Below are 137270 nucleotides of genomic sequence, written 5' to 3' on the forward strand. Positions count from 1 at the left end.
GGGACTTGGTCTTTTTGCTAAGCGTCATATTGTTTTAGCCAAATATGTTGGCTTGTATTGAAGGTCGGTTCATTTTGTATAAGGCCATGGATGGTGGCTAATATTTATTATTGCTAAATGCATTTAATGATAATCTTCATGGTTGTGGTTATTGCATGGTTTGTATTGATAAGTAGGAGATATTGTATGTGATAGAATATAGCTTAGAATTGATGTGTGGCTGTTTTAGGTATGTGTATGCTTGGATTGGAGATGTTTGATGTTGTATAGGTCGGTGCAAGTAAGGGTGGCAAAAAGGCTTGGTAGATAGCCTTGTTTTTGTCCACACAGGCAGACACACACTGTGTGCCACACGACCTGCCCCATAGGCGTGTAGTTAAGCCGTGTGTCCCCTGCACCTAAATTTGGGAAAACAGTATGCCCCGTCGTGACCACACGGGTGGAGACATGGCCGTATGTCTCAACGTTGTGGAGGACATGGCCATAGTACATAGGCATCTGCCAGGTCGTGTGAAGTTTGCACCTTAATGCGAAATTAAGTTCACCATACAGCCTAGCACACTAGCGTATACCTTGGCCATGTGCCCCAAAATGGTCGTCAAAAACAGAATGTCAAGGTTTTAGTACATGGACGTATCATGGCCATGTGAGGGACACAGGCTATGGACACAGGCGTGTGCGAGGCCGTGTGAAAACCTCTGTAGGTTCAAATTGAGAAATAAATCCACACGAGATAGGGACACGGACGTGTCCCGATAGGTTCAGGCCGTATGAGCTACACCGGCCTCCAACATGGTCATCTTAAGAGGAAACACAAGCATGTCGCCCTCCCACACAAGTGTGTGACCCTATTTGCATTGAATTATTCCGAAAAACTTTCAAACCAATTGAGCTTCTGATAATCTGTAAATGAAAAGAAAATAACTACGTAAGCAATGAATGCTTAGTAAGCTCGTATGAATATTAAACATAAACTTTCATCATAAATATGAACTTTATATGAAAAATGTAAAGCTTTACCAATGCCATAAGATTTATCAAACTATATAACCATCAACTCACATTTACTTTCAATTCATAACATAATAAGATCTTATAAGTTGTACTACATACTTATCAATCTTTTCTTAAAATGATGAACCATTCCATTTTTTCCATTTACTTAAAATAAGCTTAATTACATTATCAATTCAGGAATTATTGTGATTATTCATGACATAGGTAAATTCACCTTTAGCATAAGTAAATTTCTCACATATAGGTAAGTTATTTAATTCATCAATCCTTTTTACCTTATCACATTACATCTTAATTGTGAACTTACCATTTCATTACCTTTTCTCACCCGTTTCATTTGTATAACACAAGACATAAGCATAAACATCATCCATAACCACAAGCTTAATACAAGCCTAATCGTCATCATCAACACACAAGTTAGTACATTTATACACAACTTTATGGTCGTAAAACTAACTAATAATTTGACTTAAGGCAAGCGCACCTATTGAATAGTAGTATAGTTATGGTGAGACCGGAATATCGTATCCACGAGGACTAAAAGTACTAGTAGTTACTCTCTTTTTATTATCTAGCCTAAGAATTTAAGGGTGTTTTTAAACTAAACTAATTTTCTAATTTATCTAAGATCACGGTAGAGGCGAAAGTTGGAAAATACTTTTAAGAAAACCAATTGAGAAGACAAAACCCAAGAAAGAATCCACCTAGACTCACTTATTACCTTTGACTTAAACAATTTACTCACTTAACTTATTCCGTAGAAATCTTTAATTTATGTTAATATCTCTCTCGAGACTAAGAACAACTGACTCTAGGTTGATTAATTGAAATTTCTTTCTAATTAAAACCTTTATTGTCTCATTAACTCGATCTGTGGATCCCCTTATTAGATTTGACTCTAATCCGGTAGATTTATGTCATCCTATCTCTAGGATTGCATTCAACTCTTCTTAATTATGAATGATCTACTCTTAAACAAGGACTTTGCTCCACTGAATAAGCACATCAAAAACCTGGATTAATATCCTGAAATATTAAAGCAAGAATTAAAACTCATAATTAAGAATAAGAACAAGTATTTATCATATAAATCAAAGCATAATAAGAATTCTCATAGGGTTCATCTCCCTTAGGTATTTAGGGAGTTTAGTTCATAATAATAATGGAAAACATCTCAAAGTTTGGAAAATAACAAAACATAAAGAAAACCCAAGAACTTCTAGGAAATTGGATGGAAATCTTCAGTCTTGATGTAGATCCTGGCTCCGAGGTGATTTTGATGGCTAATCGCGAGTATTTTCTGCCTCCAACTCTGTGTCTCCCTTTAATCCTCTTCTAGGGTGTTTATATAGGCTTTAGAATGCTTCAAAACCCTCAAAAGTGCCCTTTTTCTGAATAGAACTAGGCTTGGGCTCAGCAGAGACACGACCGTGTGCCACGCTCGTGTGAAGGTGCTCAGGCCATGTGCAATACTGAGTTGGTTCTTAATTGACACGGCCATAACACACGGGCATGTGGTCTACCCATATGTCACACATGGGCGTGTGGATCACCCGTGTGAAAGTGCCTAGGCCGTGTGAAACACTGATTTAGGCCCAATTTATCCATTTTTGGCCCGTTTCTTTTTCTTTTTGCTATCCTAAGCTCTCCTGAGTATAAAACATGAAATTAAAGGATTAGGAGCATCGAATTCACTAAAACCAAGGAAAAATCATTCATAAATATGCCAAGCTTAGGGTAAAAATATATATATTATGGTTTATCAAATATCCCCATACTTAAGCATTTGCTTGTCCTCAAGCAAAATCCTCAACTCACAATCAAAATAAATTCTTCTCAAATTATAATTCTCATCAATAATGTTTCCAAATAATCCACAAGCAGTCGTACATTGAAAATTTAACTAAAAGAACATTAGGGTTTCAAATAGTCAAAGTTGAGCATTTTAATCATAAAATTATGGGCATCCCCCTTTATCTAAGTAATTATCTTTAATTCCAAATTGACATTGATTGACATTCTCCCTAAAGGTTCACTCAAATCACTCAATGTGTTTAAAGTTCAATGATTAAGCACTCATATGATCAATAAAATCAGTGAGCAAGAAGGATATATGCTCTAAAAGGCTCAAAATCTCACAAAAATTATGGGTATTTAATTCTAATCCTGTAAATTCAAAACTTCAAGATAATATCTCATTTCAGGGAAACAACCTAGAAATTTTAATTCTCAAAAAAAATTTCAACTTATCGTACTTGATTCACTAGTGTCTTAAAGTTTAAACAATCAATGCACAGTTGCTTATGATTCAATTCAAAACGTATCAATAAAAATCATAGATCAATCAAAATTTACTCCAGTAATGATATGAGAAAATTATTTGAGAACAAGTAAAAAATTCAGGGATTCCTGATAATCACATAAATAACCTCCCCACACTTAAGATGTACATTGTCCTCAATGTACAAAGATAAATAAAAAGAATATAATTATAATATCAGAAGAGAGGGAGAGAAGCGAAACTGCCCTGAAATATTTGGATGAGATCCTTGGAGTAGCGAGAGCGAGAATTATGGATAAAGTCAAATAAAAAACATGATTCTGAGGTATTAACAAGAAAATAAACACCACTGTGGAAGAGAATTAAGGGATATTTCGATAATAATCATAAAGATAAGCAGAGTTTAAAATATAAAACATAAGTCTTCAAAAATAAATAAAAGAAAAAATAGAATTAAAATGGAAATAAAAATAAAAATAGTAATAAAATAAAGGGACTCAAGGGTCCTCATCATCGGTGTCGTGAGCCGGTGGTGCTGGAGGAGCGATATGGAGGTGCTCGTGAATCTGCTGTAAAGTCGCATCGATACTATCGAACCTTGCATCAATACTGTTGAACCTCCAAGCACAGTACTGACGAAAATCAGTAAACTCTTTGAATGACACTCTTCGAAGGCTGGTAGTAGACAGAGCGTGGCGGTGGCTCGATGGTGGAGACTGTGGTTGATCCTCGTGATGGGGAGAAACATCATCAGCAGAGTCCTCATCATCATCCTGGGTGTCAGAATGCAACAAGTGGTATTGAGGGGGATCCACTCCTCATCATCGCTCTATCATCCTCATATGTGTCATGTTCGAAATGCCCTCAAGGGACATCTGGCCGACTAAGGTGAGTGCCGAGGACTGCTCTGGTGTGTCGAGAAGATCGAAGTATCGAGTGATACGAGTCACGTAAGGGCCTAGACAGATAGGGCCCCTTTTATACCATTCAATCTGATGGCAGAATGATAGTGCAATAAAGTATGCTAAATCGATAATATGGTCGTATGCCATGCTCCAATGGAAGTATGCGTCATGAGTGCTAACAACACCGGTGCTCTCTCTCTGACCGGTCAAAGTGTGAGCTAGGAAGGCGTGGATGTACCGTAAGACTGGAGGGAGAGAAGTCGCCTTCGAGCGACTTGCGTCATATGTAGTCTGGCCACCTATGAGATCGGTCCAACTGCATGAAGGGGAATGATGAATGTGTCAATGAAGCTGGAGGAAGTTCTCGGCAGACATGAACTCCTCTATATAAAGGCCCATAGCAGCGTCGAATTCTAGGACGCTCGTGTGTTGTATCAAGCCACCGAGGCGGAAAGAAATAGTGTTGGGTTCGTTATGAATTGTCATGACCTGTTGTGCAGAAACGGTAGCACTAAACTCCAATGTGAGCTCTGTGTAAGTGGGCTTGATGATATCGTCCCATAGAGCCATAGCGATAATAGCATGCATGCCATCGGCGAGTCAGACCTGCTCCAAGGCGGCCCAATCAATGTATCGGCCCAAATCGATGGGTCGAACTCGGTGTAGCTGGTATAAGCCCTCATGGGGACTTGCCGTGAAGCGGAGATAAGTGTGGCGAGCCTTGGCAGATGCGCTTGAGTGGGAAGTTGAACCGAGCCCCTTCCGCTTTTTCAAAGCGGGGACAGCGGTCTTCTTGCCTCATGTGTTTGTCATGTTGTAGCTGAATATAACAGAAGTCAAAAATAGCCCGGAATAGTCAAACAAAAGTCGAAAGAAAATGCCCTAACACTAATCATGGCAAAGACTAAAATAATAGAAAACTATATAGGAACATAACAATAGCACTAATGACTAAAAATAGTGATATAAAAGAATAATAAAAAAATCATGGAATGAATCCAAAAGCAGAATATAGGAACATATTGTATTAATACTAAGCATAGTAAAATATGGTAAAACAAAGAGTAAAAATAAAAATGAAAGAATCGAGAAAATGGAAACAGCAAACTAATAAAAATACTAAGAATAATAACCATACTAACAAATATAATGCAAAATAATAATAATATAACTAAATAAAATAATTAAATTAAATTAAAAAATATGAAGGGTAAAATGGGAATCGACAGTAGGGGTTACCGATTGGTCGTGGAACGTGGGTGGGGCAGGGGTGGCTGGTGCGAAATGACGGGGCCGGGGGGTTGTCCAGGGGGTAAGTAAGCTGGGAGGGGAGAGTTGCGCATGGGAGAAAGAGAGCACAGAGGGGGGTTATGCACGGGAGAAAGAGGGCACGGACGTGGGTTTTATAGGTGTTGGGGCGTGCTGTGAGGGCGTGGCATTTGGCTGGTTGGGGCGATGCGGTGCAAAGGTTGAGGGGTGAGTGTGCGCTAGGGCTGATGGCTTGGTAGGCTTGAGCATGGGTGCAAAGGCTAGGAAGAGAAGGTAGAGGGAATAGTTGAGGGTGTGCTAGTGCGCTTGGTAACGGCGAACGGTGGCCAGAATAGTGGTTTTAGGTCTTGCGGCGGCTAGTTGTTTGGGGAGATTTTGGGGAAAAAGAAGAAGAAAAGAATTTAGGGTTTGGGGGGAGGTTTAAAAAGGGGCATGACCGTGTGAGACCCGTGTTAGGCATTCAGTAATCAATTATTCATTGAGTTAACACTTAACATTACCGACTCAATTTCTATTTAATTCATGAGACTATTCGTCTCCAGTACATATTTCATAATCAATACCATTAATATATTCATTTAACATTTTCAACTATAAAACAGTAACAAACAATTATATAAGCATCCGATCCCAACTCAATTTCGACTTAATTATGGCATGTACCTCTAAACTCCTTTCTGTACTTGACTTAATCCTAGAATCGACTAAACCCGGTTAGCTCTGATACCACTAAATTTAACACCCTCTTAACCCCGTCCCGTCGCTGGAACAGGATTAAGGAGTATTACCAGTCTTTACAATACTTTTATGCATTAAACAGGGATAATTATGATACATAAATTAAAATTATGTCATTTTGTATCTTAAATGGGCCTATATTGATTACTATAAACATTTGAATCCAACCGGGGTTCGATCGGAAGCTTATAAAAATTTTCGTGAAAACTTAAAAATTCTCTTTTGTGAACAGTGTCACACGTCCATGTAACCTAGGGGACACGCCCGTGTACCCTTCTTACACGTCCGTGTAGGAACACCGTGTTGTTTCCTTTAGAATTTGTTAATTTCGCACAGCCAAAGCACACGCCCGTATACTTAGCCCGTGTAGCATTTCTAGTATACTAACTGGAGAACATTTTGGGTGCAGGGGACACACGGCCTAACGACACACCCGTGCACGAGCCGTGTGTCTCACACGATCTGATCACACGCCCGTGTGGACCTATGATGAGCTTCGTTTTGCAAGTTACTAACCCTGTAAAAACTTAAGCTTTAAGATAACAATTTTTACCGACTTTCAACATGATTAGAACTCGATTAAACATATTTAATGCTAACCCAACGTTACAATAAGACATTCAACCAATGTACTCTCAGCGGTACCACAGTCTAGATTGACTTAAGATTTTTGTGTACAATCTTAAACAACCTACTTATATTAACTTTCAAGCATGCATATTTCATTTTATAACCTAACATTTTTAAACCATTCTTAAACATTTTTACTCTAGGAACTTAATAGCCTAGGTACATGCCATTATCAACAATTAACATATTTTACCTTGTTGAGTTCGGGATTGGCTTAAGATGCTGATTCGATGATCTTTCTTTAGCTTAACCTACACACGGAAACAACCGTACACTGAGTATAAACTCAATGGTATTTCTATAAACTAAATACTTAATAGTATATATAAAAAAAATATAACATTTGCGTAAAATCATGCAACTTTTACAGTAATTTCATAAATCAATAAAACAATAATATTTTTCATTCATATATGTATTCGAGCTTTAGCTTTTTACTTCACAGTCTTTATAATTCAATCGCTTAACTTCACTTCATAACTTAGAAATTTTACCATTTAATTCGGTCTACATTAGTTATCCATTAATACATAACAGTCAACAGTCAATATTTATCAACCAATTTATTGGTTTCATACAGAACATTCAGTCATTCATCAACAATTAATTATACTATTATAATCATTTCTTCAGTAGCATTTAGTTACTCTATAACAGACAGTTATACAATAACAGTCATTTATTCGGTAACAGTCAATTATTCCGTAGCAAACAGTCTTTAATACTTTTAGTTACCCCTATTAACATGACTCGGACCTGGACGGATACACGGGTCCAAATCCAACCACACACTAGGGATATAATACAGTGTTTCATCGGTAAAGTGGAATACACCGCAACGGTAATAATAATGATAAAGAACAATCACGATAATATACACAAAGTACCTCATCGGAACGAATCTGGAACAGTCACAGTTTGGCGACACATAAAGTGTCTCATCGACATAGAGTTGGAATATCCCTAACTCCACTGATCCTATGGCATGCCAACTATATCCGACTAGCCAGACATTGTTAATAGGGATTTCAGTCAACTTCCAATTTTCAATTTCCCTTCTTAATTTAATTTTACTTCATTTCAATACTTTTTCATATTAAATCACATGTAATTCAATTTCAATACAATATTCCTATTAATTCATCATTTTTTTTAATAATCATACATTCAAATTTTTCATTTCTCAACAATTTAAATACTATCATAACAAATAAATATTAAGTTCGGTTTATAGAAATACAAACCGTAATTCTTGAGTCCACTCGATATCCTCGTCCCTTTTCTTTTTCCCTTTCCTCGATGACACTTTCGGTGCTATATTAGCTACGAAAAAATTAACACAACATTTAAGATCATTAATATCATATTCTCTAATTTTCCATGTAACTTTTTCATAAATTCCATTTTAGTCCTATCACCATAACCTTTTTCTTTCTTCAAAATTAACCTAGTTTTCATCTTTATACTTACTTTAAAGTAATTTCCAGCTTTTCATATTCAACATAAAACTTCAATTTTGAATTCCCTTTAATTTAATCCTTACTATGTCAAAACTTAATTCTTTCTTTACGATTTAATCCTTATATCATTTCTAACTTGAATTTCTATCAATTTAGCCTTTAATTCATCATTTTATTTAACATAAACTATATCTAAAATCAACTATCTTTTAAAATATTAGCTTAAATCAAGTAGTATTTACCTTTAGGATTCCATGAACTCAAAAATTACAAGAAAAGGGATTAAATTGACTTACCAAAGTGACTTACCAAAGTGACTTTAAACCTTAAGACCCCAATTTTTTCTTTTTCTTTTTCTTTCTTTCTTTCTCCCTATTTCTTCTTTGTTTCGTTTCATCCTTTCCTTCCTTTTCTATTCTTTTCTTTTATTTCCTTTACTTTATATAATATAATAATTAATTTAATAAATATATTTTAAATAACAATTCTTTATTAAACATTTGTATACATACACATTATTACACTTGTACCAATCATCAGTCTACATTTGTCATAATTAATTTATTTACTTATCTAATTATCTCATAATATAATTCTTTAATTGATAAATATCTAGTAATACTTAAATACATATATGAAAAAATGTATGTATTTTTATTAATACATGTGTATCCATTTATTATCATACATTTGTCTTTCTTTTATTTATTTATCACCTAATAGCAATTTAATAATAAAATGTATTAATTATTTACTTAAATATTAAGCAAATACATACATATATTACAAATGTATGTATTATATTAATTACACATGTCCTTTATTTTATCACACACTCGGCATTCACTTTAGCTTATTTGGTTATTTAGTCCCGTCACTTTTCTTTAGTCTATAATTAAACTTTTATTCTTTATTCAATTTAATCCTTCTACTTAATTATTCCTAATTAAGCTAAATTCACTTTATTAGACTTCAATTAATCGCTTACTTAACTTCGTAAATATTTTTAATAAATATTTACGAATCCATTTTTCATAAACGAAAACCCGAAATTACACTTTTCCAGTATCAATAAAATTCGGGTCATTACACGACGTATCATCCAACTTCCGCTAATTTGCTAAAAACTCCTTTAAAAATTTAACTGCGTTTGGCATCTGCGAAAGAGCTTCAATAAACGATAAGTTAATATGTAATTTCTTTAATAACTTAAGGAATTTACCAAATTGTTCATCTGTGTGGTCTTTCCTTGTCATATTAGGATATGGTACACGAGGTTTATATTCTCTACTTACCGATTTTTGCTCACTGTGGTCCACCTCATCTTTACCTTTACTTACCACAAATCTGTGTTTCGATTTTGGTTTAGGTTCAACTAACCCTTCTTCATCTCGAATAGTAATTGCATTAAGCTGCTCCCTTGGGTTATTTTCAGTATTACTTGGCAAACTACCTTGTTGTCGTTCAGAAATCATCTTTGCCAACTGGACTATTTGATTCTCGAGCCCTTGAATTGATGCTTGCTGATTTTTAAGAGCTGTCTCGGTGTTTTAGAAATGTGTTTCAAATATCGCTATGAATTTCATTAGCATTTCCTCAAGGTTCGGTTTCTTTTCCTACTGGTAAGGTGGTTGTTGAAAACCCGGAGGATGTTGTGGCCTTTGATTTCCTTGACCACCACACGAGAAATCGGGATGGTTCTTCCAACCTGCATTATAAGTGTTACTATACGGGTTATTTTGAGGTCTAGAGCTATTACCCATATAGTGGACTTGTTCGTCCTCGGTGCCAGGGTTGAAGAGTGGATAATCTGGGTTGTGCATTCCTCCATTTGAATCACAACTCATCATTGGATGTACCTGAGTAGAACCATATAAACCATCAATCTTTTTATTTAAAAGTTCTACCTGGTTTGATAGCATAGTGACCGCGTTGAGGTTGAAAACATCGGTTTCTTTTGTCGGCTTTGTTCTCATAACTTGCCACTGATAGTTATTCAGTGACATCTCTTCAATAAATTCATAAGCCTCTTTAGGTGTTTTGTTGTTTAATATTCCACCGGCGACTGCGTCGATAAGTTGTCTTGTTGAGGGGTTCACACCGTTGTAAAAGGTTTGAACCTGCAGCCATAAAGGTAACCCATGGTGAGGGCACCTTTGCAGTAGGTCCTTATATCTCTCCCATGCATCTTTAAGTGTTTCTAAATCCATCTGCACAAAAGAAGTAATATCATTCCTTAATTTAGCCGTTTTAGCCGGTGGAAAATATTTAAGTAAAAATTTTTTGGTCATTTGTTCCCAAATAGTGATTGACCCTCTTGGTAACGAGTTTAACCACTGTTTAGCTTTATTTCTCAATGAAAAGGGAAATAACCAAAGGCGAATGGCATCATCAGAAACGCCATTGATTTTAAAGGTGTCGCAGAATTCCAAAAAATTTGCCAAATGAGTGTTTGGATCCTCGTCCTGCAAACCATCAAACTGAACAAACTGTTGTATCATTTGAATCGTGTTAGCTTTCAGTTCAAAATTATTTGCAGCAACAACAGGCCTAACTATGCTCGATTCAGTTCCTGTTAAAGTAGGTTTAGCATAATAATACATAGTACGAGGGGTAGGATCCTGATTTACTAGGTTTGTAGCAACCACAAGGGGTAGCGAATTATTCTGATTAGCAGTCATCTCCTCAGTTATGGTGTGAATATCGTTCTCTTTCCCTTCCTCTATGTATTGTAGGCTTTGCCTTATTTCTCTTCGATTTCTGCGAGTTGTGCTTTCGATCTCACTATCAAAAAGTAATGGTTTTGACGGGTTCCTTCTAGTCATAAACTATAAAAAAAAACCTATCAGAAGAAAATAAAAGAAAATTTAGTAAATAAAAACAAAATTAAATAAAGATAAAATAATGACTAAAGTAATAAAAATTAAGTGTTCCTAATATCTTAGTTCCCCGGCAACGGCGCCAAAAACTTGATGGTCATAAAACTAACTAATAATTCGACTTAAGGCAAGCGCACCTATCAAACAGTAGTAAAGTTATGGTGAGACCGGAATATCGTATCCACGAGGACTAAAAGTACTAGTAGTTACTCTCTTTTTATTATCTAGCCTAAGAATTTAAGGGTGTTTTTAAACTAAACTAATTTTCTAATTTATCTAAGATCAAGGCAGAGGCAAAAGTTGGAAAATACTTTTAAGAAAACCACTTGAGAAAACAATACCCAAGAAAGAATCCACCTAGATTCACTTATTACCTTTGACTTAGACAATTTACTCACTTGACTTATTCCTTAGAAATCTCTAATTTATTTTAATATCTCTCTCAAGACTAAGAACAACTGACTCTAGGTTGATTAATTGAAATATTTTTCTAATTAAAACCTCTATTTTCGCATTAACTCGATCTGTGGATCCCCACTAATCTGGCAGATTTATGTCGCCCTATCTCTAGGATTACATTCAACTCTGTTTAATTATGAATGATCTACTCTTAAACAGGGACTTTTGCTACACTGAATAAGCACATCAAAAACCTGGATTAATATCCTGAAATATTAAAGTAAGAATTAAAACTCATAATTAAGAATAAGAACAAGTATTTATCATATAAATCAAAGCATAATAAGATTCGTCATAGGGTTCATCTCCCTTAGGTATTTAGGGAGTTTAGTTCATAATAATAATGGAAAACATCTCAAAGTTTGGAAAACAACAAAACATAAAGAAAACCCAAGAACTTCTAGGAAATTGGATGGAAATCTTCAGTCTTGATGTAGATCCTGGCTCCGAGGTGATTCCGATGGCTAATCGCGAGTATTTTCTGCCTCCAACTCTATGTCTCCCTCTAATCCTCTTCTAGGGTGTTTATATAGGCTTTAGAATGCTTCAAAACCCTCAAAAGTGCCATTTTTCTGAATAGAACTAGGCTTGGGCTCAGCATAGACACGGTCGTGTGCCACGCCAGTGTGAAGGTGCTCAGGCCGTGTGCAATACTGAGTTGGTTCTTAGTCGACACGGCCATGACACATGGGCATGTGGTCTACCCGTGTCTCATACACGGGCATGTGGATCACCTGTGTGGAAGTGCCTAGGTCGTGTGAAACACTGATTTAGGCCCAATTTGTCCGTTTTTGGCCCGTTTCTCGCTCTTTTTGCTATCCTAAGCTCTCCTGAGTATAAAACATGAAATTAAAGAATTAGGAGCATCAAATTCACTAAAACCAAGGAAAAATCATTCATAAATATGTCAAGCATGGGGTAAAAATATGTATATATTTCGGTTTATCACAACTCTTCTGGGATCAACTACATGACAAATCATTTTATAAGAAATTTCATCTTTTGATTTATACTACCTTTTCATGAACATAAGCATATTTCCATTTGAACACTTACCATTTCAATGTACATCATTAAGATTAAGCATGATATAATTCAATCTTAAGCTTGGCATAAGCCTAAGCATTATCCACAACACATGTTAGTTCATCAACTCGTAAATCACTTGAAATAACATAAGGTAAGTCATATACATGAGCAACATTGTTTGAAATCATCAATTTCATGAACATAAACGTACTTTCATTGAACATTACCTTTTTATTCCTTTTCTTTACTCTTTTCATTTGCATAGTACAAAGTATAAACGTAAAAATTAACCATAGGTGTTCCTGTCATCCACAATCTCAACCGGTGAATTGTAACATTCTACTCAAACTCAAATATATGACAAGTCTATCAAAATCACTAAACAAGTTACTTTACCGACATTTACAATCCGATGAAATACTTACGGATACGAGTACATTGATAATCCAACCGAAACACACCAGATGCTCATAAGAGCTAATCCATCCGGAACACACCAATGCTTATAAGAGCTAATCCATCCGGAACACACCAATGCTCATAAGAGCTATCCATCCAAAACACACCAAAACAAAGAGGGTAACACGAGATTTCGCAACAAACGTTGAACCTCGATCCACTTGGGAAAACAGTCTCCACAAGAATCTCCACTCTAGTCCCCCATAACACACCATATCTTGATTGTACTCTACCCCGCGTTCAATCCGATCCAAGTATTGAATATCAACAAAATTTTCTCAAATAACTTACACATTTATAATCAAATATATCTACTATATTATTTCATATCATCCAAAATATCATGTAGATGCTAAATTTTAAACTGTACGCACTTACCCGACTAAATTGCAGAAATGACAAAGTACATGGGCTATTTAGTAATTTTTCCTTCTCCTCGATATTTCACTCGTTCTTGATCTAAATTAATAATTTCATTCAATTCATTAATTTAGATAGTAAAACTAATTTATTTTATACAAATTTATTCATTTTTAAAATTTTTACAAAATTGCCCCCAACATTTCACTTTTATTCAATTTAGTCCTTGAGCCTAAACATGCAAATTAACCATTTTTATTGAAAACCCATGCCAACTGAATATTCATAGCTTCCATTTCAACCCATTTTTGCAAAAATTTCACATCAAGTCTTTGAACTATTACTATTTCAACAATTTAGTTCCTAATAGACAAATTCATCAAAAATCACTTAACAAAATACTTTTAAATACCAACTAACACTTCAAATTCTTCATTTAACATCTAAAATCACAAAGATTCATTAATGACAACATTCAAAATCTTTAACAATTTCAAAAACCAAGGTACAGGCTCACTAAACCTAATTGCAACGATTTCAAAAATATAAAATCAAAAAAATATAAAAAATTATTAGAAACGGGTGAAAAATAACTTAACATGCAAAGATTTAACCATGGCCGAACCTTGAAAATTGTCATAGAGTATTCGGTTTGTTAAAGAAGAAATGAAGAAGACAATTGGAAATTTCCATCTTTTATTTTAATTGTTTACTTACTTTACTTACTTTTAATTATTTTACATTAATACATGAATAAAACAAAATTTTAAAGCTCTTTTGCCGTCCCACTATATAGAATAGTATATTTTCCATTTTAATCCTTCCACTTGTAATCATTAAGCTATTTAATCACTCAAATCTAATAGTGATCAAATTTTACATCATTTACGATTTAGTCCTTTTTAATTAATTAACTATCGAAACATTAAAATTTTTCAACAAAACTTTAATACAACCTTTATAACACTCCTTTAATATTTATAAAAATATTTATGACTCGGTTTATAGAATCGAGGTCTCAATACCTCATTTCCTAAAACCACTTGACTTAGGGTTTACCACTTGAACCTAATTGTTCTTTCATTTAACCAAAAATTATTAAATCAAATTTTATTATTACACCATATAATATTCGTAAATATTAAATAATAATATTTATGGACTCACACATTTATTTTGTGGTCTCGAAACCATTATTCTGACACATCAAAGAAATTGGTTGTTACATTTTGTATTATATAGACTTTCAAAATTTTGAGTTATTAAAACATGTAATTAAATTCGAGATAAAAGTACTGTTTAAGTTATTAGAGTTAGTGTAACATCTAGTATCCGGATTTGGCGTTCAAGTCAAGTATAAAATATTCCAATTATATCAATAAATTTAATAGTTGAATTATAAAACATTAATCCTATAAAAGAATATGAAAGTGTATAAAATTACTTTTATTTTACATTTGTGCACATGGTTTCCTCCTCTTAAAATTTTATAAAAGGAAAATACGAAAATAATGTATTATATATCTTTCAGTAAACAAAAAAAACTAAATTATATCAATTTTAGATTAAAACATAAAAAGTATGTCATTTTATTACCAATTAAATAATAAAAAGCATTGGTATACATTTTAAGTTAATATGTGTTAGAGTTGTGTGAATCAAATTTTTTGATCCGGCCTAAAAAGTTTGAGGTGCAACTCACTTGTTAAATCAATAAAATAGAGAGGCAAAATTGAGGATTTTTTGGGGCGAAGGATTGAGGTCGTAGCTCACCACAGATCCCCATCCACCACTAAACTTGACTCCCGCTAGGGGTGAGTATTCGATCGAGTCGAGTCGAATCGAGTCAAAAATTTTCGAGTTAGTCGAGTTGACAAATCCTATTTTAGCAACCGAACTCAATTTAAAATTTTTTCGAATCGAATCGAATCGAATCGAGTCAAAAAATTTTGAGTCAAATCGAGTCGAGTTAACGAATCCTATTATTTATACTTAATGTTGCATTTAGATGGACCGATTATTTAACTAGTTGACGAAGTACAAGATTATTTAACTACATAAACAATATAATGATTTAGTCTTTTAACTTAATGAGTAAACATTTATCGAAACGACGTAGTTTTACCTTTTAACTTAATTATTTTGAATTTTAACTTTTAATAAAGTAAACATTTATCAAAACTACATAGTTTTGTCTTTTCTTATTCGGATTTTTGGATAACTCAAATGGTGTAATTCATATTCGAGTTAAACCGAAAAACTTAATTTTTTATTTGAGTTGACCCGAATAATTTGATTAACTCAAATAACTCAAACTATTTAATTTAAAATTTGAATTTTTTATCGAGTTTTTCGAATCAAATCGGATTTTGCTCACCCCTAACTCCCACAGTACAGACCATACCGCACAAGTTGAATCTGTATAGGTTTATACTTCTTCTATTAGACATTGATTATAACATTGTTTAACCCTTAGAACGCGTGTAGTCGAAAACCTCTTATATTATTGTTTTTCAACATTAGTGAATTTCTCCTCTTCTGCCCGTGATTTTTCCCGATAAGGGTTTTCCACGTAAAACCAGTTTATTTTTCTTTCTTATTGCTTTGCAATTATTACTACTGTCATTATCAACCTATAGTATAACAATATGATTTTGATCTAGATCTTGAAAAAAATTTGAAAAATACCAATTTTATTTGAATTATGTAATAAACAAAAAGAATAATAAAATAATGTAAAATAAATGAAATTATTAAATTAAATAAACAACAAACTAATAAAAACAATATTAATGTTGTAACGCTGTTATACCTCAGTAGAGCAAGACACGTGATAAGCAATCCAACGGTTTGTGGGTGATTCTTCGTAGACCCCTTAGTGAACTGGCCTATAGACAATCTGCAACTCACCTTTCACTAGTGCCACTTGGGTTTTGACCACTTTGTATGATCTCAAGGATATAGGTCTCAGACTGGTATAACTAATGACCTAGACAAAACAATCCAAAACACACCATGATGATAATTGAGTTATAACGATGCTGACTCTTAGCCAAGTCGCACAACTATGCAGGACAACGTACAGACCATCACGTGACATTACGAAACAGAGACTAGTCCACTATATAAACCTAGTTGCACAAGGGAGCCAAGACCCTTCTCTCCATCATTACTATCACCTTCTTCTCCTTCTCCCTTCTCTTTATCCCCAAGAGTATCCTCTCCACCTACTAAACAAAAACTCAACATAGACTAAGACAAGTAAACTCTTACCCTCAAACAATAGTCAGACTTTATCAACGCTCCAACCATCGAAGAACAACGAACAACAAGCAAAGAAGACAACTGAAAGATTAAGATCAAAATTGCAATCGTAACAGAGGAAAAAAACTTAGAAAATTTTTAAAGTCATATATCGAAACTGGTGTTCAAGTTTGGGGCCTTTAAAATTTTTCCATAAAACAATACAATAGTTCACAATTCATTCCCAACTGGACACACGTCACACAGAAGGACATAACGACTATCTAATTAGTTGCACCGTTTCCCAACAATGAGCCGTAACACTCTACCATTAATGCCTGAATCTAGAATGTTTGGTGTGTCTCCCTCATCCCTTTAAATGTCTCCATCACGTGCGAGAAGCAAACTCTTCAACTCCTCAACCCCTAGTAAAAGTACTCAAGCAGTGTTACCCATTTTGTTTACATTGACCCCTAAGAAGGTCTCGCAGAAGGTCTTGTAATAGGTCACTTTATAATTTACTCCTTGATTAAGAGGAAAGGTAATTTTTATACCCCAATAGTGTAGAACATGTGGAAAGCCATCCAACGGCCCACAAGTGACCCTTCACGAACCCCTCGGTGAATTGTTCTACAGAATGAACCGATACTCTTCTCTTCCATCATAACCTCCCTGTTTGTAACCTGTATCAACAAACACATTAATATTTATAAGCTTTCTTAATTTAGTTATTTGGTAAATAAATGGATATTAGGATTATTTTATGTTTTTATTTAGTGGATTTCGATTTTTAATTTAAAACGAAATATTGGTGGTGTCAAAATTAACAAATATAAAATTTTATTCAAAAATATTAAATTTGTATATAATAGTAAGCAATTTCTAGACTAGTAATAATTATAATTTTTTAGTAAAAAATAAATAATTAAAAATAAAAGAAGTTTTAAAATTGAAAATTAAAGTTAAAACAAGTAATCTACTAAAAATTTTAAAATATATTTTGAAATTTTTTTAAAAAAAAGTCCTTCACCTACAACTACTTCCCTCCTTATACATTCCCCAACTCTCATTTTTCTCGTTTGTTTGAAGATTGGATTTGATTTCTATTTCATTTCACAATAATTTGGCAAGATTAACCTTAATTTCAACTTTTTTTCATACCAATTAATTTTTTTAACCAAGCAGAGTTTTAACATTTCATTCAAATTCGTTTGCCTAAATTAATCAAACAAACAATCCTAAAACAACAAAAGTGTGATCTCCTTATATATTGTTAAACCAATAATATTTAAAAATAATTTTTATATGATTCTTGGATGAAAATGTCTCTGAAAATAATAATTAAAATGTTTTGATAAAAATAATTAAAATATTAGTATTTTGTGTGGAATTCAATTTTCTTTTGAAAAATAATTTATTTTCTATTTAAAAATAGATGTTGCTTTTAAATTTTAAAAGATTAAATATTTGAGTGTTTAGTAAAGAAAGATTTGTAATTAACAAAACTATGGCAAGTGTAAAATAAAAGATAAAAAATCTTTGATATATTAGGCAACTATAAAAATAAAATTTCTAAAAATATAATAAATAAAAATTTCTAAAATTTTAAAGTTATGAAAAAAATAGATAATTTCCTAAAATGAAAAGTTTTGAAGAATAGTCAATTTTGTCTAATGAACTTCCTTCTTGCATATTTTGACTAATTAAATGAGTATTTTATAATTTTTATGATTGATTGATAAAAAATGAAGTTAAAAATAATTGGGTAACCTATTATTAATTTACCTAATTTTCTTTTTGCTTGAATTGTTAAACAAACATCTTAGTTTCGTGTGACCTTGCAAATGTTAGGGCTTTAGAAGTTGTAGGAGACGAATAAGTCACCCTTTTACTCAATGAGAAATAATATAGGAGAGATTTATGTTACTCTCTTTAGCCTTTTTCGGGCAAGAAAAAATAGCTCATAGTAAAGAAGATGTCAATTAAAGACAAATACCGGGTACCTCAACACGTAATTTTATCTTAAATATAATAATGCAAAGATCAATTGCCACTTCATCACTTTGTCAAAAATTTCATGCACGCTGATTATACGATTTATTTTGTGTGTGTTAATGACCCAGCCACAACATTTGCCCCAATAAAATTTCAAATAATTTTGTATTTGGAAAAAAAATGACTTTTATTCTGTAAAGGGCTAAGAAGAAAATGAATTTTTTTTTATTCAAACACATTTCACCTTGTTATTAAAACAAGAGAGGAAGGTTTCTAAGGCAAATACGATTTGTTCATTTCCTCTTTTTTCTGGATAATTTATTCTTTGCATCATTGAACATCATTAGTATTATATTTTCTTTTCAAGTTAGTCATGGTTATCTTACATAAAAGTGTAATTAAATTTTAGAATTTTTATAATAACGTGTAGAAGAAGTTACACAAAATGAGCAAAGAGCACAGTGGTGTTCTACGAGCATGGGAGAGCACCATGCGTAAAACACAAGCAGCAAAAAAACGTGCAAACAACATTTTTGGGATAACATCTATGGCAAATGTAACTAATAATGATCTCGAAGATGATACTGATAAAGGTGTTAGCATATCTGGGGAAGCGTACTTTGCAGAGAAAATTCTTCCAAATGGGGATTATTATACAGGGCAATGGTATGATAATTTTCCTGATGGACAAGGGAAATATTTGTGGACCGACGGGTGTATGTATTTAGGAGAGTGGCATAAAGGTAAAACTATGGGGAAGGGAAGGTTTAGTTGGCCCTCTGGTGCTAGTTATGAAGGGGAGTTTAAAGCTGGATATATGGATGGAAGTGGCACATATATTGGATCCAATGGGGATACCTATAAGGGAAAATGGGTGATGAACATGAAACATGGTCATGGCATCCTGAATTATTCAAATGGAGATTGTTATGATGGGGAATGGCGTCGCGGTTTACAGGAAGGGCATGGAAAGTATCAATGGCAGAATAAAAACTATTATATTGGACAGTGGAAAAATGGTGTAATTTTCGGCAAGGGGACTTTTGTGTGGAGTAATGGGAATACGTATGATGGCTATTGGGAAGATGGAATGCCAAAAGGAAATGGAACTTATCAATGGCCAGATGGTAGTTTTTATGTAGGGAATTGGAGTAAAGATCCAGATGAACAAAATGGGACATATTACCCTTCAGAGTCTTCCTTAGCTGCAAATCTTGAATGGGGTCCTACAACAGTGTATAAAGAGATAGCTGGTTGCAAGATTTGTGTAGGAGAAAGGGTTTCAATTATGCCATCCCAAAAGAGATTGGCAACATGGTATTCATCAAAGGGTGGGGATAAGCCTAGAAGAATGTCGGTTGATGGGAGGGTAAGTGTAGGTGTAGAGAGGCCATTAGATAAAATGAGCCTATGGGAGAATGATGGTAATAGCAATGGTCTGAGACAAGTCAGAAGAGATTTGGATTGTGAGTTATTAGGTATACCTCATAATGATGCAAATCCTAAGTTTAACCTTGGATTGCCCTTGAAAGCACCCAAACTAGAAAAAAGGCAAGGAGAAACAATATCTAAAGGTCACAGGAACTATGAACTTATGCTTAATTTGCAATTGGGAATCAGGTGACATTTACTATTCTGCTATCTCTTTAACTTGTTTTTTCTCATGTAATATTTAAATGGTCATTAATTGTGCTAAAACTTATTATTAGTTCAATATGTAATGTTATTCTATAAAATTCTCAACATTATGTAATGGTTTTACTTTAATAAAATGATAATTCATTAGAATACAATTAATAACTATGTTTTGCCACATTTCATATCTAAACCTACGACCTAACTACATATATGAATAGAGATATAAATTCTATTAAAATAACATTTTTTTTCTCTCATATTAATTTTTCATGAAATTACATTTTTTTCCTTTTTAGCTTTTATCAAAATTTCCAAATTTAAACATGTGATAATCATCTGTAGTGTGATGTGAAGTTTACTTACTACAAATATTTGGAGTGAGTACACAGGCATTCTGTAGGAAGACCCGCTCCAGCAACAAGTTTTGATCTTAAGGCATCAGCATTTGACCCCAAGGACAAAATTTGGACTAGATTTCCTCGAGAAGGCAGTAAATACACTCCACCACATCAATCTTATGAGTTTAAATGGAAGGATTACTGTCCAGTAGTATTCAGGTTAGATAAATTACTTACCATATAAATTAGAATTGAAATTTCTCTTCCAAATCCCTCAAGCACACTTTAAATATTGTAAACTATTTTATAATATGTAATCATAATTACTTCCCACAAAAGAAAACCAAAAAGGTTCTTTTTTATATACATTAAAAAAGAAAGAAAAAATATCTTGCTTGATTCTTTAGGTGTTGAGTTATCATCTAAGGATTCTCAAATCGTGCATACTAAGTAAATTCATATTATCATTTGGGTAAAGGACATTGAGAAAATTATTCAAGGTAGACCCTGCAGATTACATGATTTCTATTTGTGGGGACAATGCACTCAGGGAACTATCTTCCCCGGGTAAAAGTGGTAGCTTCTTTTATTTAACAGACGATGATCGGTACATGATAAAGACAATGAAGAAATCAGAAGTGAAAGTAAGTTTTATTTCCTCATATCTAACCTATAATATTTTAAAACCCATGTAAATTATTTCACATCTACTTGAATAACTTTATTAATTTGTTCTACAGATGTTTTTAAGGATGCTTTCAGCCTATTATAACCATGTTCGATCTTTTGAGAATACTTTAGTGATCAAATATTATGGTTTGCATTGCGTAAAAATACCTGGAACAACTCAAAAAAAGGTTAGTAACTATTTTTTTTTCCTAAAACTTCGATAATAATAACTTAGTACAAAAAAGTTGCATTGAAAGATCTTTTATAGGTTGTAATAAAATCAATTTCATTTAATTATAATAGTTCTAAAAGTACACAAATGATGGGTTGAACTATCCAGGTACGGTTCATTATCATGGGGAACCTCTTACGGTCAGACTATACAATTCATAGACGATTTGACTTGAAAGGATCTTCTTTAGGGCGCATAACAGAGAAGAATGAATTTGAGACAGATAATACTACCATACTTAAGGATCTTGATCTGAATTTCATATTCAAACTACAAAAAGCTTGGTATCAAGAGTTTTGTTGGTAAATACAATTTCTCTTATATTTTTTTTTCTTTCTAGATACTTTCTTAGAGTAGCTTAATAATGTAATTGGTTTATAGGTGCTGAAACACTTGTTTGAACTAAAGCTTAGAATAATTTCAAATAGAACAAATAAGTAAAACTATAGACGCAGTTCAAATAGTTATCCTATCTCTATGGAGCTTAGCTTAGAGAATGAATCCAAACAACTAACACATTATACTTAATGATTACAACCCAAAATTACTCAAAAACTCAAGGTAAAAGCAACTTCACAATGTACAATTGTTTGCATTTACTTTTTTGCGAAATAACCTTATATACAACTAAAAGTAACACTCTAGTAAAACCTATAAAATAAGAGATAAAATATCCACAATATGTTACCAAAGTGAATTGATAGAAAAGACTCAAAAGCACAAGCTAAACTAAGCCATTCTCAAAGCACAAGCTAAACTAAGCCATTCAACACCCTTATATAGGCAAAGTTCATCTTGTTCTTTGCTTAGATAACTATATCCCAACAGTTTGAAATTTAAATTGCTTTTAATTAATCATCAAATTACCTTTGATTTAAAAAATGTGATAAGACTTTTGAAACTTCCTTTTTTGGTTGCTTGATCTTTTTGAAATAGAAGAGTCATTGTAAGACTTAAACTCTTCAAACTCTTTCAAATTTAATTAGTAGTTTATCAAATACTTTGTATAGTTTTATCTAGTTCATTCTTTACAATTATTTTCATATTTCTTATCCATCTTATATTTACAAAAATCAATTCTTAAAACATTACAAGTAAAATTCCAATCAAATAATATATATATATATATTAACTTTTACATTTTTTTCTGTTGAATCTCATGTTGTAACATTGAATGTGACAGTTTTGCAATAGCCAATACTGCAACAATATCTTGATTTGGCATTTTGACAAAATTCTGCAATAAATGATTTTCACAACCATTAGTAAAATAAATAAGTAAAGAAACAATATAATTATATTGCATGCTTCCCTTATTAATATGTTTTGCAATTGTCAATCATAAGGGCAAAAACATGCATTTCCAAGGCGTAAAAATATCATGCATTCCAAATGCATCAAAAGCATAATTATGCAAAATTCATCAAGCATCCTATTTATTACCAAATATAAGTTAATTTTTTTTCAAGAATTCATTAGAATAGCTCATATGTTTGTTGCTAGTTGCAAAGCTTTTTCCCTTCTTTTGGCAATAATGCCAAAGAACTCACTAAGTGTTGTTTTGGAGATCAATAAAAGGCTAGCCATCCTTAAATTCTTCTAAAGTAAGCTTTGAAGGTCTTGTCTAATAGAAACAATTTCTGCCTTAAGGAGATCAATTACTTTATCCTTCTAAAAAGTTGCTAATGGTTGAACAGAAGGTGTTGTGTATGCTTTTGTAACATTAGATGTGTCAGAAAATTTTGATTTCTCATTAGAAAAAATATTATTAACATGCCTTCTATGAAGCAACTTATTGTCAATTCTTATTAGCTTAGGTTTGCTAGTAAAAGTCTCTTACTCCTTCTTCTTCATTTTCTTTTCCTTTCTGAGAATTTGATAAATTAGAGAATGAAATGGTAAAAGTCATGATCTATCTTAGACTCACCATTATTTATTATATTTTTAAAGATCTATTCTCTAAGGTAAAATGGCACTACAATTTTTACTTTAAACAACATTCGATAGTAGAATTTTGAACATTTAAAAACCAATTTGCACGCGGTTAAAAACCAATTTGCATGCATGAGCCTTATGCACTAGCTTTTAAATGTCTTAAAAGCTTTTTATTTCTCTTTGAAAAATTCACCCAAGTAAAATGTGAGAAATCATTTAAACAAACAAATGCATACCTCTTTCCCCCGATGCTTTCAATTTGCATAGGCCTTTTAAAATCCATGTAACACAACTTCCATGCCTTGTTGTAATGATTTGTTACAACATTAAATATTACATTCTATGTTGCTTGCCTTTGATGCACTCACCATAAGGATTGTAACGACTAAGCTTTGGCAAGCCTCAATGATAGCTTTGTGTCTAACAATTATTTGCAAGCTTCTATAATTGGCATGCCTAATTCTTTGATGCCACAACTGTAGCTCATTAAAGTTTAAATGCATGTACTTTGGTTGTCATTCTATACTAGTTATTGAAAGATCTTTCCTCTTTTGCCAAGTGTTGATTTTCTAAATTTAAATCTACGTACCCATATTTGGTGAAGTTAACAAGACACACATAAGCTAATGCCAATTAGGTTGGCCTTGAGTCTTTCCACCACATGAACATTTTTAAGTTCAAAAATCCATTTGATATTAAGGGTTCCTCTCCAACAATTTTGCTCTTTCAGCCATCACCAAAAGTAACCTTTCCTGTATCACAAATTTGTAAGTCTTTCAAATATCGTCCACCACTTGTAATGTGAAGAGAGCAACCACTTCCAAAGAACCAAATCTCCTCAATAGTAACCTTCAAAGAAGTATGTGCCATTAGCATATATTGCTCATTTTGTTTCATCCAAAACTGTTTTGTTGCACTCTACATGTTTCATGTTATGTTGCAACACTAAACTTAACAAATCTAAACTTTTTCCATCTACAATCATTCATCTTTTTGTAGTAGTATGGACTAATATGTCCTACTACCCTAAAATAATGGCAAATGATTCTTTTGGATGCCTTTTTTTGTCCCATAATAAGAAGAAAAAAAATCTTTTCTTTAATCTTGAAAAAAACTATAGGTGACAAAAGTTTCTTACTAGTATGTCTAAGTCCTTTATGACATGGTTCAAACCTTCTCCTAGCTACCAAAATCTCATCAAATTTCATGCTTTAATTACCAATTGTCCTAGAAAGCTTTGGAAACTTCCAATTATTGCTCTGTTGCCTTTAGTATAACATTTTTTTTAGCTATGATCTCATCCTTCTCTTGTTTAAAGATGAAATCCATGGTTTCTTCTTTAAGGCTAACAACTTATTTTCTCAAGTACTCATTAATCTAGTACACCATTTCTCATCTCCCCATCCTCATCAATATTTGAATATTCTTTTATAATTGTTTGAGTGCTTATTGCAACATGAGATACAACATATGTGAATGATACATAGTTGTTCATTTGATCTTCATCTGGATTACAGTAATCACTCTTTGATTCTTCATCACTCTATGTTATAGTAGGAGATCTTTGTTTCTTCTTAAGATTTTTAGCACATTTTGATTGAATACGACCAAACCTTTTGCACTTATGATACTAAATATCCCTTCTCTTAGGTTTAACTTTTTTATCTTTCAAAATTTATTTTCTTTTTTTGCAATTTCGACTTGTCTCAATGTCTTAGTTACTTCCCTTTTTGAGAACTTTCTAAAATCTTGTTGCAATTTTTTGTTCACAAAGCAAGTCTCTCCAAGTTGATCAACAAAAGTAGTTGTTGGATTTAGTCTTGTAACAATTGATTGAACATTGGATGCTATGTTCTTTTTAGCCTTCACTTTATCCGTCTTTTATTCTTCCAGATTCATTTCAAAGAATCTCAGTGAACTAATGAGTTCATTAAGTTCAAGGGTAGTTATATTTTTAGCTTCCTTAATTTTATGTAACCTTGATAATAAACCTTTCAAGCTAAGAATGAAAAAAAAAATTCTATACAAGTTTAACATTAGAAAATCTTTCACTAACGCGAAGAAAACTTTATTAGAAATTTCACTGAGATGAATATAAATTTATCAAACTTGGTTGTAAGAATTTAAAGTTTTGACAAACAAATTGATGTGTTCCGTTTATGTTGTTTTCGCATACTAGTCCAAGCATCCTTTATACTCTTGTACATTAAAATGATCTTGAACTGCTCTATGTCTACACCATTAAAGATGGCATTTAGTGCTTTAGAATTGCTATTGACATCTTTTTCTTCATGAGCTATGTAATCTTCTACAGCAGGAGCTGTTCCATTAGTATTAGTTACAACATGATGTGCCTATCCCATTTTAGTAGGCCTTTGAGCCTTCTCATCAAGGGACTTTATAAAGACCTTATTCTAGCATTCCAATAGGCATAATTTGATTAACCAATCAACAAGGTTGGATGAGAGGTTGAACTACCTTTATTCATTTCCTCCATAGGTGTAAACCAAATTCAAGATTCCCTTCAAATATATTTAAACAAAACTTTTAATACCAATTGAAAAAGTATAGTGGGTTATATGTGTTGCAATTTTCTGTCGAAATAGGTGTTGCAACACTTGTTTGAACGAAATTTTAGAACAATTTGAAATAGAACATATAAGTAAAGTTGGAAACCAAAATTGTTTATATTGTTCAAAATAATTATCCAACCTTTGTGAGGCCTAGATTAGAGAATGAATCCACTAAATAATTATTATAGTACACTCAATGATTAAAGACCTAAACTATCTAAAAATTCAAACTAAAAGCAACTTCACATTGTATAACTACTTGCACTCACTCTCCCCAATAGCCTCTCAAACAAGTGAAAATAACACTCCAATAAAATCTATGAAATAAGAGATAAAGCACCCACAATATGTTCTCAAAGTGAAATGATATAAAAGACACAAAGCACAACCTACTAATTTATAGCCTTTATACAAGCAAGTTCATGTTATTCTTTCCTAAAATAACCATATCCAAATTATTTTAATCTCTTTGGAATATAAGAGCACTTGTAAGACTTAGACTCTTCAAAGCCTTTCGAATTTAGTTACCAATTAATTTATCAAAGAATTTGTATAGTTTTAACTAGTTCCTTATTGATTATTATTTTCTATATTTTTTGTCTATCTCAAATTTAAAAAATAAATTATTACAATATTACAACTCAAATTGTTTATAGAATAAGATATATATTGACTATTGCAACATTGAATGCAACAAATTTTTGCAAAAGCCAATGGTGCAACATAAAGTATCAAATAAGCATGGTCATATACATATATTGCACTAGTTTTAGTTCTAATTTTCTATTTTTTTTAATTTTCTTATTTTTCTTCAAAACCCTTTCAACCATGGATTATAAACTCTAAAGACGCTTTGTAACTTGTTTTCCTTTAATTTTTTTCTAAGATAAGTTGATTATTTATCTTTGCAGGCAAATAGACAAAGATTGTGAGTTTCTTGTACAAGAAAGAACTATGGACTATAGTCTTTTAGTGGGTCTTCATTTTAGAGAAATATCAACTAATGGGGAGCTAATTCCTTGTCAAAGACGCACTTCTTCCAGTTAACTTTCATCTTTTTATAAGATTTTACATAGTCAAATAGCCTTTCATAAGACTAATTAAGTGTATTCTTATCCAGTCATCTACACTTTGTTCCATATTCTTTAACAAGTGTTACTTTCTCTCTTTTAGGAAATTCTGAGAATGAATCGACTGATCATATTTCTAGAACAAATGCAGACCAACTTCTTCTAGACCCTAAAAGGTGAAATATTTTCATGTTTAATTATTGACTAGTATTTCTAATTATTTAAACCATGTGTTAATCATAGCTCATGACCTCTAGTTTAGTTCATACTTAATTATAACAAGTGAATCATATTTTTCAATAGGCAAAGTGCGTTAATCCTTTAAGTGCAAACAGGTTGAGGATATTTCAAGTATCATATGTTTTCAACAACAACAAAAAAGAGAGAGGGTATTTTAGTATTTGTTTTGTTGAACTATATAATACTTTTTCAAGATAAAAATGAAAGAAATTCTTCTTCTAACTTAGTTGATTGATTTGATTATTTTCACTTTATTCCATTCTCTACTAAAGAAAACATTACATCAAAATATAGTTCCCATTTTAATTTAAAAAAAGTTTGGTATTATTATTTGGTTACATACCTTATTATTATTTTTGTAACTATACTGAGAATACTTTTAAGAATTTATATATCATTTGCTACAAAGTATTACAAGGCTAGACTGTTTCATTTTGACCAATCAAATCATAAACTTGAATTGTATTAATTCATCAAGGTTTAGTAAACCATTTAACTTGAAGATTAATGTATTTTCTTTATAGTTTTAAACCTTGTCTCAAGGTTTATTTAAAAACAGATAATTGTTTGTCATAAAAATAAAGACTATGAAATATTATTACAAAGTTAAATTTAATGGCTTTTTAGTTTGTACTACTCTAAACTTCCAAAACCTTGAATGCCACAATCCTTGTCGTTGGATAAAATGAAAAAGGTTTTTTCATTTTAATATTAAAAATTAATTGAACATTGCAGGTGGGCTAGCGTCAAGCTAGGTAGTAACATGCCAGCAAGGGTAGAAAGAACTATACGGAAACCTGAACTTGAATTACAACTTGTAGGAGAACAAACAGGGGAGTATTATGAAGTTATAATGTTCTTTGGCATCATTGACATACTTCAGGATTATGACATTACCAAAAAACTTGAACATGCATATAAATCTATTCATTATGACCCTACTTTAATATCAGCTGTGGATCCAAAACAGTACTCTAAACGATTTCGTGACTTTATATTTAAAGTTTTTGCTGAAGACACTTAGCAAGTTTCTACCATGAAGAGGAGGCATGATATTGTCTTCCATGAGTCACTATGTTGAGTTAGATATATATTTTAAGGTATACCTCATTTATCACAAACGATTGTTGTAATAGCCTTTGTTATCAATATCATGTCATGTAATTCAAAAGCAACAAATAGTGGAGGTTGAGTTTTTCTTTTCATGTCTTCATTATTATATACATTATATGAATCTCACGTATTTTACAAACACGTAGATTACATTGTAGCCAGAAAAGTTCAAGAAGTTCTAAACATAAACCCTTTTTTATCGTATTCTCTTATAGAATATTCTGATGCATGTCTTGTTAGGTTATGGTATGAGTTGTAGTAGTAAGGTAGAACAACAACAAGAAAAATAAGTGCAAAAGAGTTGTTTGCAGTTTGGACTTAACCTATGTCTGCAAAGCCTTACTTAGATAGTCAGTCGACTAAATTTAACTTAGTAATAAGAACTTATAATTTAAGCCCAACCCCTTCCCTCTTAAGTTGTAGCCTCACCTTTGTACATTTTTGTTTGATTCTCACACCTTACTTTTTTATAACTTAGGAGGTGCTTTAATCATATCATTCAAAGATGACACTCTCTCAACTAAACAATTCCTAAATGAACAAATTTCAATTCAAAATATCCTCCTTTTCAACTTTATACAAAATTCAATCTATTCTATGTTTCAATAGAAGGTTTGGATGGCCTGTGTTATCCCTCTTCTGCAATTTGAATGCACCATCGATCCTTCATTCAACACTATTGCTTTATCTTACCAATCTTCATTTTAAGATAGCAATGAAATCTTTAAAAGTCACATGACTTTTCTCTACTTAATACTCACATTCTTTGAACAAAATAAAATTTTTTGCATCGTTTATCATTGAATCTCATGAAGAATTTTTATACACATACCTCTACTTAAGTCTAAATACATAAATTTTTTTCTGCATCAAAAATTGCCAACTAAGAATCAATATTATGCCCTTAACATTTGCACAACATATATTTGTCCCTTTGACATTTTTGACAAAACTTAATTAGTAGTAAAATATTTTAACTGAAAGGTAATGAGAAATTGAAATAAGTAAGAAAATTTGCAAATCCTCGTTACAAACTTTAATATAAACTACTAACTACAAAATAAAGTTATGAATATATTGTAGCATATCAATTTTCCTCTTATAGATACAGAGTAGAAGAGAGTTAAAAGGAAGTCCAATTCAGCTCAAAGATTCATCAAGTTTCTAGCCAATTGTGCTCATGCCAATGTATTTGTGGCACCTGATGTTGGCATGATAACTTCCTCACCAACAAACTCTTTTTCAATTTCTTCAGCAACTACAGCTTTTATAAAATAATTTCTAGAAAAAAAAAGAAGAAGAGATATTTCACGAAAAGAGTTATGTAAATGAAAAAAAGGGATTATACTTTCCTTTTCTCTCTTTTCTGTTCAATCGGATTATTTCATTTGGTTTGGCTCTTTTTTCCTTTCAAGGAACTTTGGCTCTTTTTTTATTCGATCACGAAAATGGTAGCAGTGGTCCCTCACTAACAGGATACCTGAGAACAGGGGATTACCACTCAAAGTCAGAATAGAATTACGTATGCATAATTCAAAATAAAAAATAAAAAATAAAAAAGGGGAGCGAAAGCGAGGAAGTAGACAGCAGGGGAGAGGAGTGGAGAAGCGGGTGGCTTGGCTGCTCCACCCATTTTTGTTTTGTTTATCTTAACTTCAAAATCCACATTTCTTTTATCTTCCTCCAAATCCACAAAAATTTATACTTCCCTATCTCTATCTCTTTCTCCATCTCTCTCCTTTCCCCAACAATCATGGCTAACCTTCATTCTCTATCTCCCGTTCTTCACCCTACTTACCGCTTTTCCTCTGACAATGGATTGCTGCTGGTCGACTTCGTCGGTTTGTACTGTAAATCCAAACCTACTACCAGGCGGAGGCTTCCCCTCTCCCTCAATACTCGGACTATGCGCCGCTTTTCAACCTCCGCCGCCAATAATTCTGTTAGGGCCGTTCTTGATCATCTTCCAACTACTACTACTACTACTACTACTACTTCCGTTTATTCTGCGTCTGATCATCGATCATCCGCTCCTCAATCTAAGGTGGAGTTTTACACTCTCAATCAATCATATACTTCTACTATTTAACGTTTAAACTCAAACCTTTGGTTTTGACTTTTTTTTTCACTACAATGGCTCATTTGTTTATTTACATAAAAAAACAGAAAGCGACTACTGCCGTGAACCAAAAGCCCCCTTCATTAATTCAAATTTAAAACATGTTTTTGACCTCTTCTTAAAAAAGATGATTGTATTATCATACGAGTTGGTAGCTGATTTTTTTTTTCTTGAAAGTAAAGTTAGCAGAAAAGAAACAATTAAAACTGTTCATTGTTAATGAGAAGTTAAATCAAATTAAATAAAATTTGGATTCTGGAAGCTAGAAATTTTGTTTTAAACATATCAATTTTTTAGTTTTTCATATAATAGCATGTATTTTTGTTGTCTGAAGTCCACGTAATTTCACAGATTAAGCAACACAATTTTTGGTGTAACAAACATATGATGCTTACTGAATGTTTAAAATTGGAGCCCTTTCTTAAAGCTCAAGTTTCAGTAGTTACAATGACCAAAGCTTATTTGAATTGAAACTTGAGTAATAGTTTTTCTTTTCATTTTTTTTTGTATGAATTGATTAATAAGATTGGTTTTGAAATACGCCACCTTGCTGCCTTGATTCCTCGGGCACTAAATTTGGAGTCATATGCTGTATTAAGATGATAAATGGTCGTGAATATTTTATATGATATTCTAGTGAAAGAAGTTTTTGGAAATTTATTTGAAGTTACTGACGGAAGGTCTGCTATGAATTATTGCATTTGCATGCCTTTTTCTTGTTGCTCTTGCTTCTGGGGCTACTTCTTGCTTCCCCTTGTTCTTCAGATGATTTTATACAGAGTTATGAAGTTGTCTGGGACAGGATATCCAATGATTGCCAGTGTGTCCCTTCTTGCTTTTGATGTTAGATTAATGGCTTGCCTTGTAAGAAAGTAACTATTTTGATACTTCTTTGAGAGGTCTTATCTTTACACATTGAATTATGGGAAAGAAATGGTTAACAAACTAGAATCATATATGGCTTCATAAATCACAAATCTGTACTCATCGGCAATATACACCCAAAAAGCAAAAAAGAAAAGCTTGAGGGAGTGCCTGCTGCAATTACGAATTCAGGATATATATTATACTTGAATGATGACTGCAATTACGAATTCATGGACTAAAAGTAATTAAAAGTGTACATGTCTAATACCTTATTATCTCAACTTCCTGTGGTAGTCGCATGCATAGCAGTAGCATAGTCTGCAATTCCTCAGAATTTGAGGTGTATGGTGAGCAAGGATTCCGACCCCCTTGTTTATTTGAGAAACTAAGTTCTATGTCACATTCTTGCTTTTCAGAATTTAGTAGAGAGTGCATTTTTCATGATCAGTTGGTCTCCTTGTAGTGGCAGACATGCTATTTTGCCTTTTAGCTAGAAGGTCATGGTTCTAGGCTTGTCTTTATTGCTTTCTTCTTTTCTTTTTGTCAAGAATTTACTAGTTTTTGTTAAGTTTAGAGTTACTGCTGATAGCAACTTGGTGACAGAATTAGGAGTGCAAGGTTTGCAGAGCATGGAGCTCTATTAGAATTAGGATGCAGTAAGTTCTTTGTTTCTAGTGATACAAATTTGGTTTTACTTATTTTCTATTTAGAAAATCTTCTCTGACTTTCTCAAGGTTTATTTCTTGTAGCATTCTACTGTGCCTTAGATGACAATATGATAAATCGATAACCTTTAATGTGTCCTATCGAAGATTTTCTTCATCTTTCATTGTTCAATATGATTCCCAAATGTTCATTGGCTGAAACATCGATAAAGCTTGCTATACCATAAGAGGAGTATCTGACTATTAACAGCTTATGTTGGTGTAGCCCATACTTTTCTGTGTCATAGGTGAAGTGACTCATCTTTTTGAGTACATAGGGAGCATGTTAAGTTCGGTTACCTTATGTATAATCAAGGTATGAAGGTCAAAGAGTGATGTTGCTATCATAGAGTTGTTATCTTCTCCCCTTATTACTGCTTGAAGAAATACATGATCCCTGGCATTTGAAAATTTATTTTTTCATAACCCCTTTTACTTGGTGTTGGTTTCTGTATCTTTTCTCCTGGTTCTACTTCAAGATGGTATGGAAAACATTTTTGTTTTCTAGGATCCAGTGGGGATAATTGAAGTAGGAATGCACTTGACTTATAGAACAGCAATATGTTATCTTTCATTGAAAATTGTTGCCATAATTTTCATTTCTTTATACTTTCTTCATCTTTGTGACCATTATTGAGTTGTTTCATGTGTTCACTGTTCTCTTCTTATGATCTGAATTTTATATAGGTTGCAAATTTAGAGGATATAATATCAGAAAGAGGTGCTTGTGGAGTTGGATTCATTGCCAATTTGGAAAATAAAGCATCGCATGGAATTGTTCAGGATGCCCTTACAGCTCTTGGTTGCATGGAGCATCGTGGGGGTTGTGGAGCAGATAATGATTCTGGTGATGGTTCAGGATTGATGACCTCAATCCCTTGGGATCTGTTTGACAGCTGGGCTGCAAATCAAGGGATGGCAACCTTTGATAAGATGCACACTGGTGTTGGGATGGTTTTTCTTCCCAAAGAAGATAGCCATATAGAAGAAGCCAAAAAAGGTAATTATTTACCTTAATTACATCAACTGTTTGATTTACTATTCTTCCTAAAGTTGGGGCACATGTATGAATGAATTGTATTGATGCTTTAATTTTGTATATTATTCAGGTATGAGTGAAGCTTTTGTTCTTTCATGTAGTTGTAGAACATCATGATTGGGATTTGGTTCTGATAAATAAGGATTAAAGATATGAGTGAGAGTTTGCTGTATTCAAAGGGTTTTGCTGGTTTGGATTTGTCTAGAGTTTTGACTGTGTAGGGTTTCAAATAGAAATTAAAGGAGATATTTAAGAAGGGAAGAAGAAACTAGTTTTGATGCTGTGGGTTCTGGTTTTTTTGATGTGAGCATTAACTTTAAAATATTCCTAGTCACTTTGGAAATACGCAGAGGTAGAGATTGGAAAAATACTAATTTATCCTAACTAGACTGACAAAGAATTGTTAAATTTATTAGCTTTAGGAATTAAACCCAGTTAAGTACCATAATAGCCAATATAAGACAACCATGATTGAGGTCTGTACCAGCATAACTTAAAATGATGAATATTCCCCCGTATAGTGACATGATTGAATGGAGAAATTAATGCACCAATGATCAATTTAAAACCATAGAAACTTTCTCTTGGACCAAAAGGACATGCTATTGAAGAGCCCTTGACTTCTCCCCTTCACTTCCAAAGAGGATTTATATGAGCAAACTTTTGATGCACCACTAATGTGGAATTCAAACACAATACTTCCTTTGAGAGCCCATTTGAACATTTGTGAAACTTGTATTTCAGTAATAGTTGAATTTTGAAATTTAATTGTTGTGATTCATTTTTTCTTTCTATCATTGTATTTATTTTGGAACTAAGATAAGGAATTAGTACTCGACTAAAGATGAAACCAATGAAATGGATGCAGAACTAAATTCTGTTAATATTTGTTATCCAAAGGTTTAGGAGATATAATCTCATTTTGATTTTCTTTCACTTTCTTCACATGCCAATTCTTATTTAAATTTGAAGTAAAGAGCATACTTGTTTCCTGACCCATATTATTCTATAAGCTATTGTTATGGCCTTGGGCAGATAAAGTAGTCATAGGTCAGTTTAATTATATATAAGGATTCAGTTCCAAATTGATTAAACATCTTTGAAGGGACTTTCTAATGCAGTTTAATCACTTAGTAGCTTTTCTGGAACTCACATCTCCTTATTATTACCACTAGTTTTATGGCTTTTCTTAGCTTTCGTCACATATAAAGAGTGTTAATCATGTGGAAATAAATTTTCTCATTTCTGTACAATATATTCTCATTTCTGTTTCATTGTGATCTAGTCTGTCTTTTACATGTCTATTCTTGTGTTTGACTAATTCTTATTGCTTATGTAGTTATTGTAAATACTTTTGGACAAGAGGGTCTTGAGGTGCTTGGATGGAGGTCTGTTCCTGTAAATACATCAGTGGTTGGCTTTTATGCAAAAGAAACCATGCCCAACATACAGCAGATATTTGTTAGAGTTGTCAAGGAAGAGAATGTTGATGACATTGAACGGGAACTATATATCTGCCGGAAATTGATTGAAAGAGCAGCAGCCTCAGAGACTTGGGGAAGTGAGCTTTATTTCTGTTCTTTGTCCAATCAAACCATTGTTTACAAGGGCATGCTTCGTTCAGAAGTTCTTGGGTTATTTTATTCTGACCTTCAGAATGATCTTTATAAGTCTCCATTTGCCATTTATCACCGAAGGTATAGCACAAATACTAGTCCTAGATGGCCTCTTGCTCAACCAATGAGGTTTCTTGGTCATAATGGAGAGATCAATACTGTACAGGTTAGTTTCGCTGTAAATTTCAAGTTTGTCTAATAATATTATTTCCATTATGACAAATATGATTAATGAGCCATGTTTGTTCTCTCTGTCCTGCTCTGAACCTTATGCAGGGGAACTTGAATTGGATGCAGTCTCGTGAAACCTCATTGAAGTCCCCTGTTTGGCGTGGTAGGGAAAATGAAATTCGCCCTTTTGGTAACCCAAAGGCATCTGACTCGGCAAATCTTGATAGTGCAGCTGAAGTATGGGCTTTAAACTTAATTAATGTTTGAGTATACTGTTGAAATTATACTAGATCATGATTGGTTATTGATCATTCTATAATTCATGTGCTAATTAAGTGTTTCACTAGAGTGTGTAATATGTATCTGGTTCTATGTATTTGTATTAAGATGAACATTTGAGGTGGAATACTATTGTTTATAATGCCTGGGGCTAAATCTAAACTCTAGTTTGTGTACTTCATTCCTCAACAAACAAAAGATAAGTTTTATTTCCATAGAGGATGCAAGTTGCTAAGGGCCTGCATGTGTCCAAATAAATAAATAGAATTTCCTTTGTTTGAACCTAATAGGTTGTAGTAGTGTAATCTGATTCTTAGTTTGATTTCTGACACAAGCTGGTAATTTCTTTTAATGAAGGTGGTATTTGCAGATTGGAAATAATAGCACATAACAATTGTCCATCAGCTAAATGTGTACTGATAGAATATTATTATTATTTCCTTGTTTGTGTTTGGGCTGTATTGGAGATTCAAGACTCTGTGCATCTTTGTGGAGGGAGTAGGTTCTTGTGTGCTAATGTTAAAAGGCTAGAATTGATCCCTCAATAGTAAGCTTTTGATCAAGCCAGATCTGTACTTGACCTAAAACCATTCTAGACAGTTTTGATTTCGTACAGTGCTTATGCTCTCAATGTATGTGGTTAATGTGGAGAAATTATCTTTTTAGTTTGATGTTATAGAATGTCTTGCTGTTTGCATTTTAGAAAAGGCCTTTTCAGTGTGATATAGAATCATGGCCTTGGCAGAGTTGCAAACTAGGTTCTATGTTGGCTTTCATTTCAGCCTTGGTTGTCCAGTACGCAAACCTTTTCATTCAATCACTGTTTACTATGCTGGAATTTTGGTGGTCTGGAAGTTTTTTATAGGGAGAGTTTAGATGATGTTCATAACAGAACTAATTTTACATTGCTTCATGTGTAGTAACTGTTTTCTATTGGTGTTATATCTACATATTCATTGGGACGTGTCAAGAGTATGTTTCTGCAGTTGAGTGATGAGAAACCCTTGACAAAACCATGTTTACTCAATGCTTATATTCACTTTCATGCATGAGCTGTTGGAGAAATTTAAATGATTCTCTTTATTGTGTCCAGTTACTGATACGAAGTGGCCGTAATCCTGATGAAACTCTCATGATTCTTGTCCCAGAGGCATACAAGAATCATCCAACATTGTTAGCTAAGTATCCTGAGGTATTTGTCTCAAGACTATGCTGGTTATTCAAGTTGCTTATAAATTCTGCTACAGGGAGCAATGTTGTTATTCTTCACTAAACAAATTTTTGTTTAGTATAATGAATTCTCTGAGTTTTAACTAGGTTATTTCAGTTCCAGGTTACTTTTTTAGCTTAATTAAATCAGATAGATGATCAAGTCTATATAATTCGTTTTGGTTAATTTGATGATTCCTCTTGATTTTACAACTCTTAATTGTGCCCCAACCATATTCAGTACTGTTTCACTCTCTTTTTCCTTGAGATGCCTTTGCAGTCGTGTTTTTGATAGTGTTTTGTTTGGTGTTTTAACGCGTGTCTCTAGTTATCTTATTTCTAATTACTAGTGAATTTTTTGTGAATTTAATTATCTTTCACATGGACGATACTAAATTAATTGTTTCTCCTTAGGTCGTAGACTTTTATGACTATTACAAGGGTCAGATGGAAGCTTGGGATGGACCTGCCTTACTTCTATTTAGGTAATGCTTTCAGGGCTCATCTACCCTTTTAGTGGGCTTCTAGTTTTATTGCCCATGTCTTCTCATAATGATAGTGGCTGCCAGTCTTTTAAATTAACGAAAACAAGCAAAACAGTTTGGTCTCGTGTCAGTAGCATATGTTATAAAATGCATGATTTTGGTGAAAAGGCACGAATAAGTACATACATGCATGCTTGTCTGTGTATGCTCACATTTATGCATATGTATTTTGTCGCAGCATTTCTATTGATTAGATTTGATAGCTAGTGGATCAGGAATGGTGTAATCCTTTGATAAATGAATGATATATTTTGAGTATGCTTATTGAGTGATCACTATGGATGTCCTTTTCTATTTTAATTGGAAAAGTGAATACCTCCGGCTTTAAAGACTAGTAAATTTGACCTATGTATTAAAGATAGTTGTTAACACTTCTGATATTATGGTCTAGTACGTTAAGTGGATCTGCTGTCGATGTTGATCAGTAATGCACTTCTCTTTTTTATGTCTATCCTGTAGAATCACTGAATGATATGATAAATAAATAGGAACTAGTGTTCCTAATTTATGGTCAAGAAAGAAATGTGTTTTAGATGACATCATGTTGTTAAATTCAACAGTACAATTAGCTAAGTATTGTTGTGCTAAACCTTTGGCACACAAATCCTTGTACATTGTTTTGTTACTTTTTTGCAGTTTTGTCTCACCATTTTCGCCCAGTATTATTCCATTTTCTAATACTTCCTAGTTTAATTTGTGCGGTTCAGTGATGGCAAAACTGTCGGGGCATGTCTTGATCGGAATGGACTTCGCCCTGCTAGGTATTGGAGGACAATTGACAATGTCGTATATGTTGCATCTGAGGTGTGTTTTGATCCCTTAATGACTGCAATTCCTTATCAATGATAATAGTTAGAATCCTACTCTGTCCAACTGCAGTTTCAAATATTTGAAATGTAGAAGATTAGAGTGTACTTTTGTTTTTTGGTTGAATAGAAGATTAGACTTTTCTTAAGAATAGGAAACTTGCTGATTAATCTTTGTTTTGATTACTGCAATGCCATTGGGATTCAAAATGAATTCTCTCTTCATTAAATTAATCTATCTTAGGTCAGTCTACAAATAAAAGGTTGTTGCACTGGAAATAGCATTAAAGGATGAATTTTATTTCATTATAAGCAGGCACATTACTGTATGTGATAGAAGTGTAAATATTGAAAGACACAAGTCCAATATGACGAGGTTAATTTATTTTTGTTCTCATTTTTTATGAATTAGCCTGCTTTGATAAGTTGTGTTGAAAAGAAGCCACTTTGCTTACAGATACATAAGAGCAAACCTTGCAGGTTTATCATATCCAACTTTAAGCCATTTTAGATGTCCAATAAACACAGCTTTCATTATGTTTTCCTTGTCCACGTAGAAATGGCTGATGGTATCTTTTTATGTACTTAAAAAATGGACATGTATATAATTAACATCCTATGTTTTCTTGGTGTTTCATGCATTTTGCTTGTGGTCTTGGTTCACTGCATAAGAATAATGGCCAATGTTTATTCTTTTATTAGGTTGGTGTTCTACCGGTGGATGATTCAAAAGTTATTATGAAGGGCCGTTTAGGTCCCGGAATGATGATAACTGCTGATTTATTAAGTGGTCAGGTTTGTATAGCAATTTATTGTGGTTTGATGTTGTGTATGTCCAACTTCTGCATTGAAAGTGTGTTCATAATGATTACTGATGATTGGTTTCTTAACTATTAGCTACTTAAGAAAAAAATCTTTTGGTCGGTTTATTTCGGGATATACTTATATATCTTTTAAAATCAACCTTTATGCATACTGGCCATTTGATATGTTTTTCTATCTACAATTTCTTTTCGAGATGTTCTATAGTTTTCTTACCAAAATATTTGTAAATGCTCAAATACTAAGGGGTTATTTGGTATTTGCATCCTTTAAAAAAAAAAACTTTTTTTCTTTTTTTAAGCATAAAACATGTTTGGTTTGTAATTCTCTAACGCTTTCAAACAGATACTTATATTCTTTAAAGATAATAATTCAATATGAAAAATAAAATTTGAAAAATTATATGACAATGGCACTTATGTTATTGTTTATTAAGTAAATTATCTTAATATTAAGCATATTATTCGATACATTTGTAGTAATATTTTAATGACAAACTTAATTTATCACATAGTAAAATTTAAAATTGTTAATATTTAATAAATTGTATAATATTTTTATAACATATCTAATATTAGAAAATAATGTTACTTCATATTAAAATTAATTTAATATTATTAATATTTAATATAACCTAAACTGATATGTTTCTAAATAATGTTATATAATATTAATTTAATTAATAATATTAAGTTATTTAATTATATTGGATGATCATAAAGTTATCTTATATTAAGTAGTAGTTCTTGATACTATTTTTCATTAATACCATATGGAGATATCATCTAAATTATATGTACTGTAATATCACAGTGTTAAAGTATTTCCTGTGATTATTTCTTTTCAATATGCTTATAGTTTACCTTTTTAATTTTGAGGCATTTAATTTTAGTTATATATTTTAAATATATTATTATTTTATTTATATTTAATTTAATAAATTTTGTTTACAAATTAATTAATTTCATTTATAATTTTTATTTTGAATATGTTAATACATTCATGTGAAAGTGCTAGAAGCAAAAACATTATCTTTGGAAACAATGAAAGCAAGAAATTCTAGCTCCTAAGAATCTGGGAGTAATCTTTTCTTTCTATCCGGAAAGGAAAACTGGTTGCCAAACATGTTTTCTGTTATCATTTTCAAAATAATTGAACAAAAACAGAAAATAAAATACAAAAACAGTGCCAAACGACACATGGGTAATTTTCCCATTATTCTTCAAGCTTACTTGCATCTTAGAACTTTGATTTATAGGTATACGAGAATACTGAGGTCAAGAAGCGAGTTGCTGCAATAAATGCGTATGGAAAATGGGTTAGTGAAAACATGAGACCCTTGAAACCAGTAAATTTTCTCTCCACAACACTTTTGGACAGTGAAACGATCTTAAGACGCCAACAGTAAGTATTCAACTTCCATAGGATACTTTGAGAGTTGTTCATGGTGGTGTTCTGATGAATGCAAATGAGACTGATTTTATTTCCTTTAATGCTCTTAGCCCTTTAACAGCTATAGCTGCTGATGTTTTTGTGAGAGCTATATTTAGATTTGTTTGATTCTTGATTGATATATCTTAGGTGGTCAGTGGTGATTTATCTTATGATTTGGAACACTGCTTCTACAATTTTGCATGCTAAAATGAGTTATATTCTTGTTAGCTAAGAGCAAGCCCGCATGTAAGGAAATATCACTCTAAAAGGGATACTTTTTCCTGCTGATTGGAGTTTGTTTATTGAGATGTAAAATTTTAAATGTTTCTTTCAAAAATAATTAAATAGACATGGATTTGATGTTGTATAAAAAAGCCTATGGTGTCTATTTAGTAATATGTTCTTCTTAATCACTCCACCATGGTGGATAGGTTGGTACCTCACGCGTTTGCTTTGCACCCTTATCTTTTCAAGAAAATTACATTAATTTAATAGCATAGTGGTTTTGAGATTTTTACCAAGACAGGGAGTAGAAAAACTAATTTGGATTTTTGCATTTGCATTGTTAAGTGGTTATATTTCTTTGTTGAGAAACCTTCAAATACCTTCAACATCTTTGCAAGTAATAGAGAAGCTTTTGAAAATGTTGTCTATATTGCTTCTAAATAATATAGGTATTTTACACAAATAAAATCTATATACAAGGAAATGACTAATTGCAATTAATCCTATTTGATTCTTTCAAGTCTCTATAATTACGTTAACATAACTAACACTCTCCTTCAAGCTGACACAACTAACACTCACACCAGAGCATAGATGTTAATCATGCCTAGCTTGTCACGTAGATAGTCAACTCGATTTCCATTTACTGCATTAAGTTCGTTCTCTTATCATCATGTAGCCAATGGAAATTAAATTATCCAAAATCTTCTCATGAATGAAATGACAATAAACTTTTCTAGCCCAATTTCAGTTTAAAGAGTACATATCCACATGATCTCACGCATGGAATGTGCCACAACAATTTTTGGTCTTTCATTATTTTTTCTTATTTGTATCTGAAGCAAATATTTCACCTTACTAGTTGTTGTGATAACTGTGGTGTCTTGCATAATTATATCATGATTCTAGGATTAATTAGCATAACATTAGGCATATCATATCTTTGACTTACCTTATTAGTGTATCTAGTTTATTATTATATGAACAAATTTAGGAAGAAGAATAATTCTTATTTCTTCTAATCTGAATACAGCCTTTTAAAGAATAGCAGGAAAAATAAAAAGGAAATAATCTCTAGAAATTAGCCTATCCCTAAAAATTAGTAATTTGATTATGGCTAATAGTACAAGGAAATTCCTAGAACTAAGGTAAAAAATCTGCTTAATTTAAGGAATTCCACACTCCTCTTCAAGTGGAGTGTAGATGTTAATCAAACCCACTTGCCCATAATTTCTTGAACATTTTTCGCTCAAGCTTTTGGTTAACACGTCTGCTACTTGTTGTCTTGTAGGTAGATATGAAACACAAACTTCCTCTTTGTTAATTTTCTCCGTAATAAAGTGGCGATCAATTTCCACATGCTTGGTACGGTCATGGTGTCTGTTGTTATGTGTTATGCTAATCGCTGCTGGTTGTCACAAGATAATGTTATAGGTTTTGTATAGGATAATTTTAGTTCTCCCATTAGCCGTTGTAACCACATTCCTTCATATATACCGTGGGACAAAGCTCGATATTTAGATTCAAAGACTGCTGCGTGCCACAACAGATTGCTTTTACTCCTCCATGTTACGAGATTACCCCAAACATAGCTGTAGTAACCGCTTGGAGCGCTTTGTCATTAATCGCCTCGCCTTGATGCTGCATCGATGTAGACTTCTATGCTTCGATTTACATCTTTCTTGAAATGCAACCCTTACCAGAGTCCCTTTAAGTATCTCAATATCTTGTAGGCGCTTCCAAATGTTTCTCCCTAGGAGCATGCATAAATTGACTTATAACACTTACTCCAAAAGCTATGTCGGATGAGTGTGAGAAAGATAGATAAGTTTTCCCACTAACTGCTGATATCTCCCCTGTCTACCTCTTCTCCATCCTTATCGGTTCCTAATTTAAGGTTGGGTTCCATAGGAGTCTCGATGGTTTGCAACCCAACAATCCGACTTCGAAAGTAGATCAAGAATACACTTTCTTTGAGAGATTGAAATACCGCTTTGACCTTGCTATCTCCATTCCTAGAAAATATCGAAGATTCCCCAAGTCTTTAAGTTTAAACTCAAGACTTAAGAACTCTTTAGTCTTTCAATTTCAATAGAATCAACCCCATCAATATTATGTCATCTACATAGACAATGAGAATACAAGACTTCCCATTATCCGAGTGTTTGTAGAATAAGGTGTGATCAGCTTGACCTTGAGTATAATGTCTACTAGTCATGGTTTTGGCAAAACGATTAAACCAAGCCCTAGGGGATTGCTTTAGCCCATACAAGGACTTCTTCAACTTGCATACTTGGCTGCTTCTTTCGAATCCAGGCGGAAAATCCATGTAGACTTCTTCGTTTAATTCTTCATTGAGAAAAGCGTTCTTTACATCCAATTGGATCAAAGGCCATTCTAAGTTGACAGCAATTGAGAGAAGCACTCGAATAGTATTCAATTTGGCCACTGGTGCAAATGTTTCGTCATAGTCCAACACATATGTTTGAGTGAAACCCCTGGCCACAAGTCTAGCCTTGTATCGATCAATGCTCCCATCTGGTTTAAATTTTGTGGTGAAAATCCACTTACAACCCACGGTCTTCTTCCCAGTAGGTAGTTTAGATATTTCCCTAGTTCCATTGTCTTAAAGAGGCTTTATTTCTTCCAACACAGCTTGCCTCCATTTGGTTGACTTAAGAGCCTCTTCTATGTTTTTTGGAGTTTCTACAGAGTCAACATTAGAAACAAAGGCATTGTAGGATATAGACAAGTTTCCATAGGATACAAACCGAGAAATGGGATGTTGAGTGCAGCTCCTAGTGCCCTTTCTTACTGCAATTGGAAGATAGATGGAAGATGAAGGAGGTGAAACTTCCTCCTCGGGATGATCCTCGGGTAAAGATGGCATTGGCACTTCTTTGCTTTCATCTCGGTAGTGATGTCTCCGAGAGTATACACGAAGGCCCCGAGTTTTTCCTTCTTGTTTTTCAGAATGAGTGGGCTGTTTTTCTTCATTAGTATGGTTAATCACCCTTGTTTCTTGTTCTGAACAGTGGAGATAGGAAAAACAGGTTCCAAAACAGAATAACAAAGATGGCTGTAGGATTTTCAGCAGGTTTTGTAGTGGTGGTAGGGCTGATAGAGTCTTGAGGTATAATGAGAAGATTGCTCAAGGTCTCATCTTCACTAAGTATCTCCCTCTGAAGATGAGAGGCTGAAAAATATGGCTCGTTTTCGAAGAAAGTAACATTAAGGGACACAAACATCCGGTGTAAGGTTGGAGAATCGCACTTGTACCCTTTTTGTGTATGTGAGTAACCAATAAAGACACAAGTGTGGGCTCTAGGATCAAGTTTAGATTGGTTAGGTTGATGGTTGTGGACAAATGCTTTGCAACCAAATGTTTTGGTTGGGAGATTAGGAACACGAAACAAGGGAAAAAAATTTTGAGGAGTATGTAAAGGTGTTTGAAAGTTTATATCTTTGATGGGAGTCGGTTTATAAGATAACAGGCAGTGAGGACAGCTTCTCCCCATAAATACTTTGGTACACCTATAGTAAACATAAGGGCATGAGCCACGGCTACAAGGTGTTTATTTTTCCTCTCGGAAACCCCGTTTTGTTGAGGGTGTCGGACAAGAACTTTGATGTATGATTCCTTGCTCGAAAGATAAGGACTTAGGATAGAATTAAAGTACTCTCTCCCATTATCGTTCTAAGGGTGTGAATATTTGAATTGAACTGGTTCAATTATTGAATGAAAATTTTGGAAGACTCTAGAGACTTGGATTTTCTTTAAGGAGATAGACCCAACAAACTCTAGTGTGGTCATCAATGAAAGTTATGAACCACCTAGCCCTGTGATGTTTTTTACTCGACTGGCTCCCCATAGATCACTGTGGATTAAAGAGAAAGGTTGAGATTGAACATAAGGTTTCAAAGGATAAGGGACACGAGTGTGTTTAGACAGTTGGCAAACTTCACAGTTCAATGAACTTTTTTCTTATTTAGAAATAGTAGAGAAACAGTTTCTTCAAGTACATGAAATTCGGTGTCCTAGTCTACGGTGCCATAGCATGATAGAATCTTCTTTTGATGTAGATAAGGCCATCCTTCTTGTGAACTGTTTTTGTTCCAAACATATAAGCCATCATCAACTTTAGCAGTGCCAATCATCTTTCCCGATTCTGTTCTGAACCACACAACTGAAAGCGTAAAATTCAGCAAGTACTTTTTCATCCTTGGTAAGCTTGCTAATTGAGAGTAAATTACAGAAAGATTTGGAACATGTAAAACTTTATCAAGGGAAAAATTTTCAAGAAGTCTAACTGTCCCTATTCCACCCACCGGTGAGTAAGATCCATCACCTATGCGAATCCGAGAGTGATCATGACAAGGTAAATAGGTGTGAAACAAACTTAGATTACTGTCATGTGGTCGGATGCACCCAGTCTAGTATCCGGAAGTTGTGATAGGTTCGTGTGTAGTATTTAAAGCAAGACCTTGAATAGCTAGTGACCCACCGGTCGTAGGAGTCCCGAGTAGTTTATGAAGAGCCTCAAGTTAAGTTTTGGTTAGCGAACATCTTGAGCATCTTCTTCATAGTAGATATCATTGCTGCCTTGTTTTCTTTCTGTTTTTTTTCGGGATAGCCATGGAGTTTGAAGCATTTCTCCTTGGTATGCCCAACCCGATTCTGATGGCTACACCATGGCCTATTTGAATCAGAATCAATTCCATCTTTGAACTTTTGAGATTGTGGGCCTCTTGAAATAAGAGCAGAGTTCTCGGAAGGACGATGACCAGCTATGGTCAATGGTTTTAGTTCTCTTGTGTCTCCCAACATAATAAGATGCCGTTTCTCTTCCCTCCTTACTTCAGCAAATGCTTCTCCTATGGTTGGCAGTGTGGTTCTTCCTAGTATTCGTCCTCGAACTTCATCAAGATCACGATTGAGTCTTGCTAGGAACTCATAGAGACGCTCTTTGTTAAGATGATCCATGAACTTGGTGTGTTCCGAGCTCTCGCCCCAATTAGCTTCATAATACATGTCTAACTCCTGCCATAAGATCTTTAGGCTGTTGTAATATTGGGTGACTTCAAGTGTTCCTTGTCGAATATCTTTCAACTTTAATTTGATCTCGAATACTTGGGAAGCATTTCCAAGATTCGAGTAATTCTCCTTGATTGCATCCCACATTTCTTTGGCAGTTTTTAAAAAAAGATATGTTCAGCTTATATGACCTTCCATCGAATTTATATTCCAGGCCATAACCATTGAGTTGTTAAGCTCCCAAGTTGCATAACTAGAGTCTGTTGATGCTGGTCGAGGAATTTGTCCATTAATGTACCCAATTTTTCCTCAACCACGAAGAACTATAAGGACAGATTGTGACCATTGCAGGAAATTTTTTCCATCTAATCGATGATTTGTGATTATAAAAGAAGAGTTAAGGTCATCTTGTGGGAGTCTTTGACTGTGATTTTGAGTTATTTGTGAGATTTCAGTCTCAGAGGAATTTTCGGTGTTACCCATGGGAGTAGGGTTTCTAACAGAGAAAACAGAACAAGAAAAGAGAAGAAAGAGCAGTATCAACTGGATTCCTGATGCTCTTGATACCATGAACAAGTTTAGGAAGAAGAATAATTCTTATTTCTTCTAATCTAAATATAGCCTTTTAAAGAATAACAGGAAAAATAAAAAGGAAATAATCTCTAGAAATTAGCCTATCCCTAAAAATTAGTAATTTGATTATGGTTAATAGTACAAGGAAATTCCTAGAACTAAGGTAGAAAATCTGCTTAATTTAAGGAATTCCAACATTATAAATAGGCTATGTAACCTAATGTAAATTGACAAGTAATATTTTCACACAAGTCTTTTCCCTATTTCTCTCTTCTTTTTTTCTCCTTATTTTTTTCTTTCTTTTTCACGGCTGTTACAACCAACAGTAGAGCTGCAATAGCAGCTCTTTTCTTTCTTCTTTCTCTTTCTTTCTCTCTCTTCTTCATTCGATTTAACATGGTATCAGAGCCAAGGGAGTCTCACTACCCCTCTCACTGAAATACCTATCTTCCATCGACCTTCCAGTCGAAATCCGGTCACTGGAATCCACGTGTGTGAGCCACATGTGCCACCCTAATATTTTCTCCCCTTTCATGCGCCGGCATGTGAGCACGCATGAGACCACCTCAGGCCACTGTTTGGCGCCGCGAGTCTTCCCTAAAGGTAGACACTCCTCTCCCAACCATATTGGTGTTATCACCTATCCGTTTTCCACTAGTTCAGAAATTTTCTTCGATATGGATTCTCTCAAATCTTTATTCTCTTGCCTAGTTCCCCTGCAATTACCACTCTTAAACTTCAAGGTAGCAATAACTATGTGTCATGAGCAGCTTTGGTTGAACTTTGGTATATGGGACAGGGTTTCAAGGATCACTTGGATAAAGAAACAAGTCAGGTTGATGAAAAGAATAAAGAAACTTGGGTGAAAGTCGATGCTCAATTGTGAAGTCTTTTATGGCATTCTCTTGAGCCAAAGCTACTCACTTTGTTTCAATCTTGCAAAGCATGTTACAAAGTGTGGGGTAAGGCCAAAAATCTATACACTAATGATATTTTAACGAATATATAAGATTGTCTCAGGTCTTGTTAATCTCCAGCTGAATCAACAGGATATGTCAGGCTATTTGGGTCAGATTGAAACTTTAAAGGATGAGTTCAATGTTCTTATGCCCTTTTCTGAGGTGTTACTGATCAAGAGAAGCAGCAAGACAATTTTTTTATGGTGTTGGCTTTAATAGGGTTGCGAACAGACTTAGCTTCAATTTGAGATCAAGTCCTTGCTAGCCCAACCATTCCCACCCTTGAGGATGTGATGGCTTGGTTACTTCGAATCTCCTCAAACCCAAACCAGGTTGACGGAGAATTTTCTATGCTCACAATATAGGAAACTGGTCAGCAAGGAGATAATTGAAAAGGAAAAGGCAGAGGATCTCAGCTTCATTGTACATATTGTGATAAAAGTGGCCATATATGTGATAAATATTGTGGCAAGATCTAGTGCAGAAGCTGAATATCGGGCTATGACTCTAGTTATTTGTGAGCTAATTTGGTTAATACAATTACTTTAAGAGTTGAAACAAGAAACTGTTAGCCCAATGAAGTTAATATGTGATAACCATGCGGCACTGCATATTGCCTCAAATCTAGTGTTTCATGAAAGAGCAAAGCACATAGAGATTGATTGTCATTTGTGAGGCAAAAGATTGAGTCTGGGTGTATTACTACTAGCTTTGTTCATTCAAATGACCAGTTAGCAGATGTTTTTAACTAAAGCACTTAGAAAGCCTCGCATCGTATACATATATATATATATATATATATAAACAAGCTAGGAGCTTATGATTTGTATGCTCCAGCTTGAGGGTGAGTGCTATGATAGCTGTGATATCTTGCATAATTATGTCATGATTCTAGGATTAATTAGCATAACACTAGGCATATCATATCATATCATATCTTAGACTTTCCTTATTTGTGTATCTAGTTTTTTATTATAAATAGGCTATGTAACCTAATCTAAATTGACAAGTTATATTTTCACACTAGTCTTTTCCCTATTTCTCTCTTCTTTTCTTCTCCTTAATTTTTTCTTTCTTTTTCACGTCTGTTACAGCCAACAGTAGAGCTGCAACAGCAGCTGTTCTCTTCTTCCTCTGTCTTCTTCACTTGATTTCACACTAGTTAGTATCATTTAAATATTACGCATATTACATAAGTTTTTTTATATGCATTTTACATATATATATATATATGTATGCGCCTTATTTTACTTGAGGGAGCGCTTTGTTTGCACCTTGCGCCTCAGGCTATATAGAGGTCTTAGCCCTTCAGTGCACTTGGCACTTTTGTCAACATTGTTTATTTGTTCTTGGTACATTTGTTATTGAGTTTGATTTCGTGATTGAAATATCTTGGTTTCTAGCGCCCATAAATTAGTCTATGATAAAAAATGCAAATTCTAACGATTTGAATTGTTCTATTTTTCTTTTTGTAATGTGATGTATTAGGGCTTTTGGTTATTCAAGTGAGGATGTTCAAATGATTATTGAGACTATGGCTGCACAAGGAAAGGAGCCAACATTTTGCATGGGTGATGACATTCCATTGGCTATATTGTCTCAAAAGGCACACATGCTTTATGATTATTTCAAGCAGCGTTTTGCACAGGTTTGTTAGAATTTTGATCTTATTACTATGCTGTGAAGAGATCCTACAATATGGCATTTTAAGTGTTTGATTTTGTTATATGCTTGATTACCTCTATACCAAAGTTGGTTTTACTTGGTCTCCCTTTTCTCCTTTTTGGACAATCCTTGTTTTTGCTTCATCTTTATCTTAAGATGCCAAAGGAATATTAGGAATATTTGCGCTACATGATTGAGATTTAGTTTGATTAAACATAAAATGTTAGAAGATTATGCACTAATTCTTGAGAAACTCTAAGCTATTATTTATGCTCAAGATAATTAGGTTGTTTGCACTGAGGTTGAACAAAATCACATTCAACAGTCGCACAAAGATAAAGTAGACATTGCATGTGTTTATGGGATCATGAGAAACCTTTGTTGCCTCCAATCCTCCCAAGAAAAAAAATCTTTGTTGGCTTGAATGCTGTCGTCAATTTTCTTCTTTAACTTGATTACTAGAGTGAGGACTAGGAATGTACAAGTTTAAAAAACTTCCAAGGAAGTTGGAAACTGCCACTAAAAGCATATACTTTGTCATATTATGGGGTTTCATTTATTTATTTATTTTATTGGGAGGAGGATGGGTTTGACAAAAACACTGCATTATCTTTATGCAAACCTTTAGAGTTTCATGCTATTGGTTCTTACGAACATGAAAACTGGTAAAACACCTTTGGCATCAACTTTAATCTAGTAATTTAATTTGTTACTATTCCATGTCATAGTTTAAAGTTTATTTTATGTATCTAATGTTTTGAATTCATTTTCTTTATTAATTGTTGTCAGATTTCAGTTTCCTAATTAAGGAATATTTGAGTGTATCAAATAGGATTCTGTAAATATTTTATCCCTAACTTTAAGGCTGTTTTTAGGTACAGCATCCCTAGAATTAGTCTGTTTCCTAGTGTAAAGTTTCCTAAGTTAGGCTCACTATGTGTATAAATATTTATGTAATTTCTTGTGAAAAATATAATCGAAATAGCCTGTTTTTAACAATTGTTTATATGCAGGTCACAAATCCGGCCATTGACCCTCTTCGGGAAGGATTAGTTATGTCTCTTGAAGTCAATATTGGAAAACGAGGAAATATATTGGAAGTTGGACCTGAAAATGCTTCTCAGGTTTGTATATTTCCTAAATATATATTTGATGCCATCTCATGGTTGCTTTCAAATTGGAAATCAATTAAACTTTTAACCATTTTCCCACTATCAAAATGAATTGTCATTGGAACCAGGTCACCTTGTCTAGTCCTGTACTGAATGAAGGGGAGCTTGAGTCATTGCTTAAGGATCCCCAGCTAAAGGCCCAAGTCTTGCCTACATTTTTTGATATACGTAAAGGGATTGAAGGATCATTGGACAAGACAATTTACAAACTATGTGAAGCTGCTGATGAAGCTGTTCGTAATGGTTCCCAACTGCTTGTGCTCTCTGACCGTGCTGATGAGTTGGTATGAACCTTTTTATACTTGCACAAAAGCTTACGAATTAGTAAAACGTCTTCACTTTCAGAACTAGTTTGGCTATGATTTGAGTATGTAATCATCAAAGGCTACTGTTTCATATACTTTCATCTCTGATTATAATAGAATTTTCTGTCTCTTGATTGTTGCATCAAGAAGTGTACTTTGAAATCCCTTTCTGTGGTTAGTATATGAGAAAGACTTTGATGTAGTTTTGTTACCTTAATCTTATTGAACTGTCTTGCCCAGATTCATTAAATATGTAACATTCTGTGCTGTCTAAAATTTGGTGAGCATACACTAGTATCGCATAATGGGAGGGATAAGAATATGCATCTTTATTTAATCATTTAAAGTGGCTGTGTAGACATATTCACTTGTTAATTTTGAACATAATTGTTATTTCTAGGAGTCTTGATAGACTTGGTTATTTGGTTATTGTATCCCTGTTTCAATTTTTTTTTGTCTATATATATTTCGAGAACCAAGAATATTTTTACCTTTTAACTTACTAGTATCTCACTTTTCGAGGAGTGGCTTCTTCTCTTTTGATCTTATATATCTTTGGTGGAACTTCATTCTGGATGTTTTCATTTTTCTGTGTCACTCTAGGAAGCAACTCGGCCTGCAATTCCAATACTTCTAGCTGTTGCTGCTGTTCATCAACATCTTATTCAAAATGGTCTAAGGATGTCAGCTTCCATAGTTGCTGATACTGCTCAGTGCTTTAGTACGCATCAATTTGCCTGTTTAATTGGATACGGGGCAAGGTGAGTTCTCTTTCTATTGGATGTAACCTTATGTTAACATAGATACTTAAAGAGAAATGAAGAGTTAGAGCAACATAGAAGTAAACTGTGCTTAATATTCCTCAAGATTTAAGTATATGAGATTACCAGATGGTTTAATAGTATCATGTAGGGGCATGTCTTTAAGTCAAGCCCGTTTTATAAAAATTGCTTGGAAAACGAGAAATTTGCTTTCCTTGAATGAACAATCCATGATAAAAGTTTCTACCATGGTTTTCTATAGTAGCATAAGTTCAGATTCTCATGAATGAGAGCCTGGGAATGATGTCCTTTTGTACTCGCGGTTTGTGCAAAAGAGATGACTGTGAACCCTTGTAAATGATTTTAATTGTTCTCTTTTATTTGGTTTCTACAAGATGATGACTTAAATTGTTTTTTTTCAACGTGTGAATGGTTGATTACTTTTATTATTATTGTTATTGGTACTATTATTATTTTTGGTACTTCCCTAATAATTTATGCCATGCAATTTGTTTGCTTCCCTAGGATTTTCAAATTATGATTGTGCCTCTTTTAGTTATAGCATATTATTGTTGTCTCCTGAATCTAAAGAACACACATGTTTAGCATTATAGTAGAAGATCGTCATTAGGGAAATGGTTGTAGTTTACACATCCACAATTGAATATTTCTATTTATGTTTGTATACTTGTGCACATGTTTTAAACAAAGATTTATGCTTTTTGATTTAAGTTATGGCTAATGTTTTAGGCAAGTGATTTTCTTTATGGAAAGTATAAAAAAAAAGTTCATGGTGTATTTACCACATAAGCCCTTACATGGTAAAGTAAGAGTACAATTGATTAACCTACTACATGGTGAAAAATAAAATTTTCCCATTTTGTTTCTTTTTACTAGTTTCAAGATGGGTGCGTAATTTGTAAATTAATATTTTCTGCATCTCTTAATTGAAGCTTTGTCCTCATTAAAGATCTCATTAGTATGAAGTTTATGATTTATGGTCTGAAGATAAGTCGTTGATAACTTTTTTTTGGCATGTGAGCAATAATTAGGTGGTTTATTCCATTTTCATGTATTTTATTTTTGTTCATCTAGTTCTTATGATTCTGTTGTTTGGTTCGTAAAACCTATTTTTGTCTTCAAATCTTGAAACTGCTTCACTTTTTTTTGCTAATTTCATTTTTGCAGTGCTGTATGTCCGTACTTGGCATTGGAAACTTGTCGGCAGTGGCGTTTGAGTTCTAAAACTGTGAATTTGATGCGGAATGGAAAAATGCCTACTGTGACAATCGAGCAAGCGCAAACAAACTTTTGCAAGGTCAGTATATATCAAATGATGAAAGCTTTTTGGGATATTTTATCGTCTTTGTCATATATGAATTTCTTTTATCTTCATTTACTTCAGGAATTGTTATGTTTTATATCCTTGTTACTGATTTTCTTAAGTTTGCTTGTGTTGTGATAGAAAGTGGTGATATTTTGGTAAGAAAACAATTACTATCATTTCTACAAAGCACTACTATAGATTGGTCACATAATACTAGTCTAAACAGGCCACCATTTCCCCCACATAACTGGCTAGTCGAGTTTCTTATAGTTTGTGTATATGCTAATTATTTGTCATGATCTAGGCAATCAAAGCTGGTCTCCTCAAAATTCTTTCTAAGATGGGCATCTCATTACTTTCAAGGTATGTGTTCTGAATAAAAAATGGGTTTGAATGATTTAATATATATGTATGTGTTAAACTTAATTTACTTTTGTTGTTCTCTATTTAGTTATTGTGGTGCGCAAATATTTGAGATTTATGGATTGGGGAAGGAAATAGTGGATCTTGCATTTTCTGGGAGTGTGTCAAAGATTGGTGGATTAACTTTTGATGAGGTTAGAAATACAACTTGCTCTTTAAGTTTAATAGTATCCTGGTATCAGAAAATGTGTGTTTGTTCTTGTGAAGCAATATTTTTTTATCATTCTTTTTTCGAACTTAGTTTTGAGACAATGATATGATAGACCAATTCAATTTTGTGTTTTGGTTTTATATTGATCATTTTTTGTTTCTCATGCATAATGAACTTGACAGGGCATGGCGCATACTGGTTTTATTCTGTTCTGTCAAGGCTTTAGACTAATTCTATTGACCATTGGCATTAATTTCTAGATATGTATTTATCCTTTAATGTCTCAACTTTAAAACTAGTGTTCTGCCTTTGCAAGACTGACAACCAGGTCAGTATCAAATGATATTATTTCTTCCAGAGGACTCCCACAGTAACCTTTCCTTCATTTACCAGAAAAGGAAACCTGCCAATGTTGAATTTTGACTTGTGATTCATGGATGTCTGGTGCTGATTAAATGGATATTTAAGGATGCATTTTTATCGATTTTACTATTTTTGTATGAACTCTCCTGGCATTTTATATTAGTTTTGTCATTTGTTCTTATTTGCCAAGTACTAGGGTTTAGGGAGTAGCCTACTTGTTTTTACTGTCCATTTTTTCCCCCAGTTCTAGGTTATCTTTTTATTGAGAGTATTTTGAGACTTTGGGATTTTGAAATGTCCCTTGGCCTTGACATGCTCTCCAAAATTTGAGTTTCTAGTCTACTTTTTATCCTTTTCCCTCTACCCTACCTCAGGTGACTTAATTTGATTAAGCCCTTGCATTCTTAGGTCATTTATTCTTAATATTTTGATTAGGGTGTTATTATGCTGTTTACTTCTGTGTCCTTTGATTTTGTTTTCTATGATTCTTATTTTCTACAGTTAGCGAGGGAGACATTGTCTTTTTGGGTGAAGGCTTTCTCTGAAGATACAGCTAAAAGATTGGAAAATTTTGGATTTATACAATTCAGATCTGGAGGTATCCCTTATTCTCAAAATGTTTGTGCATTTATGTGCTGTCAAGGGAAATATATGATTTTATTTATAATTTGGTATCTCTTCTATTTTGATAATAAGATACTTTATCTGGAAATGATTGAACAATGTGCTGGATTTCAGTTGTAACTCATGCAGATTAGCTAGGAGGAGGTAATATCATCGATGAAAGTACTGTTAGGTCCCTCTATTATAAGAACTGGTTCAAATCAATCTCTTTACTATTAAATAGATCAATTTAGTCGTTATTCTAGCAAATAGAATCAAATAAGGCTAAGTTTTAATAGAGTTAACATTTAATATCTAAAAAATAGCATGAATTTTTTTTTCTTTTCATTTGTAGTTTGCAAGAAACATAAAAGCTTTAAAAATCTTAACTCTATTAAACAATAAATGAGATTTTTTAAACAGTAAATATTAACTCTATCAAAATTTGGCCTTATTTGATTCTTTTGACTAGTATATGGACTAAACTGATTATTTAGTACTATAGGCACTAATTTGAACGAGTTCCTATAATGGAGGGACCTGCCAGGTATTCTCACCTAACATCATCTTAGCCTAATTTTAGTCACATCAATTATTCCTGATTTAATAATATTCTCAAGCGCAATGGTATATTGAGTATATTCAATTTCACCTCTTTTTGTTTGTATCTTACTTAATTATTATTTAATTGTTAAAGGGGAGTATCATGCAAACAACCCTGAGATGTCAAAACTACTTCATAAAGCTGTCCGTGAGAAGAGTGAAATTGCATTTTCAATTTATCAGCAGCACTTGGCCAGTCGTCCAGTCAATGTTAGTCAATACATATGATATCCCTTCTTTCTGGTTTCAATGCGATGCTTATAGAATTACATGATCTGTTCCTATTATTTTAAATGCAGGTTCTCCGTGATCTTCTTGAATTCAAAAGTAATCGTGCACCAATTCCTGTTGGGAAAGTTGAACCCGCCTTATCCATTGTTCAAAGATTTTGCACTGGTGGAATGTCACTTGGAGCTATTTCAAGGGAAACTCATGAGGCAATAGCCATTGCTATGAACAGATTGGGTGGAAAGTCTAATTCAGGAGAAGGTGGTGAGGTAATACAGGACTGGAGATATATCTTCGTTGTTGTCTTTCATATTTCTTTTGAGCAATATATATACATACATACATACATACATACATACATACATTGTGTGTGTTTGTGTGTTAATGTTACTCCTTTGTTCAGTAACTCATTGCCCCTGTCAGTTCAAAAGAAAGGTCACTGCCATGTGTAAATTCATGGGAAGTGCCTATTTTATCTACTGTTCTATTAGGTTCTCATTTTAAAAGTGAATTATAGACCAGAATAATCTTCAAACTTATGCACAATAATCTTGATGTGTCTGTTTGCTTAGCTGAGGAGCTATAGGGCATTGATAGGTTTGGTTCTTGTCTTCCTATCTGTAGGAGAATGGCGCTTTTTTTCTCACCTCCCTTAACCCACCAAACATAAGGAAATAAATTGAAGGATCTAATTGTTTATGTTTACTTTCTCCAAGGATCCAATTCGCTGGAGGCCACTTACTGATGTTGTTGATGGGTATTCTCCCACACTGCCACATCTCAAAGGTCTTCAAAATGGTGATACTGCTACGAGTGCCATTAAACAGGTTATGCAACGGAACATTGCTTAGAAAAAGTTTCATATGATTCTGTCATATGTCATGTTGACCTCATGAGGTTTTCTTTAGGGCACAGATCTTTGAAACAATGCATCTGTTGTTATCTGCACCACGTGAATGGTATACATTTGCATTGATTTATGCTTTTGCGCCATAACTGTGTAGCGCTTAGCTATTTTTGGTTTCAAATGTGACTTCTCTTAGCTATCTTGTTATTTTTTCTGTCACAAAAAATGCAACTAGGAATTTCTTTTAGAAATTTATTGTAAGAAGTTAAAAGTACATTTAAAAAAAAAAAAAAAAAAAACAACAATACAATGATTTCAATACTTGAATCTCCTTATGTTTGAGCCCATTTTTTGGTAAAGTTTCAATACTTCTCAATCTTTTGTTTTTTAAAGAAAAATAATTAAATACCAATATGGAGGCAATCTGTCTTTTTTGGCACCAGATTCTAAAGTCAAGACTGGCATAAACATTTAGCTTTTTATTGGATGGAAAGAACATAGATAAACCTGACGGTCCTGATCTGCTAGGAGCAGTCTGTGCTTTTGATACATTATAGAGTGGTTTAGTGGATAGGGAGCAGTGTATGCCTTTGATACATATCGAGCTGTCATGTAATTTGTTCCTTTTATTCTCATGATACACTATTTCTTCAGGTTGCTTCTGGTCGATTTGGTGTTACTCCAACATTCTTGGCCAATGCTGATCAATTGGAAATCAAAATTGCACAAGGTGCAAAGCCAGGTGAAGGAGGTCAGTTGCCAGGAAAAAAAGTTAGTGCATATATTGCAAAGTTAAGAAATTCTAAACCAGGTGTTCCACTTATATCTCCACCTCCGCACCATGACATTTATTCTATTGAAGATCTTGCACAATTGATCTTTGACCTACATCAGGTAATTGGTTGCTTCATGTTTAATCTAGATTTGATTTATGCATATAGTACTGCACTATAACAGATTCAGTGAACTTTAAAGACATTTATCTAGTTTAACCATGAACACTGTTCAACCAACTTGGTTTTGTGGCATGAAATAGGTTTTCAACATCTTCTAGTCTGTTTTCCAGCCTAATTGAATTCGAGGAATGCTTCTAGAAACTCAAAATCAGTTAGTAGATTAATACAGGATCATTGGCCAGTGAAACTCAAAAAGGGTTGTTGATTTATCCAAACCGATTTTAAGTTCCAAAATTTTTCCTGGTGCCTTCGTTGCCTTGAAAACCAATTTTTTAAATGTTGAAAATCGGTTTCAATGTAACAAAAGAAGATTGAAGTAATGGTTGCTTGTCCTAAATTGCAATGGTTGTGATGTGAGGGCTAATTGTACATGTTTTTAGTTCAGCTACCAAATTATCGTTCTAATCTGTTTAGCCTTACTAAAAGCAGTATCCTTGGAGTGCTGATAAGAATACTATCTTATATCTACCAAATATTTAGGTCAACCCTAAGGCTAAGGTATCTGTAAAGCTAGTGGCAGAAGCTGGAATCGGAACAGTTGCTTCTGGTGTTGCAAAGGCTAATGCTGATATCATACAGGTGAATTATCCTAATTTATTACCAGTATCCTGAGCTCTTAGCTGTGTCATGTTCCTTCTGTACTATTTCTATGCCCTTGAATATTATTATTATTATTATTATTATTATTATTATTATTTCTGGTTTCTTCAATTGCATAACACTAATCAATCTTTTTCTCAAGACGGTGTATCTACATAAGTTGTGCCTTGCCAATGTGCTTAGAGTTGTTTATGCATTTTTCTGCTGTTAAAAGTATTCTCGTGTTTAACCCAGGCATCACTAGTGAAATTGTTTCCTAATGATTATATATTCTTACTAGTAATTTTCAAGATTAACAACTAGTGATGAATAAAGTAAGTGCAGCGGAGAAAGTAATGTTAAAGCACAATGATTAACTTTTCTAAAGGAAGCTATCTGCAGCAAAGAAGAGCATAAAAGTCGTTATATCACTTGAAAGACTTCCCAGAACCAGAAAAATTATGACTGCAAAACCTTAATATGAGGAAAAAGTTAACATAAAAGAAAAAAAGAAAAAAGAAGAAGATTTTCACAGACATCTAAGAGAAAGCCCCAACATTATGTGTAAAACCACTATAACCTTATTACAATGAATATAACAAAACATTGGTACACACTAGAGAAACATCATAAAATTTCATTAAAAAGTATATAAACAAATAGGGAATTGAAAGAGGGAAAATAAATCTAAAATACCTATAATTTGTGAAGCTGATTTTTTCTCAGCACCTGCAAAATATGCAAAAGAACACCATCAATATTGTTTTCCCTTAGATAAAAATGCATTAAATGTTACATGAAAATGAAATTAAGAATAAAGCTAGATCTTGTATTTGAAGCTCCTTCTAAATTTTAAACAAAAAAAGAAGAAGAAGAAATAAATAGATAAATAAGGAAATTCATACATGAATGAAATCCGAGCTGTCAAGGTGTCTGCCTGTATATTGCACCTTACCGTGAAATAACAAAGGTGCCTTAGACCCTTTTAGGCCAAATGCATCTGATAAGCAACGTGCTTGGTGTGCCCTGGTGTGTTTTTTGTAAGGCGATAGGCATAAAAGGCCCACCTGATTGATGTTCTGTTTAATTTTTTTTTTACCTTATTTATTAGATGTGCCTTTACTAGTAAGAAAGGGGTAATATCAGCTATCTACACATCTGATGCATTCTTGCTACCTTTGTGTCGTCTCTTCACTTCTCTAAGCTCCTTCTCACTTTGCACTTACGAAATTAAAAAGTTATCTAATTTTATCATGGAAAAAATAAATCAAACCAAGTAAAAACTACTAGAAAATTAGTAATCTGAATTAAAACTTCATAGACTTAGCTAACTTTAATGTAAAAATGTGACTGAATTGTCTAACTTGAATGTAAAAATGAGGCTGAATAAGTTTAACGTAAAAATTACATTTCATGCAGGCCTTTTAATTGAATAAAAGAAATTAAATGCAATGTTTTGGAAGCACACTAAACATATTGTGCTGGTGATTTAAGCTCTATGATTCAGGTTGATTTTGGAATAAGAAATGAATGCTGAAGTGTTTGTTTTGTTTTGTTTTTAAATTTAATTTTTTATCCAACTTGATAGTTTAGAACTTGATGTAATTGTTAAAAGGATAAGAGAAAACATTTGAAGTAGAGTTTTGTGGTAAACAGACCATAGAGGACCACAATTCTTAAAGTTCTAGCTGAAAGTGGTGATATTCACAGTCTATACTAAGTTTAGTACCCATGATCACAAATTTTGGTTTGATTTGTATCTCTTTTAAATTCTCAATCCTACAAAGCTCATTAATACAAACTTTCTGCCTACAAAACTTTTATAGTAGAGTTAAATAGACAATTAAAAGAAATGTAAATGTAAGTTTCAAGACTCACTAGTTTGTTGGTCTAAGCGGTTCAGCTCCTTTCCTAGTTTTTCATCTGCTTCTTTGAAGTTTCCACGTTAAAGTGGCATGCTGAAGAAGATTAAACTTTTGGCATATTTATTATTTGTCACAAAGTGCCTCTTCTGAAGTTGATTGCATCAAGATAAGTTATTTTAAGTTGATCATGAATCTCAAAAGTTTCTTCACAGCCAAACTGACAAATTCTTGCACTAATGGACTTTCGGCAATTTTATCTGGTGGAACCAGTGGTGCTAGCAACTCAAGCTGTCTTCCTTGCAAGGCTGATATATGCCTTGGATATTCACGAGATACAGTGTTGTATCTCATTGTCTAGATTTATTGTGTTTTTAATGCTACTATTTTCCTTTTCATTTCATTTCTATTCTATTCAATTATGAATTTATATTAATATATAAATGTAATAAGGGGAAAGCAAAATCTAGAATGCTGTTTTTGAATATAGCTCTTAGGAATCCATACAAAGTCATCTGACAACTGTAATTTGCTTTTGCAGATATCTGGTCATGATGGTGGTACTGGAGCTAGTCCCATAAGTTCCATTAAACATGCTGGTGGTCCTTGGGAGCTTGGACTTACTGAGACCCACCAGGTAAGTCTTTATCCTACCAATTAAATCTTGGAAATTTATTTATCATTTAATAAGAGCAATGCTTTTTGTTTTTAATTTGAAAGAATAAGAGCAATGTTAAATCACTGATCTTTGACAGACTCTCATTGAAAATGGACTAAGAGAAAGGGTAATTCTTAGAGTCGATGGTGGTTTCAGAAGCGGAGTTGATGTTCTAATGGCTGCAGCGATGGGTGCTGATGAGTATGGCTTTGGCTCTTTGGCAATGATTGCCACTGGGTGTGTTATGGCTCGCATTTGTCACACAAATAATTGCCCAGTTGGTGTTGCCAGTCAGGTACTAGAATACCCTTTCCCTTATATGATGCTATGATTGCTTGTGCTCGTATGTAATGTACTATCCCCTGCTTTTTGTTATTAATATGTATTTTTATTTCAACATTAGCGAGAAGAACTTCGTGCAAGATTTCCTGGCGTGCCTGGTGACCTTGTCAATTTCTTTTTATATGTTGCAGAGGAGGTAACCCATAATCCTTATTCTTGATGGGGTTTTGTATTCCTTTTCCTCAATTTAGAATTCATTTTATATTATCATTCTCACTTTTTCTTTTCTGTATTCTTTCCCCTCTAATAGAATTTTTTTTTTCTCTCAGGTGCGTGGCATGTTAGCACAACTGGGTTATGAAAAGTTGGATGATATAATTGGACGAACAGATTTGCTAAAACCACGAGATATCTCACTAGTGAAAACGCAGCATCTTGATCTGAATTATATATTGTCGGTATGTTTTTGAGTCATTGCCTTCTCTCATCACATGAAGGTTTCTTTTTTCTTCTGGTGAACATGCTTATTTTTAATCTGCATTCAACATAAAAATTGTCTCTGGTTCCTAGAATGTTGGATTACCAAAATGGAGCAGTACTGCCATCAGGACTCAAGAAGTTCACTCAAATGGTCCTGTTCTGGATGCTATTTTACTTTCTGATCCTGAGGTAACACTTGCATGTATATGTAATTTCACATTCATGATCAATGGCTTTTTTCTTGACTGGGACATGGAGAGGACCCTGTGAGATTTAGACAAACAAAAGGTTTTTCCAGTAGTCCCTTCTGTTCCAAATGCTCTTGAAAATCTTACAACTTGCTTGATTCAGCTAGTTTTCTCCTCATTTGATATCATATTGTGTATGGCTCTACCCCATTGCATTTGGTGTTGTGTTTGTGCTGAATGCCTACGCACCTTTGAGATGCTGGGATATGTATCCAACATGGCTGAATATGGAAATTTTTTAAAATGATAACATTTTATTTGGACACTTCCATTGGTGCCAGAATTCAAAAAAAGAAAAAAAGAAGAAGAAGAAGAAAGAAAGAAAGAAAGATTAAAGTTTTTTATTGTATGCTTTGTTAAAATCTATTGAAATAAATTTTTTCTTATGATATAATTCCGCTTCTATATCCTTAAATTTTAGAAGTTGACATGTCACCATTACCATTCCATATTGTGTCATACTTGAGCCATATCCTCTGTAAGTACTTAGTCTTCCTAGGTAACTATGTTGCACTCAAGGGCTCTAGGAGAATTTCAAATGAAAGATGTCATAGTCGGTAGTTGTAGTTGCAAAGTTTCATAAATAAATCTTTTGTTATGAAACACAAATAGGATCGAGTCATAGGGAGATTGATAGGGAGGTCAGTTGTTTTCCCTTTATCTTGATTCTTGTAATGACCTATTTTGATTGATAGTTCAGCTCATCAAAGGGAGAGACCTTTGGACTCATTAGAGACAGACTTAGGTCTCTTTAGGGTTTCTTTATAGAAATTTTTCTTAGGGATTTATTATTCCATACATCTCTTTAAATAAAGATTAGTCTTATTACATAAATAGGAAACCTATTGTAAATGGGAAGTAACTTAACTGAAATAAAATCACAATCAAGAAACCTAAGAATTAAAATCTCAGTCTAAGCCTTAATTAGAGAATCAAAATTAATGACCTTTCCTAACATAGGTTTGACTCGTAACTATGCCCCCACCAACAAATAAAAGGTTTACCTCAAGCTTGAATTCATGATAACTTGACGATATAATTCAACCCAGTTCAGTCTTAGTTTTAGATTTTGGTTTTGTGTCATTCAGATCTGCCAAAAGAGCTTCTTAAATTGTTACCTAACCATATACTATTCGTCAGAATTATAACATAAGCCCATCTTCCTTCTCTCTGCCATTTTTGCCCATATCTTTAAAAAAGTGGCTAGATTATTTATCGATTTTGCTTCAATAGTTCCCCTAACATATTTCTGCCTTTAGAAAGTTGGGTGCCAAAATCGTTATATCCACAGGGAATTTGAAACTGCCCTCATTACCTTGCCAAGTTCCTTTACGATTATTTTTGACACATAGCATTTGCTACTTCTGTTCGTCAGAATTATAACCATATACTGATCGTCAGAATTATAACATAAGCCCTTCATCCTTCTCTCTACCATTTTTGCCCATAACTTTAAAAAAGTGGCTAGATGATTTATTGATTTTGCTTCAATAGTTCCCCTAACATATTGCTGCCTTTAGAAAGTTGGGTGCCAAAATTGTTATATCCACAGGGAATTTGTAACTTCCCTCATTACCTTGCCAAATTCCTTTACGATTATTTTTGACACATAGCATTTGCTACTTCTGTTCATAGGCACTAGCAAGGCTTATAGTCATGGCTAAATCAATGTTTTGTGCATTAGAGCATCTAATCGAATGCAATCATGCAGTCCAGCCATGAATAACCCAACATGTTGGTCTACTTAAATGTATTGCCTTTATCCAGTAACATATTTAAGTGATTTTTCTTCACATTGGTGAAGTCTCGGATCTCTTCTGCATTGTATTTGAGTTGTACCCTTCCATTATTTCTTATTGGTTTTAGGTGGGATGGTAACATATTATAACATATTATAATGCCACCTCAATGTATTGGGGATTGTTATGCCAATTAGTGATGCCTTTATAGGAACTAGACTGGTTGATAGAAACATAAAATTGCAATATAAGGAAACAAAGTCGTTAAGGTAGATTTTAATGTTTAAACTATGTTATGAAAATTGTTAATTTAATTTAATTTGTTTTTCGATACTTTTAGTATGAGTTGCTAGTAATAGTCAGCAATTAAGAAGCTTTATTTCGTTCATTCAGGTATCTCATGCAATTGAAAATGAGAAAGAGGTACATAAGACTATAAAGATATACAATGTGGACCGAGCTGTTTGTGGTCGTATAGCAGGTGTGATTGCAAAAAGATATGGTGACACTGGGTTTGCTGGGCAGATTAATATAACGTGAGATCCAACTTCTAAATAGTTGACGTTTGTGCTTAAAAATGCATCTGTGTCATGCAAGCTAAAACAGTTTTCTTCTTGTCCATAGATTTACTGGTAGTGCTGGGCAGTCATTTGCATGCTTCCTGACTCCTGGAATGAATATTCGACTTATTGGAGAAGCTAATGATTATGTGGGAAAGGTATTGTTACTAAATTGCTATCTACATGCTCTGTTGGATAATTTTAATATTTCAAAAGAAGTGCAATTGATTTTCTAAAATTTTGAACTTGGTTAGTAAAAAACATGCGATTTTGTGATTCAGTTATTTTTAATGGACTCTGACCACTATAGACTTTAACTAGGTATGAAACAATCTAAACACGTAAACTATGTCAAAAAAATTCCTTTTCCAAGTATGTGTTTTTGTGTGTATCTGTTACAACTGTCACTTTGGTATAGCCTAAACTGATTTGTGAACATTGTTAGCCAACTCTCGAGTTAAATAGAATATAATAAAAAGTGTTAAATGAACCTTCAAGGTATGATTGAACTTCATTGTTTGTTCATAGAATCTGACATGAACACTATAAATATTTCAAGGGTATGGCTGGAGGTGAGTTGGTAGTAACCCCTGTAGAGAATCCTGGGTTTTGCCCTGAGGATGCAACTATTGTAGGAAATACATGTTTGTATGGAGCAACAGGTGGACAAATCTTTGTTAGAGGGAAGGCTGGAGAGCGCTTTGCTGTGAGAAACTCACTTGCCCAAGCAGTGGTTGAAGGCACTGGTGACCATTGCTGTGAGTACATGACTGGTGGTTGTGTGGTTGTACTTGGAAAGTGAGTAATGGTTTATTTTTTGTACTGGTTGTCACTAAGCTACTTGATGTAATCCAATTAGCGCCCCCCCCCCCCCAAAAAAAAAAAAAAGAAAAAAATTGATGTAATTCTTTGAATGTTGCATTTATTTTTGACAGAGTGGGGAGAAATGTTGCTGCTGGAATGACTGGAGGTTTAGCATACATGCTTGATGAGGATGATACTCTAATACCCAAGGTTTGAGCAGAAGTTTCCCGTCTTCCTCTCTTATATCCTGGCTTCTTAATTTATTATACATTGGAAAGTATTTAACAATCCTGCATCCTTGAATATAATTTCTAGAAATGCTGTGGTTAATTTGTGATGAGACCTCTCTGCTGTCATAGGAAATGATTCTTAACTAATTGCATGCCATCAGTCATCAGTTGTGTCCCATTTCTTCTGCTGCTCCGAAACAGAATGTGGTCACATAAGACACGCACAAAGTTTATAAAATATTTTAATGCTTTAACCTTTTCTCCCCTTTCTTTCTACTTCAATTCTCCTTATTATTACTGATATATTTTTTCTTAGATTCTAAACTTTGGAATACTTCCTTTTCCCCCACACTCTACTAAAAGAAGAAGAAAAATACCCTTTTGAACATCAATTTCCTCTAGTTTTGAGGTTTCCAATTGTTAGCCAAAGCATTAGATACATAGATTTTGCAATGAAGGCCTCTTGCACATTTCCAGTCTGCTTGCTTCACTTTTGACAATTGTAGCACATACGTATAATCTGTAGGGATGCAAGTCAGTGAAAGTAATGTTTTGTTCTGGTTCTTCTAATTGATCAAATATCTGTAAGAAAAATATATCATACTATTATCATTTGCTTTCCATCGATATTCCTTCAGATTCACATCTTTACAATTTTATAAATGTTTGATCAGGTAAATAAGGAAATTGTGAAGATCCAAAGAGTAACTGCCCCTGTTGGACAGATGCAGCTTAAGAGCCTTATCGAGGCCCATGTTGTAAGTTCACCTTGAATTGTCCAACAATCATAATGAACCAGCACAAGAAACACTTTGACTTGTCACATATTTCTTAGGTTAAGAGCCACTGCTTGCTGACAAGTGGGCAGTGGCAGAGCCACTTAAGACCGTGGTCTGGCTAAGTTTAGTATTCTCTTTTATGTACACGGTGAATTTAGTTTAGGCTCTTCAAATGGTACATGAAAACTAATCTGCCCCCCTCAATACTCTAAACCTTGAGTATAAAATGCTTTTAAAATTTAGATGAATTTTCTTTTATATGAAGTAATATTTAAAAATTCAAGATTCCCAAAAGATTAAATATTGAAATCGTGATGATTAATAGTTTTTCTGTATAGTATATTCTTCAAACAAAATCTGTTCCTACTAATTTTAAGTGATTTGTCCATTAGCAAATATTTGTCACAAACACATCAATAATACCTTTCTTTTATATGCTGAATTGTGATGTATATATATATATTACGGAAAACACTTTGATTTTCTTTATTTTCTGAGTGAATTAATCAAGGACATTATCTTTTTCAATTTGAAGACTACGATTATAATATCAATACTACCTCATGTAATGATTATTGCGATCAACTTTAAAAACTACTTTTACAAATGTCGGATTTTCTATTGTGGTATAAGTTCTTTACGTGCTTTGCCTTTATTTTCTTGAACAATGTCCTTACTTTAATTCTTCATGGTGAAGGAAAAAACTGGGAGTGCCAAAGGCTCTATGATTTTGCTTGAATGGGACAAGTACTTACCACTGTTCTGGCAGCTGGTTCCACCTAGTGAAGAAGATACCCCGGAGGCTTGTGCTGAGTATCAGAGCACAGCTTCGGAGAAGGTGACGTTGCAGTCAGCCTGAGTTAATGATCAGACCATATGTTCACTTAGAGCATTATTCTTGCCCCACACTGTACAGATCAACCAAAAGGGGATTGTTGTGGGCGTTGTGAATGAATGCTATCTTGCTTGTGGGAGTTCAGTGCGGGGAGCGGAAGAACTTCGGTAGTATATGGTGTCAGCATTTGGTCTTTGTCAATCCATCCAAAAGCATTCAACCTCCAGGTGTTATAGCAGTTATGTAGTCATCATGCTTGAAAGTTGTAGATTCAGATTAGTTTAGTTTAGTTTAGTTTTCATAATATTGTCCAAGGTTTATTTGGGTGGCACGCTACTCGCTGCCCTTTTTCCATCCAATTAAACTTGGCTTGTTCTAAGCTGGTATTGAGTGCCATTACTTATCGTACTTCGGATCAAAGTGTATTTTTCATCTTTACTATTCTGTCAGCCAACTGAATACAAAGCCTTGCTATGCCAATTTGTCCGAATACTAGTTTCACAGAGCCCATATGTACGAGGACATGACTATCTTGTATGGCAATTATCCTACTACCATGATATGCTAATTGTGCATCCATCTTATAAAAACAAGTGCAAAACTGTTCAAAATGGAATCTGTTAGTTTGAAGAGCTTCCATTTAAGGGTATTTTGTCTTGGCTTTAGATAATGTGTATTATCTTAGTTTATCAGTAATCAAACTGACTTAATAAAAAAGGTCCATTTGAAAGGATTAGACTTAGACAAGATGAAGGGGCAGCCACTTGGATGAGTTTACATGGTATTTGAGAGCTTTAATATAAAAAAAAAAATGATGAGACCTAGAACCGAAGGAGCTGCTGTAAATGCTTTCCTGATTAGAGCTCTGAGTATAACATCGGAGTTTGTCACTTCAACCAAAGACATTTTAGTAACTAAGTTGGAAGTTAGGATTCATTAATTGAGTTGCTGCTGCCATCTTTTGTATGGGTCAAATGCCCTTTTAAGGTATAAAGATGAAATTGAAATGATGGATTAGTGTTCCCACGCCCCTTTTGGTTGAGTAACCAACAAAGATAATCATAGGATTCTAACCAACTCTCTAAAATATGAACCTAGCAAATTAGAGTGTGAAAAGTTGCAAGCTTGATGTTGAGTTGCTGCAAATCTTTGAAGCTCAAACAATAATTGAATCTTGAAAGAAAAACTCTCTTAAGAGTAATTTTATTAATTAAAAAAAACAAAGGTACATATCCTAATGGCGATCATGCCTTCCCATATATAGTTTAAAATTGGCTTGCAAGTAAAGAAACTCTAAACCTCTTAAGATTTAGTCAACTATCTTACAATGCATGTAAGCTAATTCTTCTAAGACCTACTCAAACTACTTGACATGCAAGTATGTAGCATTTGCAATTATTTTTATTGATTTGCATCGGCCACTTGCTTGCCAAGTAATCAATTATTTAACTCTAAGAAATAAAAAAGTAAAATAAATAGACTTACTTGGAGTGTAATTTTCGGGCATCTGCAATTCCTTTTACTAGAAGTGAGGGTTAAACTTATTACAAAATTCTCCGAAGTTACTTGATAAATAATAACAACCAATTAAAATAACTAAAATAGATCTATTTTACAATATATAATTGCTAGCTTCCTTCGACAGGAATGGGAGGTTCGGGTAATACGAATGGAATCGGCTAGATGCAATAGCGGCTATGGTACTTGGGAACCATTATGGGATTTTGGTCTTTCCACAAGCTCCTATGGATGTGCTACAATTGCTACAAGATTATGAGAGTGGTTTAGAGAGGATGAGAAGGGTCTCTGTTTAGTTTAAGTTCTCTTCAATACAAAAAAGAGTCTTCCTTGACACATACTTGAGTCTGCTCTCCAAGATTTCCCGAAATGTATTCATTTTTGTTAGTCAATAGTCACTATTATAGGACATTACCTAAGCTTAAGGGTGTTCAGTGGTCATTAGTTGTATGGATTTAAGCTTGCCGTGAGATCATGGAGTGCTTTCAATACATATTTGAATTTGAAGTTTGATGTTTTTATGATTCATTTTGAATTTTTTGGTGTGTTTTTGCATGTCCCAATTGATACTAAACCAGCGTAAGTAGAATTATTTGAAAATTTTTGAAATCTAAAGTATCGATATTAAACCAACGGGTATCGATATTTATGTGTTAGGTATCAATACTAAAGTAAGTATCGACACCGTTTTAGTTCTCTATCAATTTTGGTTCAAAACATTTTATCGATATCTTTGCAGAGGTATCGATATTTTTATCACGAGTATCGATACCCTTGTTTGGGTATCGATACCAAATTTGGTTGCTGTCGATTTTTGAAAACTTTCCATTCGCAAAGTATTGCTATTTTGATCTTGAGTATTGATCCTTTTACCCAGAATGCTAAAAATTCACAAGTTAAAACGTTCTTCATGCTCAAAACAATATTCCTACTCATTATAGAAATAATGTCTAACTCAACCAAGCCTACTATCATCGTTTAACCATTTTACCTGCCTTATTAATACATATTCATCAAGATAACATAACATGCATTATTGAACTCAGTCTCAAGCATCAAAATGTCCACAATCAAAGTTCAAAAACAATATCAACATTCCATAAGCCTTACCAAATTAATAATAATAATAATAACTATACCCACATTGCCTTTATTCAAAGTGTCCAAAAATCATAAAACCACCTATTCGAAAATTATGCATTGGATGGATCAACGCCTGCCCACTCTGCATTCCTTGAATGTACTACTAGCCTGCCAATTTTAGGCAAAGAGTGTGAGATTTTTTAAGCTCAGTAAATGTTCAGAATTACCGAAAAACATAGGCAACAACATAAATTAAGCAAGAGCATACTAAGGCACAATCACAACCATATATTCATCAAATCAAAATAATGTATTCATGCTTCATTATCTTATAAGTCTAGCTTATACTCTTACATGCATTTACACACATCATAACTCATATATATAAGTCAAATAATGATAATTTGACAACTTAAGATTATGAAACATAAAAGTGGACTCTATCACCACACATTGGATAAACGAATCTCCATCACATCAATGACTCAATGAGTCTAACGTATCCCAAAAAAGTAATATTAAGCTAAACACTCTCCAACACACCAGGATGTCCCGATGAATGGAGTTTAACTCTACATTCCCTTATCTCTCGAACTTGTCTTAGGGTCTCAACGCCTAAATTAAAAAATACAAAGGTGAGTACTCACAATTCTTTGGCATGCCAACTATATCAAACGGTTTCAAGAGATCACAAGGCCAAAATATCCATAATTACACATATTTAATTATTGTTTTATGCACATAACCTATGCTCATATTCATCAATTCACATCACAATCTCATACATAATGCATGCTTATTGTAACACCCTATACCCGGCCCTATCGCGGAGCCCGAGTAACAAGACATTACACCACCGTCTCATCAACAACAAGCATAAAACATTTCATTGTTATACGATTATCATAAAATATCATTAAATTATTTATAGAGATTCCAAGTCATGAATACTTTAAGCAATACTAAGTTATGCTAAACATACATCGGACGAGCTTATAACAGGATTTAAACATGCTTGTAAACCATTTAACAAAAATTTTGAATAAATCACGTAGGTATGGATATTGAATCAAAGGTATCAGTAATTCTAGTAGACGATATCAATATCATCCAGAAAAAATGGTACCAAATTAGCATTTTGTTTCTCTCCTAAAATTAAAACCCAGAAAATATTGATACATATAAAAAAGTATCAGTTATTCTACCCCGAATATCGATACTCGTGACATGGTATCGATACCAAATCTTACTACTGACTTCCTACACTTTTAAACAATCATAGAGGTATCGTTTTTAAAACTCGAATATCAATACCTCTGCTCTAGACAATAAAAATATAGCATATTAAAGCAATTAGTCCAATCTAACCTAAGCCCATTCAACATGCATCTTTTATCACATCAAACAATCGTCAAAACAACTACGATATCAGTTCTAAACATAAAAAATGTGTCTAAGCAAGAATCAATATCAAAGTCCAAATCATTAAAATTTTAAAACAAGTAAACTAAGAAAACATCCAAGCATCATGGCAATATTTATACAGTAGTTCTACCACATAATTCAATGTTCGTTGACCATAAAATAATATTCAAACCAAAACAATACCATTGAAATGATTTTAACATCCATCAAAAGTGCTAGAAAACTAAACCCATAAAATAATATGAGGACCTCAATAATAATCGAATCAAAGTCTAACCACATTGTCTTATTCTCATAGTTTAGAATAATAATATCACCTACACAAAAAATAAAGTCTAACTTGGATCACTTCTTTGGTATCCCTGCACCGTTCACACCGCAAACGCTAAGTATCTGCAATGGTTAGAGAGAGTGGGTGAGCTTAAACAAGCTCAATGAATGTCGGAGTAACAACAAAGTATACACAATCTCAAAGGCTGAACAAGAGCATACTACAATACGTTCACAACCATATTTTAACCAAGTCACAATAACATATTCACGCTTCATTAAATCATAAAACTAGCATATACTCTCATGTATAACTACACTCAACTCATATTCAAATAATTTACTTTACAATAATTCATCAAGACTAACAACATATGCATGCTCTAATAACTCACAAGTCTAGATGATATATTGACATCCATTCACAAGTTAACTAAAAATGATCCAAACCACAATTACATACGCAATTTACTATGAAAACATACTAACATTTTCATGGAAATTAAATCAACTCATTTAGCATATTATTTACATGTTTATGTATCCATCTTACATCGTATTGTCACAATATATAAGATTACATTTAAACTATAATTTGACACTTGAGGTTATTAAACATAAAAGTGGGCTCTATCACCACACATCATATACACGGATCTCCAACACACCAAATGACTTGTAGAGTCGAACATAACCCAAAAGCGTAGCATTTAACTAACACTCTCCAACACACCAACATATCCTGGTGAATGAAGCTTGGCTTACATTCCCTTATCTCTCCAAATTGTCTCAGTACCTTAATACCCAAATCACAAAACACAAAGGTAAGTACTCACAATCCTATGGAATTCCAACTATATCCAATGGTTTTAAGAGATCATAAGGCTAAAATATCCACATAATTTTAGTTACTGATTTAATGCACATCATCTGTATTCATATTCATCAGTTTACATCACAAACTTGTACACTTTGCATGCTTACCAAATCCATATTTAATTGCACTTTAAGTGCCACAATAATGCTTATTGAACCATCATATATCCAACCACATATGCGTGCATCAAGATCAGTACATCATACATCACATACAAGTATTCTCACATATTACTTGCCATGATAATATCACATTCTACCATTCAACACATATGTACTTACCGAAATATCGCTCACTTCTGTTACATATTTGCATTATTAGCATATCATTATCACATTATTTGGCATGTATATCATGCGCACAACAAAACACAGTTCACAATGTCATCACATATGTCTCATATCATAATATCACATCATAACAATCAATCCACAATTATTCACATAATCATATATTTTGCCAAAATAAAATAAAGGAAATAGAAAGCTTACACTCGGAACTTAAGAACTAAGCTCCCAATTAACACTATGAATCGTGTCTACTAACAGTGGTTCCAAACACTCACTGTTCACGCTTTCGCCTAATTGTCGAAAGCTTAAACTAGCTTTTCCTAGCCTTTCGCCTTGCTCGTAGAAGGCTCCAACGATTCTGATGCTTCACACATAATAACCACGCAATATACACAATCAATTAGTAGCCAGAAACTCATATAAACCAACCAAAAATGCAAGCTTAATCTATATTTCTCATGAAACTGAAATTTCAGCTAGCAAACTTGAAACTCAAATATCTTAATTTTTACTCATTCCCATTGCCTACAATTGATTCCAATCGTCTAATTATACATCTAAGAACAATTCTGAACCTTCAAACTATTCAAAACCATGTAGATTAATGGATCCAAAATTTTGACATATAATGATAATTTACACAAAAACTCAATAAAACGTTGGAATTCTTTAACAAAACTTTAAGGAATGTTTAGAAACCTTCTAAGCATGTGAAAAATAATTGAAAAATAATTTTAAATCACGTTTTTACTAAAAATCCTAAAATTTACCATTAATGACCCAATTTTCGGCTTTATTCAGAACATGTGATTTAATGGCTAAAAACTCAGTTTAAAGGATCAAATAACGTAAAAGAAAAACTAATAAGGAATTGAATCGTTACCTTTAATGGAAAAAAATAAAGGTTTAGTCGAAATTCCAGAAAACCCATAACTTGAGAGATGACAAAAATCATAGTGTTTTTGGTGTTTTTCTTGAAGTTCTATGGAGATTTATCGATTGGGTGATGATAGAAATTAAAAGAATGAAGTTTGTAAAATAACATTGAGAGGGAGAAGCTTAGGGAGGCCAAGGGACGACAACAAAAATCTGGAGAAGAAACTAATATAGGCTTTATAAAGATGAAGGGGGCAAATAGGGTATTTTTAAAACTTTTGTAAAATTGCTTTTTAATTACTCCTAAATTGAACCCTTTTACAATACAGTCTTTATTTTAACATTGAAAGTCTTTTCAGCATTATTTTCAAAAATTGATTTGATTTTTCAAAAGCTATGATCGAAAATAATTTTGTGTTACCACAATTCAGAATTTTCTGAAGCTACTTCAAGCCAAAATTCCTAATTTACCTTCAAAACTTCTAAGCCCAATTTTGGAGCTCTCAGTGGGTAGACCTAAATAGAAAAACAAAACAAGCACACCAAAAGAAAAATATGCAATAAAAATAAAAGAAAATAAGAACTAACAAAAATAAAACTTATCAACTTTCGGGGTGGATCCGTATCCCCTCCATAAAAGAACTTCCAAGAGGTCCTCGACACCTTGAATCGTTGTTCATTCTTCATGGCTAGAACAAGGACCTCCTTCGCATTTGAGTACATTGTCGATGTCTTATTTTTTACCATCTAGACAGCCACATTATGAGCCACTTTCTTCCAAGCTTAACCAACTCCAAAGCTTATTTCTGAGTACTATAGCCTCGTCCATCACAAACTTCATGTCGCTATAAGCCATAGATACCCAAACTTCAATTTTTATTTCAAACTAAAAATAGGTATGTTTATTAAGTTTTGTAGGAATTCATTCGGCAACACAGTATTTGGGTGCCTAATTATATACCGGATATGTTTGGGCCAACACATCCAAGTAGGAAGAAGAGGAGCAGAAGAGTGAAGAAGAAGAAGAAAAAGAAGAAATGAGGAGGGGAGGAAGATGATGAGATGAATTTTGAGGAAGATGAATGATGTAACACCCCAAACCCGACCCAGACGTTATGGCTAAATTTGGCAATGTTACATGAAAGTGTTTTTGGAAAACAGTTTTTATACATAAAATCTGTCAAATTATTATCTGTTAGTTAGGTCGAGAAAAACGTGAAAATAATCTAACTGTTTGGATACATGTCATTATCGCAGAAGCTTTCGAAACTAATATATTTTTAAAACCCGTTTTTATTTACGAAACCTCTTAGTTTATTTTAGGAAAACCATATTTTAGCGTTGCAGTTTATATTCCAAATTACAGTTTAAAACCCCAAATTAAAACCAAGAGTCCAGGTCCCTAATTACATCAAAAATCCCAAAAATAATGAGTAAAGCAAAAGCATTAAGTTCATAAACCAAAATGTATGTGGTCATGGACACCGTCTAGTCTTCGGCTGCACCGATCCGCCTATTGCTGGGGATTACCTGAACAGATAAAACAGAAAGGGTGAGTTTTCGCAAACTCAGTGTGTACTTCCCCCCAGTTCAGCATGCATACAGACAGATCACAGAATACAGTCGTAATTCGGGCCTGAGCCCTTAACAGATGCAGTGTGGGCCTTGGCCCACTCAAAATAGAATCAAATATATCATGCATATAGATCAGAATAACAGAAACATGCCCACCAACCCTGCACACCAACTCTGTCCAACCCAACAAACCATGTGGGGATAAAATCGACCCACCTATCCCTACACATCAAATACGAGGATAAAATCTACCCATCCAACCCTACCTACCATAAAGTACCATAATGCGGCACATGTCATAATTATGCAGCTTAGTTACCAGATAACAGGCTTAAGAAGCCTTTCAGATACTTCCTTCACTTCATCAAACCCACTCCAATGCATTGCATCATACAATATGGCATGCTATAATGCGGGTTAACAGTCATATATTTATATTCAGAATAGAACAGATAAACATGCTAGTGCATCCATCACATAGTCTGATCACAATAATAGGGGTCTAAGATATCCTTATCGACCCTATGACAGGTCACAGTCGACCTGGGCGACTCGTGCAACCTTACAGTACATTTTTGAAAAATGGGCTCACACGCCTATGTAGCTTGCCCGTGTGGGTCCACACACCTGTATGGCTCACACGGCCCAAATTGGCCTTGGCCGTGTAGATTACACGACCTGGCCCAAAATCTTACATGCCCAAGTAGTTCACCCGTGTAGCCTATACGACTCAATTAGCCAAGCCCGTGTCTCGTACACGGCCTCGCCAGCCATCACACGGCCGTGTCTGTCGTGTCCGTGTTACACGGGCACGGCCTGGCTCGTCGACCACACGCCCATGTACTGCAATGCGGCCTACCACACGGGCGACCACATGCCTGTGTGGCATCGAAAAAATACTTTTTGTTTTTTACCGAATCTCATTTTTGGTGCATTCGGAGTGCACACCTAGTTTCGATTGAAGCTAACCTGCACCCCAAGCACTCCAGGACCTAAATATGTCAAACCAATACCATAATCAGTCTTACTTTGCGACAAATCGAAATCCCGAAACCAGAATACTCATCCCTAAAATGATGAACACTTACCGCAGGACTTCAAATTGATTTACTACGAAGCGATACGAAGAGAGCCCTAATTCTCGCTATATGCCGCTGTAAAAAAGGTCAATATAACCCCAGTTAGTGTTCTAGAAAACCCATCTTACAAAATACCACAATTTCACTTTCTGATATTAAGCAAAGAAATGTCGAAAAAGAAGAACGATACTATTTCAGTAGAAAAAAGTAAAAATTCGGCAAAATGGAGATAAGGGAAATTTTCGGCAGAAGAAAAAGGGAAAATAGAGGGGAGATGAACAGTTTTTTTTCTGCAGAGAGAATTTTGGGAAACTGATCACCCAAATGCCACGACCTACTCTATCTCAACCACCTACTACTCAGATTTCCAGTACAACTCAAACTCTAAGCCACCTCACCGAACAACAATATATTCCTATGCTCATGCAGAGATTCGAACCCAGAACCTCCAGCAGACTGACACTCTACTTAACCACTAGACAAGCAGGCCCATTCTGCTATAGTTTTACAACAATTAAACATAACTTTATTGAACCAGATTAAGGCTTTATTCAGAAAAACATTAAAATTTGCCAAATGCAAGGCTTAAACTTGGGACCTCCCACACATACCCAGAACACATAACCATTAAAGCAGATACATAATTGTGTTATATACTAACAGAATCAAAAATATAAATTTTGGGGCGTTATAACTCTACACCTCTAAAATAAAATTTCGTCCTCGAAATTTACCTGATCAGAATAGGCGAGGATATTACTGTAGCATTGAATCCTCCGGCTCCCAAGTGGCTTCCTCAGAGTTATGATTCTGCCACAGCACCTTAACTAAAGGGATGGATTTCCTGCACAGAACCTTAACATCGCGATCTAGGATCTGAACTGGCTCCTCCTTGAATGTTAGATCTAGTCTAACCTCAATCTCCTCCACAGGCACAATGCGCGTGGGATCAGCGCAATAACGTCTCAACATCGAGATGTAGAACACATTATGTATACGATCCAACTCCGGAGGTAATTCCAACTGATATGTGACTAGCCCTACTTGCTTCAGAATTCAGTACGGCCCAATAAACCAAGGGCTGAGCTTGCCCTTGCAACCGAACCTCAAAACTTTCTTCCAATGCGAGACCTTAAGGAAAACCATGTCCCCCACAGAATACTCGATGTCCTTTCTCTTTAAATCTGCATAGGAATTTTGTCTGTCAAAAGTCACTTTCAGCTGATCTCGAACCATGTAGACTTTATCCTCAGTCTTCATTACCAACTCCGGACCCAAAACATCCCGCGCACCCAACTCAGTCCAGTATAAGGGAGTGCGACACTTACGACCATACAGTGACTCGTAAGGTGGCATTTTTATACTAGACTAATAGCTATTACTATAAGCGAATTCTGCTAAAGGCAAGTACTCCTTCCAACTGCCTTGGAAGTCAATCACACAACTCCTCAAAATGTCCTCTAGTATCTGAATCACCCTCTCCGACTGTCCATCTGTTTGAGGATGGAAAGCAGTACTGAAGTCTAACCTTAATCCTAGAGCCTTATGAAGCTTCTGCCAGAACCGAGATGTAAATCGAAGATCCCTATCAGAAATGATCGAAACAAGTATCTCATATAGCCTCACTATCTCGAAAATGTAAAGTTTGGCCAACTTTTATAGGGAGAAGTCTGTCCTAACCGGAATGAAATATGCAGTCTTGGTCAATCGATCTACGATGACCCAAATAGATTCTTTCTTAGTGGGTGTTAGAGGCAACCTACTAACGAAGTCCATCGTTACTCGCTCTCATTTCTACATCGGTATCTTAACCAACTGCAGCAAACCCGAAGGTAACTGATACTCAGCTTTAATCTGCTAACAAGTCAAACAGCGAGCAACAAAGTCGATAACCTCATGTTTCAACCCTGGCCACTAGTACAACTCTCAGAGATCTCGGTACATCTTGTTCCCACTAGGATGCATAGCATAAGAACTACTATACGCCTCCCTCAGAATCGACTGTCGCAAGTCACCATCATTCGGTACATAGATTCGTCCCCAGAAACACAATACCCTCTCATCATTAATCCCACTCTCTATCTGATAGAACCTTAACTCAAGAGATTTATCTCCTATCTGTTTAGCCCTGATCTACTCCATCTATGTCAGCCTTACTTGCAGCTCAGCCAATAGACCCCCATCATCGAATAAACTGAGTCGAGCGAACATTGCTCTGAAATCTGTCACAGGTCTACGGCTTAACACATTGGCCACCATATTGGCCCTACCAGGATGATACTCAATACTGCAGTCATAATCCTTAAGCTGTTCAACCCATCGACGCTGTCTAAGGTTTAATTCCTTCTGAGTGATGAGATATTTGAGGCTCTTGCGATCAGTTTAGATGGTACACTTCTCACTGTACAGGTAGTGCCTCCAGATCTTAAGAGCAAATATCACTGCTGCCAATCCCAGATCGTGTGTTGGATAATTTTTCTCGTGAGTCTTGAGCTGACGAGATGCATAAGCAACAACTTAACCGTTTTGCATCAGGACACAACCTAGACCCATATACGGTCCATCACTGTAAACCACGAAGTCCTTACTAAGTTTAGGTTGAATCAGAATAGGTGCTTAAGTTAACACAGTCCTGAACTTCTCAAAGCTCTCCTTCTGTGCATCAGTCCAAACAAAAGGAACTCCTTTACACAGCAGCTTAGTCATCGGAGCTACGATTAAATAGAACCCTTCTACGGAACTTCAATAATATCCTGTCAGCCCTAGAAAGCTACGAATTTCAAACACACTCTTCAGCTGTTTTCAATCCAACATAGCCTCAACCTTACGAAGGTCCATTTAGATCCCCTTCGTAGAAACTACATGTCCCAGAAATGTCACTTCCCGAAGCCAGAACTCACACTTGCTAAACTTCGCATACAACTGTTTATCACGAAGAATTTGCAGGACCACTCTTAGATGCTCATCATGCTGATCATCTGTCTTAGAATACACCAAGATGTCGTCGATGAATACCACCATGAACTGATCTAAGTAAGGCTGGAACACACGGTTCATCAAGTCTATGAATGTCACTGGTGCATTAGTCAACCCAAAGGGCATAACTAGGAACTAGTAATGTCCATACCGAGTCCTAAATGCTGTTTTATGCACGTCAGCCTCATTTACCCTCAACTAATGATAACCTGATCGTAGGTCAATCTTAGAAAACACTGACGCCTCTCTGAATTGATCAAATAAGTCGTCTATCCTTGAAAGTGGGTACTTATTCTTGATCGTCAACTTGTTCAACTGACAATAATTAATACACATCCTTATTGTACCGTCTTTTTAGAACAAGTGCCCCCCACGGAAACACACTGGGATGGACAAACCCATGATCTAACAGTTCCTGAATCTGAACCTTAAGTTCAGTCAGCTCTTCCGATGCCTTTCGATAAGGGGCAATAGACATCAGAGCTGTACCCAAAATTAACTCGATACCAAATTTTACCTCTCGACTCGGAGGCAATCTCGATAATTCTTCTAGAAAAACATTTGAAAAGTCCCTTACAGTTTGAATGTCCTTAACCGAAGAGTCCACTTTCTTACTAACTTCTTTGCCCTCAATGTAGATATCATATTAGTCAAATAATCTCGTCATTCCCCAATCACGACTACCTCAATATCCTCTTCGGTTTTCAGAACAACCTTTTTCATAGCACAATCCAGACTCACTCGATGTTTAACCAGCCAGCCCATGCCCAAAATCAAATCGAACTCCCCAAATGGAAGCTCCATCAGATCAGCCAGAAATACAGTCCCTTGGACCTCTAACAGAACGTCTCTAAACAGTTTACTAACTCTAATAAACTGCCCCAACAGACTCACCACTGTTATCTCACTAGAAGTGCTCTCAAACGGAAACCCCAAAGTCTCAGACACCGTACTAGCTACGTAAGAGTGTGCAGAGCCTATGTCTATCAATGTAAAGTAAGATACATTAAAAATTAAAAATGTACCCGTGATGACATCTGGAGTGTCTCGATCCTCATGGTGACGCGCAGCATAAACCAGTACAGGCTGCCTTGCCTCAGTCGATCTAGCATATCTACCTGGTGCTCTCTGTCTTCGGCCCTTGCCATTACCACCCCAAGCCTAACCACGGCCCCTAAATGGCTGCTGAACTACCATTGGTAACTATGCAGTCTCATTAATCGGATCTTGCATCTGATTAATCCTCAATAGACAGTCCTTAACACGGTGCTCAGTAAACCCACACCTTAAACACGCTCTAATAGCCCTGCAACACTCGCTCGGATGGCGTCTATTACAGTACTGATAGATCGTCACCCTAGAAGGTGCAACACTAGGCCCAACTCTCATGGGCCCATCAGTCTTGGCCTTTTTCTTAGGCCTCATCCCAGAATTCGAAGGCTCTGCATCCCTCTTAGCCTTCCCCTTGTCTCGGTTTTAACGTTCAGTGCGCTTCACTTCCTTGATGATCTTCTCCTTTTCAACCAATGTAGAGAAATCCCGCTCCCACTTAGGAGCTACCAGAACTCCCAGACTATCCCAGAGACCATGCTCAAACTGCACACAGTGCTCATACTCGGTTGCCACCATGCCCCTCACATAACGATTTAGTCTTATAAACTCTGCCTCATACTCAGCCACTAAATGATCACCCTGAGTAAGATTAAGGAACTCCCGCCTCCTAGCGTCGATATAACTGGCCCCCACATATTTGTTCTAAAAAGTCGTCTTAAACAGGTCTCATGTCAACCGGTCGAGCTGAATGCCCTCCTTAACCGTCAACCACCACTGATATGTTTCATCATGAAGCAGTGAAAAAGCCCCATTGAGTTTTTGCTATGCAGAAAAATCTAGATCGTCCATGATATGTTCCGTGGCCTCCATCCAGTACTCGGCCACATTAGGAGCAACTCTAGCGATGCCCTTGAACAACTTTGCCCCATTAAATTGGTGTCGTTCCGTAATCGACCCACGACCCCTAGAACCAGTGTTGGGCCCAACAACCCTCTCCAATAATTGTAACATGGCTTGGGACAGTCCGCACGATCATGAGAGCCAAACCCAATCTCCGTCGCAGGTGATACCGACGGCTTGCTAGTAACTAGATTCAAAATCGTATCAGACGGTAAGGACTTAGCTCGAGCCCCTTTATGGCCTCTACCTTGGCCTCTAGTACCCCATCCACGAGTACCACGCGAGCTTATCGTAATTTCAGATTAATCTGTATTAACAGTTTTAAGCAAATTAGTTTATAGTTTTGACATTTATTAACAAATATTTTATGCAGTAAGGTTATCAGAGTATTCAGAGTCTGTTATCATAAATCGCAGTTTACTTTAGTTTTCATTCTATACTACTTAAAGTGTTTCAACAGAGTTTACTACCCACAGTAGTTTCATAACATACTAATAGTATTTTCGGTCAGATCCAAATAGAATTTCAGTATATTCTAAGCATGCTTCAAAATAATTCTAGATAGATTTTCAAAAACTTACAGAATCGGCGCCGGAGACTCGGTGTACCACGGTTTATCAAAAATTTCTCAAATTGTTTCACAAACTATTTCCCATAACCATTCTTTTACAACCCAAGTCCACAACTGAGTTTTACAACCTAACTTTAATACCACTAAATGTTACACCCCAAACCCTGCCCAAACATTATGGCCGAATCTGGCAATTTCACATAAGAGTGTTTTTGGAAAACCGTTTTGATACATAAAATCTGTCAAATTATTATCTGTTACTTAGGTCGAGAAAAATGTGAAAATAATCTAACTATTTGAATATATGTCTTTATCGCAGAAGCTTTCGAAACCAATATATTTTTAAAACCCGTTTTTATTTACGAAACCTCTTAGTTTATTTTAGGAAAACCATATTTTTGTGTTGCAGTTTATATTCCAAATCACAGTTCAAAACCCAATTTAAAACCAAGAGTCCAAGTCTCTAATTACATCAAAACTCCCAAAAATAATGAGTAAATAAAAAGCATTAAGTTCATAAGTATGTGGTCGTGGTCACCATCGAGTCATCGGCTACACTGATCCGCCTACTGCTGGGATTACCTGAACAGATAAAACAGAAAGGGTGATTTTTTGCAAACTCAGTGTGTACTTCCCCCCAGTTTAGCATGCATACAGACAGATCACAAAATACAGTCGTAATTCGGGCTTGAGCCCTTAACAGATGCGGTATGGGCCTTCGCCCACTCAAAACAGAATCAGATATATCATTCATACAGATCAGAATAACAGAAACATGCCCACCAACCCTGCACACCAACTCTGTCTAATCTAACACACCATGTGGGGATAAAATCGACCCATCCAACCCTACCAACCATAATGTTCTGTAATGCGACACATGTCATAATTATGCAGCTTAGCAGCCAGATAACAGGCTTAAGAAGCCTTTCAGATAATTCATTTACTAAACCCACCCCAATACAATGCATCATACAATATGGCATGCTATAATACGGGTTAACAGTCATACATTTATATTCAGAACAGAACAGATAAACATGCTAAGTATAACATGCTAGTGCATATATCACATAGCCAGATCACAATAATAGGGGTCTAAGATATCCTTACCGACCCTATGACAGGTTACAGTCGACTTGGGCGACCCGTGCAACCTTACAGTACATTTTTGAAAAATGGGCTCACACGCTCATGTGGCCTGCCTGTGTGGGCCCACATGACCCAAATTGGCATTGGTCGTGTGGATTACACGACCTGGCCTAGAATTTCGCACGTCCATGTAGTTCACTCTTGTGGCTTACACGCTCGTATGGCTTATACAACCCAATTGGTTGACCCCATGTCTCGCATACGGCCTCGCCAGTCATCATATGGCTATGTCCATCGCGCTAGTGTCGTGCGCCCACGGCCTGGCTCTTTGACTATACACCCGTGTACTGCCACACGACCTACTACATGGACGACAACAAGCCCGTGTGGCATCGACAGAATATTTTTTGACTTTTGTCGAATCTCGTTTTCAGTGCATTCGGAGTACACACCTAGTTTTGATTGAAGCTAAACCGTACCCCAAGTACTCCAGGACCTAAATATGTCAAACTAACACTACAATCAGTCTTACTTTGTGACAAATCGAAATCTCAAAACTAAAATACTCATCCCTAAAATGATGAACACTTACCGCAGGACTTCTAATCGATTCACTACGAAGCGATACGAAGAGAGCACTAATTCTCATTACATGCTACTGTCAAAAACATCAATATAACCCCAGTTAGTATTTTAGAAAACCCATCTTACAAAATACCACAATTTCACTTACTGATATTGCGCAAAGAAACACCGAAGAAGAAAAACGATACGATTTCAGTAGAAAGAAAGTAAAAATTAGACAGATGGGAGATAAGGGAAATTTTCGGCAGAAGGCAAAGAGAAAATGGAGGGGAAATGAACAATTTTTTTTCTACAGAGAGAATTTTAGGAAACTGATCACCCAAATCCCACCACTACTCTATCTCAACCACCCACTACTCAGATTTCCAGTACAACTAAAACTCTAAGCCACCTTACTGAGCAAAAATATATTCCTATGCTCATGCAAAAATTCGAACCCAGAACCTCCATCAAATTGACACTCCGCTTAACCACTAGACCAATAGGCCCATTTTTTTATGGTTTTACAACAATTAAACATAAGCCTATTGAACCATATTATGGCTTTATTTAGAAAAACATCAAAATTTTCCAAATGCAAGGTTTGAACTTGGGACCTTTCACACACACCCAGAACATTTAACCACTGAAGCAGATACACAATTGTGTCATATACTAACAGAATCAGAAATATAAATTTTGGGGCGTTACAACTGAGCTTTTAGTTTTTTATTTTTTTTAATTCTATTAATTTGTGGGATGATTTTTTTAATTTATATAAATTGTTAGGAGTATGAGTAATAATAGACTAGTAATTGTTTTGTGTTTAAATTTTTTGTACAGGAACCTCACATGGAAGAAGCACAATGATTTTGAGCTATCAATGATCAAGGAGGAGGTACCCACTAATAATCTGCGAAACTATCACGATCAATTAGGTAACTTCTTTCCTTATATTTTACATGGCTACACATTGAGTACAATGTGTTATCTAAAGTGTGGGGGTTAACATAGAAAATTTGTTTTAAATTTTTATGTTTTTCTTTTAGTTTTCTTGTCATTTGTGTGCATGAGCTTATAGAAATACAAGTGATTGGTTAGAAGCATGTACATAGGTTGATTGTATTCATGGTAAATTTAGCATGATGATAGGTGATTTTAAATTTTTTTATTATTAGACTATTCAGTTCTATATATTACACCATAAATAGGTATTAAGCAATTGAATGTACCAAATGATATAAAGAATACAAGGAAACGAGCATGCTAGTGTGAATGATAAATTGTCGAATTTGTGATTGTTTGGTTGATTAAATTTGTGAATATTAAGATACCTATGGATGACCTAAGGTATTGTTTGGTATACACCCAAAGAAAAAGAGCTAACCCTATTTATTCATCTTTAGTACCTAATTTTGAGCCAGAAAACCCTTCTTGATGAACCTCTATAGAAACCCAAGCTAAAAACAATAATTCGTGCTTATCCTTTTCTTTGGTCTTGAATTGCATGATTATAGACATTTGGTCATACATATTGAAGGTTAATTAGATACGTTACAGTGGTATTGTAAAAATAGAGTGATAAGAAAGATCAGTAGAGTATAGTGATTATAGGTTAATTTAAAAAAAATACAAAAGAAAATTCAAAAAGGAAAATTATACGAGTCGAAAAAGTATGTGAAAAATGAAAGAATTTGTGAGTGAGGTACCGTGAAAAAGAAAAAACAGTGACAAAGTCACAATAATAGAAAATCTCATTCATCAGTGTAATAAAAACTCATGAACCACGCATAGTTACTATATGATTCTAAAATCTTCTATAAAGAGATAAAAGGAAGGTGAGAGAATGAGAAATAAGGCGGTCAGTGGGAAAGGGTCACTGAGGGGGAAAATATGATGTCCCAAACTATTTTCGTGTTTGAAACTATTTGATGCTTACTATTCTTGAATTCCATACCTTTCCTACGCCTTAGAATGTTATAAGTCGAAAAGCCTTAGGTGATCTAGGTAGACTTTTTCACAATTTGAAATCATATTGAATAATTGCATTTATGACTTTTTTTTATTCTACTAAGATAATCAAATTACTTGTACAATTTATTGATGGATTTCTACATTTGAGACCCTTAATTCTTGTATGTTTTGTAATATACTGAACTTAGGTGTTTGATATTAAAAGTGGTAAGTCAACTATATATCATGCCAATATTATGTGTGAATATGAAATGTTTATTCATGTGCTCTAAATGTAACATTTGTAATGTACTTTCTCAAGGGTCTTCTTTTTATTTTTTGTTTTTGTTTGCTTTGCTTGAGGACAAGTAATTGAGGACAAGCAATGACTTAAGTGCACAGGAGTTTGATCTGTCGTAATTTAGTGTAGCAAATTAAACTAGTTTTCACACTTTAGGAGCTTGAACATAAGCATTTTAGTTAAGTTTTAATTACATTTTTGTAAGTTTAGTTCACTTAAATAAAGTGTGTAATTTAAGCCTTTTATTGGTCTTAGGGGTCGAATAAGGCCTAAGGGTGCGCTAATATACTTTATGAGTGTGCAAGAGACCACTAAAAGGCGTACTAACTCGATACTGGTCGTTGTGTTGCAACACAGGGCATTGGATGTTGCAACATAGGGAGTAGAATTAGGAGTGAGTGTTCGATCGAATCGAATCGAATCGAATGAAAAAATTTTGAGTTAATCGAGTTGACGAATCATATTTTATCATCCTAATTTGATTTGAAATTTTCTCAAATCGAGTCGAGTGAGATGAAATTCGAATTGAATCGAATCGAATATATTTGTTCGAGTTAAATTTTAAAAAATAATTTTGGGTCATTGTAACCACTGTCACCTATCATAATAAAATTTGTCCACCTTAATCAAATTTTTTAACTTTCATCACCTCATAATTTATTTATTAATCTTTTATATACGGGTTAGCTTCTTTGCTTGCTTAATTATTTCAATTATCTTCAAATTCTTGTCACTATGTATTTTAGAATTAAAAATATATTAAATGTAAAAATGTGATTTTTAATAAAAGTTATTTTAAATATAAAATGTGAAATTGATACCAATATAAAATTTTAGCACAAATATTTTATGGCATAATTAATAATCCAATTTTAATATAAATATTTAATATGACTAAACAATTCAATAATATAAAAATATAAAATGTGAAATTTAATTTAATAATATAAATAGTATATATAAATAAAATTATTACTATTTATGTTTAGTGATATTTTTAGATAATTTTGATTTTTTATTTGAGAGTAAAGGGTGAGAAGTAAAAGTTTAGAAGGAAAATAAAAAGTTTTGGGGAATAAAAGTTTGAGGAAAAGTAAATAGGGGGTAAAATTTTGGAGGGAAAATATTAAAAAAATTTGGAGGGGTGATGGGTTTGAGGTAGATGGGAGGTGGGATGGGAAGCGAGTAAAAGTTTTAGGGGGAAAGTGGGAGGGAGTAAAAATTTTTGGGGAAAAATAAAAAGTTTTGAGGGTTTTGAGGAGTAAAATTTTGAGAAAAAGTAAGTGGGAGAGTAAAATTTTGGTGAGAAATGGATTTTAGGTAGATTGGGGGGTTGGGATGGGAAGGGAGTAAAAGTTTTGGGGGGAAAGTGGGAAGGAGTAAAGTTTTAAGAGAAAAGTCAAAAGGTTTGAGAGTTTGGGGTAAAAATGTAAAATATTATAGTTTGATATTCGAATTATTCGAATTTGAAAACTCAACTCGATTCGAACTCGAAATTCGAAAAAAATTTGAGTTGACTCGAATAACTCGAATAACTCTATTTGTTTAACTTGAAATTCGAGTTTTTTTTTTCAATTTTTTTGAGTCGAATCGAATTTTGCTCACCCCTAAGTAGAATAGAAGAATTCCAAGACTGCCATCAGTGTTGCGACATAGCCTGAGGATCTTGCGACACACCCCTGAAGATACCTTGAAGATGAACATAGTACCCTCGATGTCGTGACACAAGATCTGGTGTGTCGCTACAACACCTCTGTACGAGAAATAATCATGAGCGAAGGGTGTTTTGGTCCACATAATCAAATGTTAAGCACGACGACGACTTTCATTTTGTATAATTTTCACATGTTATAAATAGGTTCATTTAGCACATGTTATGGACGACTTTCATTTTGTATAATTTTCTTCTTAGATTTAGCTTTTAGTTTTTCACTTTTCTCAGGCTTAGGTTTTATTTCAGTTCCTATTCTTTGCTTTTGTGGGGGAAATCAAATTTGTGAAAACCATCAAACTCTGTGAGGATTGTGCACTTAATTCTTATATAAATCAGGCTTCTTCTAAATTTTATACTCTTGAATTATTCTTCATGTCTATTCTTTCTATCAAGTTTACATTGTTTATTAGATCATGAGGAACTAATCCTCCTGTGGGAGATTAGCAAGTAGAGGTATGATTAATTAACTGTTTTGTAAGGATTTATTAGCGGATCAACTGTTTAGAAAAGAAAGAACCTAAACCCTAGGCCTAACAACCTTAGGAAGTCATCAAGATGGGAATTAACCCAAATTTGGTATGACCTATCCGTGAACACCTTAACCCTAAATCGGTTTGGACTTTGAGTTCGAGAGATAAGTAGTTATTGTTGACTAAGTATTTCAGTGGAGGATTGGATGATCCTGCTAGGCTATTGACTAGTTGATTGAACAAGAAAACTCGAAATAATAGTTGGTTATGATTACTGAAGCGAGCTAATCACCCATGCTTAGATTTGATATATATTTTACTATTTGATTTCTCATGATTTATTTCTTTATTTTCTTTTCTATTATTGCTATTATTAGTATAGATCACTAAAACCTTTCTTTTTATTCATCATAATATAATCCCTTTAAAGTACTACTTAGATTTACTTATGTTTAGATTAGGATTAATTTAGTGCTCGCCTCCCTTGAGTATGATTCTCGGAGTACTCACCTACTCCGTTGAAACTATATTACAACTTGACTCTTATACTTGTGGATACCACCTTTCTTATATTTTGTGCAAGATTTCTACTCTAGACGTTGGTACACCTGGAGGCGGTCAGTAATTAAGTTTCGTTTTAGATTAATTAATAAAATAAAATCTGATTATATTATTTTAATACTTTATTTATTTATTTATTTATGAACCTAATTTTGATATTCGTCTCAAACCCTCAATTTAATAACCCGATTCTACTAACCTGATTTTTGGGATGTGAAAGTTGCGACACAGGCCATATAGTGTCATGACACCGACGTGGCGATGTCACTTAATGGACCAAGGGTGTTTCCGTCCGCACAATAAACTTTAATGAGAAATAATGAGTCGTTTTAGGTCAAGGACCAGCTGCCAAACCTAGGCTTATAAATAGAATTGCTCTGAACAATTGAGGAACAACTTTTTACTTAGTTTTAAATTTTACTTTGAATTGTAATTTAGAATTCTTTCAGTTGTAATTTTTATTTCAATTTTCTTTTTCATTCTTCACGGGAACTTGACTGTAGATTTGTCAAACTCATTATGGACTACTGTTCGCGCCGCATTTTTTTATTTATATCAGGATTTCTCTCATCTTTACTTTTGATCTTTTATAAATGTTCATCTTTCAAATCAATTGTATTGTATGTGTTAGATCCATAGGGAACTAATCCAGTAAGGGAGATTAATGAGTGGATGTGAGATTAATTAACAACTATGTACGATTTCTTAGTGTATCAGTTAGTTGGGAAAGGAAGAACTTAAAATCCTAGGCTTGACGACCCTAGAAAGTTATATAGGTAGGAATGAACCCGGAATCGATATTGCCTAACTGTAAAAGCCTTACCCCAATTCTGTCTAGATTGTGACATCAAGAGATAAGAAATTCTTGTTGACTCATTAGGTTAGTGGAAGGCCGAGAGACCTTGCTAGATTAATGACTAGCTGATTGAATAGAACCCAAAGTAGGATAGAAAATAAAGAGAATAAAGAAAATGATTTTGGTTCTTGTATTTGGTGGAAGAAGAAAGCAAGCCTTCTATCATAAGTCTTCACTAATCCATGGTAACTTTTATTTTTTTAGTTGGCAATTGATAGTCACAAATTATTGAGGTTACCCATGCTTAGGTGTGAACAATTGAAGAAGATTGGAGTTTTGGTAGAAAATTTAGAGGCTATTTGGTTGGAAAGAAAGAGTTGAGGAAGCTAATTATTGTTTATGCATCCGAGGTTCTATTATTGAAATTAGATATATTTAATATTAATTATAGTAATTATGTACATGGTGTCGGAACCATTTTACAAGGTTTGAAAAAACGGGGTTCGACTTTTAAAAAAATGAAATCTAAGAGTCGCCACCAATCAGTTTAAGTGTGATTGAACCACCTTCAAACTACTTTTTGTTTAAAATCATTTGTTTTGGTCAACGAAATCAAGAAAACGGGTTCGGGAGCCGATTATGTACGAGGAAGGATTAGCACCTTCGTAACGCCCAAAAATTGATACCAAATTGAATAATTTTCTGTCTTTAATGTCAAAAGATTGAAAGAATTTAGAAATAAAATCTCTATTTTAAAAAAAAACATAATTATTTGAAAAAGAAATCAAGATTCCTTCGCTTCAAAAGAGTATAAACATCATATCCAGCATGATTGGACATGATATCTTTAAACTTTCGCAACCGAAATCATCTTGTAATTTGTCAAACTCGTTTAAAAGGATGTTTTTAGACATTTAGACAAACGAAAAATCTCAACCCATCATGTTAGGGCACCACTTCCCGAATTCCTAAACACCAAAAGCATTGCCTCACTTTTTAAAATTCCTTTTGGATTAAATGAGATATGATTTTTTTAAAATAATGATGTATTTTACATATTACAAGAAATTAGTACTAAATAAACCTAGCTACATAATAGATGCTTTATCATTTTATGCGAATATAATATAGAAGATGATAAAAATAACATAACTCATATAATACATTAGTATTTCATGCATATATAATCATAAAAATGTGCATACATTATCATTCCATGAAAGATATAATGTGACAAATAACAAATATAACTACATAATATGTATATGTGCAACAATATTCCATCCAAATGTATAAAAACGATAAATAATATAATAATAACAAACAATTTACGAGATAATATTATTATAGCTACCACAACATCAAATAAATATATAAAGAAAAACTAAAATGAACAAACAAATCATATAAAAGGATAAAATCTAAATATAGTTTGCAAAGAATAAATGAAAAATATTTAAGGCAATAAATAGTAAAGAAAATTTAGACAATGGTTAATATATATATAAATGTATTGTATGATTTAATATATTTAGTATATATTTATAAAAATATTAATATATTACATGAGAACAAAATTTCACATTAAATTTAAAAATATTACATATTAGATTTCAAATAATAATATATAAAAGTGTAATTTTCAACAATAATTTACAAAATTTTAAATTTTACATAATAAATAGTTAATAATAAAATGATATAAAATAAAATAATAAATAATAAAATGATATAATATAAATAATGATTTACATATATAAATATAGTAAATTAATGAATTATAAAGTAAAAATATATATATAATAAAATTTATAAGAAACGTATATAATAAAATAAAATAATATATGTTATTTCTATATAACTAATGTTTATAAAATAGATAATACATATAGTATTTTTTAAAAATAAATATTATATATATATATAAAAGGACTAAAATTGAATTTAATTAAAATTAGGGCTAATTTCAAATAAATGAAAATTTTGGGCTTAATTGGAATGCGTATTAAAAATGAGGGACTCACTGGGCAATTTGTCCTAATCCCAAAACGACATCGTTCTTTAGAATGAATTTTAAGGGCCGTTAGGATTAAATTGAAACAACTATAAAAGATTAGGGCCGAATTAAAATAAAAATAAAATGAAATTACAAAGACTAAAAATGCAAAAGGACCCATTGGGCAATTAGCCCATTTTCCAAAAACACGAGGATCCTCAGCATTAATACGACGCCGTTTTGAAGCTTATTGTTTTAAGCAAAACAACATCGTTTTGTTAGGGCTATATAAGCCAAATTTCAGTTTTGAAATCATTTTAAAATTTGGTTTTTTTTAAAAAAAACAAAGAAAACCCTCTGAAGGAGGGCTGAGGAAGGGTTACCGGAGTTCTCTTGAACCTCTGACCAAAGGTTTGCACGTGCCCACGCGCCACCGTCAACGGCGCTATGTACGGCGGCTAGAAGCTGAAAAGCTTCCTGTTTCACCGCAAATCGAAACGGTACGTCCCTTTCGTTCTATTTTTGTTTTTTGAATATGTATTTAGAGAGAAAAAAAGAAATATATTAATCATCTATGTATTCTCCGGACGACTGTTGATTTCTTTTAGTGTAAAATGCGTTCTGTTTTTTTATTGAGTCCTTGTAAAAAACGTGCCTTTACAAATTAAAAAGAAAGGCTTTTATAGCCCTTTGTAAATCATTACAATTTGGGAAAGAAATCTTTGATTTCTTTCCATATTTTGCTCCTATTTTCTACTGTCATTCTTTCCATTTTGCAGATATTAGTGAGAATATCACGGCGGTGATTGCACTATCGCTGACTCAGGCACCGATTGCGGCGTGGTACAAGGCTGGAGTCACGTCGTCGATGGAGGATGATGAAAAGTCTCTGGAACGGCGCCTAAACGAAAGGTCGTGACTTTTGGTGTTCCTGCGGCGCCTAAGGTTTCAGAAACCTTAGGCCTTTCCGTGTTCTGTTAACAATTTGGGCCTGTATGTTTTGGGTTAATGGTGTATTGGGTTAATAGATTTTGGGCCAAGGGTTTAGGCTAATCGGGTCTTGGGTGTAAACGTGCTTAGGTATTTGGGTCAATAAATTGTAATTGGGCTAAATGTAATCTGAACTTGTAAATGGACTGTTTAAAATAAATAAACATTCATTTATTTTTTATTTTTGTTTTTGGTTTTAAGGACGGGCAGATTTGGGCTGCTACACATGGTGTTGGTGTTTATATGTTTTGAAGTTACAAAAGCTGATTTTGGTGAAGGATCCAACAAAGGAAAAGCCGAAGTGATAAAGAAATGATAGCTTGGAGTGTGGGTTTGTGTTCTACAATCTTTGAGATATCCATTATTATGTGTTTAGTTTTGGGACAAGAGAAGATAACTTGGAGTGTGGGTTTGTGCTCTACAATCTTTGGCATATCCATTATTATGTGTTTAGTTCGTCAAAGATTATGGTAATATAATTTGAGTGCCCTAATGAACTGGTAGGAATTAGTTTTGGATATAATTGACTGTCAATAGAAAATTAAAAATTAATATTGAATTTCTCACCGGTCGAATAGCTTTGTAGACGGTATTGGTAGAGATTTTCAGCCAAGAGCCTTGTGAACCAAGCCACGAAATTGTAAAACACCGACAAAAGCCTTGTGGACAAAGCTGAATAAATACAGATGCCTTTGTGAAAAAATCGAAGTAATCTCGAGTAACGGTTCCTTAAAATGCCATAAATGTTAGATTGTTTCATAACCATATAACAGATATATTTAAGTTAAAATATGCAACAAGTTATTACACTTTCATAAATTTAGAATTTAATATCTATATTTTTATTTTTAAAATTTTAATTATTCTACTTTCACATTTTAAAATTCAAATTCAACTGTTAACACTTTTAAAATCATTTTGCTAAATTCAAGTTACAATGTTATCTTTTTAGTTTCATGGTTATCAAGTGAGGGTTTTTTTTAATTTCAAAATGCCACACCAATAAATTTAATAAAAAGTTCTGATATAATTAACAATTGGACTTAGAATTTTAAAATTTAAAAAGTAAAGAGATTAAATTCTTATAAACAAAATACAAAGACTGAATTTCAAAATTGTATAGAGTATATCACAATATTTTTTCACTCACATGTACCATAATTTAGTATTGATATAATTCTTTTTGCATTAGACATTGCATCTCCACTGCAGCAATCAGTCTATAAGAGAATGTCGATTTTTAACATATGTACCAATGAATACGGACTTTAACCTAAATAAAGCTAGGATAACATTTACGTGTATTTTCTTTTTTCTTCATACGAAAGCAAATTAACATATATACATGCATGCAAAATTTTGAAGAGGGGATTCAGCATCCTCATGAAATTGCATTATTCCATTTCTCAAAATCATGTCATTAACTTTTTATTTAACATCAAGAAATGAAATTTCTTCACTACAATTATTCACTCAACAACATGCTGTTAGGAGCTGACAAATATTATAGTACTGAAATGTCAATGAAGATTACAAAATGCAGTTTCACTATCTTTACAGTTTTGTTTTATTCATACAAGTTTCCACTACATTCACGTTATACATGAAAGTAATCATATATCTAAACACATGATATCATTGAACACATCAATAAGTATGGGGTGTTAACGAGGATAGACTTAAAACTCTTGATAGAGACAGATTGCATATATTTTCGTAACCAAGTCAGTATTAACAGGATCGGTATAAAAAAGAAAAGATCATTTGTGACATTCATAATGCTAGTCTAAATTTTTTGCTTGTTAAGAAATGACCATGGTTATGGATCAGTATCAGATGACTAGCTAGGTTGTAAATATATCAACAATGTTTGCATTGGACATATATGGTTGTATAACAAGCTAGTAGGTGCAAGAGTATTAGATTGTAGGCATGAGAGTTGAGTTCAATCCCAAGCAACCCCATCCCCTACCCAATTACCAAAAGAAAAAGGAAAAACAATAGTTCAATAGTCAAGCATCATCAAAGACATCTAGTTAAAGACAAAGAACACCTAGAAACGGGATAAAACCGAGAATGCTAATTTAGTCATTAATCATTCAATAAAAGTAGGAGTCCATAGGGGTGTGTGTATATCCATAAATATATAGGTCTTTAAAGATTATTCCATATCACAAATGGCAAAGAGAAACAAAGAAAGCCGCCTAAATTAATATTTAATAAACGTGCTTAATTCAACGGCTGACTCATGGCTTGAGATACCAAAGAAAAAAACATTTATAATTGTTGTATAAAATGAACATGATATATATGCAGCTCGATGTGTTAGTTTCAACATTTTCATACGAGAATCAGAATGTATTCATTTGCACCTTTCTGCAACTAGTGAATGAGAACCAAGAAGATGCTGGATTTTCCTAGGAGATCCGCTTGCGAGTGAAACTGCATCTATATGCTGGTGAAATGAAACCAGTTCAATTCTAGATTTATATATATATATATATATATATATATATAGTGGAAAGTGAAGTAGCCCCAGGGATGTGCTGACCTACGTACCCAGAGGTTGAGACAAAAGAATTAATATTAAGAAATCTATGGTTTAGCTGTAAATTTTTGTTAGTATCGGAGGCCAAAAATGGCAAGGGGGACAAAAAGGAGGATTACATGGAGGGAATCCAGATTTAGATAATACCAATATATTATTAAGCTGTCCTGTGTGGTCACACTCAAATGTTGCATCCATACAAGACAAACAACCAATCAATTTTGTCCATTGCCTTGTGATTTTTCTACAAAAATAATTAGACCACTCCTATATAGCCAATTAAGCTTCTCCAAAAGCCCATTGAGTGCTAGAAAAGATATGGAAAAGAAAAAAAGGGAATCCGAAAGACAGCTCATTTCTTTCAATATAAAAATGTGTAGTTCAAACTAAGCCTAATGAAGCCCAAGATAACCCCACCACTCCATACAAGCCAAACTCCTCCCTTCTTAATTATATATCTTTTCTTACTTATAATTACATGTACATATAGTACTAAATTACTTTATACCGTGAAGAATTTTATCATTTATTTACTGACATATGTATATAGTGTATGTATATGTTTGAAGTAGTTGTACATAGAATGAAATGCAAGTGGTGCAAAAAAAAAAAAGGTGGGTGTGGTCGTGTGGGGAGACAAGAAAAAAAAGAACAGGTAAGAGAGAAATAGGGCATGATATTTTGATACTATGAATAAATACAGAGGAATTGACAGATTGACCTGCGTCTCACCTCATCACCTCCCTCCCCTCACCACAGAGCAAATCTCAGATCCTCCTTGTCGCATCCCAATCAATGAGAGAAAAAAAAAATTAAAAGCTCATGACATCTCCAATGAAACTGCATTTCTTGTCATGGGTCATTGAAAGCCTACAAAGAAATTTGAAAAAAAAAAACACCCCTCACAGCATAGGGAAAAAGGCTAGTGATTGAAATCAAAGGACGGACAAATATATAGATCCAATAATCTCTCATGAATGAGTTTCCATGAACTACTATCTTGCCTGTCTTTCACCATCCATTTGTTTTATATTATATATATATAGAGAGAGAGAGAGAGTAAGAGAGAGAGAATGAGATTGATATATAGAGAGAGAAAAAGAAAGAGAAAGAAAGTGTTGGAGCTAGAAGTCATGAGAGTGATGGTACATTGTTGGGTCATGTCGATTCATGGCTTCTCTTTGACTGTTGTGGCTGCTATCATCATCACCCTCCATTCTTGATCCCATTTGAGTTGAAGCTGTAGCACCAAGATTGAGATAAACCAACCTTGAATCCAAATTGAGGTTAGCAAGGTTGTTTCCACTGCTACTGCTATTATGTTCATCACTCATTGGTGGGTAAATTGCAGTTGAAGTTGGTGGATTTACGCTCCCTTCTTCACGCGAGATAACCATAGCTGCTGATTGAACAAGCTCAAGACATAGCCTAAGCTTATTTGGTTCGATGTGAGTTAGCCCCGGCACCGCACCTTTGAACAAGAAATCCGAAGTTAGTGTTCGAAGGATGTCTAAAGGAGTCACCCCATCAACGGTTCTTACATTAGGGTCTGCGTGGTGGTCTAAAAGCACCGCAACCATATCTGGTGATACCATTTCCGCTGCAATGTGAAGTGGGGTTTTTCCCGCAGGCCCCGCCGGGTAGTTAACATCAGCTGCACCAAGCTCTAACAAGGTCTTAACTACTTCCCGGCTGCAGTTCTCAACAGCATAGTGTAAAGCCAAAGCTTCATCAAGATTCAGACCTTCTCCCATCACCATGAGCTTGACTAGTTCAACATCCGAAGAGTCTAATGCCCTTCTCATCCTTCGAATCTTCTGGTCCTCAAGATCAGCAGCTGCGGTGAGATCATGGTGGGGGTGGGGGTGATGATGATGATGATGATGATGATGATGAGGGATTAAGGACCGTCTTGCTAGAGATGACTTGAGACGCAGCTCTTCGATTTTGGCCACCACATCTATGGGCAGATGTTTGGCGAGAACTTCTGGTGGTAGACCTGATTTGGCCACTAGGTGGGAACAAGTAGTCCAAAGTTGGTGCATGTCTTGCTTTCTTGAAGCTATTAGTACTTTCATAACATCTTCAATTGAGGCCTTCTCCACCATACTGGCCAATTGTTTCTGTGAAAAGAAGAGAACCAAGAGCGTCAGCTTTGGTAAATGGAAATGAAAAGAGTCTTCGTTCCCATTGGTTGAAGCTAAACAAAGCGATGGGTGTTTGGGAAAGATTTTATGTGCTTACGAGGGAAGCCATTACCAGAGATTATCAAGATCTAGATTTAGAAAGCCTTTGGTGCGTAGCATTTAGATGGAAGAAACCCAATTCAAGAAAACCAGAAAATATGATTGTACATGACATCTAAATAAACCCTTTGCTTTTTGGGTTATTTGACAATGAATATCATTTGAACAACATTTTTTTTACTCGCAAGAAAATAGTAAATCTTTTCAACATCAACTGTAACCTGTAGAAGGAGAAGTCAAGATGACCGATGAAGAAAAACAGTGAAAGAAAACTGAAGCAATTGATGGTTGAATCAGGCGCTGTAGAAGAAAACTGCAGAAAAAATAACGAAAAAAAAATACTAAAAATTCTGTGTTTTTTTCTGTGTTTTTGCAGAAAAGAGAGTTCCTAAATGAACTGAGAGGATAAAATCCAACTATTTTACAAACATGGAAATGAGGATCGGAAATATGTAGAACAAAAAGGTGTTTAGTTAATCGTTAAAAGAAAAAGAAACCCGGTTTGATCATGATGATCATCATCTTCATGTTCATAAGATTACAAAAAATCCCTTCAATATAAAAAAGATTAAATTACACTTCCCAAAAACAAAGCCTAGTTATTGTCTGGGTACCCAAAAACCCAAAACACAAAGAGTAACAAGACTCCACAGACGCAAGAATCAAGAATCAGACAGCAGAAAAAGAGAGAGAAGGAAAGTAGTTTGTGAGGGTATGTTGATGATGATTGATGACGAAGAGAGGGAAGGGAAGGGAAGGGAAGGGAAGGGAAACCTGAGTAAGCAATGCAAGCTGTTCAACACCAAAGTATCTAGCGGCAGCAAGAGTGTCAAGCGCAAGATCAACGGCAGAGGTGCAATGTGTATGCCAACACGCTCTTTCACTACAATTAGGCCTTGGCTCATGCTTTTGAGGCACAATAGAGACCTGGCCACTATACAAGAACTGTAACAATAGCAAGAACACTTCATATCCCACTGAGTTCACGGGTATAACACCGGGCCTAGACCCTGCTGTTGATCCGCCTCCTCGGTTCATCCTCGAACCAACCGGGTCTAAACCAGCTGGAGGATCAGGTCCGCAGAAGAATTTCCTAAAGAAGAGACTCCTTGCAGCTAAAATACACCTGTGGGCATGAACTAACCGACCCTCTACACTGAAAGTTACATCAGAGAAAGCTTGGCCATTGATGAGGAGGTTGAGGTAGTCGAGGGAGAGAGATCTTAAAGACTCGTCAAGGCTACTCATTTTAGGGTTGTTTTCCCAGAGGAATACAAAAAGAAAAATCTTCTCTTTTTGGATAAACAAGTATGTAGTTGAATCAAGTACACGAAGAAGAAGAAGAAGAAGAAGAAGAAGAAGAAGAAGTAGTTAGAGAAATAAGTAGGGATTTAGATGATGGTTTCATTTGAAAGAAACGGAGGAGGTTACTGTAATTGGTTTTTGTATTGAGAGATTCTTTCCTCTCGATGAAGTGGTGTGGGTTTTTGTCGATAGGGATATATATTTTTTTTTGATAGACAGAGAAAAGAGAAAACTTTAGAAAGAGGGAGAGGGAGAGGGAGAGGGAGAGGGAGTGGGAGAGGGAGAGCAACATGGGTGGATGTTCGGGGCGGCTGAGCTATTTAAAATACACAATTTATTTATTGGAAAATTAAAAGAACAAAAAAAAACTATTTGTTTTTTGTTTATACTATTAAAAATAATACATGGGGGTGGGGTAGGACGCTGGAGAAATGATGATGGGATTGGGATACATGGAAAATTTTGTTACAATTATTCTCATCATTACCTCGTGTTTTACTATTATAATTTTACTCAACTTAACTATTAGTTCAATTTTTTTTTAAAGCCAGCATTTATATTCTCTACTAAACCAAGTAAATTAATCTTATTTTACTCTAAAACAAATCAAGCTTAATTTAAGAGTACTTCAACTAACTAAACTAACATAGATTAAAAAAAATATTTGGGCAAACTAAAGAAATTACTATTTTTGTTTGTCATAGATTACGTTTTAGTCACTTATATTTAAAATATTATGTTTTAGTCACTCACGTTATCAATTTGTTACGAAGTAGTCACTTTGCCATTAAGCTCCGTTACCTCCCTAACGACAATCCTACATGGCAGCCTAAATGGGTTTTAAATGCCAATTTGGATATCCAATTGGAATGAAAATAGATTTTTAATGAAGTAAATTTAATTAATTAAAAATTTTAAATTAATTACACCTTAAACTGGAAAAAAAATCATTCTTCTCCTTTTTCTTTTAGTTTTCTTTTCCATTTTGATTGAAAGAACTATTCTCATCCCAGTTGGATATCTAAGTTGACATTTAAAACTCATTTGGACTGTCATGTAGGATTGTCATTAATGAGGTAATGGAACTTACGATAACGTAAGTGACTAAAATGTAACATTTCAAACATAAATGACTAAAATGTAATGTGAGACAAATAAAAGTGACTATTTTTATAACTTACCCAAAATATTTATGTCAAATGGAATCTAATCTTCCTTTATAAATATTTCTTATCTGTTTCAACTCTCATCATGTTTGAATACGTATATACATCCATATATATATATATAATAATTAATAATGTAATTTGAAAAATATTGGAAAAAATAATGTTAACTCCCGTTTGAGAGTTAAGCCTTAAACTTGTAATTAGGTAAAACTTCTAACAATGCTTCTTCCATATAAAGGAAATTATTTTCAAATATTCTATTTTTTTTGGATAATCATAGACCAAGTATAATTTTATTTGGGTTGAAAGTAATATTCACAAATTTCAAAAATTTTAAATTAAAATACTGAAAATAAATTGAGTGGTCATTTATAAACAAAAGCAATAATATAATTTTAACCTTTTTTCAACCTATAACACATAATATTAGTTTATAAACGAAAATATAAATTTATTTTGAAGGACAAACTTTAATGTAAAATACAAATACATAAATCTATGTATACCTAATAAATTACCAAACATTTCAAAGGTCAAAGCTATGTTGGCTCCATATTGTCTCCCCTTTTAACTTAACACTATGCAACCACCAATAAGGGTGTAATGGCATTGTACCAAAAGAAAGAAAGAAAGAAAGACAAAAACCATGTAGCCTCAATTCACTTCATCTTCTACCGGAGATGTCCCATTTACAAGTACATATGCAACCTTGATCTTTTTAGATTACCTTTTTGGAGGAGCAATCTCAACTTAATGGATATTTTCATTGTTTTTTATTTATTCCTAATGTTACTAAGTTGAGTTTTGGTTTGCTTATATGATGTAAAGGTCTAGGCCTATATTATAAAAGAAGGTTTATCCTTTGTTTCCATCTAAAAAATTTTCGGTAATCTTTTAGAAAAAAAGGTTTGGAAATTACTTCAATTACAGTTAACATTTGTATTTTTTTCTAGTAATAAGTGAATTCTTTTTGTTGTACTGCTTATTGTGTATGTTAGGGTCAACAATAATAAGAAATAGTAAATTGAAATTTTGAATTTTTTTTTATTACAAACTTTCTAAATTAAAAAAAAAAGGAAGAGAGAATAGTTTGGACACTTGAATTTATAATAGTTTAGCCTCAGTTCCTTACCTCCACTACTTTATTATACTTCAACTAAAGATTTTTCCAATTTACAAGACTAATATAGAACCTTCCCTTACTTTTTAAGGGTTAACTAAAACCCTCTAGCTTTTTCACTTCAACCAGTACTCTTTAAGTCTCTTTTAAGGTTTTCTATCTCAAAACCTTAAGTACACTCTTTAATTACAAAAAGAAAGTGCAAACAAATAATCAACCTTTAATAAATGTATTTTTACAAATTTGAGCTCTAAATATAAAGAAATAAAAGGGATGAAAGATATTACAATAATCTCTTAAAAGAATAAGTACAAGAGAAAGAAGATATGAAGTTACTTCTCTTATGTTATCTCTCTTATAAGTCTTGAATTGTTCTTGACTTGTATTTATATTAAGGAATTAGTTTGTGGACGATTGAAGCCATTGGGATGAAAATAAAACTATTTTTGGGTTGAAAAAGTGTTCCTATAGCTCAAGTATCGATACATACTAAAAAGATATTGATACCTTTCACAAAAGTAGTCGTTTATAGTCGTTACAAGGCTAGGTACCAATACCTATTGGGTAGTTATCGATAGCTACAAGTTGGGTATCGATACATGGCCTCTCATTTTGTTTCTGAGGCTATCGACTTACAATGTTTTGATACTTAGACCCTTAGTATCAATGCCTAACTATCAAAATGTCTTAAAAACATTTAAGCAATTTCGTATTTGCCTCGAAAACATTTGGTTAAGTTGAAACTCATTTAGACCATGTTTTTGAGTGCTTTGCAAGTCTTTGAACACGTTTTGAAAATGTTTAGTCATTAAATGACTTAATTAGTAATAAAATTTATCTTATTTATTGTTGTATAAAAAACTTGGGACATCAAAACTAATAATCTTTCCTTTTTTATATAACAAAAAGTTTTAAGAGAAATTTGCATTTTGAAAAACTTTCCTAAATGATTTAGACATTTTCAAAATAAACTCCTCTTTAATAAAATACTTATTGAAGCAAGACTAAAATATTAAATTTTAATAGTAAATACTACAATAAAGAATATATGGATTTCAATAACCGAATCCAAGGGTTTATAAATGACATACATTTTCTCTAAAAAAATGACAAGCATTTAAACTATATATCAATAAGCATACATGCATAACCACTAAACTATTTGCATAAACATTGAAAGATAAACATTTAAACCATATATATATATATATATATATATATATATATATATATATATATATATGTGCAAACTTCATCTTATTCTCCCATTTTGGTATATCAAAAGGTTTGCGAAAATGTAAAAAATTATGGCATTTTGAAAATCAAATCTTAAAGAGAATAAAGTTTAAACAAAAGACTTTCAAAGAAAAAGAAGTATAGCAATGAATGAATCATACTTGAAATCCATTTGTTTTAAACACTTAACGCAATATTCTAAAGTGCGAGCAAGGAAGTCTTAATTGCATAAGAGTTCATCTAAAGATATGTCGAGGGAAATATACCAATTAATACTTAATAAAGATATCAATTGTTATCAAGAATTGCTATCAAGGCATGAACAAAGAATTGCATACTAATGATAACATTAATACAACCATATGCAATTTTTATTTCTAGTACTCACTCTTACTAAATACGTATCCTAATGATTTTCTCTCTGTTTTTTAGATACCAATTGTTATCAAACATAATAGGCATGAAAAGTGCAATGGTATCAAAATTGGGTATCAAAAGCCATTATAGCAATAATGATATCAACATCAAAAGCATAAGAAGAAGAAAGATATACAAAAAATATATTATTGAATGAACAAAACATATAGGCAAACAAAATGCATTTCATTCAATAAGGATATTAATCATTGCGTCTTTTAAGACCATGTTCAAATAAGAGAAATCCATTAGGCATGAACATGGCAATGGCATTCAATTAATAAAATACCAATATGAGTACACAATGGATATTGAAGAATTTGTGATATGAGGCAGGTGATCATCAAACATGGCATATTTATATAAATCGATATCAAATGTAAGCTCAAATAAACATGTCATGGAACGATGGTATGTAAATGATATATCAATTCATAGCATGATACCATTGAGAACTCCAAAGTCTTAAGCCTAAGTAAAAATATTAATTTTATATCCTAAGTCTAATCCTAATTCTAATTGTAGTTCTAAACATGTAAGCTCAAATAAACATGTCATGGAACAATGGTATGTATTGATATATTAATTCATAGCATGATACCATCGAGAATTCCAAAGTCTTTAAGCCTAAGTAAAAATATTAATCTTATATCCTAAGTCTAAGTTTAATCCTAATTCTAGTTCTAAACCTAGTTTTGTTTTTAATCCTAAGTTGAATTCTAAACTTAATGCTAGATTTAATCCTAATTCCAATTCTAATTTTATAAACTAATTCTAATCCTAAGACTCTATACTAATATGTACAAGCACCTTATGCATAGCTTAAGGTCATAAGTGATTAGAGCTTAAATAAAGAATTTAAAGATAAAAGGGTCATAAAAGTTTCAAAACAAGATAATACTTATTGTCATCTTGAATATTTTCAAGAAAGTTTATGAGATAAAATAAAGATGTTCAAGTGATTTTATGACCTTAATTTCAATAAATTCAAATGATCATGCCTTTAAACCTCACATTTTCTTGAAAAGTCATGATTTTCAATAAATGTCATTAAAATACAAAGTATTTCAATAAATTCAAATGATCATGCCCTAATTTCAATAAATGACTTGACCGTACATCACTATATGCACTTAAGGACACAAAAATGAACCTAAAAACCACCTAGTGGTAAAAATATTTTCAAATTCATTAAAAACAAAATTAAGCTAAGCGACTCCGTATAAGGATATGCATAAGTATTACTTGACCATACATCACTATATACACCTAAGTGTTGGAAAAAATCTAGTTTGAAAATGGTTTTCTTATATAGTGGAAAATTAAAATTTTGAAATTCGACTCGGTTTATGATATTTATAGCAATAAACCTTAGACCAAAATCTACCTGTGTTTTTGGATAAGCGGATCCTTGATGTTTTCCTACTTTCAACAAAACGATATTCTTCGCTATTCTCGTACCACGAACTAGAAAAAGTTTTATTTTCTTTTTTTGGTTGAAAACAAAAATTATTTCTTTAATAGAAACTAGTAGAATTATTATTATGGAAAAATATATTAAATAGTTGAGAATAAATTCTCTCTATTTTTCGACAAAGTAACAATTTCTCAAAGTTGTGCAAATAGTTCTACCGATATCATCTAGAAAATTTTGAGAGAATTTTCCAATCTAGATCTAACAAATTTTTAAAAATGAAAAAAAAGATAGAGAGAGCTTGGGTAGCAAGTGGTTTTATAGCCAACCAATTTTTTTTTCTAAAATTGGGCTATTTGCCCTCTAAGTCCTATCCTATTTCTCCCTTCTTCTAATAGCTTCATTTTTAACTACTAGCCTTAATTTACACATTTAAGCTCTACTTTAACCACTACTCCAAATTAGTCTTTATTATTGTTATTTACTAATGCCCCAATTATTAATATCATAATTATTTAATTTAATTCTTATTTTTACTATTATTAACTAATTAGTTAATTTATCCTGTTTCAGTTTCTACGACACAAAACTTGATTTTCTCTCAAACCCATAATATAATGTCCAATTCTACTAACTTGATTTTCAGGATGTAACATTTTTCATTTCTCTATTTCTATTCATTTTGTTCATTTTGATTCAAACACGTAATTCATTTATGGTTTCAACAAGCTAGTGGAGAGACCAATTGAACATATGTAATTAGGGCTCAAATGATTTATAATTAAGTTCTGCCTTTTCGCTTATTAATTATAAACTCATTTAGTCATGAAGTCATTTAACTATAGTATTGTGACTGAGGTCTTCTTAATGACAAACCATTACGAAAAAAACTATTCAGTTCTCGTCCAATGGCCTTGTCATAAGTGCGTTACCCTCATAGGATATCATTAATCTCTCTAGGATTAATATCCACTCTCCCAATATGATCTTATTTTATCTCATGGTAACCATTAAATCTTCCTTCATGAAAAGTCAATTATTATTGAATAGTGATCAAGTTGTTCATCACAAAGATGAATGATTTGTGGCAACATTTTACTTTTCATCAACAATGTAATGCCAATAAGAGCATGTCATTTACCCATGTCTCAGGCTATGAATTCCATTATTGTGAATGACACCACGTACTGCAAAAGTCATACAGCCAACACACCAGCTTTCGATTTCTTATCTATTTGAACTTAGGCTTTTAGTTACATCAAAGTGTACAAGACACACATACATAGTCCGTCATCACTCATGATTAAGGTATGTCACACTATAGGTGTTACAAGTGAATAAATCTATAAATAAATTTAGAATCTATTCTAATTGGGTCTTGTCTGATGTTCTGTCAGTCTAGTCAGTCACACATATGTCTCTATCTTCTGGGAGTCATCCGCTTCGATGCCCAAGATAAAACATCTCCCTAATTGGACTTGGTAGATGACATATTAATGTTTCAATCGGTTTGATCATTTCTGATGAGACTAAAGAAATTTTTTGGTTCGTTTACTAATACAAGCTATCTTTTAGTATCACGATCTAACCACGTGATATTGTTCAGTATTGGTTTAAACATTAGATAACCAGTAAGCAACATTTGCTTCCATTTTTCTTTGCATGCAAAAACCATGTGAGGAAAATTATACAAATTATATTAATGTAACAAATGAATTTGTTTTATTAAACGATCTATTCGAAAAAATTACAAGTGCACTTTGACGAAAATACTACATTTAGGGCACTAGATCCAACAGTATCCTAGTTGCCCTATTGAAGTAAATGAGTTATGTTTCACATTCTTGTGCTCTTTCATATGCTACCCAGAGGACTCTCTAGCTACTAAAGTCTTGGTAAAACAAATCCCCAAGGTATGCCCTCAGATGTATTCTTTGACTACATTCACTATTTTTTCAAACACTATCGTCTCCCTTAATGTGTTTTGTCTTATGTGGTTTCTTTTAGGTTTAGCTATATCCACACTGTTATAGTGTCATAGCTTTTCCATACCTTATATTTGGCCCTCTATAGTAAAGTTAGCTGTGTAACCCTACTTGACACTTATTCACATTATGGACCTACCATTTAGGACAAAAACAAAATCTGATGTCGATTTCCTCGAATCTTGATACGTTGGAAAGTCAAATTTGGTTAATTTGAAGATCTCTTCTGGAATACACAAGCATATAATCCCTCTCTCCGTAAATACTTGAATGTATGCTTAACTGCTTGCCTATGTCTTGGTCCTTGATTCGTTTAATATCGACTTACCAACCCCACTGTAAAATAGATATCTGGACATGTGCATAACATAACATACATGAGACTTCCTATTACTGAAGTATAAGGAACCTTTCTCATGTTTTCTTTTTCTTCGTTATCTTAGGACAGTCCTCTAAAGAGAGACGAAATCTCGATACGAGGGGTTGATTTCCTTTCTTCGAATCAGTCATTTCATAACACTCTAATTTCTTATCTTTGTATGAATCCTGAGACAATACTATCACTTTGTTCTTTCAATCCTTTAGGATTCGAATGCCTAGAACAAACTTAGCTTCTCTCAAGTACTCCATGCTAAACTGTTGGGTTAGCCACAGTTTAACTGACAACAATGTCCTTACATCATTCCGAAGGAGTAGAATGTTATCAACTTATAGAACAAGAAAAACCACCTTTCTATCCTCTAGACATTCATAAATGCAAGGTTCATCAACATTTTGTTCAAATCCAAAAGTCTTGATTGCTTGATCAAATCTTTGATTCCATTGGCGAGATGCTTGCTTAAGTCCATATATGGATCTAAGCAGTTTGCAAACTTTATGCTCATTTTCTTTAGCTATATATCTGATGGGCTGCATCACATAGATGTGATCTATCATAATTCGGTGTAGCAGATTAAACTAGTTTTCGTACTTGAGGGGCTTAAATACAAGCACTTTTATTATGTTTTAGTTAAGTTTTTATATTTTAGTTTAAATTCAATAAAAATTGTATTTTGAGTCTTTTATTGACCTTAGCAGTCGAATGAGGCCTAAAGGTGAGCTAATGTACTTAGTAAGTGTGTAGGAGAATATTCAAAGGCGTAAAAACTGAAAGCTTGTCACTATGTTGCAACACAGGGAGTTCGATGTCACAATATAAGGAGCAGAATGCCAGAATTGCTATACTACCTTTGGTGTCGTGACACAGCTAAGAGATGTCGCGATACACCCTTAAAACTACCCTGAACCTGAGCATACTACTTTCGATGTTGCGACACAGGCATTAAGGTGTCTCGACATCGGCCTTGTACGGGAAACACTTACGAGACAGGGGTGTTTTAGTTTACACATTGAAAAGTTAACACGAGAACGTCAGCTGACCTAGGTTTGAGGACGACAACGACCCTAACTCTATAAATAGGCTTTTAATACACTTGTTGAGAACAATTTTTCATACTTTAAGTTTTCTTTGTAATTTTAGTTTTAATATTTTCTTTTCTTTAAGCTTTAGGTTTATTTTTATTTGTGTTCTTCGGAGAACGTGGTTTGTAAACGCGATCAAAGCTAGTATATTTGTTGCACTTCGTTTATCAAATACAAACATGATTCTCTAAATTCTACTCTAGATTTGTTATTTATGTTTATCTTTATCATCAAGTTTATTGTGTTCATGAAATTTATGAGGAACTAATCCTCCTATAGGGGATTAGCAAGTGGAGGTGTGACTAATTGATTACTATGTAACGTTTTCTTAGCGGATCAGTTGTTTGGGAGAGCAAGAACATAAACCCTAGGTTTGACAACCCTGGAAGACATTTAGGTGGAAATTAACCCAAAATTAGTATGGCCTATCTGTGAATACCTTAGCCCCAAACCGGTCTGGACTGTGAGGTCGAGAGATAAGTTGTTCTTGTCGGCTCATTACTTTAGTGGAAGATCGAGACATCCTTTGATTTAGTAGAAACCCAAAATAAGAATTAGTTATGACCATCAAAGCGAGCTAATCACGCATGCTTAGAATTAATTAAGTTTATAAATTAGTTTTTCGAAGTCTTTTTAATTTAGGTTTTTGTTATCTTTATTTCTTTATTTCTAAGAACCGAAAAATCTTTATTTTATGTTTTATTATAATATATATTTTAGAGTACTAATTAGATCTATTTTCATTTAGGTTAGAATTATTCTAGTAACTCGCTAAGAAGCATGAAGCCCTCAAGAAGCATTGTAGGAGACACTGTAACACCCCAAACCCGTATCCGTCGCCAGATCAGAGTTACGAGGCATTACCGATCAAATTACCACTCAATATAGTCATACAATTCAATCATGCACATAGTAATATTAACTCCTTTACAATAATTTTTTTTAACTAAGTTTAACCAAATATAATCATGCATTGTATTTTATTCCAATACATGCGCATATTATACTTAATATGCAATATCACATGGAAAATAAATCAAAACACATTCGGTATAATCAACCTCACCAAATGATCAAGTATAAAATTTTTAAACATCAACGTCATGTACTCATTTTACCTAATTAATATAAACCATTTTAAAACACATACTACTAATCAAAGTACAATCAATTTACAAATTTAATAATCAAGCTAATTCATATATATATATATATTTTATTCACCTCATGAATTATTTGGTTAACACAACAATCTAAATTAAGATTTTTCCACGGCATAGTAGACACATATATTTTACACATAAATAATCTTTATAATAACACTAATACAACAAATTTAACATTAACATTTTACTAAAAACTTGACTAAATGATTTAAACTATCATTGCCAAATCACAAAGTTGATTATAATCATCATATAAAATTTCATCATATAACCGAATACACAACACTTTATAAACAGTTTCCAAATTGATTCATATATCAAACACAGCTCATAATTACCATGAAACCTAATTCCCCACATGAACATATATCATGATCAAATCTATATAATCATAAACATTATTTCTAGCCGTTTGGATCCGAACCTATAAAACCAATTTACAACCAAATACATATCCATCATTTTACCTTATCACCAAGCCCTATTATACAATAATCCAGCACACATTATACCACATTTTATACTTCCAAAATAAGTTTAAGTCATAGCCACATACACACTAACTTTAACATTATAATCAAGCCATTTTCGTATAGCTATATATATAAATATACAAACTTCAAAACCAAATATATCAAAACAAGCCTATACATGCCACATAACCAAATCTCAAAGCATTAGTTCTTGAAATGATAAGCTGGATAGTGTGATGGCGTCTCCAACAACTTCCAACTCGAGCAATTCATGAAACTCTAAAGACATAGGAAAAACACACGAGTAAGCTTGAGAACTTAGTAAGTCATAAGCAAATAAATAACTCAATATTAATATCAACTTAGTTTAATCAAACTAATTTATACTATCATGATCACATTTATTTTCAAGCTCATAATTTCATATATAACATATACTTCCATGTACAAATTTTACCTTGACCGAATATACATGTATCTATTATCAAAATAACATACCCTTTCAAAGCCATATTATCAATGTATATATAACTGAATATTTAAACTCTTATATACATATCTTCATAAATCAAACCATAATAACACACATATATATATACATAATATGTGGTCGAATATATATTTTACAATTGCCCAAAATGAAAACACATACATTTCATTTACAAAATCACTTATACTTTTCATTTGGCCAATTATAGATTTTCCTATACATATATACTCTTATTTATGTCATGAATACATAAGTAAACCGAATGTATACTTTCACATATGCATACATATAATTCACATTAACATGTAACATTTATATCATTAATCCAAACATCCTACTTGCCATAATTTCATAATTTAGTATGAATACATACCTGAGCCTTTTAAATTGATTTTTCATGCGTTAGAAAATAGCATTACATAACATTTTTATCACATATCTTTTAGCCAATTTACCTTCATTTCAAATAAGTAAACCACATTCACATACCTGATCACTTTATCTCATTTAACACATTTGAATACTTTTACCGTTGTTCACATAAAATTTGCTAGGCATAAAGCCTAGTATAATACACCAACCTGAGCCTTCTAGGCAATAAGCACGATATAATACACCTAAGCATATAAAGCACGCTAGGCAATAAGCACGATATAATACACAAGCACAAAGCACGCTGAGCAATAAAGCCGAATATCAACGATACAAAGTCGGTCTTACACATAATTCATATTTCGGAAATCCTAATTATTTCTTAATGTTCATATTAAGCTTTTCAAACATCATATCTCAATTGAATCGAACTTGTTCCCAAATCTCATAAACATTTATACATTCAGCTATAACTAATAAAAATTCACACAATTAAATTCAGCATATAAACATCATATACATTCAAATTTTAAAACATTTATTGCTTATAGACTTGCCTCGGACAACGGTAATCGAAACGAGACGACTAATCGACCACTTTGATTTTCCCCCCGATCCAAATCCGAATTCTACTTTTGCCAATCTAATTAATATCAAAATTAACTCACTTATTCAACGTTTCATTAAATTTTATCTAAGGACACATAATCTGGGCATTTTGCATTTTATCCCCTAACATTTCACATTTTTACAATTTAGTCCCTATTTCAAAATAACACAAATTACTCAAAATTTCATCAAACCCATGTCAAGCCGAATTTATCTTAGGTCTCTAGCAACCCATTTCTTTTATTTATTTCATGTTTTGACCCCTCAATTTACAAATTTCTAAATTTAGTCATTAATACACATTTTTATCAAAAATCACTTAATTAAACATGAAAATCAAACATCCAAGATTTATTATTCATCATCAAACAACAATTTCATCACATAATAAACAATGGAAAATCTCAAATTCTTCATTAAATCCAAAAATTAAGGCATGGGTTTACTAGTACTTGAAGCAACGATCTCAAAAACGTAAAAATTATCAAAAACCGAGTAAAACACATACCCGAATTAAGCTTCCAAAGTTGCCGAATATTCAAAGCTTCCAAACTCATCTTTTTATTTTTCACATTCGGCTATGGAGAAAGATGATAGCATAAAAAGTCAAAAAAACATAGCTTTTGATTTATTTAATTAAACTTTTTTTAACATATTACCATTTTACCATTAAAATAAATTCATATTTACACAAATGCCAAACCAAATATCATCCAGTATCTTATAAATGGGCTATTTACCATTTAAGGCCATCATATTAAAAAGCCAAGGCCAATTGAGGCCTTTAACTAATAGATGCAACTTTTACGTTTTACGCGATTTAGTCATTTTTATTAAATCAAGCACACAATGATAAAATTTTCGTATGAAAATTTCACACATATCAATTCACATACTTTAAACACAGAAAATAATATTAAAATATTTTTCTAACTCAGATTCGTGGTCCCGAAACCACTGTTCTTACTAGGGTCTAAATCAGGTTGTTACAACTCTCCCCCCCTTAGGGATATTCGTCCCCGAAAATCTTACCAAAAAAATAGATTAAAGATTTGTTTCCACATAGTATATTTCAAATTCACACAGGGCTACCCATTTCATATCTATTAAATCTCACGACTAAGATTTTAATTTGTCTTCCGCTATACATCATATTAAACCAAAATTGTTTATAACTGTACTGAATTACTTTCATTTTCTGCTTTATTTCGTTGATGATATTAATCTCATGAATCAGTTATTTACAAAGCTCAATCCTGAACAACGGAGTTAGATAACTGCCACATACAATACCTCATACAATATCACTTTATACTCACTTGATAATTTGTCAAATAGCAACAATTTTTCTTAGTTGCTTTCAAACTTTAAAACATAAGAATAAATAAATATTTCAAGAGTTGTTGTACTCACATCTTACTGTAGTTTCTCCCAGAATTACCATATAAATTTTAGATTTCAATCTAAAATAATGATAACGCACCATGTGCAAACCGATCTCGAAACAAATAACTCACTGATTTATCAAAGAGAAATCTATGTGTACGGAAAGACTTATTAGACGATTAACAATGATTCAAATAACATCTCTCTTTTCAATTATAAGAGATAATCACGATACACAATTCATCAAAATTCTATTTCACCATTATTCAGATGTCAAAGCATGCTGAAGTAGTCCTGAAGACGCTTAATAGTTAACTTTAACCTGTTGAAATCTCAGACATTTAAACGCAAGGTCAGAAATATTACATTTTATACCTATTATCAATACCACTTTCTCATATTATTGTGCCTCTTATTACTCCTGTATAAACAGTCTAATTGACACTATGAGCCTTTTGGAACAATGGTTATACAATCTTAGACTTCTTGGTTTATACACTCTATTTCAAAGTAACAAGCAATCATCACTTTCACATCTGAAATTCTAAATTGGAAATCAATTTAAGCTGAACCCCTTTCTAACTTATAACTTGATAACACCTTTCTGAGTTTCATGAATTCACTTAGTAAGTATCAATTTAATTTCTAATCCAGCAAACATATAATCATCCTTGGCTAAGATCAATCACGTATTCATCGCTCGTAGAGCACACCAAAGTTTCTTATTCAGATCATTTGAAACTAAAATCATTTCTCTCAGATAATATTATTTACTCACAGACTCAAAAGTTTTTCGATGATTCAAGCTAGCTTTGCTGTGCCAAGTTCGGATCTCACTCTGCAACATCAAACATTTTAAACTATTGTAATCATTAAATATGTCACATAACTCTTTTCATGTAGCTTTAACCGTATGGAATCATAAGATATCTTTATATACTCTATTATTAGAACACACTTCAAACCGTTCATTAGCGCATGATTGATGATCATAAACTTTTTCTTTAATTCAGACTAAACCAGAACTGTTATTTCTGTTGATAATGTCTTCATGCACAAGAAAGTTTCAGCAATCGAACTAACTTTAATTTACCACAACATTCCTAAATAGAATTGTTCTGATAGATATAATTTTGCATCAAATATTCAAGAATACGAATTCTTTTTCCAGATTATTCCTCAGTTCACACTTGTGCATTCAAAGTTTATTTCCAGTCCCATGCATAGATTCAAACACATATAACCCAATTAATTTTTCAATCAAATAATTCAGATCAGACTAAACCACTGAATCGTTCTTTTCGAAGAAAACTTTTCTTCTCATTAAAAAGGATAACCCAGACATATCATTATACAGAAGCCGCAATCATCAAATAGAAATCATAATGTCATAATAAGATTGACGTTTTCTTGTAAAAATAGATAATATCCCAGCTGTTAATAAAGTATCTGAACCCAGAAGAAAATCAAATATGATTTGAACAGCAACCAATGCAGAAACACAACTTTTATAACTTTGATAATAGTACTGCAATACTTTCCAAATTTCAGAACAGAAATTATGATTATAACAGATATAGCCATTTCTGTCAAATAGATATCTCATATAGATAATTATATAAAATCATAAGAAAACCAGAATAGTGAAATTTCAACATATGAAGCTACACAGGATTTCTGAAAATTTCAACCCATGTAGAATGATAATAATTCCGATGATATCCCAGAAAGTTTCCAAAAAGAATGACGTCATTCATAAATACTAAAATCCACAATAACATTAGTAATATAATCTTCACGTATATTCAACAGAACAATAGCCAGTAGAAATAGAATATTAGCATCATACAGAGTTTTACTGTCAATTTTCATATCCACATATGAGAATAAATTTCAGAGAAAGGCATAGCAATGTCGTACATAACCCAAATAGACCAATGATGCTTATGTCTATAGCCATGTTTAGCTAATGTTCTCATACAATAAAAATTCCTTGTGAAATTAAACAATCACATATACTTCTGAGGATAATTGTACACATAAATTGCCTAGAAGAAATCATAGTATCTGCCCAACTGTAACTATTGCACTCAGCCATCAATACAATTAACCATTATTCAACCATCTAATTCTGTCATCAGAAATTTTCACATCATCCCTTCACTAACAGAAGTTAATTCAGAAAAGCTTCTAGCTAATATTTTCCTTATATAACAAACAGTGTCTTTGTATAATCTGAATAGTCTTTAGAACTACCCAATATCTCTTTTAATACAATCTTTATTTACTGATTCATTTACTTTTCTAATCACGTTATTAATCTTCTAAACACGAACTTTTGCAATTCCACACTCGTAAACTTATTCAATCCAAATCTTACAGATTTCATTTTAACGTTTCACTGATAAGGGGGGTGAGGGTTGTAAAGCCTCAAATTTAACTTACGCATAAAGGTCCACATCACATACTATCACAAATAACCAGTTCATTACTAATTTCACATTCTCAAATCATTTAATAGTCATTTACTTTTAATCACTTTTATTCTTAACACATAATTCATATGCCAACTTAAATTACTAATTCACAATCAAAGCATTTCAGATAGCAATCATAACGCAAATATCATATCTCATATGCTCATATAATTATAACATTTATCAATAACAAAAATGTCATACTCTGTAATCCATACCATTATGAGTTTCAACTCATAATCAACACATTTCCATTCAAACATTTTAGTACACATTCCGTACTATCAGAATTAGCTCAGTTCGAAAACTTATCTGTCCCATCAAAACAATTTTCGTCAGAGTCGAGAGATATCGCACTATCGCAGGTTAAATGTGGCATGTATAGCTAGACTCACATACGCTATGGTAGTCCTAGAACCGACTAAACCATAGCTCTGATACCAATCAAATATAACACCCCTAACCCGTATCCGTCGCCAGATTAGAGTTACAAGGCATTACCGATCAAATTACCACTCAATACGGTCATACAATTCAATCATGCACATAGTAATATTAACTCCTTTACAATAATTTTTTTTAACTAAGTTTAACCAAATATACTCATGCATTGTATTTTATTCCAATACATGCGCATATTATAATTAATATGCAATATCACATGGCAAATAAACCAAAACACATTCGGTATAATCAACCTCACCAAATGATCAAGTATAAAATTTTTAAACATCAACGTCATGTACTCATTTTACCTAATTAATATAAACCATTTTAAAACACATACTACTAATCAAAGTATAATCAATTTACAAATTTAATAATCAAGCCAATTCATATTTTTTTTATTCACCTCATGAATTATTCGGTTAACACAATAATCTAAATTAAACTATTTCCACGACATAGTAAACACATATATTTTACACATAAATAATCTTTATAATAAGACCAATACAACAAATTTAACATTAACATTTTACTAAACACTTGACTAAATGATTTAAACTATCATTGCCAAATCACAAAGTTGATTATAATCACCATATATAATTTCATCACATAACCGAATACACAACACTTTATAAACAGTTTCCAAATTGATTCATATATCAAACACACCTCATATAAGTACCATGAAACCTAATTCCCCACATGAACATATATCATGATCAAATCTATATAATCATAAACATTATTTCTAACCGTTTGGATTCGAACATATAAAGCTAATTTACAGCCAAATACATATCCATCATTTTACCTCATTACCAAGCCATATTATACAATCATCCAGCACACATTATACCACATTTGATACTTCCAAAATAAGTTTAAGTCATAGCCACATACACACTAACTTTAACATTATAATCAAGCCATTTTCATATGGCTATATATATAAATATACAAACTTCAAAACCAAATATATCAAAATAAGCCTATACATGCCACATAACCAAATCTCAAAGCATTAGTTACCAAAATGATAACCGGATAGTTTGATGACGTCTCCAACAACTTCCAACTCGAGCAATTCACTGAAACTCTAAAGACATAGGAAAAACACACAGAGTAAGCTTCGAGAGCTTAGTAAGTCAAAACTAAATAAATAACTCAATATTAATATCAACTTAGTTTAATCAAACTAATTTATACTATCATGATCACATTTATTTTCAAGCTCACAATTTCATATATAACATATACTTCCATGTACAAATTTTACCTTGACCGAATATACATGTATCTATTATCAAAATAACATACCCTTTCAAAGCCATATTATCAATGTATATATAATCGAATATTTAAACTCTTATATACATATCTTCATAAATCAAACCATAATAACACATATATATACATAATATGTGGTCGAATATATATTTTACAATTGCCCAAATATGAAAACACATACATTTCATTTACAAAATCACCTATACTTTTCATTTGGCCAATTATAGATTTTCCTATACATATATACTCTCATTTATGTCATGAATACATAAGTAAATGTAATGTATATTTTCACATATGCATACATATAATTCACATTAACATGTAACATTTATATCATTAATCCAAACATCCTACTTGCCATAATTTCATAATTTAGTATAAATACATACCTGAACCTTTTAAATCGATTTTTCATGCATCAAAAAATAGCATTACATAACAGTTTTATCACATATCTTTCAGCCAATTTACCTTCATTTCAAATAAGTAAACCACATTCACATACCTGATCACTTTAGCTCATTTAACACATTTGATTACTTTTAGCGTTGTTCACATAAAATTTGCTAGGCATAAAGCCTAGTATAATACACCAGCACAGAGCCTGCTAGGCAATAAGCCTGATATAATACACTGGCATATAAGGCCTGCTAGGCAATAAGCTTGATATAATACACTGGCACAAAGCCTGCTAGGCAATAAGCTTGATATAATACACTGGCACAAAGCCTGCTAGGCAATAAAGCCCGAATATCACTGATACAAAGTCGGTCTTACACATAATTCATATTTCGGAAATCCTAATTATTTCTTAATGTTCATATTAAGCTTTTCAAACATCATATCTCAATTGAATCGAACTTGTTCCCAAATCTCATAAACATTTATACATTCAGCTATAACTAATAAAAATTCACACAATTAAATTCAGCATATAAACATCATATACATTCAAATTTTAAAACGTTTATTGCTTATAGACTTACCTCGGACAACGGTAATCGAAACGAGATGACTAATCAACCACTTTGATTTTCCCCCTGATCCAAATCCGAATTCCACTTTTTCCAATCTAATTAATATCAAAATTAACTCACTTATTCAACATTTCATTAAATTTTATCTAAGGACACATAATCTGGGCATTTTTTATTTTATCCCCTAACATTTCACATTTTCACAATTTAGTCCCTATTTCAAAATAACACAAATTACTCAAAATTTCATCAAACCCATGTTAGGCCGAATTTATCTTAGGTCTCTAGCAACCCATTTCTTTTATTTATTTCACGTTTTGACCCCTCAATTTACAAGTTTCTAAATTTAGTCCTTAATACACATTTTTTATCAAAAAGCACTTAATTAAACATGAAAATCAAGTATCAAAGATTTATTATTCATCATCAAACAACAATTTCATCACATAATAAACAATGGAAAATCTCAAATTCTTCATTAAATCCAAAAATTAAGGCATGGGTTTACTAGTACTCGAAGCATCGATCTAAAAAATGTAAAAATTATCAAAAACCGAGTAAAACACATACCCCAATTAAGCTTCCAAAGGTGCCGAATATTCAAAGCTTCCAAACTCATCTTTTTGTTTTCACATTCGGCTATGGAGAAAGATGATAGCATAAAAAGACAAAAAACATGGCTCTTGATTTATTTAATTAAACTTTTTTTAACATTTTACCATTTTACCATTAAAATAAATTCATATTTACACAAATGCCAAATCAAATATCATCCAGTATCTTATAAATGGGCTATTTACCATTTAAGGCCATCATATTAAAAAGCCAAGACCAATTGACACCTTTAACTAATAGCATGCAACTTTTATGTTTTACGCGATTTAGTCCTTTTTATTAAATCAAGCACACAATGATAAAATTTTCATACGAAAATTTCACACATATAAATTCACATACTTTAAACACAGAAAATAATATTAAAATATTTTTTTGACTTAGATTCGTGGTCCTGAAACCACTGTTCTTACTAGGGTCTAAATTGGGCTGTTACAGACACTCTATATGTAATACACGAAGATTCGACAGAAACAAATAAGAGATTGGAACAAACGCTGAAAATAGAAAATGGATGTCCCGACTTCAATTAAAAAAAAGTAAAGTTAACAGCTCGACAAGATATTGGTGAGAGTAGCCATCCCACGTTGGATTGGGTGATACATTGGATGCAAGAGACATACCGGTTTTCCAAGAATACACATCTAAAGCATGAAGAAGAGGGGCAAGAAAGTGATGAGGAGGAAGAAAGCGAGGATGAGAAAAGAGAAGGAAATAAGGAAATGGGTTTTGAGGAAGAGGAGGACGATTAAACTTTTAAATTTTTAATGTTTATTTTTGGAGATTGTATTAAATTTTGGAGAATTTTTATTTTAGGAGAAGGACTAACATTATATTGTTATATCTTTGTTTTCTTTTCTATTTCAAGTTTTCTATGTAGGAATCCCACACGAAAGAAGCACGACTTTTTCGAGCTTGCAACAAACAAAGAAGGAAGCACCCACTAATATGCAACAACACTATCTTGATTAATCGAGTAACTTATTTCCTTTTCCTTTCAGGGCTGCATATTAGGAACAATATGCTATCTAAAGTATGGGGATAACATAGGAAATTTATTTTTTTTTTATGTTTTTTTTTATTTTTTATGTCAAATGTGTGCTTTAGCTTGTAGAAATACAAGTGATTGGTTAGAAACATGTATATAGGTTGATTATATTTATTATAAATTTGGCATGATAGTGAATGATTTTAAGTTTTTGATTATTAGACTACTAAGTTCTATATATCACATGTAAATAGGCATTGAGTAATTGAATATACCAAAAGATATAAATAATACAGGGAAACGAACATGCTAGTATGTATGATAAATAGTTGAATTTGTGATTATTTGATTTATTAAATTTGTGAATAATGGGACACCTTGGGATGACCTAAGTCATTGTTTGGTATAAACCTAGAGCCAAAAATCTAACCTTGTTTATCAATCCTTAGTACCTATTTTTGAGCCAGAAAACACTTTTTGATGAACCTTCATATAAAACCAAAGCCAAAACATTAATCTATACTTACACTTTTTCTTTGGTTATGAATTACATGAATAATAGATGTTTGGCCATATATATTGATGGTTAAGTAGATACCTCACGATGGATTTTGTAAAAATAGAGTGAAATAGGAAGAATCGGTGTGATATAGTGATTATAGGTTAGCCAATATGTGCAATAAAAGAAAATTGTAGAAAGAAAACAAGAAAAGCGAGTAGAAAAAGATCATGAAAAATCAAAAGCATTATGAGCGAGATGTGTAAAAAAGGAAAAAAACGTGATAAAGTAAAAAAAAATAGAAAAACTTAGTCAATAATGCACAAAAACTCGTGAGTTACTAGTAGTTGTTGTATTATATTGTGACTTCCGACGTGGAGAAATAAGGAAGGTGAGAGAAGGAGAAATAAGGTCGTGAGAGGGCATGGGTTACTACGGGGGAAGAATAGGGACCAATACGATGTGCTAAACTATTTTCGTGCTTGAAACCATTTTGATGCTTCCTGTTTTTGAATTCCATGCATGTCATAAGCCTCAAAAAGTTACAAGCCGAAAAGCCCTATGTGACCTAGGTAGACTTATTCATGAATTGACATCACATTAAGTAATTACATTAACGACTGTTTATATTCTGCTAGGATAATCAAATTACCAGTACGATTTATTGATGGATGCATATATTTGAAAACCTTTATGTATGTATACTTTGTAATATACTGAAATTAGGTGTTTGATATTGAAATTGGTAAGTCGTTTATGTATCATGCTAGGATTATGTGTAAATATGAAAATGCCTAGTTATTTACTCCAAAACCAATCTTTGTACCATACTTGCTCAAGGGTTGTCTTTTACTTTTTTTTTTTAGCTTGCTTGAGGACAAGCAATGACTTAAATATGGGGGAGTTTCATATGAAGTAATTTGGTGTAGCAGATTAAACTAGTTTTCATACTTAAAGAGCTTAAATACAAGCACTTTTATTATTCTTTAGTTAAATTTTTATATTTTAGTTTAAATTCAATAAAAAGTGTATTTTAAGTCTTTATATACCTTAAGGGCCGAATGAGACCTAAAGGTGATCTAATGTACTTAGTAAGTGTGAAGAAGACCATTCAATAGCATAAGAACTGAAAGCTAGTCACTATGTTGCAACACGGGGAGTTCAATGTCGCAACATAGGAAACATAATGCCAAAATTGCTATACTGCCTTTGGTGTTGTAACACACCCTTGAAGTTACCCTGAACCTAAGCATCCTGCCTTTGATGTCGCAACACATGCACAAAGGTGTTGTGACATCAGCCTTGTATGGGAAACACATACAAGTCAGAGGCTTTTTGGTCCGCATAATACAAACAGGATTCTCTAAACTCTACTCTTGATTTTTTATTTATGTTTATCCTTATTATCAAATTTTTTTTGTTCATGATATCTATGAGGAACTAATCCTCTTATGGGGGATTAGCGAGTCGAGGTGTGAGTAATTGATTACTATGTAACATTTTTTTAGTGGATCAACTATTTGGGAGAGAAAGAACTTAAACCCTAGGTTTGAAAACCCTAGGAAGTCATTTAGGTGAAAATTAACCTAAAATTGGTATGGCCTATATGTGAACACCTTAGCCCCAAACCAGTCTGGACTGTGAGGTTGAAAGATAAGTAGTTCTTGTCAGCTCATTAGCTTAGTGGAAGATCGAGACATCATGCTAGGGTAATGACTAGTTGATTGAGTGGAAACCGAAAATAGGAATTAGTTATGACCACCAAAGTGAGCTAATAATCCATGCTTAGAATTGATTAAGTTTCTAAATTAGTTTTTCGAAGTCCTTTTTATTTAGGTGTTTGTTATCTTTATTTCATTATTTATAAAAACTCAAAAATCTTTATTTTATGTTTTATCATAATATAATTTGTTTAAAGTACTAAATAGATCTATTTGCGTTTAGGTTAAACTTAATCTAGCAACTCGCCTCTCTTAGGTATACTTGCTGACACTACCTCTATACTTTGTATCTTTTAGTTGCAGTTTTCATACTCTAGACATTTGTACGTTTGGAGGTGGTTAAGATGTTCTCTTTAAGATAGTAGTTCAAAAATGTTTTCTTGACATCCAATTGCCAGATCTTGTAATCAAAAATCACCGCAGTGGATGGCAATATGGGGATTGACTTGAACATGGCAACTATAAAGAATGTTTCTTCATAATTGATACCTTGTTTCTAAGTATAACCTTTTGCTACAAGTCTGGCCTTATAAGTTGTCACTTTTCCATCCGCTATTTTTTCCTCTTGTAGATCTACTTACACCCTATGGATTTTATCCCTTTCGGTAAGTCTAGAAGTTCCCACACTGCGTTGGAATACATAGAATCTATCTAAGCTTTCATAGCTATTTCCTATAGCTTGGAATCAGTACTCTGCAATACTTCATCTTATGTGAGTGGGTCATCGTCTTTCTATTTGGAAGACCCAGTGTTAAAAACACTTCTACCGGAGTGGAAGAATTCAGGCCTATGAAAGACCCTCCCACTGTGATGAAGCACCCTATGTTGCTAATCGTTTGCAGGTCTTCTATTAGGATTTGGTTCTGGAACCATTTCAATAGGGTTTTGTATATTTCTCGAAAGTTTTTCTCGAAAGTTTCTTGATCTCCTCTAGACATACCAACGTCCAGAGTAAGAATCCTGTACAAAAGCCGTCTTCACAAGCATACGGGTCAGGATATAATATAGTTACAACAAAATAGGTAAGTACTCCGAGGATCGTACCCAAGGGAGGCTAGCACTAAATTAATCCTAACCTAAACACAACTAGATCTAACTAGTACTTTAAATAAATTATATTACGAATAAGCATAAAGCAAGGTTTGAGGGGCTTGTAATAATAAAGAGAATAGCATAAATAAAGAGACTTTGGGACATTAATATGCAAACTTTATCAGATATAACTATGAGTGGTTAGCTGGCATTAGTGGTTTTAACTAATTCTTCTTTTTGGTTCCTATTCAATCAAATAGTTATTAATCTAGTAAGATCTCTCGATCTTTCAGTCTAGACTGATTTGGGGTTAAGGTGTTCACGAATAAGCCATACCAATTTTGGGGAATTCCAAACTAAATGGCTTCCTATGATCGTCAAGCTTAGGGTTTAATTTCTTCTTCTCCCAAATAGTTAATCAAGTAAGGAAACCCTACATAGAAATTAATTAATTACACTTCCACTCTCTAATCCCCCATAAAAGGATTAGTTCCTTCTGATTCTCATAAACATAATAATCTTGATGCTAAAGATAAAAATAAATAATGAATTCAAGAGAAAAGTTTTAAGAGAATCCTGAATTATATTGAGTGAAGCACAAAATCCACAAAGAGTTGATCGAGTCTACAGATCAAATCTCTCTACGAACGCAAATAGAAAAACTAGAAATAACCTAAAGCCTAAGAAAATGGAAAAATTAAAAACTGAAATTAGAAAGAAAATTCTCAAGTCTAAAAGTTCCTCATAATAAGTACTAAATGGGCCTATTTATAGAGTTAGGGTTTTTTTCGTCCTTAACCCTGGGTCAACTGATGCTCTCGTGTTAAATATTTGATTGTGCAGACCAGAACACCCTTGACTTGTAAATATCTCTCGTATAGGACCGATGTCACAACATCAAAGGCAGTATGCTCAGGTTCATGGTTACTTTAGGGGTGTGTCGCGACATCCCATGGTTGTGTTCCAACACCGAAGGCAGTATCAATATTCTAGTATTTTTCTCCCTATGCTGCGACATCAAACTTCCCGTGTTGTAGCACAACAACCAATATTGAGTTCATATGCACTCTGATGGTTTCCTGCACACTTACTAAGTATATTAACTCACCTCTAGGCTTCATTCGGCCCCTAAGGTCAATAACAGGCTATAATTCACTTTTTATTACATTTAGACTAAACTATAAAAGCTTAATTAAAAATAATGAAAATACTCGTATTGAAGCTCTTCAAATGCTAAAACTAGTTTAACATGCTACATTGAATTACGACAGATCATTCCCCGATTACCTCTTTACTCTAAGATTTAAAGTCATTCATGTAACTTTCTTCAAGGAAAGTAGCACGAGTTGACACTATAATAATATGCTCTTTCGAGTTATAAAACAAACCACCCTTTGTTCCCTTCAGATATCCTACAAACATGTACAATTCTGTCTGTGAGTCTAACATCCTGGCATCTTTGAGCACTACGCAGGTTGGACATCCCCAAACCCTTAAATATTTTAGACTTGGCTTTCTATCATGCCACAATTCATATGGAGTTTTCAATGCTGCCTTAGTTAGCACATCATCCAGAATATAACAAGTTCATTGTATTGCATATCCCTAAAAAGAGATATGTAACTTCGAATAACTTAGCATCGAACGTACCATGCTAACTACGTTCGGTTTCTTCTCTCTACCACACCATTCTGTTGTGGATTGCCTAGCATGGTTAGCAAGGATAGAATCATATTCTTTATTAGGTACCATAAGAACTCATTAGATAAATATTCCTCACCTCGATCTGACTGAAGTGCCTTTATGGGTAAACCTAGTTGTTTCTTCACTTTTGCATGAAACTCTTTGAATTTAACAAGGGTTCCACTCTTGCGGTGCATTAAGTATACATTCCCATATCTAGAATAGTCATCAAGAAAGGTTACATAATACTCGTAACCACCTTTTGCACTAATGCTCATGGGTCCACATACATCAATGTGCACAAGTTCTAGAGGTTTTTTGGTCCTTATTCCTTTTTGCATTAAAAGATCACTTAGTCATCTTACCTTCCTAACAAGATTCACATTGTGGAAGATTAATTTCTTTAAGTGAACTTAAGATGTTGTCTTCCACAAGTCTAGTGATTCTTTCTCGGTTAATATGGCCAAGTTTCAAATGTCAAAGGTAAGCCTTATTAGATTGAGAATTTTTAAGTCTTTTATTCGATATTTCAGCCTCAAGCAATGTGTACATCTTTGGTTTGATAAAATAGAAATTATTTGACATCCACCCATTACAAATAAGATTATGATTTCTAAATATTGCAATTCCATTATTAAATTTCACAATCAAGCTGCAACATAAATTAAGTTTCTTTTGAAAGTTGGTACATAGAAAACATCTCTTAAAATAATCTTCCTAAAATTATCAAAATAAATATGTACATTTCTCACTGCTTCAGCTGCCACACTGGTCTTGTTCTCGGTCCGCAACAATAAGTTCTTATCTGTTAGATCTTTCATCTCCTCGAACCCCTGTAGAGAAACACAAATACAATTAGTGGCTCTTGAATCAATGACTTAGTGGTCTGTCGAATCATCTATTAAACAAGCTTCTATCATAGAGAGTTTCATACATTTTCTTTTGGTGGTTAGTTATTCCTTTCACTCTCTACAATTTGCCTTGAAGAGCCTTTTCTTACAGCAGAAGAAGCATTTAGACTTAGCTAACTCTTTAGGCTTACTGGTTTTCTTCCTTTCCACCCTTGGTAACTTAGAGACATTAGTCTTGTGTTTCTTAGCACACTTTTCCTTCCCTTTTGAGGAAGAAGTGACAACTATGTTTCCTTCTGTTCTTCAGACCAGCTGACCACCATTTAACTTCAACTCATAGGATTGTAAATCTTTTATGAGTTGTGGAAGTGTCAGGTTTTTGTTACAAGGGTTATATGCTATCTAATAGTCAATAAAATACTTGGACAAACTCTTGAAACCATCTCAATTTGAGTGTTTTGGTCCAAATTGGCCTCATTGTCGGCAGCCTCAGCAAAGTATCCCATAAGAGTAATCATATAATCTTTGACTAGAGTGTCGGGTTTTTGTTGGGTATTCATCAAACTAGTTATAGTAGACTATCGAGCTAAGGAAACTTGGCCTCTCAACATGTCTTCTAGCTTATCCAAAACTACTTTGGCATTCTTACAGATCTCTAGTTGCTTATATAAGGTGCTGGTCATGCTTGTCATCATATAACAATGAGCTGTGTTATCAGACTCCTCATAGCGTTTTCTAGCCTCAACTTGAATAGTCGGTGGGTACTTATTATCAAGAATTGTTTTAAGTTTATCATATCTTAAGACAATTATCAAGTTTTTTTTTCATTCCTTATAGCTATTTTTGTTCAGTTTGTTTTTAGTGAGTATATTCAATATGGGAGTAAGTGCCATTTTCGAAATGAAAATAAAACATTCATATATTAATATAGTTGTATTAAACAAATGTTTGAAAACATTTTGCAACATTTTGCAACATTACGATATGTATTAAGATGATGCATACGTCTTACATTAAACCTTAAATACATTTGTAAGCCATTGCAACGATAATTCCTACTCCCATTGAATAAAGCCACTTTTGGGTGATCATGATCAACTAGTAAGAACATGGATTTCCATTCGATTAGTACATAAACCTAATTCCTTAGGCGTTCACACGTACTAATAATTGTGTAATGTTTGACCATCATTCTAACTTAAGCATAGCCCTTTAAGGAGTTACTTAACTAGATGATCTTAAGTATATAACCATCAACTCAACACTTATCGCATAATGCACCACAAACAATTTATCTTCGGACAATCTCACCTAGTAGCATGCTGTGACTAGTTTTCCTCTTTGAAGACAGAATTTCTTAATGTTTTGCATGATAATACCTACCATAAAGGCTGATCCAACTATCATACGATTATAAGAAAATTTTGCTTACTTTCAGGAAATCTCCACAATGAGATCTACGTGACAACATCCACCTTAGGGCAGGTTGTTTCATGCCATCACAAGAGGCGATTGATGAAGGCCGTAGGCATAATTCTAGCCTACAAAAATAATAAAATTATAACATGCACCCCAAAGCATAATTTGGGTCTTCAATTTTTTCGCCATGGTCTTTTGCTGCGGTATTGGTTGACTTTTCCTTCGTTACTGTCTTTTCTTCATCGTTTCCATTCCACTGCCACTGTCGGGCTGTCAAAGACCACCATCGCCAGACCACCATTGGCTCCACTGGGTCAGGTTTCTGTCATCTTGTTTTTGGGTTTTGTTGGGAAAGAATTTTACAAAAAATTATATTTTCATTTCTGGCTCACATATTTTATTCTAAATAAATAAATAATAAAATAAAACCCTATGTGGAGATTATAGTCCATGATGTATAATATACATGCCCGAAACACAAATTAAATTACAAATACATTTCTAAGAATCATAATTTGGCGAAATTACTTTACCATCCATAGCAATAAAATAATTATATATATCCACTCACATACATTCTGCTAAACATGCAAATAATTACAAGAATATCAGATCTTATCAAATATTAGTCAAACAAGATGAAGAGAGAGATTCGGTCTTGGTTAATAATAGGAACACAGTGCAACCTGGCACTCTGATACCAATTATTAGAAAAAAAATCTAAATTGAAAGCAATTTTCTTGCATAGCAACAAATTAAAATTTTGAAAATCAGCCTGATTTGTGATATTTAAAGCAATAAACCTTAGACCGAAATCGTACCTGTATTTTTGGATAAGCGGATCATTGATTTTTTCAGCTTTCAACTAAACGATCTTATCCACTATTCTCGTATCATAAACTCTTTTGAGTGTGGGCTCAAACAGATTGAATCAAAACACAGAACTAGAAAAAGTTTTATTTTCTGTTTTGGGGTGAAAAACGAAAAATTGCTATTATTTAATAGAAACTAATGAAATCGTTATTCTACAAAAATATATTTAATAGTTGAGAATAAATTCTCTCTATTTTTCGATAGAGTAACAATCTTTCAAAGTTGTGTAAATAGCTCTATCAGTGCTATCTATTTACATGAAGAGAAAATAGAATCCTTGTTGAATTGTAGAGGTTTATTTGAAATAGAAAAATAAATTCCTACTTAGAGTGGAAGTATGGTGGACAACACACCCTACTATTCCTAGTAGGGTTGCTGCCCGCCTTCATGTTACATGGTCAGATTTTAGGCCTATCTCATATCGAGTCCAATTACAAGTATTTTCTAGATTTTTTGACCCAATACTTTGTAATTTGGTCCATCCCAATTCTGTTTTTCTATTTCCTAAAATAAACTTTAATATATATTAAATAATTTTTTCATCCCAATTTTACCACCGGTAAAATTATGACAATTTTACACCTGGTAAAATTTATTAAAAATTATATTTTTAATATTTCCCTACTCAACATGTTCACTATGAATGAATTATTTATTTTCATTTTTGGGCTTTAAAATAGCTCAAAAACGTAAACTCATTCTTCTGACCATTTTTTAATAATCCATGTATAGTTGCAAATGAATCATTTCTCAGTTTCATTTTCATTTCCATTTCAATTTCCATTTTGATAAAACCACATTCATTTCCAAATGTTTCCATTTCTCCATTTCGGAGAAAACCATAATAATTTTTGAATTTTTTAAATTTCTCTATTTCTATTCATTCTATTCATGTAATGCCCCAAAAATCTCTTATATATTTATTTATTTTCGTATGTTTGTGCCATAAATATATGTTTGCTTCAGTGGTTAAGTGTTCTGGGAAGTGTCTGAGAGGTCTCAAGTTCAAGCCTTAGTTTTGGCAAATTTTTGTTTTTCAATGAATAAACCCCTATCTCTAATCAGTAAACTTATTAATAAATGTTGGTAAAATACATTAGAATGGGCCTGTTGGTCTAGTGGTTAAGTGGAGAGTTAAGGAGGTAGAGGTTTGGAGTTCGAATCTCTACGCGATCAAGGAGATTTATTTTTACTACTGGTGTCGTGTGAGTGTTGTAGTTTGATCGAAATTTTGAGTATTTGAGAAGTGTGGGGTTGTTGTGGCCGATTTTAGGAGGCTAATAAGGATGATTTCAGTTGTTGAGGGGATTGTGGTGGGTGAGTAGTGAGGGTTTTGATGAGAGATTTTAGGGATTGTGGATTGAGAGGAGTGTTGTGGAGGATATGGGCATTATCTTGAGGAATTTTAGCCAAAATAGAATTTTTAGCTGAAAATTTTTCTTCCTCCTTTCTTTTTGTGTTTTGCCAATTTTCTACTCTTCATCTTTTCTTTCTCGTTTTATGTTAGCCAAAAAATCCCCACTTGTTGCCCCTTTTTTTTCAAAATTCGGTTCCCCTTTTCTGTTCCCAAATTTTTTACGCTACTTTCCTTTCTCCTCAAGCCGGCCGTGTGTTATCTTGCTCTTCTTCTTGGCTGAATATTGCTAGGTGAGTTCTGTTTTGCCTTCTGTCCCCTTTCGGCCTTGTACTTCCCTTCCCATCATTTTCTTTTTCCTCTTCTCGTCGTCACGCCCTAGTTTTGCCTTTTTTCAGTCTTTGATTCCCCTTTTCGATCCGTTCTCTCTTGCGTTGCCAAATTGCACTCTGCTCTATCGTCAGTAGGGTAAGTGATTTAGTTGTTTTGTTGTCTCGTTTTATAAGATACTAAATGAAGGGTTGTGTTTGATCGGTAAGTATGATTTAATTGAAGTTTGCAGTGAAATTTGATTAAAGGTTTAACGAAAAGTTTTTGTGACTCTCGTTTTAGATGGAGATGAAGAGTTGGTTGGTGCGTCTTCAAGGAACTAAGGGAACGATTTTGGTTGTTTTCGGTAAGGGGGTTTCGATTGTTAATCGATTTTTAACTTCGTTAGGATTTGATTGAATAACGAGTTAAGTAGTTGATTAAATAATGTTTTGGGTTGAATCTAGGTTTGGAGTACTCAGAGTGCGGTTTAACTTCAAAACAAAATCAGGTGTGTAACAGTAACACTATAAACGGGAATCGCCAAAAAGCCAAAAAGTGAGGCTGTCGATGCCACACAGGCGTGTAACCGTCCGTGTGGTAGGCCGTATGATCAAACACGAGCGTATGATTGACGAGGCTGGCCATGTGCAATACACGGGTCGGATTGAATTGGACCGTGTGGGCCCACACGGATGAACCACATGAGCGTGTGGGATTTTTGGGGCAAGCCATGTGATTCACACGACCAAGGCCAATTTGGGCCAAGTGGGCCACATGGGCGAACATCATGGGCTTATAGGCCTATTTTTATTGTTTTATTGCTAAGGTTGCACGGGTTGCCTGAGTCGAATGTGGACCTACTGTAGGGTTCGTAAGCTTACCTAGACCCCTAACTGACTGAAATAACTGTATGACTGATATGAATAAGTATGATGATGTTCCACTGATTTGATACTGTATGCCCTGATCACATTTATGATATTATGTTATAGCATGTCATATTTGTATATTGCATTGCATTGGGTTGGGGGTTTATATTTTTTGGAGGAAGTGTACTGAAAGGCCTAGAGCCTAATTTACTGTCATCTCAACTACAAACTACTGTTTAGTGCCCTATTCGGTACTTTTTGGAGTGCAGGGATGGGTGGGTTGATTATGTCCCCACATGGAGGTAGGGTTGGACGGAGTTGGAGTGTACAGGTTGGCTGGGTAGGATTTGACACCGTAAATCTGTTACTGTACTGAATATTGATACTGTAATAAGGCCCAAATGCATGACTGCTTCTGTATTGTAATGGGCTAAGGCCCTAACTAAAATGAAACTGTTACTGAAATGGGCTTAGGCCCAAACTATGATTGCATTCTATTTGCTTGTTTTTATGGGAATTACACATTGAGTTTTCATAAACTCACCATTCTATTTTATCTGTACAGGTAATCCCCAAACTTAGGCGAATCGGTGTAGCAGAGGACTCAGTAGTGGCCACACGACTTATTTCATTCTATGTAGTACTTAATTATGATTTTGGTTTTATTTTGGGGTATTTTATTGTATCATGGCCTCTTTGGAGTTTTATTTATTTATTTTAATTTAGGATTTTTATTTTTTTGGTTTATAACTGCTAGTGGTAGGAGTAATAGGGTTTTAATAAAGAATCAACCGTTTTAACAAAATACACACAAATACAGATACCGTTTTAATATCTTACGCATAGAATAAACGTTTTGAAACCTTTCGACTGAGTAATTAACACGACTTCCGAATTAGTAAGTAATAATGAAAAGTTTCTAAGTGGAAAATGTTTTAAGCAAAGTTACGGTTTTCCAACACAAGCTACAGTTTTCAAACACACTATCATGTGACATCACCAGATTCGGCCATAAAGTCCAGGCTGGGTTTGGGGTGTTACAATTCATTTTGATTCAAACATGCAATTCATTTTCGGTTTCAATGACCTAGCGGAGGGATCGATTAGACACATGTATTTAGGGCTCAAATTATTTACAATTAAATTTAAATTTTTCGCCTATTAATTATAAAATTTTTTATTCACGATGTCATTCTACTATAGTATCGTGGCTGAGGTCTCCTTAATGACAAACCATTATGAAAGCAACTACTTAGTGCTCGTCCAATGACCTTATCATAAGTGTTTTACCCTTATACGGTATCATTGATCTTTTTGAGAAAATATCCGCTCTTCTAATATGACCCTAATTCATCTCATAGTAACCATTACATCTACCTTCATGAAAAATCAATTAATATGAAACAATAATCAAGTCGTCTATCACAAAGACGAATGACCTCTGCCCACCTTTACTTTTCATCAACAATATAATTCCAATGGGACGATATCATTTACCCATGTCTCGGGCTATGAATTCCACTGTTGTGAATGACACTACGTACTGTAGAAGTCGTACACCAGTGCACCAGCTTTCGGTTCCTTACCTATTCGAACTTAGGCTTTTACTTACACATCAAAGTGTATGAGTTACGCATACATAGTTCATCATCCACTTAGGATTTAGGTATGTCACACTATGAACATTACAAGTGAATAAATCCATAAATGGATTCAGAATCTATTTTGCTTGGGTCATGTTTGGTTTGCAGCTAGTCCAGTCAGTCACATCTATGTCTCTATCTTCTAGGAGTCATCCGCTCTAATGCCCAAGACAAAGTATCTCCCCAATTGGTCTTTATAGACGAAATATTATCCTTTCAATCGGTTTTTTCTTTTCCAATTAGACTAAGGACATTTTTAAGTTAGTCTACTAATACAAGTTGTCTTTTCGTATCACGATCAGACCACGTGATACCACTCAGCATTAGTTTAAACATTAGACAACAAATAAGCAACATTTGCTTCCATTTTTATTTGTGTAAAAAAACCATGTGAGGAAAATTATACAAAGTATATTAATGTAAGCAATGAATTTTTTAACCAATCTGTTCAAAAAATTTAAAAATGCACTTCGACGAAATTACTACATTTAAGGCTCAAGGTCTAACACTAACAACAAAAAAATGTACCTAAAAACTACCTAGTGGTGAAGTATTGATATCTTCTTTATAGGTATCAGTACCTCATGGATAAATTGATTAATTGGTGATTTTTTGGGCATAGGTGTCGATACCGCATAACAAGCATAAGTACCATTGATCGCGTGATTTCGTGATAGGTTTTAAATATTTATAATTAATCGTTCTTGAAACTAACTATTATTGCGATGTAGGCAAGTGTACCTATCGAACAGTAGTATAGTTTTAGCAAGACCAGATTCTCGAACCCAAAGGAACTAAAAGTACTAGTAATGACTGTCTTTTTATTATCTAGCCTAAGAATAAAGAGGTTTTGTTTTAACTAACTAATTATCTAAACTAAGAACTCACAGAGAATAGAATTGGGGAATTGCTTTTGGTAAAATCAACTGAATTAAGACAATACCTAAAGAAAAATCCACCTAGACTGTACTTGTTATTCTGGCTCCGAATTGGATAATTTATTCACTTAACTTGTTCCGTAGAGATCCCTAAGTTATGTTATTATCCCTATTCAAGACTAATAACGTCTAATCCCTAGATTCAATAATTGAGACCTTTCTCTCATTAACACCTTAGGGTTGCATTAACTCGATCTATGGATCCCTTTATTAGGTTTCACCCTAATCATGCAAAATCTTGTCACCCTATATCTAGGCTCACAAACAACTCTGATGACAAATGTACTCTTAGACAGGGTCTATTCCTCCTCTGAATAAGAGCTTATCTTGAATCAGTATCTTGGGATATCAAAACAAGAATTAAGAACACATAATTAAGAACAAGTTAAATATTTATCATACAATTCAGAAAATAATAACAAGATTCGTCTTAGGTTTCATTCCCCTTAGGTATTTAGGGGTTTTAGTTCATAACTAAATAAGAAAACATCTAAGAATTATAAAGAATACAAAACATAAAGAAAACCCAAAACTCCTGAAGGGGAAATTGAGGAGAGATCTTTAGTCTTGATGATGAATCCGACTTCTGAGATGGATCAATCGGCTTTTTTGGAGTAATTCCTTACTCCCTATTCTATGTGCCCCCTTTTCTTCCTCCTCTAAGGTGTATTTATAGGCTTTGGAATGCCTAAAAGCCCTCAAAATTAGCCTTTTTCGAATTAGACTCAACTTGGGCTCGGCAGGGACACGCCCATGTGACACGCTCGTGTACGATTACTTCAGGCCGTGGTCGAGCCTGCCAAATTGACACGACCGTGTAGTCTGCTCGTGTGAGAAGGTCCAGGCCGTGTTGATTTTGTACTTTAGCCCATTTTCTCTATTTTTGGCCCATTTCTCGTTCCTTTCACTCTCCTATGCTCTCTTATGTATAAAACATGAAATTAATGTATTAAGAGCATCAAATTCAACAATTCTAATGGGAAATCATCCATAAAATGCATTAAACATGGGGTAAAAATATGTATAAATTACGATTTATCAACCACGCATGAAAATATAATATGTGATCGCGTGTTTCGTAACAAGTAATAAATATTTATAATGAAGATCAAACCTAGACTAACTATTATCATGAAGAAAAGGTAAGCGCACCTATCGAACAATAGTATAATAATGGCAAGACCGGGATATCGTACCCAAGGGAACCAAAAGTACTAGTAATAACTATCTTTTTATTATCTAGCCTAAGAATAAAAGGGGACACCAGTAAGGAAAGGTCAGTTCAGCGCGTAAAGCAAACCGAACCGAAAGAAGAAAGACTTTTTGGAAAGTTAGTCGCCTCTATCACCCAAGGAGGAATCCACCTATCTAACTCTGAACCAGACGATTTATTCACTTGACTTGATCCGTGAAATTCCTTAACCTATGTTATTATCCCTTTCGAGACTAATAATGTCTAACCCTCAGTTGAATTAATTGAAATTTCTTTCTTAATTAAAATCCCTAGGGAAGCATTAAATCACTCTATGGACTCCCATATTAGGTTTCACCCTAATCCGGTAAAATCTCGTAACCCTATTTCTAGGCGTTCAATCAAATCCGCTTCATTCTGCCAAATCTACTCTTAGGAAGGGTCTATTCCTCCTCTGCATAAGCACATCAAATCATGAATTAATACCCGAAATATTAAGTCCAGCATTAAGAACACATAATTAAGAACAAATCAAGTATTTATCATACAGTTCAGATAATAATAACAAGATTCATCATAGGTTTTATCCTCCTTAGGTATCTAAGGGGTTTAGTTCATAATAAAATAAGAGTACATCTCAAAAGTATAAAAATAACAAAACATGAAGAAAAGTCTAAAACCCCTGAAGGAATTTGAGAGAGATCTTCAGTCTTGGAGTAGCTCCAGCTTTTGGGATGGATCGTCTGGCTTTCTTCAAGTAATTCCTGACGTGTGGTTCTGTATTCCAGAAAAGTTCTAGAGGAGACCCCTTTTTTAGGTCATACTTAGGGTGTTTATATAAGCTTTGGATTGGCTTTCTTCCTCCCTAAGTACCGTTTTCCATGTAAAATACAACACTTTAAAAAAGGGACACACCTGTGTGACGTGTTTGCCAGGCCATGTTTGATCTGTTAAATTGCACACGACCATGTGGGTAAATGGCCAGGCCGTGTGAATCGTGAGAGCCTTGGTCGACACCCTCGAAAGACACGGGCGTGTGAGCAGCCCGTGTGGCAAGCCTTAAGCCGTGTGATCTTCTCGATTTGGTCTGTTTTGTCCCTTTTTAGCTGGTTTTTGGGTTCTTTTGACTCTTGGTGCTTTTCTGAGTACAAAACGTGAAATAACTGGATTAAGAGCACCAAAATCCATAAATCTAGTAGTAAACATCCATAAATATGCTAAGTATTTGGGGTAAAACTATGTATAATTTGGTGTTTATCAAATACCCCTACACTTAAGCATTTTCTTGTCCTCAAGCAAAGTTCTCATTTATTGCTAGAATTCATTCCTTTCAATCGCATAAGCATTACTGATAATGTTACAAATTATTCCACGAAAAATCATACAGCGAGAATTCAACTATAGGGGCTTTAAAAAACCTCAAACAATCTAAGTCGAATACTTTGATAACAAAATTATAGGTAATCTCCTTCCTTCAAGTAACTAACTTTAGTCCTAAATATACAAGAGATGACATCCTCACTAAAGATTCACTCAAACCACTCAAAGTGTTTAAGGTTCAAGATTAAGCACTCGATTGTCTAACATGAAAAGTTATTACCATAGGCTTGCAGGAAAATCAAATATTCACCACTTGTAAATGATATGATACACTAATCAAAAGGTCTTTGCATAGTTGTAATGGAGTTTAGGTTACAGGTATGGATAAAAGCTGAAGAGACAAGGGTTAGAATCGAGATAATCTCAATATATTACCCCACTATCAAAAACTTAATTACTGAACCACAAACAAATATCTAGAACTATTTTACATGAGTTCATGACAACTTTAGCTTGTTGAGAATTACAATAATAATACTGAGTTTTTTTTTTTAAAAACTAATCAAGTCAATACAATATAGAAATCATACTTCATGATTCAGTAACAAAAAATGATGAACATAGTGAGGTAACAATATTAAAATTAACCTCGATAAAAAAATTAATTAAGAAAGAGGATTTCAACAATAACAGCTTAATGGGTTAATGATGAAGGTTAATCAATAAAAAAAATTAGTAGGCTCAAAGGGGGTTCACTAAGGGTTTAATTATGTGGGAAGGCTTTTTATGGAGTAAATGGGTTAAATTCTAAGTGCCTTTATTATCTCAATGTATCAAATCATACGTGTGATCTCGACAAGTATAGTCGAAGCAAGTTCTAGAATAACAGTTCAATGTTGACACACTCAAACCACAAAAGAAGTGAGCAAGAAAGAAAGCTATATGCTCAATCAAAAATCTCACCAAAAATTTGGGTTTTTGATGTCATTCCCATTATACTTAAGATTTCAAGATAATACCTCAATTTAGGAAAAATAGTCTAAAAAATTTTATTTCTCAATATATCAACTTATCATGCTCGATTCTTTAAGGTCCTATAATCAAATAATCATGCATAATTCCCTTGGTCTAATTCACGACATATCAACAATAATTATAGATCAATCAGAATTCATTCTATCAATATTATGAGAAAATCACTTAAGCACAAGGACCAAATTCAGGGATTTGAGAATAATGCAAAAAGTTAGGTTTCATGTTCACCCCCCACACTTAAGATGTACATTTCCCTCAATGTGCAAAGATAGATTACTCAAAATAAAGAAAATCATAAGAGGAAAGGAGGTGAAACTCCCTGTTATATGGATGCGGAGCTTGATTCTGAGGCTGGAGTTTTTGGGGAAAGTAGTAGCTGCTATTGTTCTTGGCTAGATGAAGAAATTGGGTTGTTGAACATGGCATTTGTTTTGTATTGTTAGCTATTTTTTTCCTCATTCCATAAAATATTCCTAGCAGCTTTGCTTGGAAGTCTGTAGAATCATGAAGAGCTTATTAAGAGTTGGTGTGGAAGAGAGCGTAGTAGGATTACTTGTTAGAAATACCAGGAAAATGAAGCAAGTATAATTTACTAATATAGATATGTCTTTCAAAATAATAAAATTGAAATGAAAAATAAAAATAAAAAGAAGAATAAAAATAAAAAATAAAAAGATAAGAGGATTCAATGATCCTCGTTGGTAGGGCCATTAGGTGGTGGTGCTGGAGTGGCGATGTGAAAGTGCTGGCACAGCTGCTGCATCATGGCCTGCATATCATCCATCTGTCGGTCCCGTCGCCGATCTCACTCGTGAATCATCTCGGACTGTGTAGTGCAATACTACTCGAAGTGGGCGAGTCGGTCAGAAAGGTGTGCCAATGGAGCAGCCGCATTAACTAGTCGTTCCCTAGGTGGCGCGGTGGAAGGCTCCTCATGCTGTGGGGGAACATCATCAGGAATGTCCTCAAGATTCTCCTTGTCAATGGCATGAGAGAGACGGTACTGAGGAGGATCGGTCCCACGTTGGTGCTCGATCATCCTCATGTGTAACATAGTCGTGATGCCCTGTGGTGACATCTGACCTATCAGCGTAAGCGGTGATGACTGGGCCACAGTGTTTAAGAGGCCGAACTATCTGGCAAGGTGCGTCACATAGGGGCCGATGGAGATCACTCCCTTCCTATGCCACCGGGTTTGATGGCGAATAGTGAAAGCAATGAAGTATGCCAAGTCAGTTACATGTGCAGTCGCCATCCACCATAAATAGTAGGCATCGTGGGTGTTGACGATGCCGGTGCTCTCTCTCCTCCTGGTCAAAGTGTGTGCCAATATGGCATGGAGATAGCGTAGGGAAGGAGCGAGAGCTGAGGCTTTTGAGCGGCTGGGGTCGTAGGTGGAAGAGAGTGGTGCCAAAGCTTTCCAGCACAAGGAGGGAGAAATGTGGATATTTCGTGGTAGTGCATTCATGTCTTCCTCCTCCATAAACTCATCAATGTAAAGTCCCAGAGCGACTCCAAACTCTGGGACACTCATCGCGCTAACTAAACTGCCTAATCGAAAGTGACTGGTGCCTGGGTCGTCTTTGTTCGTCATCACCACCTGTAAATGAAAAGTAGAGCATAATTTTAAAGTTAGCTCTAAATAAATGGGCTCAGTAATAGCGAAGAACCGTTCCCATGGGTCTGTGGACAGGAGGGCGCGGATGGCATCAGCTAGCTGGACTTGCTCGATAGCAGCCCAGTCAATGCAGTAATCTGTAGTGAGGGGTTGTGCGCGTAGTATCTGAAATAGCTCCTCCTGCAAAGCTTACGAAAATTCAAGGAACGGGTGTCGAACTTTGGCTGTAGCACGTACCGAGGAAGAACCCGGTCCCCTACGTCTCTTTGAGGATGGGATCGTGGCCTTCTTGCCTCTCGATGGTGACATAATGTTCCTGAAAATACATGAGCATTGATAGAATCCAAGATACATTAGTAGTTAAGCAAGAGGCCTAAAACTAGTATATGCTATTTAGTAGCTTAAACAATTCAAATATAGAAAATTCTAAAGAAAATTCCTAACTTGTCTAAAACATATTTGTAATAGTAACAATATCTATGTAAAGCTTGTAGAATACTAATGTAGCAACACAAATTGGAAAAATAGGGTTGAGAAAGTGAACCAAAGGCTGTTGTAGGGTAGTGCACGGCCGTGTTGGTGGTGAGCACGGGCGTGTGACGAGGGGATATAGCCGTGTGGAGGAAAAATTGAGGGTATAGAGAGGGAAAAATGAGGATTAATGCGAGGGGAATGGATTTGATGGTGGTTTGGGGATTGGGGAAGTGAGAATCTGGGGAATGGTGGCCGGAATAGGGATTAGGGAATGGGGAAGGGTAGATTTCGGCTAGGGTGTTGAAAAGGGGAAGAAGATGAACAGTGGTTTGCTTATATAGGGGAGGTTCACACGGCCTAGGGCCACGCCCGTGTACTTCAAGGGTGAGCTCATGTTTTTTGAATTTTGCGAATTAGATCCTGCCCGGCTACTATCCCACGCCCGTGTGTCTTGAGCATATGTCGAACACGCCCATGTTACACGGTCGCTAGCTTTGTGCCTAGCCTTGTCCCTGGCACACCCGTGGTTTTCCACTCCCACGCCCGTGGTCTCCTATCAAGTTCACCCACACCCATGTTGCATGGCCGTGGGGATTTATCGCACCCCGTGTTTTGGGGAAATCATGTCTCGCTTCAACATGACCGTATCACACGGCCGTGTCTCTTCCCCTGTTTGGCCACCGCTTTAGGCACGTTCGTGTGCCTGGTCGTGTGTGCTGAAAAACTTTGCAATTGAAAGATTAAGTTAATGATTCAAAGTGTTAGAAATTAAAAATAAAAAAATCAAAATATATTAGTGCTCGGGTTGCCTTCCGAGAAGCACTTATTTATAGTCTAAGCTCGACTTACCTCTCCGTTGAATGGTCATGGTGGTTTGAGGAGTTCATACTCCTTATTCCTGCTATCAATCTTAAAATAAGGTTTTAATCGGGTGTTGTTTACCTTAAAAGTGTCGAACTTCGGATGACTCACCTCCACCGTACTGAATGGAAAAATACTGAGTACCATAAGAGGGATTTCCTCATTTGGTGTGGTCGTGACAATGTGGGGATCTGCGGCATCTAGTAAGACATTATCGCCAACCTTAAGTTGATTAGGAGAGGTGTCGGGCTTGTTTTGGCGTAGTTTCGGTTTATCATGTGTTCTCGGTTTGTGTGCTCGCCATTTATCTAGCTCCTTTATTTGAAGCCTTCATTCCTCATGGGTGTCTTTGTTTGCTACTTGATAATAGTGCACTGTCTCTATTGTCTTGGTTTGAGGAGGTTCTTGAAAGAAAGATTGAATATTAGTTTTATCATCGACAAGTTGCATAGAGTTATCTTGATTCTTATAAGTTTTGACTGAATCGCATCCTTGGAGTGTTACTGCGCCATCTCCTGCACAAAGTGTTAGCTCTCCTGTGCCTATATTAATAGTGGTTCTGGCAGTTGCTAAAAAGGGTCGTCCTAAAATTAAAGGTACCTCGTTATCCTCATCCATATCTAAGACGACAAAGTCTACTAGGTAAATAAATTTATCAATTTTAACGAGAACATCTTCAATAATACCTTTAGGAATCTAACTGTTTTGTTAGCCAATTGTATGCTCATCTTAGTCTGTTTGGGTTTACCGAAACCTAGTCGTTTAAACATTTTATACGGCATAACATTTATACTTGCCCCTAGATCAGCTCAAGAAGGAATTGTAAAACTCCTTGGATCTTTCAATTTCTTAGGTAGCTTATTCTTTAGAATAGCTGAGCAGACTGCATTGAATTCCACATGCGATGTAGCGTCTAATTTTCTTTTATTGCTTAGAAGTTCCTTTAAGAATTTTACTGACTTGGGCATCTGCGACAGAACTTCAATAAAGGGTAAGTTAATATGTAATTTCTTTAAGAGTTTGACAAACTTACCGAATTGTTCTTCTGTTC

At 33.8% G+C, this 137270-nt stretch overlaps 4 protein-coding genes and 1 non-coding gene across 5 annotated transcripts; 3 read left to right on the forward strand and 2 right to left on the reverse strand.

Annotated features, from left to right (window-relative positions):
* Positions 1-10439: 10439 nt before the first annotated feature.
* On the forward strand, positions 10440-10546 carry LOC128289892 (small nucleolar RNA R71). Its single transcript, XR_008279534.1, has one exon. It is a non-coding gene; the product is annotated as a small nucleolar RNA R71 (small nucleolar RNA).
* Positions 10547-18872: 8326 nt separating this feature from the next.
* LOC108466770 (phosphatidylinositol 4-phosphate 5-kinase 5-like) lies at positions 18873-28465 on the forward strand. Its single transcript, XM_017767138.2, has 8 exons — positions 18873-20347; positions 20755-20922; positions 21182-21347; positions 21444-21560; positions 21713-21906; positions 27024-27154; positions 27286-27358; positions 28158-28465. The coding sequence occupies exons 1-8, from the start codon at positions 19173-19175 to the stop codon at positions 28444-28446; spliced, it is 2313 nt and encodes a 770-aa protein (XP_017622627.1). The 5' UTR covers positions 18873-19172; the 3' UTR covers positions 28447-28465.
* A 1233-nt stretch (positions 28466-29698) lies between these two features.
* On the forward strand, positions 29699-65991 carry LOC108466881 (ferredoxin-dependent glutamate synthase, chloroplastic). Its single transcript, XM_017767236.2, has 33 exons — positions 29699-30579; positions 32913-33225; positions 34604-35046; positions 35157-35288; positions 36424-36522; positions 36954-37024; positions 37792-37888; positions 38593-38685; positions 39971-40116; positions 48427-48586; positions 49617-49727; positions 49844-50059; positions 50684-50841; positions 52030-52159; positions 52473-52531; positions 52620-52725; positions 53607-53703; positions 54406-54521; positions 54611-54808; positions 55256-55366; positions 56041-56280; positions 56823-56921; positions 59325-59420; positions 59539-59736; positions 59845-59919; positions 60053-60181; positions 60294-60392; positions 62584-62726; positions 62815-62908; positions 63310-63548; positions 63686-63764; positions 64459-64542; positions 65261-65991. The coding sequence occupies exons 1-33, from the start codon at positions 30289-30291 to the stop codon at positions 65420-65422; spliced, it is 4884 nt and encodes a 1627-aa protein (XP_017622725.1). The 5' UTR covers positions 29699-30288; the 3' UTR covers positions 65423-65991.
* A 9156-nt stretch (positions 65992-75147) lies between these two features.
* On the reverse strand, positions 75148-75651 carry LOC108466042 (uncharacterized). Its single transcript, XM_017766412.1, has 2 exons — positions 75535-75651; positions 75148-75438 (listed from the first exon to the last, which is right to left on the reverse strand). The coding sequence occupies exons 1-2, from the start codon at positions 75649-75651 to the stop codon at positions 75148-75150; spliced, it is 408 nt and encodes a 135-aa protein (XP_017621901.1).
* An 18037-nt stretch (positions 75652-93688) lies between these two features.
* On the reverse strand, positions 93689-96764 carry LOC108464028 (BTB/POZ domain and ankyrin repeat-containing protein NOOT2-like). Its single transcript, XM_017764096.2, has 2 exons — positions 95897-96764; positions 93689-94999 (listed from the first exon to the last, which is right to left on the reverse strand). The coding sequence occupies exons 1-2, from the start codon at positions 96368-96370 to the stop codon at positions 94001-94003; spliced, it is 1473 nt and encodes a 490-aa protein (XP_017619585.1). The 5' UTR covers positions 96371-96764; the 3' UTR covers positions 93689-94000.
* Positions 96765-137270: the final 40506 nt, after the last annotated feature.

This window comes from Gossypium arboreum, chromosome 2, assembly GCF_025698485.1.
Source record: "Gossypium arboreum isolate Shixiya-1 chromosome 2, ASM2569848v2, whole genome shotgun sequence".
Lineage (NCBI taxonomy): Eukaryota > Viridiplantae > Streptophyta > Magnoliopsida > Malvales > Malvaceae > Gossypium > Gossypium arboreum.

Bases quoted from the DNA above. Each gene is read 5' to 3' on its own strand.
- LOC108466042 (XM_017766412.1), bottom strand. From the start codon at position 75,651: ATGAAGACTGAGGATAAAGTCTACATGGTTCGAGATCAGCTGAAAGTG. The intron at 75,439-75,534 runs GTTTTCCTTAAG...TGAATTCTGAAG, and splicing joins AGTATTCTGTGGGGGACATG to CAAGTAGGGCTAGTCACATA.
- LOC108466770 (XM_017767138.2), top strand. From the start codon at position 19,173: ATGAGCAAAGAGCACAGTGGTGTTCTACGAGCATGGGAGAGCACCATG. The intron at 21,348-21,443 runs GTAAGTTTTATT...TTTGTTCTACAG, and splicing joins TGAAGAAATCAGAAGTGAAA to ATGTTTTTAAGGATGCTTTC. The intron at 27,359-28,157 runs GTGAAATATTTT...TGAACATTGCAG, and splicing joins CTTCTTCTAGACCCTAAAAG to GTGGGCTAGCGTCAAGCTAG.
- LOC108466881 (XM_017767236.2), top strand. From the start codon at position 30,289: ATGGCTAACCTTCATTCTCTATCTCCCGTTCTTCACCCTACTTACCGC. The intron at 30,580-32,912 runs GTGGAGTTTTAC...AATTTTATATAG, and splicing joins CATCCGCTCCTCAATCTAAG to GTTGCAAATTTAGAGGATAT. The intron at 48,587-49,616 runs GTTTGTTAGAAT...GTTTATATGCAG, and splicing joins TCAAGCAGCGTTTTGCACAG to GTCACAAATCCGGCCATTGA.
- LOC108464028 (XM_017764096.2), bottom strand. From the start codon at position 96,370: ATGAGTAGCCTTGACGAGTCTTTAAGATCTCTCTCCCTCGACTACCTC. The intron at 95,000-95,896 runs GTTTCCCTTCCC...TTCTTTTCACAG, and splicing joins AGCTTGCATTGCTTACTCAG to AAACAATTGGCCAGTATGGT.